Source organism: Meriones unguiculatus, chromosome 9 (genome assembly GCF_030254825.1).
Source record: "Meriones unguiculatus strain TT.TT164.6M chromosome 9, Bangor_MerUng_6.1, whole genome shotgun sequence".
Taxonomy (NCBI): domain Eukaryota; kingdom Metazoa; phylum Chordata; class Mammalia; order Rodentia; family Muridae; genus Meriones; species Meriones unguiculatus.
In genome coordinates this window covers 51007153-51140115 of record NC_083357.1, presented here as the reverse complement: position 1 = coordinate 51140115, position 132963 = coordinate 51007153, and the positions used below count along the sequence as shown (strand labels likewise).

Here is a 132963-nt window from a genome sequence, read left to right as displayed (position 1 = left end):
GGAATTTCCTGCACAAAGAGTTCAAACCTGCTTCCCAGGTTCACACAGACTTTCCCCCTGGGCTTCCCCTCCCATGGGTGGACCTCACAGCTGACACACACATCCCTGATGGCACGACCTGAGCGGTAGTCCGAGTCTGACAGCTGCCGTTTTCCACATCACCACGGTCTGGACAGAGCCCTGAAGACCTTAAATAAACACCAAATTTGAATAAGCCCTTCTCAACTGTTATGAGGTATGCTTGTACAAAGGCAGAAAAATTAAAAACATGTTTCCTTTAATATTTATTAGCTTAAATTATTTCTATTTTTAATGGAAGTGCTAGGGATTTGGGGATAGAATCTAAGGCCTTAGCACATGAAAAGAAAGTGCTCTGGGGCTGGAGAGATGGCTCAGTGGTTAAGAGACTGTCTGCTCTTCCAGAGGTCCTGAGTTCAACTCCCAGGAACCACATGGTGGCTCACAACCGTCTCATCTATGGGTGAGATCTGGCACTCTCTGCTGGCCTGCAGGAGTACATGCAGGCAGAACACTGTACACATAATAAATAAATAAATAAATAAGTCTTTAAAAGAAGAAAGTACTCTACTAGCTAGGTGTAGTGGCACGTGCCTTTGATCCCAGCACTCAGGAGGCAGAGGCAGGAGGATCTCTGTGAATTCGAGGCCAGCCTGGTCTACAAATCGAGTCCGGGACAGTTACACAGAGAAATACTCTACCACTGATCTTTTTTTTTTTTTTTTTTTTTTTTTTTTGGTGGGGGGGAGAGAGTTTCATTAGGTTGCCAGGCTGGCCTTGAATTTTGATCCTTTTAGTTGGCCTTCCACACAGCTGGGATTAAAAGTTCATATCACTTGGCCCAGATGAATTATTCACTTCACATATTTAAACACAAAGTTCGTACTCTTGTCCCATACACAAAAATATTCCTATACTAAAAATATATTTTATTTTTTATTTTTTTACACATGGTCTGGAGAGATGGCTCAGCAGTTAAGAGCACTGGCTATTCTTCCAGAGCCCATTTGAGAGCTCACAACCACCTGTAACTCCAGTTCCAGGGGATTTGATGCCCTCTCCTGGCCTCTGAGGAAACTGCACACAAACATGCAGTCAGAACACCCATACAAATAAAAGTAATTTTTTAAAAAATCATTCAAAGGCATTTTATTTTGAAATAGAGAAATAGGTGAGTATATTACCTAGCTTTCCTGAGACTTCTGTACTTAAGCCATCTTCATGTCTCAGCTTCCAACGAAGCTATGACTACATGTACAAACAAACTTTTTCAATTGAGAGGCTATAAAGAAGGGCAGGATGCTGAGGTTTTTATCTCATGAAGATGTACTGTGTGTGTGTGTGTGTGTGTGTGTGTGTGTGTGTGTGTGTGTGTGTGTGTGTGTTTAGAGAAAGAGAGTAGATAAAAGAATAAATTGCAGGTGTCAGTTCTCTCCATTATGTTGGTCCCAGCGATTAAACTCAGGTTATTTATTACTCTTAGCGGCAAGAGCCTTAACTTGGTGAGCCATCTCTCAGATGCCGAAGATGTAATCTAGTAGAAGTTGTTGCGGGAATCTTCTGAAATAAGCATGCAACATCCATGTGGAAGAGGGGAGTGGTCGCTGGTGGACTGAAGCTCCTGAAAGGCTTCCATCCCGGGTCTAGTTTGCATTCTTGTTTTATACTCCGAAACTACAAGGTGGGGTGGCCAAGCAAGCAAGGTCTGACAAGCCTCTGCGGCATTCAGCGTATCATTCAAGGCGATGACCCAGTGATCAGCTATTTCTCTGGGTCATTCTGTTCCAGGTAGCACGAGAAGTCACGCTTGGGAAATAGGCAGGGCAAACGAGTCAATCACCAAATAAATCAGTCAATCAGTATCGAATATTTGGTCTTTTCTACCTTATTCTACTTCAGAGTAGGGGGCAGGTTGCCTAAGGAAGCCCCCCTGAACGAAGGCTGGCCTAATGAATGAACCGGAAGTGTGAAGAGTGGGGATCCTAGGCTGCAGGACGATAGATGCAAAGCTCTGAGGCAGAAAGCAGGGAGACAGAGTCAGAAATCTGAGGCCAACATACGCAGAGGGAAGGAAGTAAAGGGGATCAAAATGGCGGAAGGGAAGAGGGTAGAGCATGGCAGGCTGCCTCAAGGATTTAGGCTTTCCTTAAAAGCAATGCGAAGGTCCTACGGGGTTGTCAGGGGTGACTGGGTTAGGACCACATTTGTCCACGAGAAGATCTATTCTGATCTACTTTCCCTTTGTGCAGGACAGTGAAGTGGACTCGGGGTTAGAGCTGGAACTTCGGCATATCCAAGCAGTGGTGTGGGGAGAGGCAGTTTCCGGCCACAGACACTCAGAGAGGACCACCTCGTCCTCTCCTTCATACCGTGTTTGACTCCAAGGGGCTCCGCCTAGGAACATGTAGCTCTCTCATCTGCCTGTCAGCACTCGGATACAATAGGCTTATTGGGAAGGACTTTCGGGGGGGGGGGATGAGAGAAAGGGAAAAGTTGAATAAATGTTGCAGGTGCAATCAACGTGAGCCATAGGAGCCGAGGAGCTGCACTAAAACTGTAGAGTTATACTGGATTGAGGCGAAGAAGTAGCTTCTGCAGCTTTATAAGGATCAGTCATTAAACACGTGGCCCTGGGACAGCCATGGCATTTGCCAGCGCAGTCCCCTTTGGCCACAAAATGTGCTTAAGTACATACAGAGGGTTCTCTTAGCTGCAGCTCTCTCTGGACACAGGGCTTAAGTAGGTAGAGCAGGGCCTTCTTATCCACCTCCACCTCCCCTGCCTTCACCTGCCTGTGGCCAAACACCGTCTAAAAATGGTAAGTTAGTTTTCCGGGTTGTTTTTCCACTTGTTTTTTGAGGCAGGGTCTCAATTTGTAGCCCAGGCTGGCCTCCAACTTATAGTAATCTCCAGGCCTCTGTTCCCGACCCAGAATTGGCCAGGATGAACTCGAACCTCCGAGCTAGTGAACTAACCCCCATCCCCACCACCCTGTTTACGTCAGCTATTTTTGTCACAGCAATAAGAAAAGTAACCATGAGCGCTGTTCTGAGGACTGTGATGAAAGCTGAACACTTCTTGCCCTGTTCCTTCCAGGAAATGAATCATCCATGCTGTACAGTGGTTCCCAGTTAAGTAGCTGTCATAGCCAGCAGATGGGCTATTCTGGCATCATATCACTTGTGTTCATTTAACCCTTAACTTACTTACAAAGGCCACTTTTTTAAACTTACTAATAGTCATGATGACGGCAAGTGATTCTCCTTCTGACATATCATCAGATTAATAGTAATCTAACCGTATGTCATATTTTGTATCATCGTGTAGGCATTTTATCATCTCAGGTCATAGAAAGAAGGGTACAATGAGACTTTCAAAGAGACTATAAGGCCAGGCATAGTGGCCCACCCCTTTAATCCTTGTAAATTCAACACCAATCTCTGGACGTTCAAGACCAGCCTTGTCTACACAAAGTTCTAGGCCAGCCAGTGATACACAGGGAGACCCTGCCTCAAGAAAAAAAGAAATACTATATATACACAACTTCTGTCGTAATATGCTGTCATAAATTATTCTGTTTGGGGTAGGGTGGTTTTCATTTGTTTGTTTGTTTTCTCGAGAAAGAGTTCTCTGTGTAGCCTTGGCTGTCCTGGACTCGCTCTGTAGACCGGGCTAGACTCAAACTCACAGAGATCTATCTCTGCCTCCCTGAATGCTGGGATCAAAGGACTGCGCCACTGGCAGGCCCCGCCTACTCACTAAGGCACAGACTGATTGACTCATCCTACCATCCAGTCCCAGGCTCAGTGCTTTGAACTGGTCCACCCCAACAACCACTCCATCTATGTGAGCTGTGGAGTGCATGAAGGAGCTGGTCCTGCAGAACTGGAGCTGCAGGACCACCATGACTCTGGGCAAAGGCAGGACTTCTGAGAGGAGTCTCAGCGATGGTCCAGTATTGATGGTGTGGCAAACACCAAAGACCTTGGACCAGACCAATGACTTGTTGCAGTGGACATTTCCATGTGAAGCTATTTGGGCAAAAAAAAAAAAAAAAAAAAAAAACTATTGTGTGACACACAGCGGCTTCCAGTGCCACTATGATGAATGAATATGTGAAGGAGAGGTGGACAAGATGGTGGAATGGGGCAGTGTGTGCAAGGTGGAGAGAGGCAGAACTGGAGACAAGACAGCTGTGACAGGGGTGAGAGAAGGCCGCTGTGTCATGGAGGATCGTGTCCTCCCCTAGTAGGGTCAGCAGGGCGGCGTGCAGCAGCCTGGAGCTTGCGCAGACTCAGCGCCCTGGCTCTGAGCAGTGAGAGGCTATCTGAGATGAAGAACGATTCGTCTTCTGGATTGGAGCTCCTTGAAAGGCCTCCATGGTCCACACTTCCACCAGAGGCCATGCTGGCATCAGTGCTCTGTACTACTGCCCCAGGCCGTGATGAAGCCCAAGAACCATTTGATGTCCGAGGGCCATGTGGATGTCCATGTCTGTAATGCCACCAAGGGCCATGCTTGGGTCTGTGGTCCTGCTGCAGCCAGGGGATGTGCTGACACCCTAGGCCCATGCTGTCACCAAGGGCCATGTCATTGTCCATGGTCTATACCACTGCCTGAGGCCATGTTGATGTCTGTGGGCCGTGCTGCTGCCAAGGGCCATGCTGATGTGAGTACAGCCACCTGAGGTTATGTTGATGTCAATGGTCTCATGCTGCCAAGGGCCATGTCTGGATCTGTGGTCCTGATGTGGCTGGAGGCCATGTTGATGTCTGTGTTCTGTGTTACCACCGAAGGCCATGTCCTTATCTGTGGGCTGTGCTACCACATGGAGCCATATTGATGTGGGTGGCCTGTCCAGCCACCTATGTTGATGTCTGCAGATCATCTGTGGTCTGTGCTGCCACCTAAGGCCATGTTGGTGTCCATGGCCCGTGCTTCATCAGGGAGCCGTGTTGATGCCACCAGAGTCCATGTGGTGGTCCTTGAAGGGTGCTGATGCTGGAGACCACTGTGGATGTTCGTGGGCTGTGCTTTTACCGTGAACCATGGAGAGGCTCGGGATCTGAGCTTCCGCTGACTGCAAAGGGCAAGAAAGCTACTTTTACTGTTATCGATGACTGCAGACACATGGTTGAGAAAGAGGGACATTGAAGGCTTCTGTGACAATACCTGTCCTCCAGCCCCCCAAAAGTAACAGCCTAAAAATCCATCAAAGAGAACTCTTAAAAAGTGTGATAAGCATTGGATCTCCATCCAGGGAAACGTGCAGAAGAAGGGAAAGAAGGACTGTAGGAGGCAGAGGGGTCAAGGACACCACAAGAAAACCCACAGAATCAGCCAACCCAAACTCATGGGGGCTCACAGAGACTGAACCAACCATCAGGAAACCTGCATGAGCCCTCTGCATATATGTTATGGTTGTGTAGCTTGGTGTTCTTGTGGGGCTCCTAACAGTGGGAGTGGGAGCTGTTTCTGACTCTTCTGCCTGCTTTTGGAACCCACTCTTCCCTCCCACCGGGTTGCCTCATCCAGCCTTAATATGAGGGGAGGTGCCTCGTCTGATTGCAACTGATGTCATGTTTGGTTGACACCCCTGGAGGCCTTCCCTTTTCTGAAGAGAATCAGAGAAGGAGTGGTTGGGAGCTGGGGGAACCGAGAGGAAAGGAAAAATGGGAAACAGAGAAAGAGGAAAGAGGAAAGGAAAGATGAGAGACTTTTTAAAATATGTTACGTGCATTAATGTGCATGCATACTGCATGTATGTCTGTGTGAGGTGTCAGATCCCCTGGGACAGAAGTTACAGACAGGTATGCGCTGCCCTGTAGGTGCTGGGAATTGAACCCAGGTCCTCTGGAAGAGCAGTCGGTGCTCTTAACTGCTGAGCCATCTCTCCAGCCCTGTTGTGTTTTCTTTTTTCTTGTCTCTCTCTCTTTTTTGGATGGGAGAATTCAAGACAGGGTTTCTCTGTGTAGCCCTGGCTGTCCTGGAACTCTGCACTGTAGACCATGATAGCCTTGAACTCACAGAGATCTGTCTGTGTTTACCTCTGAAGTCCTGGGAGTAAGGATGTGTGCAACCATGCCAGCTACTGTTGTGTTTTCAAGTATCCAGCTGGGATTTCAGGCTAGTATCTCTCTCAGATAAATTGGGACTGTTCTCAACCCTAGTCAATCTGTGAGGCATAAAAGGGATAAACCAAGATTGGCCCCAAGAAGAAGGGGGAACAAACAGAGCAGGGTAAGGCTGGACACACCCTGCCCCCTGGTGGTACTGCTTAAATACAGTGGCAGCTGGTAGAGCAGGCTGAGGTTTCTAGGGAAGCAGGCCAGGGTTGGGGAAGCAGACTGAGGACTGGGGAGCAGGCTGACATTGGGGGAGCAGGCTGAGGATTGGGGAGCAGGCTGACATTGGGGGAGCAGGCTAAGGTTTCTAGGGAAGCAGGCCAGGGTTGGGGAAGCAGGCTGAGGACTGGGGAGCAGGCTGACATTGGGGGAGCAGGCTGTGGATTGGGGAGCAGGTTGAAGAAGAGCAGAGCAAACAACAATCCAAGAAAACCCTACAGCATGCCTTGGCTTTGTCTCCCTGAAGCTAGTAAGAAAAATCTGGGAAAGGATTGAAGAAATGCAGGACTTGCTAGGTGTGGTACTTTTAATCCCAGCACTTAGGAGGCAAGGCTAGCCTATTCTACACAGCAAATCTAGGCCAGCCAGGGCTAAACAGTGAGAAACTGCTCCCCCCCCCAAAAAAAAGGAAAACAAATGTGGATCATTCGTTCTTTCATTCTCAAATGACTATCCTGGGAGGACACTGAGAAGGGACCGTTAAAAATCAAGACTCAGTTTATCTAGATTCTTCTCTCCACAATGCAGAGAAAGGGTAGGTAGGCCAGAAGGGAGGTATAGCTAGGGTCTAGATTAGAGATTTTAAGCTTATGCCTAGTCTAAGATTCTTAGAATTCTTATTTTTTTCCCCATTTGTTTTTTGTTTTCTTTTTTTGAGATAAGGTCTAGCTAACAATAAACCAAAGAAATAGAATATTATAGGATTTCACTGAAGAGAAAATGTTGATAATTATAGTCAAAAAGACCTGGAGCCAAGTTCCATTTCCCCAGCCAACCAGATGTGTGACTTCGAGCAAATGACTTAACCGTCAGTGTCTACACCTTCAAGATAAGGTTATTGTGGACTGAATGAGACTTGTACCCAGAGCTGCTAACACCTGATATCCACGCCATAAATATCAATCCTTTCTCTATGCAAAGTGATGCAATACTCAAAGACAGAGGGTGTTGAAAGGTACAGTCCAAAAACGGCCTTGAAGGTGAGAGCATAAAGCCAGGTGAGAGATAAGCCCTGTGCTACAGTGTGGCATAGACACAGATTTCAGAGCTAATTGGGTAGAAGCATTCTCAAGGTCCTGGTGTCTAACTAGCTGTGGGTGATTAGGGAAAAAAAGTACTTTAGCTTGATTCAGGTGCTCCCTGGAGAAACCTGTTAGCTGATGGTGCCACTGGCTGAGAGGGGGTCGTGCAGGAGATGGAGCAAGGTTGATCAAGATGATGACACTGAGAAAATCCACCGTGCTGGTGCCAGGGTGAACACCTCCAGGCCTACAGGGGAGTCAGGGAGCAAGCTGTGGTGGCAAGGTGGTTGGACAGTTCTGATGCAGGGACTGTAGGGCGGGGAGAGGGGATGGGGCAGTTACATGAAATTCAGTGAAAACTGGAGTCTGAATGGGACGCACTGCAGACCAGCTCCAGACCGCCATCAGAGGCAGCTCTCCTCACGCCACCACACTCCTCAAAACCTCAGGAGTCTAAAAACCAAGGTTATTTGTATGGAAGTGGGCAGAATCCACTTAAAATTGACTTAAAAAGAACACATGTAAGATCCATTCTTATAACAAAAATAGAGGCTTTCTGCTCCACCTAGTTCCAGAGACAGCCACAGCTTCTCCATGAAGTGCGGTCTAATACCTAAGACGAGACAGCAAACGTTAGAAAGAGTGGATTTGGTTGTACTGGGTGTGGAGTCACCAAGGCTGTCTTCAACTCTAGCAAAGGAGATATTGTTGGCATCAGTGACCTTTTCATTGACCTCAACTATATGTTCCAGTATGATTGATTATACCCATGGCAAGTTCCATGGCACAGTCCAGGGTTACATAAAGAGACCTTGTGTCAAAAATATTTAAGCAGATAGATAGATAGATAGATAGATAGATAGATAGATAGATAGACAGATAAAAAGGCAGTGAAGCAGGCACTGGAGGGCCCCCTAAAGGGCATCCTGGGCTTATAAGGGAACCAGTTTGCCTCTTGAGACTTTTCTCTGAGACAGGGTTTCTTTGTGTAACTTTGGCTATCCTGGACTCGATTTGTAGACCAGGCTGACCTCAAACTCACAAACTCACTGCCTCTGCCTCCTGAGTGCTGGGATTACAGGCGTGCACCACTGTACCCAGCTGCCTCCTGAGACTTCAATGGCAACATCCATTCTGCCTTAGATAGTGGGACTAGCATTACTCTCAACAACCACTTTGTCAAGCTCATGTCCAGGTATAACTGAATGGGCTGCAGCAACAGAGTAATGGACCATTTGGGTCCACACGGTCCTCCATATGGCCGCCAAGGACTAAGAAACCCTAAATCACCTGTCCCAGCAAGAACAGGAGAGGAAGAGAGAAGCCCTGAGCTTCTAACTCGGTTCCCAGAACACTGAGCATCTTCCTTTCCAGTTTCCACCTCAGACCCTCAGAAGAAGCTTAAGCCTATAGATAGCTCAGTAAAGTCCACTGTGGAGGGTTAGGGCAAACCTATTGATCTGCTTTGGTCTCAGGCAAGTTGATGCTTTGCTTTACCAAGTTGACATCCACCAGAGCCCAGCTTATATCCTACCAACTCAGCAATCCAGCGAGAAATGAGCACACGTCTGACAGGGATCTCATGACCCATCTCTGAACATCCTGATTGTTGTGGCTAAAGTGTGGGCCATGCAAATTGGCCTAAGAGAAGCAAGGGAGACCCAAATGGCCTGATGGTTCTACAAAGAAAAGACACAGTGCTGTTACCAGAAGGAGGGTTCTGAGCATGTTCAACATGGATGTGTTGACTTTGAAGTGCTATAGCATTTGGATCGTAGATACCCAAGGTTCTCAAGTTGGAACAAGTTGAGCAGTTACTCAAGGACTTCATGATAGTGGCAGATGAGAGCAGATATGTTCCTTGGAATTGGCTGGGGGGTGGGGGGGACTTAGAGGACCAAGGAAATGTCCCTGAGCCTGAAAGACCCCACCAATCTCATGGTGCTGGTGGAAATTCCCTTGATAAGAAGCTGGGCAAGGACAACAGTTGTTCGGTTTTGTTTTTATTTGGGGACTACAGAGAACTTAGCAATGGGATCCTGGGAAATAAAAGCCTATGGCTAGAAGCGCTCTGGAAAGGTAAAGCCAGGTTTCAGGCATGTGGTTATCCTGGGCTCCCGGTCCCTGGTCTCACCCCTCATTGTTAGCTTGTTTGACGTCTCTAGTTTGCTTGCTTTCAAGAGCAACAAACTTCAAAATTACATCAGTAGCCTTGCAGCGGGGCGGGCCGTGGGGCGGGGCCTTGGAGTAGGCGGAGCCGAAGGTGAACTCAAGCCTCCAATGGCTTGAGGGTGTGGTGACTGTGGGGCGGAGGCTTCACAGAGCTGGGGCCTGGAGCCCCGGCCACCCAGCCGGCCTACAGACCAGAGCGAGAGAACTAGCTAGGTTCCGCCCCGGAGCCTGCCCGCCTCCTTTTTAAGCGCCTCCCGCCCAACCTCAGCTCCCTCTGGCTTTGCCACGCTTCTTCCTTCCCCGCCTTCTTGTCTCCCCGACTGCACTGGTTCCTGTGGCCCTCCCGCAGCGCCAGTCCAGGTGCCATGGCTGCTATGTACCTCCCCGGTCTGCGGTGAGTGACCCATAGCCCGGGGCCCACACTGAGCCCCACCATCGGAGCTGCCTCTGCTTCCTTCCCATCCTAGGAAGAGACTGGCAGGGCGGCTGTTTATCAGTCTGGGTCTCACTGTGGTGCATCCTCCCAACCCCCGTTCCCAGCCCCTTGAGGTTTCCCAGCCTCTGTGCTCCGCTACCCCTCCCTGCCCGCTTGTGCGATGTTCTTTCTGCCACTCTCAACCTCCTCTCCCTTCTCCTTTGCCTTCCCAAGCCCTGTCTCTGCAAATGCTTTACTTAACCAGATGTGATTCTTTCAGACTTGGGGCTCCCAGTCCACCCCTCAGTGCTGTGAGGAGCCTTAAGGCCATGAGGCTAAAGGGCTTGAGGCCCTGGAGGCCCCGAGCTCAAAGCTCCCTAAAGAAGGTAGAAGGTAAACATCATTAGCTGCCTCCCGGAGAATGGAACCTGGCATGAAGCCCAGCGGAGCCTCAGGGACCTGGGGACTGGGGAGGGAGGAAGGGAGGGAAGGAAGCAAGAGGTTGAGAAGGGGGGCAAACTGCCTTCTTTTCATCTTGGCTAGCTTTTTCCTGCTAGGGTCCTGGACCCCAAGCTTGTCCTGGCTGGCTGCCCCACCCCAAAAAAAGGAACCGGGTCTCCTCTCTGTATGGTCCCCTCTTCATGGTCTTTGATACTGAGTCTAAACTGACTCCTTATCTCTCCCACTCATATTTTACTTGGTTAGTATGCAAGAGTGGTCTGGTGAAGGATAGTGAGAAGGTCCCTCCTAGAGGCATTCAGGAGGATGGGGGTGGGGCTGGGGACTCAGGGCTTCAGATGAGACAACTGACGCCAAATTCCATGGGAAATAAACTTTCAAGACTATGGCTTTAAAATTAACTTCTCAGGGAAACTCTCCTGGGCAGAAAAAGACACAAGGAACCCTAGTTTGCTGTGCCCCAGCGGAGTCCAAACTCCCACATCCATGAGCTCTTGTCTTCTCCCTTCCCAGGCATACAGCCTGGGGTCTGAGCTTACTGTCTTCTCATGTTCTGATCTACCGCCAACACCTAAGGCATGTGGCTTTTAAGAAAGGCCAGGGAATGCACAGGCTCAAACCATCATGCTCTACTATGGGTTTCTCCTTGCACATGAGATGGGAAACTAGCTCTCTTGGCCTTTGCTATGGGTCCACACCAATCACAGCAGACCCCACCATCTTCCTGGAGCATAACAGGATGAACAGTACAGAGACCCTTCTGAGAATCTAGGCATGGACCTCTAGCCGGTGACATTATTCTTCTTGATCAGCCTTTCGCCTAGTTAAAAAAAAAAAAAAAAAAAACTTACCTGGTCAATCATTGTTGACCCAGGTAAACAGATACACTACCTAAAACCCCCCAACATCAGTTGTCTTCATGCAAGAATCCCAATCTAAAAACCTGGTCCTGGAAGAGGCCTCTACCATCTCAAGCTGTGCCCTTTGAGGCATTTATACCAAGAGAAAAAGATAAGAACAAGTGCCTCTTTAACATAAAAACTGTGACTAAAAGGAAGGTGGATGAGGTTTTTAAAAATAGCTTATGAGGAGCGATCTACGGGGGGGGGGATACAAAGTGAATAAACTATAATTAATATTTTTTAAAAAATAGCTTATGAAGATTTCATCTGGGCATGACTCTTGGGCCAGAGCCTTGACCACTTCCCTGACCAGGAGACATAGACCTAATAAAGGCCACAAAATGCAGGGAGTCTGACCTCATCCCACATACTAGCCATAACCTGGTCTTCAGGGTACCTGCAGCCAGCGATGCTTTAGCAGCCTCCAGGGACACAAGCTTCCTGTCCCTCCCAGTACTTGTCTCCCATGATAGCCACCAGATGGTTGCCTCTCTGTTTTCACACTTACAGGCTTAGCTGGCATGGGCTGAAGCCCTGGTGCTGGTCACCATGCCGGAGCATCCAAACCCTTCGTGTGCTCAGTGGAGATATGGGCCAGCTGCCAGCTGCAGTTCGAGACTTTGTGGAGCGCAGTGCCCATCTGTGCCAACCAGAGGGCATCCACATTTGTGATGGGACTGAGGCTGAGAACACTGCGATCCTGGCCCTGCTGGAAAAGCAGGGTCTTATCCGGAAGCTCCCCAAGTATAAGAACTGGTAAGCCTTGAAACTAGAACCCCCAAGATGAAGGCTGCTGCTTAGACTGAGGTCTCTTTTGGGTTCACCAAGACAAAGATACTGCTAGACTAGAAATTCCACTAGATATTTCTAGTGAGATGAGCCAGAATGGAAACTTTAGGGAAAATGGACTAGGACGTGAATATTTCCACATTAAATGAAAAGGTGGATAATGAATTTAAAAATTGAAGCTCTTGCTTTGGTGGGGGGACCTACTGCCCCCCTCCTACTTTATGAAACATTTGCCAAGGGTAGATGCTGCAAGGCTGGGCCTTGGGGAAACCACCTTTTTTTTTTTAAGATTTATTTATTATTTATACCACATTCTGCCTGCACACCAGATCTTACTATAGATGGTTATGAGCTACCATGTGGTTGCTGGGAATTGAACTCAGGACCTTTGGAAGAACAGTGAGTGTTTTTAACCTCTGAGCCATCTCTCCAGCCTGGGAAACCACCTTTAAAAGAGACAAAGCCTGAGGGACTAAAATGCAATTGGATAAGAAAAAATAAGGCAAGCAGATCTGGAGTCAAAGTTGGACCTAAAAAGTGAGTCTGGGGGCCTGGAGAGATGGCTCAGGGGTTAAGAGCACTGGCTGCTCTTCCAGAGGTCCTGAATTCAATTCCCAGGAACCACATGGTGGCTCACAATCATCTATAATGAGATCAGATGCTGTCTTCTAGCATGCAGGTGTACATGCAGACAGAACATTGTATACATAAGAAATAAATCTTAAAAAACCAAAAAAAAAAAAAAAAAAAAAAAGAGTCTGGCCAGGCTTATTGGTACACACCTTTAATCCCAGTACTCAGGAGGCAGAGACAGGTGGATATCTGTGAGTTTGAGGCCAGCCTGGTCTACATAGTAAGTTCCAGGACAGCTAGAGCTACATGTGTGAGACCCTGTCTTGAAAAGAACATTAAAGAGTAAGTCTGGAAATTAATGAAATCTACTAGCCACCATTTCCCTCTCCCCCAGCTGGCTGACCCGCACAGACCCCAAGGACGTGGCACGGGTCGAAAGCAAGACGGTGATTGTAACTCCTTTGCAGCGGGATGCAGTGCCCCTCCTGGCTGGTGGGGTCCGTGGGCAGCTGGGCAACTGGATGTCCCCAGATGAGTTCCAGAGAGCTGTGGATGAGAGATTCCCAGGATGCATGCAGGGTAACAAGTCAGGGACACAGAGGCAGGGGCACTAGAGATATGCCTGGGTTTGGAATCCTTCCTCCAAGTGACATTTTCCTCCACAGGCCGCATCATGTATGTGCTTCCATTCAGCATGGGTCCCGTGGGCTCTCCACTGGCCCGCATTGGAATACAGCTCACTGACTCAGCTTATGTGGTGGCAAGCATGCGTATTATGACCCGCCTGGGGACACCTGTACTCCAGGCCCTGGGAGATGGTAAATTCATCAAATGTCTGCATTCCGTGGGCCAGCCCCTGACCGGGCATGGTGAGTACCTACCCTATCTAGAGTAGGAAGGACACTGAGACCTTCTTTCACTCAGGGGGAGCCCCAAATCTTACCATTCTCAGAGGAACTGTGGATGTGAGCATTACTTCTCAAGGCTCAGGGAAGCATTCTGAACTGGAGCAATACTGTTTGGAGAACAGTTTACAGAAGATTCAGAAGTCAGTTGCCATGTCTGACAAAGGCACAAAAGCTGAAGGGTAGCCGGCTAGGGTGATGCCAGCACTGTGATCCCAGCACTCAGGAGGCAGAGGCAGCTGGATCTCAGTGAGTTCGAGGCCAGCCTGCTCTACAAGGCAAGTCCTGGACGGCCAGGGGCCTCTGTTATACATAGAAACCCTGTCTTCAAAAAAGCAAAACCAAAAAGAGCTGATGGGCACTGAAGGGGGCTTAGCTACCCCTGGACACTGCCATTGCCTCCAGGTGTCTCTTGGGTCAATCCTTGATCTCTCTAGTCCCTGGCTTCTGATGCCACTGCCAGCAGCATTATGACCCCATTGTCTCCAGGGGATCCTGTGGGCCGGTGGCCATGCAATCCGGAAAAAACCCTGATTGGCCACGTGCCAGACCGGCGGGAGATCGTCTCCTTCGGCAGCGGCTATGGTGGTAACTCCTTGCTGGGCAAGAAGTGCTTTGCCCTGCGCATCGCCTCTCGCCTGGCCAGGGATGAGGGCTGGCTGGCAGAGCACATGCTGGTGAGGGCCTGTTGAGGAACTGAGCAGCTGTGGAGGAGGGGGTGGTTGGGGAAGCCTTGGCAGTCTGCCTCAGCCTTGCCTCCTTCCTGCCAGGTACCAGGGTGGTGAGGCTGAAAGCCTGAGGTTTTAGCCCCAGGCTGCTGAACAGTGCTACCCTAGTCCTTGTGGCCGAGCAGGACATCTGCTTAATGAATAAACATTAGTGTCCATTTCCTGTTTCCTGCCCTGTTACCTGCTAGCTGTTCTTATCTATGCAGACTACATTATGACTTTTGGTGACTTCCTTCTGTTCCCTTTGTCTTCAACACAGATTTTAGGCATTACCAACCCTGCAGGGAAAAAGCGCTATGTGGCAGCTGCTTTCCCCAGTGCCTGTGGCAAGACCAATATGGCTATGATGCAGCCTGCATTGCCAGGCTGGAAAGCAGAGTGTGTGGGGGATGACATTGCCTGGATGAGGTTTGACAGTGAAGGTGAGGTGCCCTTCTCCTAAAGGGCCAACATGGTCCTATACCTCCGTTATCCTAGCAACCACTGATCTCTGCCAGATCTAGAAAAAGGGATAGAGAAGGACCTCCTTCAACCTCACATCTCAGCTTGTCCTAATTGATCTTTCACTTTTGGTAGGTCAACTCCGGGCCATCAACCCTGAAAATGGCTTCTTCGGGGTGGCTCCTGGCACCTCCACCACCACCAATCCCAATGCCATGGCCACAATCCAGAGTAACACTCTTTTTACCAATGTGGCTGAGACCAGTGATGGTGGTGTGTATTGGGAAGGCATTGACCAGCCTCTTCCACCTGGTGTCACCGTAACATCCTGGCTGGGAAAGCCCTGGAAACCTGGTATGTGAGCTGAGGAAACTGGGACAAAGGCCTCAGGGCTCAGCACCTTTTTTTTTTTTTTTTTTTTTTTTAATGTGGATGTGGGTTTGGCTATAAGTATCTCTGCATCATGTGCATACAATGAACAGGGCACCAAATCCCCGGGAACTGGAATTACTGACAGTTATGAGCCACCATGTAGGGATTGGGAACCTGTGTCCTCTGCAAGAGCAGCCAGATAGATAACCCTCTGCATGGCTGGAGAGCTGGCTCAGAGGTTAAGAGCTGTTCTTCCAAAGTTCCTGAGTTCAATTCCCAGCAACTACATGGTGGCTCATAACCATCTATAGTGAGATCTGGTACCCTCTTCTGGTGTGCAGGCACACATGGAGGCAGAATGCTGTATATAAATAAATTTTAAACAGAAAGAAAGAAAGAAACCATCTACAGCCCTAGCTTTTTGTAGCTTCCAATACCAGGCAAGATCTCACTTCCTGTCCCTGATCCATTAATCACTGTTCGGGATTCTGAGTAATGACTTAACTTCCCTTAAGTTTTCTAGTTTTTCCAATCAATTGAACGGAGTTTATCATAGTACTCATCTGTTAGGATTGTGAAGATTAAATAATACATAGGAGTTTAGCATACTATCAGATACATAACACTTGTCAATAGCAAATATAAGCTGGATGGGTTGTTAGAGGAGAACTGTTTGGAAAACTGTTAGAGGAGGAACTGACCCATTAGGAAATACAGAAGCCTGTCTCCTCCTCTAAGACTCCTCCTCTAAGACTCCTTTCCCACTTGGTTCCTGCGTTCCCCTGCATAATAACCAGTGTCTAAAGTTACTCTGCCCTCCATCCCTCCCTATGCTGTGACACTGCATGAAGTCAGGCTTTAGACTTTTCCCGGACGATGATTTCCTGACCCTGTCATTACCAGGGTACCTTAGAGACCCACCCCTCCCCCAGCCTTGCATTCTCCCCCCAGCCTTGCATTCTCAACAATCGGTTTTCCATTGCTTTCTGCAGAAGGGCTTGTGGTCACTGAAGGCTCAATTTGAGTTTTCCAGACCGGCCTAGCAGTCAGCCTCCTTGTTTGATCAGCCTTTATTTTTTTTTTTTTCTAACACCATCATTAAGTCCCTGTCAGTCTCCCCACCCAACTGAGAAATCCAAAAATAAATAAATGATTATCTTCTCTACAGGCTAGTTTCCCAACCCTTTCATCAACTCTAAATTTACTGATATAACTAGAGAATCACAGTTCCCAGAGCCATGAACTCCCAGCCTAGGCTGGGAGGGGACCATGATAGGTGTTGGCCCATGGTTCCCACATCCTACTTTCAGTCTGTCATCTTCCAATAGACAAGGCACTGAGATGTTCAGCGTCTCCCCGGTGGTGCTCACTGATGTGCTACTGACTCGGTGCCCAGCTGCTGTCCAGCAGAACTGAAGGTGCTGAATACTCTGGGCTCCTCAGGTTATATTCCTGATTGAGTTCAAGGCTTAACCTGCCCCTCTGTAAGGGTCTAAACAGACCCAGAGAAGTCACCAAAGTTCTGTTAGCTTTAAAGTCAACCACTGGGGGCCTGGAGAGATGGCTCAGCAGTTAAGAGAACTGACTGTTCTTTCAGAGGACCCAGGTTCAATTCCCAGAACATATATAGCAGCTTTCTAACTCCTGTTCCAGGGGATCCAACACCCTCACGCAGACATACACGCAAAACACCAATTGTCTATAAAATACAAGCAAATAAAATTTTGTTTTTTAAAAGTCAATCACTGGGCTGGCAAGATGCCTTAGTATGTTAAGGTGCTTAACACCAAGTCTGATGATTCCCCAGGATGGGTGTGGAGGAAGGAAACTGAAAAGTTGTCCACATGCATGCTATGGCTACCTCTAACCTCCAATATAATAAATAAATGTGTAATGAAAGCAACTCCCATTTGCATTTTGATGGCTCAAAAGTTTGTCTTCCCTGGTTTGTTAATGGAAAGGCCATTGCTTGAAATATTAACCTGACATTCTTGGCTTTTGCTTTAGATTTGGGAAATAGTAATCCTGTAAAAGTTTCTGGGGAGAAAGTTATTATAAGCACATGCCAATATCTACCTGTGTTTTCTTAAGTCTTGGTCTATGCCAAGTACCCAGAGCACCCTGTCAAAGCCCAGTTCCTCTTCCACTGTTCTCCAGCCTCATCTTTATGGGAAGATGTCCTAGATCCCTTCTTCCTTGCCACACAAGGTTATAAGTAGCTGATGAAACCATGCAAAAGGGCTGGAGACAGAGCTTGGTGGTAGAGTACTTGCCTAGCATGTGTAAGACCCTGGTGTTAAGCCTCAGCATCACGAAAAGAAAAGCTAAAAACCAGGTCATTATGTGGGCATAAGTGTGTGTCTGTTGAGAGTGGACAAGACCTTGGAAGTAATGGTATTTTGCATTTCCTCTGCCAGGTGACAAGGAACTCTGTGCACATCCAAACTCTCGCTTCTGTGCCCCGGCTCGCCAGTGCCCCATCATGGACCCAGCCTGGGAAGCACCAGAGGGTGTCCCTATTGATGCCATCATCTTTGGAGGCCGCAGACCCAAAGGTAAACAAGCAGCATGTGGGTTCTGTGCCTTTGTAGTAAAATGTCCAGCTCTGCAGTCAAGCTCCCCACCCTCCTGTACTTAAAACTCACAGGACCCCTTAACTCTGGACCTCTACCCACTGTCTAGCCCCTTCTCCCATGGTGAATGCAAAATTTGTGAGGGGCAGGGTCAGAAAGTGAAAGAAAAAGGTTGCCTATAAACCTGCTCATTGGTGTTCTAGGAGTACCTCTGGTGTTCGAGGCCTTCAGCTGGCGTCATGGGGTCTTTATAGGTAGCGCCATGAGCTCTGAGTCCACTGCAGCTGCTGAACACAAAGGTGAGTTTACACCCTCCTTTGTTCCCTGTCCCTGATCCCACACTGGTCCCACCTCATCTCCCTTTTCCACTTTCCCAACCTCTGCCAGCCAGACACAAGGCACCCCTTCCCTTCCCTAGAAAGGAAGATGCTCTCTTACCCCCCGCTCCTTTCCATCCTAGGGAAGATCATTATGCATGATCCCTTTGCCATGCGGCCTTTTTTTGGCTATAACTTTGGGCACTACCTGAAACACTGGCTGAGCATGGAGGAACACAAAGGAGCCCGGTTGCCTCGCATCTTCCATGTCAACTGGTTCCTGCGTGATGAAGCAGGCCGCTTCCTGTGGCCAGGCTTTGGGGAGAATGTCCGTGTGCTAGACTGGATCTGCCGACGATTAGAAGGAGAAGACTGCGCCCAGGAGACTCCCATTGGGCTAGTACCGAAGGAAGGAGCCCTGGATCTCAGTGGCCTTAGAGCAATAGACACCAGTCAGCTGTTCTCCATCCCCAAGGACTTCTGGGAAAAGGAAGTTTGTGATATTAGGAGCTACCTGACAGAGCAAGTCAATCAGGATCTGCCCACAGAGGTGTTGGCTGAGCTTGAGGCCCTGGAAGGACGCCTGCAAAGAATGTGACCTGAGGCTCTAGGCCAACAAGAGCACAGCACCCCTTTCTGGATAGAGCACTCCCAGACTCATAGAAAACATGAACAACTTGACATTAAAATGTGTGAGTGCTGAGAGGCCAGGCTACAGACCTCCTCCCACTCTGTCTGATAAGAAATGCACATTTTTTTTTAATGCATCCATGTTTTCACTTCCCCTTTGTCTTCCTAGGCTTCCTTCTAATATTGGTCTGGCTCACATAGTAGGAAGTTCTGGAAGAAGAAATATAGCCTGGTATGGTGATACATGCCTTTAGTCCCAGAAGCAGCCTGACCTCTGGGATTCTGAGACCTGCCTGACCTCCATAGCAAGTGCCAGGCCAATCAGGGCTGCATAGTAAGACCAAATCTCAAAAAAAAAAAAAGCAGCCATAACTTAGTGTTGGTTAGGATTCTTGTCCCACACGGACATGCAAAGGCTTCCTCAAAAGACAGCGCTCCAGTGCCGAATCCAGTGTTTGTTTCCTCCCACCTGACTGGAACCAAGAACAGCACTTTTTTCTTTACTTGAGACAAGGCCTCATGTAGCCTGGGCTGGCTTCAAACTCACTGTACAGCTAAAGATAGCCTTGAACTCCTGATCCCCTTGTCTCTACCTTCTGACAAGCATGCTACTAAGGCCAGCTAGACAACTAACATTTCTGGAGCACTATCTGATGATAGGCACTGCTTTAGGCATATTATGAAAGTACCAAGCCGGGCGGTGTGGCCCACACCTGTGATCCCAGCACTCTGGGAGACAGAGGCAGGTGGATCTCTGAGTTCCAGGCCAGCCACCGCTACAAAGAGAAACCCTGTCTCAAAAAAAAAAAAAAAAAAAAAAAAAGAGAAAAGAAAATACCATTTTACAGCTCAAAAAAACAGGAGCTGGATTGAACATAATAGCATGTCTTAAAACCCTAGCCCTTGGAAGAAGCCTGTCACTAAGGCAACAGAATTGTATATACATACCTACCCTGTCCACACAGAAAACTACAAACCAAAGAATTATCCAGTGAATGGCCCTATGTCTTTGTACTTGTGGGCAGCAGGGGATTATTTAAAAAATTTTTGAAGTTCTGAGGAGAACATGTTGGAAAGGGTCTGGGGAAAATAGGAGAGGAAAACACTGTATACACATGAAATTCTCAATAATAAAAATGAGGAGGGTTTGGTCTGTTTTTTCTTAAGTAGGCAGCTGAAGGGGACCTGGGTTCAGCGGCCACACGGGCTGCTCACAACGACCCCAGCTCCCAGGAGATCTGGCACCCACCTGCGTCCACAAGCACATACGCATGTACACATCATTGAAGTGGTCTGGGGGCGAGTCCCAGTGACAGGTTCCACTCCCAGGTATGCAGAAAGCAAAGAACTTGTCGAGGCACAACCGTAAGCAGGTAGAGCCACCTCTGTGTAAATCGCCTGGGAAGCTTACACAACTGCGCAGCCTCACCAAGTCTGGGATGATTTTTTTTTTAAGATCCTAGAGGAGCTGAGTGTGCTCCAATCCCAGGACTCAAGAGCAGTTCAGGGACAGCCAAAGCTACAGAGACACCCTGTCTCAAACTTCACCCTGAATTCTGAAATCAACTTTTTAAATTTTTTTTTTAAGATTTATTTTTATTATTTTTAGAAATGTTCTGCCTGCACGTACACCTGTATGTCAGAAGAGGGCAGCAGATCTCATTGGTTGCTGGGAATTGAACTCAGGACCTCTGGAAGAGCAGCCAGTGCTCTTAACCTCTGAGCCATCTCCCCAGCTCCTGTAATCAATTTCTGAGAGAGAAATAAAAAATAAATACGCAGTGAGGGCTGAAGAGACAGTCTTTCAGAGCACCAGAGTTCGGGCTCTGGCACCCACACTGGGTGGCTTGTGCTCACTCTTCAGTCTGAGGACGCCAGCACATGTGTGGAGCACACTCAAACTGACACAAGATTTAAATTTATTTCATGTGCGTCAGTGTATGTACCAAGTGCATACCTAGTACCCTGAAGGTCAGAATAGGCAATGGATGACCTGAACCTGGATTTAGGATGGCGTGGGGCATTGTGTGGATGCTGGGAATTGAACCCGAGTCCTTTGCTAGAGCTACAAGGGCTCTAAATAATTGAGCCATCTCTCTAGATCTAGACAGAAGGGAAAAAAGTAATGACTCCAAACAAACTAGAACATTGCTACAGGTAAATTCACTGTTTAGGAACAGTAGGAATGTATGAGCTTTAGAAAAAGAGGAAACCTTCCAAATAAAATGTAAATCCTGGAAGTCCCTGAGAAGAAGCAACTAGATGAGGAAGTGCTGAGTGTTCTCCAAGAAAATGCGGGAAAACCAGTCAGGGAAGAATGACTTGCTAAAGGTCAGGGCGGACCACATGGTAGAACACAGCAACTGAATACACTGCACATAAAAATACAGCTGGTAGATGAAGGGGGGGGGGCTAGCAGACACAAGGCCTAGTGCTCTGTTGCACTGTAAGGTAGCCAGGGATAACTCACAAAAGAGCTGAAGGCTGGGCCTAGTGGCACTGGCCTTTAATCCCAGCACTCAGGAGGCAGAGCTGGAGGCCAGCCTGGGCTACAGGGCAGGCTCCAGGACAGCCAGGCCCGAGACCCTGTCTCAGAAATCAAAGACACTAACCTTTTCTGCTTTTAGCACATTTGGGAAGTTCATCCTAATTTGAACATTACACAGTGCACGCACACATTTGAACATGATGCCTCATGAATATGCACAACCATACCTTAAAAGAGATAGTATAATTTATAAAGAAATAGATCCTCATTTTTTTTTTCAAGACAGGGTTTCTCTCTGCAGCCTTGGCTGTCCTGGACTTGCTTTGTAGAGCAGGCTGGCCTTGAACTCATAGAGATCTGCCTGCCTCTGCCTCCCTGAGTGCCAGGATCAAAGGTGTGAACCACCAAGCCAGGCTAGGTCCTCATCTTCATAAATAACAAGGGGTAACTGAAACAATGCCTTCCGCACACACTGGCTCTAGCCCCTCACCTGTAAACTGGAAATGCATTCTTGTGTCCCCATGTTGTTGGGATAACTAACTGAGTCAGTGAAGTAAAGCGCTCCAACTAGCAGCAAAAACATTAAGACAGCTGCCAGCTCCTCTCCACTCTGCAATGATTAGAGTTGCCCTTTAAGTCTGTGTTGTATAGCTGACTCCGAATTTAATAGGGAAAGGAGGAGTGGGAAAAAAAAAAAAAAAAACTTAGGAGAAAAGAAACAGATCCAGAAGTGGGGCCCTAGAGGAAAGAGGCAGGGAAATGGGACTCCAGATGCCATTTCACACAGGGCCAAGGTAGCCTTAAACATGGTTTTTGCTAATGTTGGACCACATATCAGATACATAGAACATGATCAAGATATTTTGAGTTTTGGCCTTGCTTGCTTGCTTTCCTGATTTGAGTTTATTTGTATGCTTGCTTAAGACAAGGATTCCTATAGCTCAGATTGGTGTGAAACTTGTACAGAAGCTTGGGGTGAACTCCTGCTCCTCCTGCCTCCACCCTCTAAATGCTGGGGTCACAGGTGTACTACCATGCCCAGCCTTGGTTTAGTTTTGCTTCTCTCCATCCTTCCCTTCCCTTCTTGTTTCATTTGCAGTACTAGGCATTAAATCTAGGCCCTCAGGAATGCTGGCAAGTGATCTATCACTGACAGAGTCCAAGGCTTGGTTTATAAGCTAGGTCTCACTGTGAGGTCCTATCTACATTGGTGCTCTCCATCCTTCTGTCTAAACTCTGGAATTGCAGGCATATACACAATGACCAGCTAACACTTTTTACAGAAAACACACATAAATGAACAAACTATTATAATCACCCTTGAAAACACTACCCAGAGAAAAGAGAACTTTGGTGGATACCAAATTGCCCCATCTCTGTAACAGCCCTTCCCTCTTGCCACAGAGAGAACTATGATGAGCAGCAATCATTTACTTTGTAGTTTTCTCGCCCAAATGTTGACTATACACTGACTTAGCTTTCCCTAGCCTGTTTGTGAATCATTAAATGTTTGGGGGTAAACCAGGGGCCTTGTGTGAATGCTGGGCAAGTGTTCCCCACAGGGCAACATCTTCAACCATTGTTTTGCTTTGCTTCTCAAGATAGGGTCAACCTGCACGACTAGCTTAGGCTGGCCTTGTTTCTGCTGTGTGGCTCATCTCAAACGCACCATCTTCCTGCCCTACTTCCCAGTGCTGGAAGATGGGCATGTCCACCATGCTCAGCCTTACATGTATTTCAAATCTTTCAACTCGCAGATTTCTCAGAAGGATCTAGACATGGCTGTTCAATGCCTGAATTAATTCATACACTAAGAACTGCAAAGCAGACATACTTGGGCTCTGTTTTAAGAACTGGAATATGGAGCTGGAGAGATGGCTCAGTGGTTAAGAGCACTGTATCCTCTTCCTAAAGGACCTGGGTTTGATTCCCAGCACCCACATGGCAGCTCACAACTGTTTGTAATTCCAGTTCTAAGGGACTTGAAACCCTCACACCAATGCACACAGAATAAATTATTTCTTTAAAAAGAACTGGAATACATTTAATAAAGGAATGTTTCTTCTATTTCATTGCCTTGTGGCATACTTTATATATGAACAGCACAATTGTTGCTTACCTTCCTTTATTCACCATCTTTAAAATGAGTTAGTCATCCCATGATCGTCGTTTGTTTTCAAACAGGGTATCATATCCCAAGCTGGCCTTGAGCACTCTATGTAGCCAAGAATGACCTTGAATTACTGGTCCTCCTGCCTCCTATCTCCAGAGACAAGCCCAAACCATCAAACCAGAGTGATGCAGTGCTGGCAACAGCACCCAGTCTTGTGTGTGCTAGGCAAATGCTTCCAACTAAGCTACATTCCCCAGCCTATTGCCTTTCAAAAGGATACCCAATTATAACACAACTTCTAGATTTAAACACTCTGCACTCAATAAATTATCTTTATTAATGTTCTAAGTCCTCCCACCCTTGTCAATAGAAACTTGGCTGAGTCATCTTAACAAGTTCCTGATAGTTCCTGGCTGTTTCTCTGCTGACATGGATTACTGTACAAACATATACTTTATGCCCCAGACCTGGATTCAACCAGCCCTCTAAGAAACTGGAGTCTTTTAGTAGGAAACAGTGTTAAAAAGCTACAAGCTCAGACGCACACCTGTGATCCCAGCACTGAGTGGCAGAGGCAGGCAGATCTCCGAGTTTGAGGTCAGTCTAGTCTACAAAGCCAGTCAGAACAGCCAAGGCGACATACGAAGAGAAACCTGTCTCAAAAAACCAAAAAAGAAACAAGAAAGAACGGAACAGAAAAAAGGACCTAAGACACGAGTGTTAGAATAGCTCATCATTACCCAATTGCTTTCTAATAAACACATTTTAAGTCCCTGGATAAAACAGCACATTTCTCCTCTTCCATCTCACACAGAAAAATGCTTCTCACAGTGTGCAAACACTTGTGGAACACCAGTCACTTCAAAGGACTGAACTTATCCTGCGGAGCACCTACAGTCACCAGGCTCCTGTTGCAACCAGAGAAAAGTTGTGAAGAACCATCCCCAAAATGAAAACTTGCTTGGCTGCAGGAGGTGGCCACTTCATGCCCCACAATCCCTGTTGCTAGGGGTCTCGTGTACAGTGACCCCCACAGACTTCCTGAGGCCTCCCCTATCCCAACTCTCTGGCAAATCCCAGACATGGACCCCACATTTTCTCACCTGCCGCCCCTCCTCTCTCTATTCCTAAATCTCCACCTCTGCTCCCCTCCCCATCTCCTCTCCTACCTAGTTCCCTCCATCCATCCACCTCCAATGCCTATTTTCTTTCCCTTTCTGAGTGAGATTCAAACATCGCCCTTTGGGCTCTCCTTGTTACTTAGCTTCTTTGGGTCTGTGGATTGTAGCCTGGTTATCCTGTACTTTATGGCTAATACCTACATATAAGTGACTATATGCTATGCATATCTTTTTGGGCTTTGGTTACCTAACTCAAGATATCTTCTAGTTCCATCCATTTTCCTGCAAATTTCAATTTGTCCTTGTTTTTAGTAGCTGAATAGTATTCCATTGTGTAAATGTACCACATTTTCTTTATCCATTCTTCAGTTGAAGGACATCTAGGTTGTTTCCAGTTTCTGGCTATTATGAATAAAACTGCTATGAACATAATTGAGCAAGTGTCCTTGTGGTATGGTGGAGCATCTTTTGGGTATATGCCCAGAAATGGTATAGCTGGGTCTTGAAGTAGAACTAATCCCAATTTTCTGAGAAACAGCCAGATTGTCTTCCACGGTGGTTGTACTTCCAGTAAAGGGCTAAGGACAACAACCCACCCACAAAACCTTCAACCCAAAATTTGTCCTACGTACAAGATGTGCAGGGACAAAGATGGAGCAAAAATTGAGGAAATGACCAGCCCAAGACTGGCCCTATTTGAGACCCATCCCATGGAAGAGAACCAATCCCTGACACCATTACTCTGCTACACTTGTAGACAGGAGCCTAGCCTAACTCCTCTGAGAGGCTTCACCCAGCAATGAAGAGACCCACAGCCAAACATTAGACAGAACTCCAGGAATCCTATGGGAGAGTTGGGGAACAACTGAGGGAGTCTAAGGGGTTAGGGACTCCACAAGAAGATCTATAGAGTAAACTAACCTGGGCCATGGGGCTCACAGAGACTGAACCACCACCAAACAGCACACATGGGCTGGGCCTCCTACACATATGTAGCAGATACGCAGCTTGGTCTACATGTGGGTCCACCAGCGACTGGAGCAGGGCCCTCTCTGACTCTGATGCCTCCCTCTGGATTCTGTTCTCCTAACTGGACTGCCTTGATTGGCCTCAGTGGGAAAGGACTTTATGTTGCTGGTTGGGGGAGGGGGGGAGGGGGATCCTTCCTTCTCTGAGGAAAAGAGAATTGGGGGAGGAGTGTGCGAGAGTAGGACTGGAAAAACAGAAGGGGGGGAGATGCAATCAGGAGGTAAAGTGAATAAATACATTTTTAAATATTCAAAAATAATTGAAAACTTGCCATCCTTTCCTCTAAAGACCAAAGACCAAGCTGCCCTCTAGTGGAACTACTCCAGGACAAAAACAAAAACAAAGACAAAAACAAAAACAAAAAAAAAAAGGAAAACCTCTCTGTGGCTTAAGTGACAGCTTAAGTGTGGCTGGGGACAGTAGAAGCTGCTCAAAATCAAAGCGCTTTACAAAACTGCCAAGCACTGAAAAGCCAAGAAGATGTCAAAATGTGCTTTTTGTGTGTGGATGCTACCACGCCCTGCTATATGTATGTATGTACGCATGTGTATATAATTTATTGATATCTCTCCTCTTCTTAGCACTTACAGATTTTGCTTAAAGCTAGTCATAGTGAGACTCTGTGATCAAAATGGGTGTGAGAGGCTGGGAAAGTGGTTCAGTCAATAAAGTACAAGCAGGAGCACCTGAATTCCGATCCCCAGTGCCCACCTGAAAAGTCCAGCCCTGCCCATATCACATGTTAGAAATGCCAGGGCTAAGAAGGCAGACAGAAGAATTCCTGTGGCTTGCTGGCCGGCCAGTATAGCCAATCAGCTAGCTCCAGGTTCAGTGAGAGGCCCTGTATTTGGATTTCTTGTATATCCCGTGTTCCACTATTATCAGTAACTGTTAGGCAGAACATAAATCTTTATGCAAGTCCAAGCTTGATTAGTAATCCTAGTTGCACTAGGTCAAAGTTCTGGGCTTTGAGGACCGGCTCGGACCGGCAAAGATAAAGTATCCTCAGATAAGACATTCTGGAAAGGTGGACAAGTAGAAATAAGGCACTTACAGGCAAATTTGATTGTCAGGAAAAAAAAAATATTTAAACGAGACTAGTAAAAAGACAATCAGGTTGGGAAGCCTGTATTTGAAGTAATTAAAAAAAAAAAAAAAAAAAAAAAAAAAAAAAAACGGAAAAATCACTGGTCAGAACTTAGGAACGAAATACTGTGAAGTCTTAAGTGGAGAAAAACTGCGACCGTGAAAATTACCTCAAAACAATCAGTAAAACTACCCACAGAACTTGGAAGAATTTAAGGAGTAGTAGGGAAGGAAAAATACTTTTGAAAGTTATTACGGACTTTCCAGACCGGGTAACTCAGGTACCTCGGAATCCTGGAAGCTCGATGTACGTTACAGATCAGCCCACAAAACTAACGGAGACTCCCCAAAGAACAAAACTCTGAGCGGCTCGGGCGCAGAGGCCAGGGGACCGGCCCCAGGCCCCGCCACCCGCTCGCCCAGGGCGCCGGGGCGTCCTCGCGGTGGCCCGCCTCCGGCCGAGGCCCTCTCCGCCCCCGATCCGGGGAGCCATCCCCACACACGGTAGGACACGGCCTTGAACTCGCCCTCGCAAGTCATCACGCCGCAGGAGGCGGCGCGCGGGCTTGGCCCAGGGAGGGTCTGCAAAGCCCAGGCGGAGGGCGCGTGCGCAGAGGCAACCGTAAGGCGCCCGGGAGCGCCGCGGGGTCTAGGGAGCGTCTGCAAAGACCGGGAAAGGACGCCAGGCCGCGGCCGAGGGGAACGGGCACAGCGGAGGGGGAGGAGGCCCGGGTCCCACCTGTGAGGAGACTGCTTTCGGGCAGGCCGCTGGCGCTTCAGCCGCGGACACGGTGAGCTGAGGGGACAGGAGCGGCTAGGCACGCAGCGGGAAAAAAAGAAAACAAAAACTCGAGGCCCCGCGACCTTCAGGGACCGCCCGGCAGCCACTGCGTCTAGCTCCGCTCTCCCCTAACGCGGGACACAGCCAATTCCCGTCCGCTCCGCACGAACGCCCCGCTCGGGTCACGCCATGCCTCCGGCCCACCTATCAATCACCGGGCCCGGCCGTCCAATCAGCGGGCCGGGGCGGGGCGAAGCCGCCGGGCGCGCCGAGTGACGTAGGCGGGCCTGGCGGCCGGAGGCCTGACGGACGGGGCTCGCGGCCGCGCGGCTGTTAGCCGGCACCGCCGCGCTGCTCGGTGTCGGCAGGGCCTCGCCCCCGCGGCTCCTGCGACGGCCCCTGGCCGGTGGGTGGTCTCGCGTGGGGCGGTAACCGCCAGCCGCCGGGGGCGGTGCCTCTCCGCCTCCCGCCCCCTGCCGCACACACCCCCCGGCGCACCACGTGGGCGGGAAGCTCAACTGGAGGGGGTGTTAGGCTGACTCGCCAACCTCATTGGCTGCCGGCCCGCGCAAGCGCTTGCTCGGATTGGCCAGCGTCGGGGGCGTCGGGGGGCCTGAGTTCAGGGCTTCTGGTTGGTTGTCTGGGATAAGCTAGTGAGGCGCGTCCTTCCACACGGCCTTGCGATTGGTCGGCCGGAGAGGTTATCTGGGATTCGGCCACCCCCGGGCTGCGGACTTGGATAGGTGAGTTTGGGCAGGAGAGTGGGAAATTCCTCTTCATGGACTCTCCGTCGTGCGCTGGGGTTGCACCCTAGGTTTCATACGGCTTTCTTTGCTTCACAGGGTTGAGGAAGGTTTATTTTCCAGAAACCTTGGGAGCTGTCAGAGCTAAAGAGAAGGGAATCTCAGTCTCCTGGAGGGTCACCCCTCGAAAGATAGCTACTGCCCCGTTTCTGGAAACCCTGGTATTTCTAGGGCAGGATTTACTTTCACCAGACCCAAGTTGGTGACAGGAGGAGCCCCTGCACAGGACGTAAAGATGCTGTAACCAGAAGATGGGATCACGGAATAGCAGCAGCGCAGGGTCCGGGTCCTTAGAACCCTCTGAGGGCTTGTCCCGAAGAGGGGCTGGCCGGCGTCGGAGTGAGGAGGAAGAGGAGGAGGATGAAGATGTGGATCTGGCCCAGGTACTGGCCTATCTCCTCCGCAGGTAACTTACCCTCTGCTGTGACGCTACTAGTGTCACCACAGTCTCTAGATCTCAACTTCCGGCAGGAAAAGAACAGAGGCTAGGGAATGGTATTAGCCCAGGACAACGGTTGTGTTTGGACAGGACGACCTTCTCTGCTGGACACCCATCCTCTACTCAGCTCCCTACCCAGAAAGGTCTTTACCTAGAGCAGGTGACCAACACACTCTTGTAGTTGAGGGGCTTCTCAGGGGAGCCTCTCTGGCTGTAACAACACAAATTTAATCTCTTCCAAGAAAACGAAATAAAACGGGGAGGGATCGTGGAGGAAAGGAGAGATGTGAGGAGAGTGTTGGGAAGGGGGTGTTAAAAAAATCACTTGCCATGTGGATTTACCTGAAAAACAAGTTTAAGTCGACCTTACTAGCCCTGTTCTTAAGAAAAGAATGCTCTGAAGGGGGTGACCACCAGGAACTGACTTAAAAAGTTTATACTTGGCTTTGTTTGCTTGCCTATGGTTCCTTGGGAAAAAGACGAGCCAGGTATCTGATCAGATTATTGTGTTCTGTTCTGTATTCCTGCAGTTATGCCTGTGAGGTTTGTCCTTGTCAACTTGACAGGGTCTGCAATCACCTAGGAAACAGCACACCTATGAGGGATTATTTAGCCTCCCTGGGCAGGCCTGGAAAGGATTATGGAGATTCGGTTCACTGAAGCAGAAGGACCCACACTGAATGTGGGTGGTACCATTTTTTGGGTGTGGGTCCTGGGCTGTATAAAAAGGAGAAAGCTAGCTAAATACAATCACCCTTCCTCTCCACTGCCTGATAGTGAGTGCTCTGTAGCCAGCTGCCTCAGGTCCCTGCTGCTTTGACTTACTTGCTGTGATGGACTCTACCCTTGAACTGTGAGCCAGATTAAACCATTTCTTGCTAAAGTTACTTTTGTCGGGGTATTTTATCACAGCAGGAAAGGGTACTAAGAGGTACAGATGGAAATGTTCTCCTAACTCTTAGGTCTTGATGTAGCTTAGTGGTAGAAGCTTAGCCAGTGTGCACTAGGGCCCTTGGGTTCAGTCCTTAGCCCTGGAGGAAAACAATGTTTACCTCTGAGAGAAATCAATTTAGTAGGTCAATCTTCAAACCTGTTAGAATTCTGTCCTCTTACTGTTAAGAGTTCAACTTAGTTTCCTACTATGTTTTTCCATTCATTTGTTTTGTTTTGTTTTGGGGTTTTCCATACAGGGTAGTTCTCTGTGTAGCCTTAGCTATCCTGGACTTGCCCACCATCATAAGCCCACCATCACTTGGGCTTATGATGACTTCTGGGAGACTTAAAATAACTACTCAGCCTCAGACTTCAAAATGAGAAGCAAATGTACTAAGAGTTAGGTAAATGTACTAAGACTCTAGCTAGGTAGCCATTGCTTAGATAGGGGAGAGATCCCCTCCTTCATAATAGGAATCTCTCCACAGAGGCCAAGTGAGGTTGGTGCAAGGAGGAGGTACAGCAAATTTACAACTCATCCAGGCCCTCTCGGACTCGGAGGAAGAACATGACAGTGCCTGGGATGGTCGCCTTGGAGATCGATACAACCCACCTGGTAAGAAGAAAGACCATGTAATCTTTGGCTTTGTGTTTTGTTTCTAAGACAGGGTCCCTCTGTATCCCTGACTGTTCTATTATTCTCAGTGTAAACCAGGCTGGCCTTGAACTCACAGAGATCTGCCTATCTCTGCCTCCTGGGTGCTGGGATTAAAGCCATGCATAACTGCCTGGTGTGATGGTGTACCCCTTTAATCTTAGCACTCAGGGAGGTAGAGGCTGGGGAATCTCTGAGTTCAAGGCCAGCCTGGTCTACAAATCAAGTCTAAGACAGCCAAGGCTACATAGAGAAACCCTATCTTGAAAAAAAAAAAAAAAAACGAATTTTTTAAAGCCATGCATAACTGACGGTGTAATCTTAATGTTGGAAGATGTCCACTAGATTATTTTACTTTTAAAATGGATCAGTCTTCTGAAGCTTAGTAGGTTAAATGGAAAGAAAATTCAGGGTATGAGGAAATCTTTGTAGCCAACCACAATGAGTGGGCACAGTTTTGCTAGTTCTTGTCTGGGCTGGAAGACCTAGAATGAAACTTCTTTTTGATACTCACAGTGGATGCAACCCCTGACACTCGGGAGCTGGAATACAATGAGATCAAGACCCAGGTGGAACTGGCCACGGGGCGGCTGGGACTTAGGAGGACTGCCCAGGAGCAGAACTTTCCTCGAATGTTACACCAGGTAGGCTTTTCCACCTCTAGTCAGCCTCGCAGAAGACCTGTGGTGGCTTGAAGTTCTGCCAGCCCCTGAAAAAAGGAAGTAAACTTTCCAAGGGAACCTCAAGTGTTCGGGCTGGAGCGTGTGTTAGCCAGCCTGCATCCTACTGCTATGGAATGTTGGTTTCTGTAGTAAGAGAATTATCTTTGGAGGGGGGCCTGGGTGTGATTGCAGTGGCCCTCCAAGTCTGCTAGCAATATTCCCCAATCCCTTCCATTTAGAGAGAACGGGGCCTCTGCCACCGGGGAAGCTTCTCCCTTGGAGAACAGTCTCGAGTGATGTCTCAGTGAGTATGGGGTGTGGTGGAGAGACTCTAGGGGCCACTAGACCTTATCTCCTATACTTTGAAGGTTAGAAATTAAAGGTTTCTCAGAAATATCAAGGCTAGTTTAAAGGGGGTTCAAGCTTTGACAATAAACAAAACAGGAAAGTGTAAAGGATGATAGAATGGATAAAGGGGGATGATATACAGGGCCAAAAACAAATATGCTGCCATTCCATTCTGATAATTGGGCTTCTTCTCACTCAGAACTCGCCTTATCTTTTCCTTCCTTCTGCTTCTTCAGCTTCTTGCCCAATGACCTAAGCTTCACTGACACCTACTCTCAGAAGGCTTTCTGTGGCATCTACAGCAAAGATGGCCAGATCTTCATGTCTGCTTGCCAAGGTACTTGACACAGTCTTATTAACTGCCTCAACGGAAAACAAAGACTATTCTCAATTGCACTAAAACCCCTCAGGCCAGGGACCTCAGACCCTGTTAGAGATGCTTAGTCTAAGCACAGCTCCCCCGGGAAGGGAGGCCACAGGTGCACCAAGCAAAAAGGTGTAACAGAGAAGCTACAAGGAGATTGGTTCATCATCTTGCCTGATACCACCTCTACAGATCAGACGATCCGACTGTACGACTGTCGGTACGGCCGCTTCCACAAGTTCAAAAGCATCAAGGCCCGGGATGTAGGCTGGAGTGTCCTGGATGTGGCCTTCACTCCTGATGGAAACCACTTCCTGTACTCCAGCTGGTCTGATTACAGTGAGTATACACCAGACTTCTGCAGTGTCTCCCACTTGGGGCCTGGGGCCTGAGGCCTCCGTGTGCTCTCTCTAAGATAAGGCTCTGTGCTGTATCCTCAGAAAATCACTCCCAGGCTGCTCTGACATCCCTGCCATTTGTTTTTTTCCCTTCTTAGTCTTACTTTCATTCACTTTCTCTCCACCCTAAAGAATTCTTGTTTTTCTTCTCTTAGTTCATATCTGCAATATCTATGGGGAAGGAGACACACATACTGCCCTGGATCTAAGGTATTGGCTTTTCCTTGTCATACTGATCAGAAACTTCTCCAGCAAGGCTTTCCAGGAATACCTCTTGAACAGGAGCTTCCACCTAGATGGAAAAGTACACTGGTTGCAGATTTCTCTGTGTGGCTTCTAATGTTCTCACAGAGGTAATCTGCAGGCATGGGTTGGTGGGCCTGCCATGTCCCTCTTTATAATCCTAGACAGATTATTTGTAGATTGACCAAAAGTGGAAAGTTATCCACTTGGCGTAGCCCTTCCTTTGCTCTCTCTCTAGGCCAGATGAACGTCGCTTTGCTGTCTTCTCCATCGCTGTCTCCTCAGATGGACGAGAAGTACTAGGAGGGTGAGTTTGTGGGAAATGTCTACCTTGAGTAGTGAGGTAAGAATTCTGCCAGAGGTAGATTCTGCTGTTACAGAGACTATGCTAGCAGCTATGGAAAACAACTTGCCTTCCTCAAGGTCAAGGTTGCTTCACTATAGATCACCATTTCCCTGTATGAGGTGACCAATTTCAAGCCACCTGGAAAACTAGCTGCTGCTTCGCCCAAATGTGAAAGAACACAGAGCTCACTCCTTAGTTGAGTTCCTCAGCAGTACACAGAACAATAGTTGGCTTGTTCGTGGCCCTAGGACCCTCTTCTCTGATTTCTTACAGAGCCAATGATGGCTGCCTGTATGTCTTTGACCGAGAACAAAACCGGCGTACTCTTCAGGTATTGTTTGTGAGACAAGAACTTCCTCCTCCTAGTCTTTGACCTATTTTAAGACTAGAGAAATCCTAAGACCCTTAGCTTCCTGCTTCTCTAGATTGAATCTCATGAGGATGATGTGAATGCAGTGGCCTTTGCTGACATAAGTTCCCAAATCCTGTTCTCTGGGGGAGACGATGCCATCTGCAAAGTGTGGGATCGACGCACCATGAGGGAGGATGATCCCAAGCCTGTAGGTGCACTAGCTGGACACCAGGATGGCATCACCTTTATCGACAGCAAGGTGGGCAAAGAAACAAGACTGCATATCCAGGATCTTAGGTTCTGGTTGCCTGGGAAGGTGTGACAGTTCACTGTATAGAAACTTAGAAGTTCCTTCTGAGGGTGCAGGAGCTGGAGTGTTGAAGTGCTCAAGCTAAGAAACATGAGTTTCTTCTCTACTCATCAGTCCGCAAAGACCATGGCAGGACTCGATAAGAAAAGTATAAAATGGGGCTGGAGAGATGATTCAGTAGTTAAAAGCACTGGCTGTTCTTCCAAAGAACTCAGGTTCAATTCCCGGCACCCACACAGCAGTTTATAACCATCTGTAACTCCAGTTCCAGGGGATCCAATTCAGGCAAAACACTCATACACATAAAATAAATCAAAAAAGAAAGTAAAAAACAGTTTGGTTCAAGTTAGAATGAGGAACATGGCTGGTACTCTGGGCAAAAGCCTGGGGACAAGGAGAGCTGAAGCAGAATATCAAAGGTGAGCTCTCCTGGACAAACTGAGACTCCAGCAAATTCATCAGAGTAAAGCCTCACCCTTCACGCAGAGCAGAGGACTATGCTGGCAGGCACTGAAGTTGGCAAGCTCTGGTGCGTCTATCCATCTTTCGATTTATAGGGCGATGCTCGGTATCTCATCTCCAACTCCAAAGACCAGACCATTAAGCTCTGGGATATCAGACGCTTCTCCAGCAGAGAAGGCATGGAAGCGTCACGCCTGGCCGCCACCCAGCAAAACTGGGACTACCGATGGCAGCAGGTGCCCAAGAAAGGTAAAGGTCAGAGTGAAGCTAAGGACTGGAGACCGAGAGTTGGCTGGGGGCTAGAACACTTAGCCACTAGTGTGGCCTGGAATGGGCTTGGTAGCTTTGTCTGTTGCTTGGGAGCCCTGGAGCCCTCCCCTCAGTCTTTTCTTTTAGACATTTTATTGGTTAAACCATAGAAGGGAAGGGTTCCCAAGCTTGGGGGAACATAGAACCCACCAACACAAAAGTATTTTAGTATCATTTGACATTGTCAAATTGGCAGGGCCTTACTGGTGACTTTTTTCACATGGGGAAAGTCAGCAGTTAACGGTTGGACAGCCAGTTGTCTTTGAGTGTTGATCTTCTTTAAGGAACTGGTGGCTCTGGACGATTTAGTAGAAACTCATTAAGGCTCACCTCCAACACCATGTACCCTCCTCAGCCTGGAAGAAGCTGAAGCTCCCAGGTGACAGCTCCCTGATGACCTACCGAGGCCACGGAGTGCTGCACACTCTCATCCGCTGCCGATTCTCCCCCGCCCACAGCACTGGCCAGCAGTTCATCTACAGTGGCTGCTCTACTGGCAAAGTGGTCGGTAAGGACTCTGTGAGGGTAGGCCTCACGCAGGGGCGGGCATGTCTTTCTCCCATTCCATCTATAACCACAGTAGCACTTTAGTAACCACTACAAGTGAAGTTTTATTTAGCTTGGAGCAGGAAAGGCTTAAACAAAGAACTAGGAAGAATTTGTGAGCATTTTTAATTAAGAAAAGGAACATAGAATTCTAATCAACAAACAGACTACCAAAAACATGATTCTGTTTTTCGCTAGTCTAGGAAAAGAACCACAGATGAAAGGTGGGAGGGCAACAGAGGCAAACAGATGACAAAGAGACAGCATTGAGTTGCTGGGCACCCCCCAGCACTTAGGTGAAGGGTTACCATAAGTTCAAGCCACCTGAACTACATAGTGAATTCTGGGCCAGATCAGACTATAAAGCCAGACCCTTCCTCTCAGAATAAAAGGCATCATGAGCAATAAAAGCTCTGTAGACCCTAAAGCGGGAGGAACAAACTGAGAAGCAGCAGGGCTAAGGAGAGGTTTCAGGCACTAAAACACCTCCTGGACAGGCATGAGGATCTGAGCGCAGGTCTCCAAAACTCACACCAGGTGGGTGTCCCTAGTGCCTGGGATTGGGACAGATACAGGAGGCTCCTGAACTTGCAGAACAGCCAGTCCATCCAAATCAGCAAGTTTTCTAGTTAAGTGAAAAGGTCTTTCTCAGCCTCTAGAGAAACCCTGGCAGGTGTGCACACCCACTCACATTGACCATGCCTTGCACGTGCAAATGCACTGGCGGGTGTGCGTGCCCACTCACGAACATGAATACCTCCACACTGAGCACTGACTAAAGTTTAAGAAGCAGAGCTGTGTCTGTCAGACCAGGACCAAATGAACACATCTGCTCAGTCTGAGAACCACTGTTGGTACCTTCCATACCTTGCTAAAAGTTTTTATTATACCTTACTTTTATGAGGTAGGGCTTTTCTGTGGAGCCCTGGCTGTCCTGAAACTCACTATGTAGACCAGGATGGCCCTCAAACTCACTGAGATTCTCCTGCCTCTGCCTCCGGAGTGCTGGGATTAAAGGCATGTGCCACCACACCTGGCATTGCTAGGCATTTTTAAAGCTAGTGCATTTCTGGTTTTCATTTTGTTTGAGACTGAACAATTTAAGCCAAGCTTGTCTTGGAACCATATATCTAAGGCTGGCCTTGAGTTCCTGTTGCTCCTGCTTTTTCCTCCCTAATGTTGATATTACCACCATGCCTTTTCTTCACAGTAGTCCTTGGAATTCTAGCTAAGGGCCAGGGATAGCCACATTCCACTCCATACCCTCAACCCAAGATAGGGACAGGTAGCAGATAGAGCACCATCCTCTGACGTGGGCTTTGCTCCCATTGGCAAGTGGGATGCTACCTGAGAAGCAAGTCCCCTGCAGGGACTGAGGGGTGATCTGAAGTTCCTAAAGCAGGCCTGTTTACTCTGGCTTTTCCTGAACAGTATATGACCTCCTAAGTGGCCACATTGTAAAGAAGCTGACCAACCACAAGGCCTGTGTGCGTGATGTCAGTTGGCACCCCTTTGAAGAAAAGATTGTCAGCAGCTCGGTGAGATTGCAAGGGTTGGGGATGGGAGGACAGCAAATATCTAGAGCTTGGACCTGGGAAGGAGCATCTCCCTGACTGCTTGCCACTCTCTGCTCTACAGTGGGATGGGAACCTGCGTCTTTGGCAGTACCGCCAGGCTGAGTACTTCCAGGATGACATGCCAGAGTCTGAGAAATGTTCCAGTGGCCCCACTCCGGTGCCCTGCCCATCTGTGGCCTTTTCCTCACCTCAGTAGATCTGACCTCCAGTTCTGCAGAGGGTGAATTCTCAGCCTCCTCTCTTTCCCCTTCTGGGGAGTACGTGGAGGAAATGCTGACATTGGGTAGTGAGAAACAGTAGGCCAGACTCTGGCCCCAAGCTGAGCCTGGACTACCTACCCCCCAATTGGGCCAAGTGGTTTCCTCATGCATTCACACCCAGTCTGCTTAGATTTCTATCTCTAGCCAGAGTGTGGCAGGGCATCCATTATCTGGGGTGCAGTTTCTGCCAACAAGACAATTGTCCTGAGTGTTTATAATCATGTTCTGATGTTGATATTGGCTCATAGTGTAGACGCCTGAAGTCTGAATAGACTCATCAGCAGTGCCCTTTGCCCAGGTCTTCACACTGAGAACTGTGTTGGCCAATGAGGGCCAAGTATACTGGCCTTTCTTCCTGAAGTCTTTGAGGGAGGACAAGATGAGTAGAGGTGTTTCCTCAGCACCCTTCTGGGGTGGGAACTATGTTTGTTCTCATACTTGGACTTTGAAGTGAAGAGACTCCGGTCTGAGAGGTATGAGTCTCCAGAAGCTCCATATGGCCCTACAGGCCACTGGATCCTGTCATTGCTGGTGACCAGCAGCTTCAACAAAAAGAGGTTAAAACAGGACTCCTTTCATCCTCTCACTGGCTTTGGCTCTTCCAATAAACTGTCTGTGGGAAACTGGCTCCGTGTCTGTATTGCTCTCCCTTTTCTACCTGAGGTCTGTTATCTCTTCAAGTAAACAGCTTTAACTGGGTGTGGCAACACACGCCTTAATCTCACCTGAAACTGAGGACCAAAGGACCAGAAGTTGAAGGTCATCCTCAGCTACGTATCAGTGTGAGACCAGACTGCTACAAGAGAAGTGTCTCAGAAACACTAAATAATAAAAGTTCCAACAGAAAGTATGCTCCTCTACAAGAGGATGAATCAAGATAGAAGAAAGTCTGCGATCACTTAGTAAGGTTTGTAACAGGCTTTCCACTCCAACCAAGAAACTTTGTGCACCACGAAGACCTGGAGACGGCACATGATGTACACATTTTCTCTTAACAGCCAGGTATACCTGTGTTCCAGCTTGGAGAGGGGGTGGCCCATGAATACACAGCCAGAGAACCTGAGCAGCCCTAGCTAGCCCACTCACAGCCCCAAGCCCCTTAGACTGGCAAGATCACTCACCCAGTGAAGGCGTCTGCTTCGAGAGTGATAGCCGAACTGGATGCCTGGAGGCAGCACGGTAGGAAGAGGGACTGACTTTCAGAAATTGTCCTCTGACTGATCATCCACTGACATACACAAACAAGTGTAAAAAAACAAACCCAAGCTTGAATTCAAGGCCAGCCTGCTCTACAAAGGGAGTCCAGCACAGCCAGGGCTACACAGAGAAATCCTGTCTAGAAAAACCAAAAAAGAAAAAAACCTCAATCCCTAGAGCAAGCCAAAGGGCAGAGGAGATGTGTTCTTCATGAACTGCAATGTACAAAGCTTTCCTCACATGCTCTTGAAGTGTGCATTTGGAGCGGTGCTCATAGACTTAAGTTTTGGGGGTGTTTGTTTTCTTGTTTGGGGAAAGGCTCACTCTCACTATGTCACCTGGGCTAGTCTTGAATGCTTGTGCCGGCTCCATCCTCTAGTCTCATTTTCCTGAGTAGCTAAGATGGCAGATACATACCACCATGCAAAACTACTGTTCAGAGCAGGTTAGATGGCTCAGCAAGTAAAGGCACTTGCCACTAAACCTGTTGATCTTAGTTCAATCCCTGAAATGTGCACGATGGAGAACCAACTCCTGCAAGTTGTTCTCTCTCTCTCTCTCTCTCTCTCTCTCTCTCTCACACACACACACACACATACACACCCTGTGGTATGTACATTGTCCACACAATGAACAGATGGGTGGGTGGGTGGTGGATGGATGCAGAAAAATTGCAACTGTCTAGATCTGAGAATGCAGCCCTGGGTTATTTCCCATCACCAAATCAAACTGGCTATGGTGGCACTTGCCTATAATCTCTGTTTAAGAAGTGGAAGCAGAGGGGCTGTAGAGATGGCTCAGCAGTTAGGAGCACTGATTGCTCTTCTAGAGGACCGGGATCAATTCCCAGCACCCACATGGCAGCTCACAATTGTAACTCCAGGAGCTGACTCCCTCACAAGGGCACACATGCAGACTGAACACCAAAGCACACAAAATAAAAGTAAATTGTTAAAAAACAAAAGTAGTGGAAGCAAAGAATTACTAGTTCAAGGCCTTAGCTAGAGGGCAGTTTGAAGGCAGCCCAGGCTACACTGAGAGCCTGTCTCATGTGATCAACTCTGGGCCAGGGTCCAGTGATTATGTGTACAGGTTGCTCTTCTGGAATATCTGGGTTCAGTTCTCAGCACCCACACAACCACTTTAACTCTTGTCCTAGGAGATGAACCTTCTGGCCTCCAGGGGCATCAGGCACATAAGTGCTACTCAGACGTACATGCAGGCAAAATATACATAAAGTAAACATTAACAAAAAGAGGCTTACAGGACTCTAGGTAGCAGTCCATCCCTGAGGGAAGTCTTGGCAGGAATCACGGAGGAACAGCACAGGCTCATTCTCTGGCTTGTGTTTCGTTGTCTTTCGTATACAAGCCAGGACCACTTGCATGGGGAATGGTGCTACCTAAAGGGAGCTGGGCCCTCTGACATCAATCATCAAGACAGTCTGATCTAGGGATTCCTCCTTGAGGTTTTTCTCCGATGGCTCTAGGCTGTGTGAGCTTGAAAACTAGAGGGCTTGAGAGATGGTTCAACAGTTAAGAGCGCTCGCTGGTCTTGTAGAGGACCCAAGTTCAATTCCAAGCACCTACATAGCAGCTCACAACTGTCTGTAACTCCAATTCTAGGGGATCCAACACCCTCACACAGACATAAATGCAGGCAAAACACCAATGCATATGAAGTAAAAATAAATTAATAAAACAAAACACCAACTAAAGCCAGATGGTGGTGGCACACACCTTTAATTCCAGCACTTGGGAGGCAGATTTCTAAGTTCAAACCCAGTCTGTTTTACAGAATGAGTTCCAGGACAGCCAAGGCTACACAGAGACACCCTGTCTTGGGGGAAGAAAAACACAAACAAAAGGAAAGAAAGGGAAGAAAGAAAAATAATAACTCTGCCATTTTATCCCTAAGATACCAGTGTTCCAGGGTCCCAAATTTGGAGAAAAAAATTGTTAATATTCTCAAGGCCCCACAGAATATCCATTCTCTGACATTACCATACAATCCTGTTAACAACGTATTAATGGTACTATTAATGATTATAACAATTTTAATCCCAAAGGGAAAAAATTAACTCTTAGGGTTTTATGATGTCTAGAAGTATTTGTTGTTTGTTTTTTGGTTAGGGGATTTTTTGTTTTGTTTTGTTGTGGTTTTGGTTTTTGTTTTAGAGTTTTGTTGTCTGTGTTTGAGACAGCCTCACTGGAGCCCAGGGTCCCCTGAAACTCACTAGGTACATCAGGCTGGCAATGAACTTGAATCAATTCTCCTGCCTCAATTATTTATTTATTTATTTTTTTTTTTTTTTTGAGGCAGGGTTTCTCTGTGTAGTCCCTCCTGTCCTGGAACTCATTATGTGGACCAGGTTGGCCTTGATATCAGAGATCCTCCTGCCTCTGCCTCCTGAGTGCAGGAATCAAAGGTATGTGCCAGCCACCACCATCCAGCTTTAATTTTTTTTTTAATTAAATTTTCAATTTGGTGCTGGAAATTCAATTCAATTTGGGGTTCAGTGGTTAAGAGCACTGTCTGTTCTTCTACCATTGAGCTAAATCCCCAACCCCCTGTCCTTCTACAGGTCCTGAGTTCAATTCCCAGTCAACCATATGGTGGCTCACAACCGTGCATATCGGAATCTAATGCCCTCTTCTGGCTTGCAGGTATACATGCAGATAGAGCACCCATACATAAAATAAATTAATTAATTAAAAAAAAAAAGATTTGGGGCTGGAGAGATGGCTCAGCAGTTAAGAGCACTGGCTGCTCTTTCAGAGGTCCTGAGTTCAATTCCCAGCAACCACATGGTGGCTCATACCCATCATGATGAGATGTGGTGCCCTCTTCTGGTATATATGTAATAAATAAATAAAATAAATCTTTAAAAAATTTTTTTCAATTTTTTTTTTTTTACAAAGATATTATAAATGACCAATAAAGAAAAGACTTTGAAACAAAAAGCCTATTGGGCTGGGTGTAGCGGTGCACACCTGTTAATCCCAGCACTTGGGAGACTAGGTAGGAAGAGTGTCACAATTTCATGCTAGCCAGGGTTATAGAGTAAGACTGTCTCAGAGAAAGAAAAAAATGAGAAGAAAAGAAAAAGGAAGAAAGAAAAGGGCTGGCGACACAGCTCAGTTGCTCTGGGTCCCATCTGTTACTGTATCAGGCTGGGCAAGAGCCAGTGGGTTAGGGTGCTTGCTGTGTGAGCCTGAAAACTGAGTTTGATCCCCAAAACTCACAGTGGAGGGAGAGAACTGATTCTGCAAAGTTGTCCTCTGGCCTGCATGTGTATATGTCCCTTCCTCCCCACCGCCTCTCTATCTCTGTCTCTGTCTGTGTCTTTCTGTCTCCATGTGTGTCTCTGTCTCACACACACAGAGTAATAAAAATTAAATGCTTTTCTAAATGTGAATGGTGGTACATACTTGTATCCCAACTCTCGGGTAATCAGGAAAGAGGTGGAGGCAGGATGATCAGAAGTTCCGGATCATGCCTGGCTAAGCAGAAGGTTTGAGGCTGGTCTAGGAAACATGAGACCCTGTGTCAAAGAGGAGGAGGAAAGAAAAATGAGGGAAGATACTGGGGGGATAGCTCAGTGGTAGTATACTTGACCAACATGCCTGGGGCCCTGCATTTGATCCCCAGTAGCATGAAAAGAAAAGGGGGGCTGGTAGGTTTTCCCAGTCACAACTGGGCCCACAACCTGGGTGTCCCAGATTGTTCATTCCTTTCACTACTTTATGGGCCTCCACTGCTCTGAAATCCCACCACCAGCTTTAAGAAATCAGGAAAGAAGATGGCAACCAATCTTTTTGTTTGTTTTTCTTCTTTTCGAGACAGGGTGTCTGTGTGTGTAGTCCTAGCTGTCCTGGAACTAGCTTTATATACCAGGCTGGTCTTTGAACTCAGAGAGATCCGCCTGCCTCTGCCTCCCAGTTGCTTGGATAAAAAACATGAGCCGCCATGCATGCCTGGCAATAGATCTTGAAACAGCTACCAAGTAACAGGTACTTCTTAGGTAGGTCCTTGCTGGTGCTCAGACTTGGTTTGTGTGAACCTTGGGGCCAACGTAACTGACAAGAAAACAGACTTAAAGTTTTGATGGACACCAGACTGCATATGTTTTCCTTAGGATCTTCACCTCAGCACCTGAAAGTACCTGATCTCTAGGACTCTGAGCTCCTAACCTTGGCCACCAGCATCCTATGCAAGCTGCCTTTCTCAGGGCACTTGAATTTTACTTATTGAATCCTTTCATCATGAACACTTGCTGGAGCACAGTAGGTGGTGTCCTGTGCATTCCTTCTGCCTCCACCAGCGTGCACAGCCATCATCCCTGAACTCTGGCCTCTTAGAGACCTCACCTGAACGGCGGTAGGAAGTCACCATAACTACAGTGACTATCCCGGCAAATGCCCTTCTCACCACCTTCTCATGGCACCATGCTTTGTGTTCACCTCACTGCTGTCAGAGCCACATTTGGTGAGGGCCACACCTGGTGGCAGCCCAAGTTAAAGGACCTAGAAATCCAGGCATGGTGGGGCATCCCTGTAACCCCAGCACTCAGGGAGGCAGAGGCAGCTGGAGCTCTGTGAGGCCAGCCTGGTCTACAAAGCCAGCCCAGGACAGCCAAGGCTACACAGAGAAACCCTGTCTCAAAAGAAACAATAATAATAATAATTGTTAGTTCACAAGTTGATGTACTAGCCCAGTCCTGGGTTGCTTAGCAACCTGACATCATCACATCCCCCCACTAAGTGTGTGCACACCAGATAGAAAGGACAGACCCATCACTGCAAATTCTCTCTGCCTTGATTTCTCTCCCCTTCTCTGTGTCTGAGGTACCTCCCTCCCCCTACCTTCTCTCTTCTCTCTCTCTGCCTGTCCCTCTGATTCGCTGTCTGTCTCCCTCCCCACTCTGTATTATCCTCTCTCTTCTAAGCTCTCCCACTGTCTCTGTCTCAGCTTTCCCATAGTAAACTTCCCTGTACCATAACCTGTTGCTCAGTATGTAACTTACATTATTACAATAAAATAAAATAAAAGGACCTAGAAAAAGGAAGCTTTTGCTTTTTCCTGCTTGTCCTCTCCCTGACAAGTCCCTCTATACTGTGGCTGAGGCATTGTTCTTGGGGACTCTAACACAGACCAGTGACCAGCTGAGACATCTAGCCTCGTGGACTGAACAACTAACTACCTGGTTGTTAGCTTTTCCGTACGGAGATGGTTATTGCTGGAATCAGGCAGCCCACAGCCTGTAAGCCACTGTAGTAAATCCCCCTTCAGACTGAGTCTATCTGTTCTGCTCCTCTGGAAACCGATGACTGATAGAGGCGTCCCAGGAGTAGTTGGTTTTAGGACGGAGATTTTCCTGTGGAGGAAAAACATGGTAGAAGCGAGGCGAGAGTAGATGGGCTTCCACTAGCCCAAATAAGACAAGCAGACACAAGCTGGCCGTGAACACGGGCAAGGAGAGCTCTGAACATGAAGCCCTGCCTGAGACAAGAACTAGAATGTGGCTGGAGCTGAGGACTCAAAGCTAACAGGAAAGGACACAGGCTAGGCCAGGACACACCTCCCTGCACCCTAAGGCCAGGACCATGTTGACTGTCAGCCCTCAAATGGCCCCTTGCTGGCCCCCCTTCCCTGCCTGCCAGCTGCCAACAGGGCTCTGCCCTGTGTCTACCACACCTGTCACTGCCTATCTGTGTCTGGGGGTGTGGGGGGGGGCATTAGCCCCTCCTCAGCCTCCCAGCAGAGCAGGCAGTTAGTGGGGAGGGGAGGGAACATGGAGCGGGGGCAGATAGTGGGGGCAGGGCTGGGGGCCGGGACCCGAGTCCGAGCACTGCTGGGATGCCTGGTCAAGGTGCTGCTCTGGCTGGCTTCTGCCCTACTATACTTTGGAAGTGAACAAGCCGCCCGCCTCCTGGGCAGCCCCTGCTTACGGCGCCTCTACCACGCTTGGTTGGCAGCAGTGGTCATCTTCGGACCCCTTCTGCAGTTCCATGTTAATTCGCGGACGATCTTCGCTAGCCACGGCAACTTCTTCAACATGTGAGTCCGCTGAAGTCCGTGGGAGCTGCCTCCCTGTTCAGGCCTCTCTGTTCTGTTGCCAGTCCGAATACTAAAAATAGGCTAGGAGGTTGAGGAGGTCAAGGGGAGGTGTGGGGGAGGGGGGAAAACAGAGCCTGGGGGTGCCCGGGGAAGTAAAGGACCGAAGAGGAAATGTGGACCCTAGAATGCCCGATGGTCCTCTAAGGAGATGGACAATGCTGAAATGGTGGTGGGGGTGGGAGGATCTTGTAAAGAAAACTGGTGGTCGCGTGTGGAACTCAGATCAGTGTGGAGGAATGGGACTTACGCGTCTCAACTAGCTTCCCATCTTCCTGCCCACAGAAAGTTTGTGAACTCAGCGTGGGGCTGGACATGTACCTTCCTTGGGGGCTTTGTGTTGCTGGTGGTGTTCCTGGCTACACGACGCGTGGCGGTGACGGCCAGGCACCTGAGCCGACTGGTGGTGGGGGCAGCTGTGTGGCGTGGGGCCGGAAGAGCCTTTCTCCTCATCGAGGACCTAACCGGTTCCTGCTTCGAGCCTCTGCCGCAGGGCCTACTGCTGCATGAGCTGCCTGACCGCAGGAGCTGCCTGGCAGCCGGCCACCAGTGGCGGGGCTACACCGTCTCCTCCCACACCTTCCTACTCACCTTCTGCTGCCTCCTCATGGCTGAGGAAGCAGCTGTGTTTGCCAAGTACCTGGCCCACGGGCTACCAGCTGGGGCCCCTCTGCGCCTTGTTTTCCTACTCAACGTGCTGTTGCTGGGCCTCTGGAACTTCCTGCTGCTCTGCACGGTCATCTATTTCCACCAATACACCCACAAGGTGGTGGGTGCCGCAGTAGGCACGTTTGCCTGGTACCTCACCTATGGCAGCTGGTATCATCAGCCCTGGTCCCCTGGGATCCCAGGCCACGGGCTCTTCCCGCGATCCCGTTCAATCCGCAAAAACAACTGAAAGAAATAAAGAAAGGCATAGCGGGCCTGGCTCTGGCTCCTGTTCTTTTCTAGCCTAGGAGGGTGGGGAGGGTAAGATGCCCAAGTTCCTTCTTCACCGTTTTTTTTTGAAGTCGTTAATGTTGAATGTGTTTTTCTGTTCACAACCTCCATCCTTTTGGTTTCCTGGTCTGTAGACTTGTAGCTTTCTAGAGCTGTGATGTCAAGGGATGGTACTACTAAAGCAGGTAATCATCCTTGGGCGTGTGCGTCAGCCTCTCTCAGTAGATGCTTTATCTCCAGCCTAGTTACTTAGTTCTTCCGGCCTTCTTCACAGAATCCCCTGCTTTCCTTATCTGGGCAACCCATGCCAGGACGGTTTCCACCTCTATCTCACAAGAATGGTGTGCACATTCACTTAGGGAAGGTTTGTCAGCCGAGGTGTGAGAACAAGACAAGCAAGGCTTCTGCTGCTGATGGGTTCCTGAGGGAGCAAGAGAGAAACACACCAACAGCAAAAGTGCAAGCCTAGTGCTTGCTCCTTTCTGTCGGTGTCCTAAGTGTGTATGTGTTATTTATACAAATTAATACATTTAGAGGCCAGGGGGATGGTTCGGTGGAAAAGTGTGTGCTGTGCAAACATAAAGACCAGTGTTTAATGCGCTGGGCATGGCTACCTGAAGTAGTTTAGCCTATGGCTGAGCTATGGGTTTAGTACAAGAACTTTTTTTTTCCTAAGGAATAAGTTGGGGGAGAGAGTGAGGAAGACTTGGAGAGAGTGAGGAAGACATTACTCACTTCTGGTTTCCTTGGACTCATGCATGTGCATGGCTCTCTCACGAACATACACACATAGACAAATTTAATCCGCACAACAACAGACCAATAAGATAAGTTCAGTAGTGTTCATATTACTCGGTTGTGAAATTTTTATTTTATTTTTTATGTGTATGGTGTTTTGACTACATGTGTCTGTACACCATGTACATGTAATACTGGTAAAGGCCAGAAGAGGGCATTGGATCCCCTGGAACTGGACTTACAGGCAGTCTTTAGCTGTCTTGAGGGTGGGGACTGAGAGTTGAACTGAGGTCCTCTGGAAAAGCAGCCAGAGCTCTGAACCACTGAGCCACCACTCCATCTCCCACATTTTTTTTTCTTGGTAATGTTGAACAAAAACCAGGCATGGTGGTGCAAGTATCTTGTCCCAGCACTCAGGAGGCAGGCAGATTTCTGTGAGTTTGAGGCTAGCCTGTGTTCAGGGAGAGTTCCAGCACAGCCAGGGCTATACAGAAGAACCCTGTCTTGAAAAACACAAACAGTGTGCTGGAGAGATGGCTGAGCAGTTAAGAGCACTGGCTGCCCTTTCAGGGGTCCTGTGTTCAAGTCCCAACAACCACCTGGTTGGCTCCCAACCATCTGTAATGGGATCTGATTCCCTCTTCTGGTGTGCATGAAAACAGCATTCATACACATTAAATAAATCTTTTTTTTTTTAAGATTCATATTAAAAAAAAGAAAAAAAAAAAAGCAAAGTTGAAAAAGTATTTCTTGACGTGTGAAAATTACATGAAACGCAAGATCTCTGGTCCGTAAGTTAACTTCTACTGAAACTCGCCCACACTAATTCATTTCCTGGGCTCCTTTCCTCTCAGAGAAGCAGAGCTGAGTTGCTGCACCGTTCCCAAAACTAAACAGCTGTCACTAACGCCCTACAAAAAGTTCGCCTGGCCACTGTTGAAAGCACTCTAGTATCTTGTCTCAAAAGCAAAACAACAACAAAATGGCTAATAACAGAATCACAGGTGCTGTGGAAGCACTGCAGCAGGCACTAAACTGGGCGAGGAAGGTACTTTCTGAAGAATGACGGCGGGAAATTCTCTTTGAAAAACGGACATCCAAGCTAAGAACGGAGTGAGGGCATTGAGGGTGTCTCAAGGGCAGAGTCCTCGGAGCCGGAATAAACACCTGCCTGCAAGTATTTGCTTGTGTAACGAATGAGTGTGGAAAGCAATAGATTTGAAAGGCTCTGGTGATTGTGAAAGTCTCTGGATTTTATCATAGAGGCCTGAAATCCCTGCTCGAGGAGGGAGGGGGATGGTTTATAGGGCGGGAGTATGTTGGTGAAGTCAGGGGACCGCGACGGCAAGACGAAGAGAAACCAGGTCTTGCTGCAGATCAGAAAGCATTTAACACCCCCCCCCCCCCCCCAGTAAGGCTTATTATCGCTATCGCCCTGGCCAAAGCAGGGAGAGCAGGGGGCGCGGGGAAACGGAGGGCGGGATGGAGGTGGGAAGGAGCGGGGTGCAGGCACCGGCGGGCGGGCGGGCGTTGGGAGGCAGGCTCGGCCGCCGGGGGAAGAGCCCCGCTCTCCGGGCGGAAACGCTGCCCGGGCTGCCGGGGGAGCCCCCGCCTCTCAGCAGGCTGTCTCCGCCTCCACCCGGCCCTCCTCTCCCCTAACCCAGGAAGGCGGGGCGGGTTGCGAGCTCTGCTTTCGCTTTCCCTTCCCGCTGCCCCCTCCAGGCGCCTCGTGCGGCGCTCAGTCCCCGGCTCTGGCCATGGCCACCCTGAGGGTCCACCCTGAAGCCCAAGCCAAGGTGAGCGTTGTGGGATCGAGCGGGGAGGACGAGCGTCAGAGAGGCGTGGCTCCGAGCGGACCGGAGCTGTGGGCATCGGTCCCCAGCCCCGCACCTGAGTCGTGGGGGGTCTGCGCCCCAGATTACTGCCAGGAGCAACTGATCCCCTGGGAGGAAGTGAGGCGGCTGTGGTCCAGCGGGGTGAAATGAAGCCGAAAGCTAGCGTGAAGTCTGCTGGTCTAGGGCCAGTCAGGGCTACACACAGACCGGGAGAGGGACTTGCCCAGGCTACCTCGGGATCTTTCACACAGAAAGGGCACACGCCTGCACTCTGCCTCTGCCCACTGGCCGAGGGTTTTGCTTTGTTTGAGACAGAGTCTCTCCATTACGTAGCGTTAGCTGTCTTGGAACTCACTATGTAGATCGGGCTGGCCTCGAACTCCCAGAGATCTACCCGCTTTTACCTGGGATTAAAGGCTTGTGGTTCCACACCCGGCCACGGGCCTTTCTTCCCTCTCCTTGTACAACCCTGGTGGCCCCAGAAATGTTCTCCTCCCCAAATACTGCCCCCAGCATCCACTGAACTCTCCCCATATTCAGGTGTGCTGAAAATTAACACCTCAGGCCACCCTCTACGGGGACTCATCTCACTTTCTTCATGGGTGGCCTTAGAGGGATCCACTCCTCTGTTCCCCAGGTCAGGCCCTACATGACCCAAAGGGAACTGGCCCTAAAGCTAGGTTTCTGAAGGTTTGCCTGTACCCCACAGGTGGATGTGTTTCGTGAAGACCTGTGTAGCAAGGTAAGACCTACCTCGGCAACCCACCTCCACCCCGCTGCAGCCACTCTGCCCTCCCTTGCTTCACTGCCTAGGAAGGGGCATTTGATTCTGACCCCATTCTCCTCCACCACCTTACAGACTGAGAACCTGCTTGGGAGCTATTTCCCTAAGAAGATCTCAGAGCTGGATGCATTCTTAAAGGTACTGGGGCCCAGCAAGGACTCAGGAGGAGCCTGGGGATGGGGGTGTGGTAAGGTGAGTGGGACACCCTCATCTCCAGCTGTACCACTAGGAGCCAGCCCTCAACGAAGCCAACCTGAGCAATCTGAAGGCTCCACTGGACATCCCAGTACCTGATCCGGTCAAGGAGAAAGAGAAGGAGGAGAGGAAGAAACAGCAGGAGGCAAGCGGGGAGAGCTGGGAGGTGGGCCAGCCATAGAGAACCTCAGCCTCAGGCCCGCCTTCCTCCCTACAGAAGGAAGAGAAGGATGAGAAGAAGAAAGGGGAAGATGAAGACAAAGGTACTTGAAACGGATGCGTTGGGCGGAGGCCTGTGTCTCGGAACTTCCAGGTTGTCTTCTACTCTTCCCCGTTCCAACCCTCTCAGCTCAGTGGCTAACCGACCCACTGCACACTCTCTAGGTCCTCCCTGTGGCCCAGTGAACTGCAACGAGAAGATTGTGGTCCTGCTCCAGCGCCTCAAGCCTGAGATCAAGGATGTCATTGAACAACTCAATATGGTGAGCTCACCCCCTGCCAGTTATTACATGGCACTTAGGAGAGGGCGTACATAGCAGGCGAGGCAGCCTGCATCTCAGTGTGGACCCAGCATCCCTCCATCCACTGTGGGCAGGCAAGGGAAGAACGGGATGCTTGGAATGAGGGTTCGTGTATGGAGGGGAGAGGATGTGGTGATAAAGTCTCGATGCTATCCCTTTACTCCCAGGTCACCACCTGGTTGCAGCTACAGATACCTCGGATAGAGGATGGGAATAATTTTGGAGTGGCTGTCCAGGTAAGAACCCCGCCCCACTCCCTGTAGCTGTAGCCAGCTCATGCTTCCATCCGACTCCACATTCTCTTTCTCAGGAAAAGGTGTTTGAGCTGATGACCAGCCTTCATACCAAGCTGGACGGCTTCCACACACAAATCTCTAAGTGAGTTAGTTGCCTGGCCACTGCAGCCCCAGCACACACTACCCTTGGGGACAGGCCTCAGCCCCCTCCTTCTTAACTCCCTCCTTCCACACTGTCCTCTACTTCCCACAGGTACTTCTCAGAGAGGGGTGACGCCGTAGCCAAAGCAGCCAAGCAGCCCCACGTGGTAGGTGAGGCCCAGGCTAGGCTACGCCAGGGAAGGCACATTTCGGGTCGGGGCTAACTCGGAGTTTCTGCAGGGTGATTATCGGCAGCTGGTGCATGAGCTGGACGAGGCAGAGTACCAGGACATCCGCCTGATGGTCATGGAGATCCGCAATGCTTATGTGAGGGAGAGGAGGGCGGGGGGTGGGCAGGAGCGCCTTTCCCGGACCTTCCAGTTTCTGACCAGGCAGACTTGGGGTGGACAGTGACAAGCACCAGCCTTTCCAAAGCTGGAAATGGGGTATAGAACTACTGGGGGCCTGTGGCTCACCCCCACTACTCTGTCATCCTATAGGCTGTGTTGTATGACATCATCCTGAAGAACTTCGAGAAGCTCAAGAAGCCCCGTGGAGAAACAAAGGGGATGATCTACTGAGCCCCGCCTCTTGTTCTGTGATGGGCACAGCAGACACTTTCTTGTTCTTCCTTCTCCGGGAACTCTAGACTGTACCCAATCTTCTTCCTGGGGGCTTCTCCCTCACTCTGCCCCCTAAACACAATAAATAAGAGAGTTGTCCACCAGCCCATGTCTTTATTGTATTCGGATCCTCCTGGCTCAGGCGTTTCCATTGGTGGGACCACCCCACTGAGTGATCTGAGAGTTAAGCTGCTGGTTGGTCCAGTCCTGCCGAATGTCATCAAGGTGACAGTCAAAGTCCACAAGGTGCTGGTGGGCCCGGCTCTCCAACAGTGCTCCCACCATCTGTCGGGACTCCTCCCAGTCTCTCCACATCACTCTGAAATTTCAAACATGGAGGTCAAACAGTGGGACCAGACACAAACTTAAAAGATCGTGTCTAGAGCTTGGCACATGCCTTTAATCTCAGCACTCAGAAGGCAGAGGCAGACAAATCTCTCTGAACGTCTGAGGCCAGCCTGGTCTACACAGGAAAACTGTATTTCAAAAAACAAAAGCGAAACAAGATTTTGTCCTAGAGAAGCCATGGGGCAGGGCAAAGGCAGCCTGGGAGTCTTGGGCCTCCAAGAAGAGACAGAGTAGTGGGGCACTTACAAATTCTTGTCCTTGGGCACCCATCGAAGACCTTGGTTCTCTAGGACGATGACAGGAGGTACACGGGGCCGAGCCACCAACTTCTTATTATCCAGCTGGATGCACAAAGGGATGAAGAGTGTTCAGGATGCTGTCCCCACCTGCTCTCCACCTCCCCACTGTAACGCCCCAGTCTCACCATAATAAGCACCGCACCAGGGAAGAATTCTGCAATTCGACTAGCAATTTTCAAGGCCAGAAGCCCCGGGCTGTGTAGAGGGAAGATCAGAGGAGTGAGGAGCCAACTGAGGGCAGACCCAGGTCTCCCAGGTCTTGTCGATGTGTGCAAAGCTGTAGCCTTTCCCTGCAGCTGGCCTGGGAGTGTCGGGCCTGTTTGATGCTTGGTGCAGGACTGCTTGACGCTTCGATGCTGTGGAAAACAGGTGCTCAGATATTACTGACAGGAGATGAAATCTGAAGCAGGCTTTGGAGAAGGTAATTTACCTGAATCATCCAAATTAAAACAAATAGGGCTGGGGCAATGGCCCTGTGGAAGAGTACAACTACTCTTTCGGAGGACCTGGGTTCAAATCAGCACCCACACAGCTGCTGACAACCAGTCCCAGGGGATCTGGCCTCCAGGGGCACTGCATGAATGTGGTATACAGATAAACAATACAGGCAAAACACAAAAATAATAAAGTTTTTTTTTTTCAAAACTATAAAGAATTTACTGGGTGGGAAGGCAGGAACCAGCAAAAGTGGGGCAGAGGAACAGGTTATTAGGGGAGGGACAATTAGGAATAAAGAATGTGGCTGGGTGATAGTGTCAAATGCATTTGATCCCACAACTCAGGAGGCAGAGGCAGGCAGATCTCTGATTTCAAGGTCAGCCTGGTCTACAGAGTAAGTTCCAAGACAAAGCTATACGGTGAAACCCTGTCTCAAAAAAAACAAAACAACAGAAAAACAAGTATGAAAATGCCACAGTGCACTTTATATGCTAACTTAATGTATCTCTAGGATGAGATTTTGGCTGGGTCTGCCCAACTTTCTGGGGCCTGTTTCTTTCAGATGCTGGCCAGAACCTACACATGCTTTTTTCTTATACTTGGTACTTTTCTTTTTCTTTTTTTAAAGATTGATTTATACATCATTCTTCATGTGTGCCATGAAGCACCATGTGTACTTCATGTGCAGCACCAGAAGAGGGCACCAGATCTCACTATAGATGGCTATGAACCATCATGTGGTTGCTAGGAACTGAACTCAGGACCTACCTAACCAGTGTTTTTAAATTCTGAGCCATCTCTCCAGCCCACTTTGTGCTCTTTTACTCTGTCTAAAGCTCAATATTCCACTGCTTTTCTGCAATGAGCCTGACCTCCATGCTGGTTTAAAGGGTATGACTTTTTTTTTCCTTCTCTCCTTTCTCTTCTGGAAAGCACAGCTTGCCTGCTCTGGGTCTGGTCCTTTTAACTCTACTAAAATTGTCCTTCGGGGTTTTTTTGTTGTTTAACTTACTTATATTATTTATTTTATGTACGTTGGTATTTTGCCTTCATGTATATATGTATGAGGGTCCTGGATCCCTGGAATAGGAGTTACAGACATTTGTGAGCTGTCGTGTGAGTACTGGAAGTTGAACCCAGGTCCTCTGGAGGCGCAGCCAGGGCTAACTGTTGAGCCATCGCTCCAGCCCCCTTCCTTGAGGTTTTAAAGTTCTTTTATTAATAAGACTAAAAAATCCACAGAAGAGAGCCTGATTCTCCCATCCCCCATGTCATCTGGCCACTGTGATCAAAACAGACCCACATGATATTGCTCGGTGCTTCACCTATGGTGGTGGGCCTGCAGAGACCCTCCCACTTCGTTTTATTTCCTTTATACAGCTTCAAGGGGTTTCACACAGGCCTAGCAACTTGTCAGGTGACCTCAGGACAAATCTGAAGTGCAGAAGAAGATGGGCCAAAGCAGGGCAGGACCACACCTCGCTCCTGACTGATTAGGTATGCAGATCCTTGTCCCTCTACGTAAACTTTAATCTCTCCCCTTGACCCAGAAGACAGACATGGGAAGAGCAGCCGTGCCTCGCTGGAGCTCTTTGTCCCTCTTTCCAGTATGGCCATATTAAATATATCTTTTCCTTCTTTCCGCTATTAAAAAAAAATTTTTTTTTAACTAGGTGTGGTGGCACACACCTTTAGCCCTAGCACTCTGGAGGCAAAGGTGGATGATCTCTGAGTTCGAGGACAGCCTGGTCTTCGGCTTGAGTTCCAGGACAGCCAGAGCTACACAGAGAAACCCTGTCTCAAAAACAAAAGCAAGTATATTACATTTTTTTTTAACGAACTTACTATAAAATAGGGCTTTCTCTGAAATTTAAAAACTGGAGATGAAGTCGGCATTTGCAGGAGTAAATTACGGAATGTCCACATTCACACTGTACACCTGTTAGGATGGGGTGGATCTTGAGATGGAAAAGACAGCAAGTGTATTAAGTTCAGAGAGAAGCAAATTACCACAGATCTAAGCCATCTGGTGTGTAAAGTATACGCGTATAAAGCAGTGGGCTTTTTAAGCTGATGGTTGCACGGTCGGTCCTCGGTTCCTACAGCACCGGAGATACCATACCTTCAGTGGAGATCACTGTTTGGTCGAAAGCCGGCTGTCCGCCCCACCCCCACCGCACCTCTGCTCTCCCAGGACTCAGTATAATAACTGCTGTACAGCCCTACTGCTAAGCACTTAGTGAAAAAATAAAAAATTTTTCCACGCTGGTCCATCTGCACCTCAGCCACACCAGTCTCCCTTCCCTAGCTACCCAACTTACCTCTGGTCGTCCAGAGCCGCATTGGCATGGTAGTACCCAGCTACCACCAAACCGGCCTGTGCGCCCCACACGTCCACCTGTTGTGAGAAAGGAGCCCTCTGTAACTAAATCATGCCTCTGGCGCTGCGGGTGCGTGCCGCGGCCAAGGGGCTGAGCACGCACTCAGGCTGACAGCCCCTAAAGGGGTTCGTTACCAGGGACGGGGGCGGGGCTCTCCAGGCCCAGGTACCTGGTTGAGCGCGACCTCCAGCATGACGGACAGGGCCAGGTGGCTGTGGAAGAGCGGCACACAGTCGGTGAGGCAGAGGCATTCTCCGGACCGCGTCGCGGGAGCCAGCAGCAGCCCGTTGACCGCGGCGTGTGGGTACCGAGAGGCGTGCAGGCACATCTTCCCGTAGGCCCGGGCGGAGATTTCCACCTCCCCCATTATCGCGCAGGACCTGCCGGCACGCCGAACCCCGACCGGACCCCGACCGGTGCGAGCTTGGCCTTGCCCTGTGCCTCCCTCCTCACGCTTGGGTGTAAGACGCCCCTAACCCCGGGCCACCTCTCTCTGCAGCCTGCCCCCCAACACAGTCCAGAATTCGGTCCACACGCAACCCGGCGCTGAGCCCCGCCTCCTCTAACCACTGCCGGGCAGGCGCACTAGCTTGCAGGCCAGCTCCGGATCAAACCCTAGCCAAGAGTCCCGCCTCCTCGGTGCTCTCTGGTAGGGCAAGACGTCCTCATTTCGTCCAATCAAAAAAATTTAAAAATTGCCTCGCCTTGGCCTAAAGCGAACTAGAAAGAAAGCATTAGGGCAAAGGAAAGAAAATCAACCACAGGCTTGTTAGCGAAATTAGCAGCTTTATGCTTTGGATTTTGCTTTGTTGCTTGAGCGAGGGAGGATATACAAGGTCCCAGCCCAGGCTGGCCTCAAACTCACAGGTGCCCCCATCTCTGAAGTCAAAGCCCTATTTACAGGCTCTGTGCCACCTAGCTCCGACTTGTGCGGGCTAGTGCAGGTTGGCTTCACCTGTTTATCTGCTCTGCCTGCCAATACGGAATTCGGACAAAGAGTGCTAGGTGAAGGGCTGGCTCCTAGCTGGGCGTTGTGGAGAAATTTGGCGACCAAGCTGTTGGCCTTGCTCCTGCTATTGAATGCGCAGCCTAATCTTCCCAACTGCAAACTCTTGACCTTTGGCTTAATGTAGTGCAGCACCTTTAATGCAAAGTACAGGTCCATGACCCTTTAAAGATTAAATAATGAGCACGGAATTCCAAACCGTCAAACTGATAAGAATGCAGTGAGAACGCCATAAAAGAGTCCCTTGGAGTCTATAACCTGCCACAAGGCAGAGGAACCATTGTCTCCATCCACCACCTGCTCATAAATAAATCCTAAACTGCAATCTCACTACTGAGAAGTTGGGAGGCAGGAGGATCAAGAGTTCAAAGTTAGCCTCGGCTTCACAGTGAGTTTAAGGCCAGTCTAGGCTATGAAAGACCTTGTGAACACAGGCTCAAATACAAGGCTGGAGAGAGGACTCAGCAGTCAAGATCGTTTGTTACCAGCACCCGTATCAAGTGGCTCACAACCACCTGTGAACTCAGCCCCAGGAGATCCAGCACCTTATTCAGGCCTTTTCAGGCACACAGGTATACATTCACACACACACACAGATTAAAAAAAAAAAAAAAAAAAAAAAGACATCCAAATCCCAACAAATGTAGACAGAAATGGATTGGGAGAGTGGGCAAGAGATTAAAAAGGCAAATCCCCATCTCAGTAATGTCCACCCAGGGTTATGTGTTTCAGTTTGATGCCTTTTTAAAGACTTTTCCTCTCTTCCCCCGGTCCCCCAAGCTTGCTCTCAGCTCCACAACTGTTTCTCCTTTATTCCCATACCATGGTCGCAAAGCTTCCCCATCTATGCAAAGGCTGATTCCTCCTCCAAGGGCTTTGCTCAAGTAGCCTTTACCAGGAAGCCCTCATGTTATCACCAGATGGAAATAACTTTGTGATATTCTAACATGGTTTACCCGAATGGCTGACAAGGTATGCAAACTTCTGTGTGTGTGTGTGTTTTAAAGAACCCTGGATGGCCTCAAACTTGCTATGTAAATCAGGGTGGCCCTGAACTCAAATCCACCTACCCCTGCCTACTGAGTACTGGGATCAAAGGTGAATATACCACTATGCCCAGCTCTAGCCTGTTCTTGAATCTGTTAAAAACACAACGAACCTCAGGCTCACCCTTCCCTTCCTGGCACCCTCGTTGTTCTTCTTTTATGTGTATGGGTATTTTGCTTGCATTTATATCTGTGTACCATGTGTGCATATCTGGTGCTTGCAGAGGTCAGAGGGTATCAGATCCCTTGTAACTGGAATTACAGACAGTTATTAGCCACCTTGTAGGTACTGGGTCAAGCTGGAAGAAGAGCTAGTGTTCATAAACACTGAGCCATCCCTCCAGCCAACCCTCTCCCATTTTTATTACCATAGTCACCTTCCTTTGGCGCATAGAAACTGGAGGCCCCCAATAGTCTCTGAGAGTGAACAGAGGTAATGTACATCAAGTATAAGTCATTTATTTTCCCTCTAATCTTTAGCTCAGTACATAGATGGCTTTTCTTCACCCTTTGGGTTGACAATTTTCTCTAGGTTGCTGCTGATGATATGATAAAGCTCAGCCTGGAGGAAGGCCAGAAGAATAAAGTTAGGTTCGTGGCTTCCCACAACCCTTCCCTCTGCTTCCCTCAGGAGCTTATTCCACACTCACGTAGAAGGCCCTCAGGTCCAGCACCATGGCCCTGAGCTCCCTGTAGGCTGCTTCGTCTCGCTCATGTACTAAGGCCCGGTAATCCATCTGTGAAATACAGGCAAACTGAGTCAGCACTGTGGGAGGCTGGAACATTTGGTTTTCTCATACAGAGAAGAGATTAGCTAGAAGATTAGCCCCGTCTTAGTACCAACAAACACAGAAGTAGGAAAAGGGACGGGGATGTTGGAGCCCTAATCAGTTTTGCTTTTTGGAATAGTATTTTCCACATATGTCAGTCAAAAACTGGACAAGGGCCCCTTCTTCCCACCTCAGTCCCACCCCTGGCCAGCCTTAACTGAGGCTGCTGGACTGTGCACTCACTACGTGGGTTTCCTTGGAGGCCTTGGCCACAGCATCCCCACGTTCTGAGAAGTACCTGTAAGAAGTAAGGAATGTGTGTGTTAATGGACATGGGTAGCCACACATACCTCTCAACCCCTGAGTCTCACAGCATTCTGACAGAACTGCCTAGCTTTGAGAATCCTGTAAGAATGTTCATGTAGGGTCCCTGTAGTCATGCAGCTGCTCTCACTTGGAAATCGTTGTCTGGAAAGCTTCTACTTTGGTCTTGACGGCATTCACTCTCTCCAGCACCTTCTCCTACAGTGACATGAGAAGCAAAGAAAACAGGTCACCTCCCCACTTCACTATTCCTTCTTCCTCCTACCTCCTAGCTACTGCCTCGTTTCCATCCCTCACTCCCAAGTCTCTTCCAACTGGTCTTCAGTCACAAACTTTTACCTGAATCGCCACCCCAAAATCATTTCCATCCTCAATCTTGGGGATGAGGTGCTGGATCCATGTGATTACCTATGTTAAAAGGAGTATTCATTCAATGACTTAACTGGATCCCCCTCCCCCCAGACAGGGTTTCTCTGTGTCTTAGCTGTCTTGGACTGGCTTTGTAGAACAGACTGGCCTTGAACTCACAGAGATCCACCTGCCTCTGCTCCCGAGTGCTGGGATGACAGGCCCGTGTCACCATGCCCAGCTGGACTGATGCTTCTAAACCAACTCTCTAAATTACTACGTGATAGGTTCTGATATGAGAGAGATAGCTGTAACAGACTCTCTCATTTTTGGAGCTACCACTGTGATACCAGACAGAGATCAAACAAAACAAGAACAGAGACGATCTAAGCCCAAAGGGAGATGACAGCGCGTAAAAACGCTCGCTGTGTGCACATGCACATACAAGGGCTCGAACACCTAAAAGCTGGGCATAGTGGAGTACACTATTACCCCAGTGCTTGCGGTGGGGGCAGGGTGGTGAGAACAGCCAGATTCTAGGATGCTCCCTGGCCAGCCAGTATAGCCAAGACAGCAAGCCACAGGTTCGGTGAGGCCATGACTCCCCAAAGAAAACCTCCTAATGTTGACCTCTGGCCTCTGCACATACATGCAATAGAAAACATACCTGCACATGCCTACGTATGCATATACGCACGCGCGCGCGCGCGCACACACACACACACACACACACACACACACAAACACACACACTATTTAAAAACATACAAGTAAATCCAAGACACAAAAGCAAGTTTCCTTATTAAAGATTAGGTCTCTGGGTCAAACATCTGCAACTCTGAATTGACCCTAGCTTTGCTGTGCTTTTCACCCCAGCTCCTCCAGTGCCCGAGCTTACCAGAATGCACTTCTCTTTGAGAGTCCAGACTTCCGGCTTAACCACAGCAAGCAGAGCCAGCAGCTTCTCATTCCCAGGGAGAAAGCCGCATTTAGGGACTATGAAAGAGACGGGAGATGGGCCTTTGCGTTACCCCACATCAACACACAAGCGCACTTTCCCTCCTAGTCACCCAATTCTCGGGGTTACCTTCTTTCTTCTCCTGCTTGTCTGTTTCCATCTAAGGCAGAAGAGGAAAAGCAGCTTTAGGAAACTCAGGGAGGCTCCAGGGGAGTCATTATGGCTGGCTCAGAGCTCAGGCTCTGCACACTGAATGCCTTACCTCATCGTCCTTAGGTGGGGGATCTGGGATGGGGATGTCCAGAGGAGCCCGGAGGGAGGAGAGGTCAGCCACATTCAGGGAGTCCTCCTGCAGAATGTACTCTCAGACACTGCCCAACCTCCTCCCTTCCCTCCACTGCCTCCTCAGTCCGTCTACTCTCTCCCTCCCAACCTAGGCTCAAGCTTTACACAAGCCTCACTAAGTTCCCTGCATGCCGACACCAGATGTCAGAGAACTGGCAGTGAGGGAGAAGCAAGGAGATGGGGCAGAGGGGTCTGTATTACTCACCTGCAGGAGCTGACTCAGGGACAGGATCTTCCGTGGCAAAAACGTGCAGAGGAAGTCATCAGCCTGTAAAGTCACATTACAAAAATAATCACACAAGATGTCCGGTGAGACGTATGAGAAGCAGGCCCTTGGAAATGAGTGGGCCCAAGGCTCACATATGAGGAAACGATAGTCCTGGAAATAAAGGGACTTGCCCAATCAGACGGACAGCAGAAGTATGGCTGTGGGGTTCTCCCTTCGGACGCCATCTTTCCCTTTCCATCCAAAGAGGGTGGGGAAGTAGCAAAAGCAGTTAGGGTTCTAAGAGTGATCAGATTGCAAGTAGAAACCAATCATTAGCCTTCACTTTGGGTAAGCATGAAGATTAGGAGACCAAAATTAGGGTGAATCGGAGGGTTACTCAGAGTTTGTAGCCCTGGAGTACTGTGCTAAGGTGCTGGGTCAAATCGCTTAAATTCAGAGACTTACCTCCTGGAAAAGATTTTGTCTGAAGCCATCCACCTGCACAGAGCAGTAGCCAGATGTTGGTTAGGGGTTTCGGTTGTAAAGAATAAGCGCCCATCCTCGATCTAGGTGCCCTCCAACTGTAGCTCAAGCCTGTCCCACAAAACCAGTTTTCCCTGAAATAGCCTGCTCAGTGCAGACTAGCTAGAAGACAGGGCTGAGGTAATCTCTGGGCAGAAGTGAAAGCCCCAAAGAAAGGGAGATTTGAGGAGTTCTCACGCAAGGCCTTGGTGCCCAGGAGCTCCGGGCTTTATCTCCGTTAGGACTCCTCACCCCTTCCTGGCCTCCGGCTCCCATTTACCTGTTTACGGGCTTCTCCACTCTGGCGAACCCCACAAGGCTTGGCCATGCTTCGCCAGTCTCCTGAGTCTCGGGGCTAGGCGCCCCAGCTTTCGCTTTCACTCTCCGGGCCCAGACCCACCCCCCTCGGCCACGCCCCCTTCCCTCTTTTCTCCTCCTCCTGGCAGAGCACCAACAGTAAGTTGTAGCCCTTCAGCCATTCCCAGCCAGTGGCCACTAGGAAGGGCGGTGTCGGCTGGATCAAGCCCAGGGGTTGTCCAGGGGAGGGGCCCGGGAAGCGTGGGACAGAGAAGACTGGAACAGAGATTGCTTCTCTCGAAGAGGGCGGAGCTTACAAGGGCCGTCCAGGGGAAGTCCTGGACTGGGACAATAGCCAAGGGGGTACCCAGGGGTGGGGCTCCCTTAGGTTAGACTTTGCGGAGGGCACTGAGTGGGATGTGAGAGAGTAGGAAGGGTAGGAGGAGGGAAAGTCTGGCAGGATGGAAGGGAGCAGGGGGAGCGGGACTGCCTTGCCTTCAGGACAGCCCGGGGGAGAGTGGGACTCGCCTGAGCCCGGTCCCTGGTAAGGTGGGGCTTCCCCGCTGGGGACTGGAACTGGGCAACATTGTGGAAACACAGAAGGGAAGCTTCGGGCCTTAGAGACTGGCAGGGGAGTGGGAGTCCCTCCGGAAGGGGAGGAGATGGCCTCAAGGAGGGCGAAGAAGTGCGCTTGACTCGGAGGAAAAGGTTCCGTCGCCCTGGGGGAGGAGCCAGGGTGGCGGCTTCCTCATTGGCGGCGACCCGGCCGCTTCCTGATCCTATCTTTTCAGTCACTCCGAACCCGCCTTTTCCTCCAGAGTGGCGCACAGTCCCGCCCTCTCCGCCAGCACTTCCTGTTCCCGGCAAGCCTGGCCGCGGCGGGGGCCGAGCGGGGCGGTGGCCTGAGTGACCCCGGCTGCCGCGGCGCCGCGCGCACCTGCGCCGCGCGCCCGCTCCGGGAGGGCGGCGTCGCGGAGCCCGGCTGCGGCCTCGGCATGCCGGGGGACGAGGAGCGAGCCTTCCTGGCAGCCCGCGAGGAGCTGGCGAGCGCCCTGCGGCGGGATTCCGCGCAGGTGTTTCCCCCGGAGCAGCTCACGCCGCTCCTGGCCGCCCCCCTGCCGCCAGCCGCCCGCTACCTGCAGCTGGACGCCGGACGCCTGGTCCGCTGCAACGCTCGTGGCGAGGTGAGGCCAGCCCGCCTGGCGCGCCCTGGCAAGGGGACTTGGGCCCAGAGTCCAGGTGGGCCAGGCTCGCAACTCTTGTTTTTCTGACTGCTCCCAGCCTCGAAACTACCTCAACACGCTATCTACCGCCCTGAACATCCTGGAAAAATACGGTCGCAACCTCCTCAGCCCACAGCGGCCTCGGTACTGGCGCTCAGTGAAGTTTAATAACCCTGTCTTTCGCAGCACGGTGGATGCTGTCCAGGTGAAACCCTTGTGCCTTATCCGAGAAGGGGACTAGACTTATTCTGGGGGTTGAACAGAAAGGGCCTGAGGGTGTGCTGCGTCGGGGGGCCAGTTGTATTGCCTAGGAGGCCTGCTAGATGGTGACCCCGTCCTGAATGTGTGCCAGGGGGGCCGGGATGTGCTGCGGTTGTACGGCTATACTGAGGAGCGCCCAGATGGACTGAGTTTCCCTGAAGGGCAGGAGGAGCCAGATGAATACCAGGTTGCCATAGTCACACTAGAAGTCCTCCTGCTTCGCACGGAGCTCAGCTTGCTATTGCAGGTGAGATGGTGTTCTGAGTCTAAGGTCTTGAAGTACTAGCCTGGGAGCCCAGCCTAGGCATTTTGAAAACCCCATGCTGGTGAATTCTGCTGCTGCAGCAGTCTGGAAGCCTCTGCTAGGCTTTCTCCCCCTGAATGGTAGGGGGTCCGGGCTTACAAGGAGACTTTTGCTCAAGGTGGGAATTCTTTTAATTTTGTTTGCAGGATACTCATCCGAGACAGAAGGCACTGGAGCAGCTGCTAAGAGACAACGCTGAAGATGATGTAAGGAAGGCAGAAAGGTGCCATTAAACAAAGGGAACTGAATTTATAGGGTTCTGTGCCCCCAACGCTTGTCCATTCTCTGCTTTCTTCCTCAGATGCTGAAGCTTTCAGAGTTTCACCCCCTTTTGAGAGAAATTGTTCCTGGTCCTCTCCCCTCTACCCCAGGTATTGTATGGTCCTGTATGGGAGAGAGTATTAGATTGATGCAAATTTAGGATTTTCTTTTACCTTCTTGTGTTTTGTTTCCGGAGGTTAAAGTCACACCTCTCCCCCTCCCCCCCACTTCCCAAGCTCCAGATGCTGTAAAGAACAGTTTTGTAACTTGTCCTAGCCCGTAACAAATGTTAGTGTAGCATAGTCTTTTCTGAAACTTTTAGTGACCCCCCTCCCCCCAGCTGGAGTTCCAGACAGCGGTGAGGAACAAGTGCTCAGCACGAGTGCAGGGAATCAGACTTAGGCCTTTAGGCAAGAGAAGTGCTTGGTCTTACTATTTACCCATCTCTTCTGCTGTGTAACCTGTTTTTGTTGTTGTTGTTGTTGTTTTGGTTCTCTTCTCTGCTTTATTCTCTCCTTCCTCTACAGTCTGCCCAGTTAATTTCAATATTTCTTTTTTTAATTAATTTATTTTTATTAATTACAGTTTATTCATTTTGTATCCCAGCTATAGCCCTTTCCCTCGGCCCCTCCCAATTAACCTGGTATTTTAAAGAAAGTTACTCTGGGGGTTGGAGAAGAGAGAAAGAGAGAGAGAGAAGGCAGGCATGGTAGGTAGCATACTCCTTTAATCCCAGCTCTGGGGAGGCAGAGGCAGACAGATCTCTGTGAGTTTGAGGCCAGCCTGGGCTATAAAGTGAGTTGCAAGCCAGCCAGAGCTACACTGTGGTGAGGGAGGGATAAAGGTAACGTTTCTCTTTCTGCGTCTGACTTGTTTTGCTCAATATGGTATCTTCCAATTTCATCCATTTACTTGTAAGTAACAAGATCTTATTCTTTGTAGCTAATACTCTAGTGTGTGTGTGTGTGTGTGTGTGTATAAAAATTTCTCCTCCTTTTTCTGTTGATAGGTACATAGTGTGACTCTTGCCTGTATCTTGCCTGTAGTGTATATGTTTGCTGAGTTTTATCCTTTTGATTTTGTTTTTCCAGGCTCCACTCCTAGTCCCTGCTTTCTCTGTGGTTCTGCTCCGGGCATACTGCATTGTCCGTCCTGTAACCAAGCTTCATGCCCAGCTTGTGACATTTTGTTCCATGGGCATCCATCCCGCGCCCATCACGTTCGCCAAGCTCTGCCTGGGGCTCATCAGACCACCGACCTAAGCTCTAGGTGAGAGGCTTTCTCTTCTTGGTGAGAATGAAATTTAAAAAACTGAAGATTATTTGAATATCTGTTACCTGCCAGGCTCTCTACTAAAGATCGTTTCAGAGTGAACAGCCAGTCCAGCCCTCAAGGTCATTACAGGCACAAACACTGGGCAGGTGGTAGCCATGATAACACAGCGTTGTGATGCACCGATTGGTAGTAGATGGATACAGTCTTGTCTAGGGATCACCTTAATCAGTGTTTTAAACATCTAGCATGATCTGATTAAGGTGCTATGTTAAGAGATTGCTGGAAGAAATTAGCTTTAATGCACTTTTTAAAATCTTGAATCGTCTGTGAGGATGAGCGTATTCAGACAAAACAGCAGTCACAGTGGCCAGAGCCTCATGTCATAACCTAGGCAATGGGAGATTCACAGGGGTAAGGGGACTCGGGTTCTGACTTCCACCTCAGCTGGCCATGTCTGCTTTTCTTTTGCAGTTTACCTGCCTCATCCCAACCACGGCCCTGCTCATCCTCCCTGGCTCTGGGAAATAGCTCTCTTCCTTCCCCAAGTCCTGCAAATGCTTGTCTGCCCTGGCACTGTCCTGCCTGTGTCACACTAAATGAGCCTTGGGCGGTGCTCTGTGCAGCCTGTGGTCGGGCCAGAGGCTGTAAGGTGCTGGGGATAGAGAGTTCCCAAGGAACTGGGCCCCTAGAACCTGAGCCTGCACGTGACCAGTGGGCCTGCCAGAGCTGTACCTTTGAGAATGAGGCTGCAGCTGTGCTGTGTGCCATATGTGAGCGACCTCGGCTGGCCCAGCCCCCCAGCTTGGTGGTGGATTCCCACGATGGTGGTGTTTGCCACCAGTCCCTTAAGGTAATCCGTCCCTGGCCTTCCCCAGCTTTCTGTTTACACCTCTTCGCCTCAAGTTACTCTCTTAATTCACACCCCCTGGCTTCCTTTGGTCCCCCTAGTTCTCTGTATTTCTGTCACAGCCCTCAGACTTTAGTCACCTTCATGTAAACCTTAGTCACATAATCGATAGGATAATTCTCTCTACCTTTCCAACAGGGGGATGTCTTGCTCTCCTCTGTCCAGCCTCAAGTGTGGTACTGTGATCACTGTACCTTCTGCAACTCAGGCTCTGTCTGGGTTTGTGCTATTTGCAACCGAACCCGCAACCCCATCCCAGGACAGCATGCCCTTCAGCCCTATCCCAGCTCTTTGGAAAAGGGACTTCCAAAGCCTGGGTCCCCACTGCACCTCAGTGGACCCCTGCCTGCTTCCTGCGGAGACCCAGAGAAACAGCGCCAGGATAAGCTGAGGAAGGAGAGTCTCCAGCTAGTGAGCATGATCCAGGTAGGACTGGGCCTGGGCCGAGACATGGGCTGTCGGGAAAAGGAGACGCCATGGTTTGCTAATTAGTATTCTGATCAATGGCGTGCTGTGCACTGGTCACACAGTCAGTATATCCTGGCCGAGCCGCGGTCACTCAGGCTGAGGCTGAGTAGAATTCCCCTCCTGATGTGTCTCTTCTTGTCTGGGTACGACTGCTCTCCAGGAAGGGGAAGCTGCAGGTGCCAGTCCAGAAGAGATCTTCTCAGCCTTACAATACTCAGGCACTGAGGTGCCCCTACAGTGGCTGCGTTCAGAGCTATCCTACGTCCTGGAGATGGTGGCTGAGATGGCTGGACAACAGGATCCAGGGCTGGGTGCCTTTTCCTGTCAGGAAGCCCGGAAAGCCTGGCTTGATCGTCATGGCAACCTTGATGAAGCTGTAGAGGAGTGTGTGAGGGCCAGGAGGAGGAAGGTACCATTTTGCTGGAGGTGGTATGGGTTGACAACATCAGAGTCTTTCTTGCTTACTTTTTCCTCTTAACATCTTCTTCCTGCTTTCAAATGCAGGTGCAGGAGCTCCAGTCCCTGGGCTTTGGGCCTAAAGAAGGGTCCCTCCAAGCATTGTTCCAGCATGGGGGTGATGTGGCACGGGCCCTGACTGAGTTACAGCGCCAGCGCCTAGAGCCATTCCATCAGCGCCTATGGGACAGAGGCCCTGAACCCACTCCCTGCTGGGATGGGCTGGATAAACAGGTGCTGGGAGTAGGCAAGGCGCCCATGTCCCACTTAAAGGAGCGAGAGAAGACCAGGGGCGAAGATCCCAGGGGTCTGACAGCCGCTGTGTCTCCTCCTGAATCACATTGCAGAGCCTGGTCAGACGCCTTCTGGCAGTCTACGCACTCCCCAGTTGGGGTCGAGCTGAGCTGGCGCTGGCGCTACTGCAGGAGACGCCCAGGAACTACGAGCTATCGGACGTGGTAGAGGCTGTGAAGCACAGCCATGACCGGGCCTTTCTCCGCCGACTGCTCGCCCAGGAATGTGCTGTGTGCGGGTGGGCCCTCCCCCGCAACCGGGTAAGCCCCTTCCTGCTGTACCTGGATGCAGAGTGGCTGCTCCTCACCCCAGATGGCCTTGTCTTCTGCTATTGTCAGTACACCACTGAAGGCCTCTGATAAGGGAAAAGCAGGAACACCCCTTTGTAAAAATGTTGGGACCTTCAGACATTGTCTTAACTTTCTTTGCTACAACAAAGACCTGAAATAACCAACTTACAAGGAGAAAAGGCTTGTTTTGTCCTGCGGTTTTTGAGGTTTTAGTTGATGTTGTTTTATTTTTTTTATTATTATTAATTTTACATATGTGAATGCATCTATCTGCATGTCACATGCATGCCAGAAGAAGGCATCAGATCCCATTATAAATGGTTATGAGCTACTGTGTGGTTGCTGGGAATTGAACTCAGACCCTCTGAAAGAAGAGCCATTGCTCTTTTTTTTTTTTTTTCAATGCAGTTTATTCGAGCCATTGCTCTTAACTGCTGAGCCAAGGGTTTAGTTTTTCGTCTGCTGGTTCCATTGTTTCTGGCGTTTGTCGGGTAGGAATATGTGACAGCAAAACCACTAAGCTCGTGGCTAGGAAGCCAGAAAATGAGAGGCAAGGATGCCATAGTCCTCTGCTAGGGCATAGTGACCAGAAGACCTCGGCCCTGCCTGTAAGCACCCCACTTTTTCTGGCTATGTGCTACACACCTTTAAGCCCAGCTCTCAGGAGGCAGAGGCAAACAGACGTCTGTGCATTTGAGGCCATTTTGTCTATGTAGAGAATTCCAGGCTAGCCAGAGCTACATAATGAGACTGTCTTTAAAGAGAGAGAGAATCTAAACTATAGCAAACATACAGTAGTATAAAAAAAAAAATCATATAGCTGGGCATGGTGATGTACACCTGTAATCCAACACTCAGGGAGGCAGAGGCAAGCGAATCTCTGTGAGTTTGGGGCCAGCCTGCTCTACAAAGCAAATCCAGGACAGTCAAGGTTACACAGAGAAATCCTGTCTCAAAAAACCAAAAGCAGAAATCACACTAAACTTCCCTGCTCCTCTCCCTTCACAGCCCTCTCCTTTCCTTGCCTGATCTTCATTCGTGCATATACACAGAGGGTTATTTTGAAGCGCATCTCAAGTGTCACATTGTTTTATCTGTAGTTATTTCAGTAGGTAAATGTCATTTGAAAATATAAACACAAAAATCACACCAACAGAAAGAAGCAACTATTTTTTTAAGATTTTTATTGTTTTGAGACAGGCTTTCTCTGAGTAACCTTGGCTGTCCTGGACTCCCTTTCTAGACCAGGCTGTCTTTGAACTCACAGCGATCTGCCTGCCTCTGCCTCCTGAGGTTGCACCACCACACCTGGCCTAAGATTTATTTTTTTATTTATTGTATGTTTGTGAATTAGTATATATGTCACATATATGTGGCTACCCATGGAGGTCAGAAGATTTCATATACCCTGAGCCAGGTGATAGTGGCTACACAGAGAAACCCTGTCTCGGAAAGAAGAAAAAAAAAATTCAGTCCCTTGGAACTTAAATCACAGGTATAGGTGTGAGCCACTATCGTGGGTACCAAACTTGAGTCTTCTGGAAGAACATCAAACACTCTTGCTGGCTAAGCTGTCTCTCCAGCCCAGCATGATTCTTCTTAATTCAAGGTGGGGTCTCATGTATCTAGTCAACCATTTGGTTAGAGGTAATCTTACATGAGCTGATCCTCCAGTCTCCATATTCCCAGTGCTAAGACTACAGGCATGTGCCATCATATCACAAAGCACTGAGGGTTAAAGGCCTTCATGCGTGTTTTATACCCAGCATAGTAATTCTTTGATATAACAGTATCTAGGTGAGAAATAACAGGCCTTTATTCTATTCTGAGCTCCACTTAGTCCAGGTCAAAGGGTAGCAGTTCCTCAGGTGAATACAATCTATCTTAGTCTGACTCCATGAGTTTTGATTTTTTTATTTTTTGGTATATATATATATATGTATATATATATATACACACACACACACACACATAATATGTATGCAGTGTATATAATTGTAAATTAGTTCTGGGCCTTTCACTTTTAAGTAAATGAAAATGCCTTTAGAGATAGGTTTGTTTTACTTTAGGTTTTACTTTAGGAGTCAGCTGGGCTCCGTCCAGCTGTCTTCAGACATGGGTTGCCTGCCTGGGACCTGTAGGCACTTGAGCTTGCTGTCTTTGCCCACTTAATTAGACCTTAGTTTTTTCAGTGTATTCCTGAATTAATGTAGGTACTGTGTACCACCAAGACTACTGACCCTTCCCAGGGCTGACAGCAGATTCCCCTTTATCTCTTCTCCCCCTCCCACTGTAGATGCAGGCCCTGATTTCCTGTGAGTGCACCATATGCCCTGACTGCTTCCGCCAACACTTCACCATTGCCGTGAAGGAGAAACACATCACAGATATGGTGTGCCCGGCCTGTGGCCGCCCTGACCTCACCGACGACACGCAGCTGCTCAGCTACTTCTCCACCCTTGACATCCAGGTACTACAGCCGCTATGGTTTAGGTGGACTAGGCTTTGAACAAGTTTCTGCCCATGTCCCACCTCTGCATCTCGCCCCCAGCTCAGAGAGAGCCTAGACCCGGATGCATATGCCCTGTTTCACAAGAAGCTGACTGAGGGTGTGCTCATGCGAGACCCCAAGTTCTTGTGGTGTGCCCAGGTAAGCAGCCCGGCAAAAAGAACTAACTGTGGGGGCCCAGGAGATGCTACCGGCTCAGGTCTTAAATAGCTTTGTGCTCTTGTACTCACAGTGTTCCTTTGGCTTCATATATGAGCGTGAACAGCTGGAGGCGACATGTCCCCAGTGTCACCAGACCTTCTGTGTGCGCTGCAAGCGCCAGGTGAGTCACACCCATCCTTTCAGAAGTGTTGGCTGAGCTATTGCCAGATGCTGTATTAGACTCGGAGCATATTAGAAGATAAAGCAGTTATGCTCTTTAAGAAGCCTAAAGAGCTTACTGAGGACCTAGAGAGATGATGCAGTCTGTAAAGTGCTTGAGGCAATCATGAGCTGAGTGCAATCCCCAGGACCTGTTCAAAAACAAAAAACTGGGTCGGGGTGGGAGAGACCGTCAGAGGTTGGGAGCACTGGCTGCTCTTCCAGCAGACCTGGGTTCAGTTCCCGGCCCCCACACGGCAGCTCACACCTGTCTGCCTCCAGCTCCAGGGGGTCTCACGCCCTCTTCCCATCTTCTTGGGCACCAGGCACACACTGTGGTGAACAGACCTGCAGGCGAAACACCCATACACATTAAACAAATAAAAATTTTGAAAGCTGTGTTAGAGCCAGCAAACTGGCTCAGTGGGTTAAGGTATCATCACCACACCCGACACCCTGAGTTCTATCCCCAGGACCCACATTGTAGGAGAGGACTGGCTTTCACTTGTTGCTACCCCTACAAACAGTTAATTGATTGATTCTGTTTTTGGGGTTCTTTCTTTCTTTCTTTCTTTCTTTCTTTCCTTTCTTTCTTTCCTTTCTTTCTTTCTTTCAAGACAGGTTTTCACTCTGTAGCCCTGGCTGTCCTGGAACTCACTCTGTAGACCAGGCTGGCCTCAAACTCAGAGATCACCTGCTTCTGCCTCCCAAGTGTTGGGATTAAAGGTGCGTACCACCACCGCCCGACTTAATTAATTACTTTTTAAGAGAAAAATGTGCAGTCTGGTGGTATACACTTATAATTCCAGCACTTGTATTGACAGGTGGATCCCTGCGGCCTCCTGGCCAGCCACCATATCCTGTTTGAGAACCAGGCCATGAGATACCCTGTCTCAAAAAGAAATGAGACAGGGCTTTATACTCTGACCTCCACCTACATGCATGTACAGGTGTGCACGCACGTACATGCACAGAGAACAAAGGGCTTCCTGTTGGTTTTCCGACAGAAGGCTTCTATGTGGCCAAAACTGGTCTAAGACTCCCGAGTGCTGAGGTTCCAGTGTGGACCACCACACCCAGCCGTGTCTCCTGAGAACTGTTTAAGCTTGGGTCCAAAACTTAAGAAGCCAGCCATGCAGGAAGTATTTGGGGCAAAGAACAATCCATAGAAAGGCCAAAATGAGAACGAGAGGAAGAGTGAGACTATCAGGTGGTAGGGTTGGAGCCAGCTGCCAGAGGAGGGCAGCCCTTGAGGCTGAGGAATACAGGTGTTCAGCATTCGTTTTGAGACTAAGCGCAAAGTGCCACTATGATCGTCCTTTAAAGGATTCCTTAGATACCAAAAACCTTGTGTCGGTGTCATAGAATATAACGAAGTGAATACTGTGTTCCGGCCACCAGACCTCAGAGTTAGCTTGCTGGTAGCACTGTGGGAGCTCCTGGCGTCTGCTTTGAAGGTAGGAATGGGGAGGAGGAAGCAGGGTGTAGTAACCCAAGCTAGTATATGAAGCAAAATTGCACACTTACTGGACTAAAGCGGTGTAGGTTTGGATGGGACGACCAAGGTGGGTGATATAACTAAGCTGGCACCACTGGGTGTGAGTAGTTGGACAGTGGGACAGAGCCTCCTTGCACAGCCTTCTTTCTTCCTGGCAGTGGGAGGAACAGCACCGAGGGCGGAGCTGTGAGGATTTCCAGAACTGGAAACGAACCAATGACCCAGAATACCAGGCGCAAGGCCTCGCAATGTATCTTCAGGAAAATGGCATCGGTAAAGCTACCCTACTTAGCTTCTCTGCTCATAGTCTTGGCGGGAGCCTCCTCCTTAAGGGCCTGGGTTGCAGTGCTGCCCTCACCCTGACTACTGCCCCTTACAGACTGCCCTAAGTGCAAGTTCTCGTACGCACTGGCTCGAGGAGGCTGCATGCACTTCCACTGCACCCAGTGTCGTCACCAGTTCTGCAGCGGCTGCTACAATACCTTTTATGCCAAAAACGTGAGTGCAGAGAGTGAGGAAAGGAGAGGTGTGGGAGGCTTGAAGGGCAGGGGCCAGGTCAGCAGGCTAGAGAGCATCCCTCTGTCCTCTTGCCCCCATTCCTTGCTCCAGACCATTTATGTCTTGGTCTCTGTCCCATGTCCCCTTGCACAAGGGTTCTTAAGAATCCAGGACCCCAACTGTTTCAAACTCCCTTCTCTTATGTGGGTTTTTACCAGAAATGTCCAGACCCGGATTGCAAGGTGAAAAAATCCCTTCATGGCCACCACCCTCGAGACTGCCTCTTCTATCTACGGGATTGGACTGCTGTCCGGCTCCAGAAACTGCTGCAGGTCAGAGGTGGCCAGCCTGGCTGGGTGTGCAGAGTGCTAAAAGGAGAAGGGTGCAGGAAGAGCAAGAGCGGAAAAGGCTGGAAGCCAGGAAGCGGGAGAGTGGCTGGATCAAGGGAAATAATGCCCATATGTGTCTTCTCCCTAGGACAATAACGTCATGTTCAATACCGAGCCTCCAGCTGGGACCCGGGCAGTCCCTGGAGGTAAGTGTCTGACGAACTTCCGAAGTGTGGACAGTATCCTGGACTCTCACTATGATGGGTAAAGAAGCGGGGAGGCTTGGATGTGGGGTCATTTATGTGCCTTTTGGCAAGACAATTATCCTGTGAAATGAGGGTAATATCCGTAATGGTTAAGCTGTGCAACATAAGGTATCATTAGAGCAGCTGGCCCTCAAGTGTCTCATGCTCTCTAGTGGTTAAGATTCGTTAATTAACTCTGGGTAATTAATGATACCTGCCAGTTGCTCTAGGTTTTAGGCTACTGTTTTAGGTTCTGTGCTGAGAACAAGAAATGTTGAGTAAGGTTCTAATGGACCCTACTCTGCTTCTAGGTAGAGGTAAGACTTCCAGGGGCTACATTGGCTGTGCAGCAGCTAAATAACAACCAGGACAGCAGTTTTAAGAGCATGTGACAGGCTAGCCAAAGCTACATAGATACACACACATACACACACACACACATACACATAAGAACATAGGATTATGCATCATAAGCTCGTGAAAAAGGTGGAAAGGTCTTCACCCCGTTTTTGAGTCACTGTGCCTCTGAATCCATCTCCAGAAGTACAACATAACCACTACTGGTCAGGCAGGATTTTCTGGGCTCATTGGCCCCCTCCCAACGTGTGCTCCTTCCTTCTTTACTCTCAGGTGGCTGCCGAGTGATGGAGCAGAAAGAGGTTCCCAATGGGTTCAGGGACGAAGCTTGTGGCAAGGAAACTCCACCTGGCTATGCCGGCCTCTGTCAGTGAGTGCTTGCCAGAGCATGGGGCATGGCTTTGGGATAAGGACTAGATGGCCCAGGCAGTAAGACCTCTGGGGCTAGCCGATCTTTCAAAGAGCAGGAGGGCAGGAGGGAGGGGTCCTACTGGACAAAAACAGGAATGGGTAGTAGAAGAATTCTGTCTCCCAAGTCCACATGGTGAAAGGAGAAAACCAACTCGTAAGTTGTCATCCAACCTGCATATATGTTCACTGTGGCAAGTATGGAAAATAAATAAATAAAAATCCCAGTGGGGGCTGGAGAGATGGCTCAGAGGTTCAAAGCACTGGTTGCTCTTCCAGAGGTCATGAGTTCAATTCCCAGCAACCACAGGGTGGCTCACAACCATCTATAATGAGATCTTGTGCCCTCTTCTGGCATGCAGATATACACGCAGATAGAACATTGCATATAAAATAAATAAATCTTTAAAAAAAAAATCCCAGTGGCCATTAGGTATCAGGCTCATGCAGCTAATAGTAAACAGAAGAATAACTCTTCTGCTCCCTCATCTCCCCAGGGCACACTACAAAGAGTACCTTGTGAGCCTCATCAATGCCCACTCGCTGGACCCAGCCACCCTGTATGAAGTGGAGGAGCTAGAGACAGCCACTAGGCGCTACCTGCACGTCCCGCCCCAGCCGATGGATGGAGAGGATCTTCCCACCTACCAGGCCCGATTGTTACAGGTGACGCTGTCACCCCCAGCCTTCCAGCTCTGTCCTCACCTTCACGGCCACCTCTCCCAGCCTCTCCAGGTCTCCATATCATTGTCCCCTCTCCTTTGCAGAAGCTGACAGAAGAAGTACCCTTGGGACAGAGTATTCCCCGCAGAAGGAAGTAGCTGAGGGCACGGGTCCTGATGGGGCTTCATGACCCTGCCTTGCGCAACAGCTCCAGCACCAATAAAGAGGCATCTTATGGCCTAGGCTTTTGGTAGTCCTTCTTCCTGGCCTCACCGTGATCTAGGGGCATGAGGGAAAGGGTGGGGGTGAGCAAACAGAGTCTTCTTGAAAGGGCCCTCTGCAGCCTTCCAGCCAACTGCCCCGGACTCCTGGCCAGGAAGATGAAACACCACGGATGAACACGAGACCCTCCACATCTAACCACCTGCCGTAGGCTCTGCTTTTTTTTTCACTTCCTTTAACTCGGCTGCTATGTGACATCGCCTAAAGTATACAAGGCAGACATTGGTGGGGAGCACAAATCAGTCTCCAGGTCAGATCTGAGACAGGGAACAGTTCTGGGAGGAAGCAGGAGTCCCACCAGAATCACAGGCCTGGAAAGGTGCTGCTGCTGCCAGCCTCAGATGCTGCTGCCCTCTGGTGGTCGCCGCTTGCCCTGCAGCTCGGACCACGTGATTTCTAGGAAACGCGCCTCCTAGGAGGAGAACTGAAACCTAGGGTGGGGAGTACAGAAAGGGGAGGAGAGATCAGAAACTGCCTAGAACGAGCTGAGCCTGGGACAAGCACTCGTCGCCCAGGTAAGATTAACTCAACTCGGGAGGGGAATCGGCTGGAAGAGCAATGAGTCCAGGTTGGTGAGGGCTCCCAGGACCCTCCCTATACTAGAGAAAGTCAGAGAGGCTTGTGATCAGAAAATAGGTTTGACCTGTTTATCCGGGGACTTGCTGCCAGCTTATCTGTTGGGGATGGCCCTTAGCTGGGCTGCTGACCTTTGTTTTCTTGCCTCTGGCCCTGCCTACTGCTTTGGCTCCACCCTTGCCCCCAGCTACTGCCCCACCTGTCCCTTTAGCAAAGAGAAGGACTGGGGAATAGGTTGGGTAGATACCTTAAAAGCAAGTATTGCCTCAGTGGTTACTTGGGATGTATACAATTGGTCGCCAGGAGCAGATCACTCAGGGAGTCTTCCCAAGTAATACCTCAGCTTACTAAGACCAATGTCCAAGGCTTCCTTCCATTGTGAGCAACTTGGAATTTCAAAAAGAAAAGTAAAGTAATAGTTTCTACCTCACAGAATGTTTCAGGAGAGAGACAAGAACATGGAAGGGTCTTCAGAGAAGGGTGGTTGCAGGAAGCCGGCCCCAGTGGTCAGGGTTTAGCAGGCACTTCCAAAGTTGTGGCTTCACTCGGCATGGCGGCACTTCAAAAGCCCAGCCTGGTCTCTCTAGGAAGTCCTAGGCCAGCCAGGATGTCACAGTGAAGTCCTGTCTCAAAACTTAGGAGGAGTTCTATGTATCCTTCTTCCTCTTCCTAGAATGGCCTCGGGCAAAGCACGCTGTACCCGAAAGCTCCGGAGCTGGATAGTGGCGCAGGTGGAGAGCGGGCAGTTCCCGGGGGTGTGCTGGGACGATGAAGCCAAGACCATGTTCCGGATTCCCTGGAAGCACGCAGGCAAGCAAGACTTCCGAGAGGAGGACGCTGCCATATTCAAGGTGAGGGCCTGAAGCCGCCATCTCAAGAAAAGGCTGGCACCTGCCCTTTTGTGTTTGTTTATCATCAAGTACTTTTTTCTGTCTGAGTTTTGGATAAAGGAAATACTAGAAAATAGAACGATCTGTGTCATTTGCAGGGCCACAGTTGAGACTTTCTAAGCTGGCAAGAATAGAATCCAGGCTCCTCTGGTCTCAAGCCCCATGCTTGCTCAGGCCCCACATACCTGGGCAGCCAGTCATCTGGAGGGACCTCAGGAGAATGCAATCCTTTGTCTTTTCTTCGCTTCATCTCTTGCTAGGCTTGGGCAGAGTTTAAGCAGAAGCACAAGGGGGGGGACATAGGCAACCCTGCCGTCTGGAAGACTCGTCTGCGCTGTGCCCTCAACAAGAGTCCTGAATTTGAGGAGGTTCCCCTCAGAGGCCGCATGGATGTCGCCGAACCGTACAAAGTCTATCGGATACTGCCACCAGGAACCCTCCCTGGTGAGTGTCCCTCTGCCCAACCGCTGCTGCAATGAGCAGGTTGGCAAGAAAGGACGGAGATGAGAGCCTTCTGTTCGCTGACAGGCCCTTCCTGAGCTTGCTAGTCCTGCCCAGATTTTGGTTGCTTCAGCTCTTTCCCCCACCATCTTTGTCTGCTTAAAAAAAAAAAAAAAGACCTCAACTTTCCTCTACCTGCAACATTTCCACAGCCCAACCAAGAGCCCAGAAATCATCAAAGCGACGTCTCAGTTCCGAGTCACCTGAGAGGGAAGAGAGCAAGGTAAGGAAGGGCAGCATTAGTGTGGCACTCAGTCATCCCTGTCTTCAGGACTCCCTAGCTGATGTGAGTGCTGGGGAAAGGGAGAAGGCAGGCCAAAGAGCTGGGCGTAATGAGAGGGAGAGGTCTGCCAATGAGAGCTGTTGTATCTGTTAGGAGAAGGGGAGAACCAATGGGACTGTGAGCCACTCAGACAGCGACAGTTGCGACGCCGGCAGCAGTGGAAACAGCTGCAGCAGTAGCAGCAGCAGCAGCTTCGGCAGCAACAGCGGTGGCACTAGCCCTGAGCTGGAGGAAGGTACCTTTCTCTTGCCTGTGTGTCTCTGGCACCCTTTCCCTCCAGCTCTTGGGCCCCACTCTGAACAATTGCTGCCTTGGCCTCCCTAGCAGGTGCCCGCACAACTGAAGACACCATGCAGGATGACTCAGTGTTCTTGGAGCAGCAGCTTTCTGAGAACTCAGGTGTGTGGCCTTTCTTGCCCTCCCGTTCCCCTCCTCCCAGCTCTGCTTCCTCCGGCCTTGCCTGCTTTGTCTGCCCAGCTAAGCCCTACAACACTCTATCTCGGAGGAACTACTCTAGGAACTGAATAGTCATGTGGCTGATCATGTTTCTCCCTCAGGAAAAAACACACCTTACACAGCCAAATGGAGACATTTAAAAGTACGGTCGGACTGAGTCCTGAGTGACAAAGAAGCTAAAGCATGCATAAGGAGAAGGAGGGCACCTTTTATCTTTCCCTAAGACAGTCTTATATTGCCTAGACTGACCTCAGACTCACTTTGTATCCAAAGATGACCTGATCCTCCTGAGTGCTGGGATCACAGATGTGTGCCACCATGCTGGGCCCAGGGATTGAACCCTGCCTGGGCTTTGTGCGTGGTAGGCAACCATTCTTTGAACTGAGCCACATTATGAGCCCAAAGGCACCTTCTCTAACTCTGGAGCTGCCTTAGCCCTGAAACCCTGTCTTTCCCAGTGCTTGTTTGGATTCCTGCTCTGGACTTCAGTTTCCCCACACTGAACTTCCTTCTTCTAAAGCCTTGGGCTGATGGTGCCCCTTGGGGAGAGGCTTCTCACCAGCCTTCAGGCTCCTCCCACACCTAGGGCAGCTGAGCTTTTCCTCCCACAGACTTCTCTCTGCGGCTCACCTTCATCTACAGTGGGCGTGTGGTGAGCGAGGTCCAGGTGAACAGCCTCGACTGCCGGCTGGTGGCTGATCCCTCATTCTCGGACAGAACCATGCTGCAGGTGCTGTTTCCCAAACCTGACCCACCAGAGCCTACCCAGCACCTGCTCAGTCAGCTTGAGAGAGGCCTCCTGGTGGCCAGCAATTCCAGAGGCCTCTTCGTTCAACGCCTTTGCCCCATCCCCATCTCCTGGAATGCACCTGAGGCCCCGCCTGGGCCTGGGCCTCACCTGCTGCCCAACAACAAGTGTGTGGTGCTCTTCAAGACCACCTCCTTCTGTAGAGGTAAGCCCGTCCCTTAGCACCTTCCCTTCCTCACCACCCGCTGGCCCCTTCCCCACCCCCGGCGGGTCCTCACCGCATAGCACCCCCGCACTGTGTGACACAGTGCAGCAGTCACATGTTCCACTCTGGAAGTGTTTCCCTAGCCCAGGTTGTGATACCTGAGGTTCAGTTGGAGTTCAGCACAAGAGCGATGCATTCTGGGGAAGCATTGTCACATTGAGACGTGGTTATACGAATTCAGCCTCATGAGCGTCTCCTCACACACCGGAACACACAGCTCTGCCGGAGAGCAGAGCAGACACTTGCCCCTCTCTGCCACACTGTAGGCATCTCCCAAGACTGCCCCCTTCCTTCTGCCCACTCTTGAGAGTCTAGCTACAGTCTCTAAATATAAGTGTAGGGCCACGGAGTGCGCAGCGCCGAGTGTGGGTGTCCCCAGGGCCACAGTGGCCTAGTGTTGAGAGGGCACACAGCAGCAAGGAGCTGCTGCTTCTGAGGACTCCCGAGCCTCTCAGCAGGAGCATGTGCTGCTGTGACCTGCAGGGGGCGCCCTTTCCAGCAGCCTCTGGGAGAGCGGTTCAGTTCCTAGCCGCTCTAACCACAACTTCTGCTCTGGCTAGGCATCCATGTTACCCCGTTCCCAATTTTTCCTGCATCTGGCTTCCCAAACAGTTCCACTTTCCTCATGCTCCGCTATTATATTTTTTTGGTTTTGCTTTTGAGGCAAATCTGGTGGCCTTACTTATCCCACTAAGTAGGCTGCTTCAAACACGCAGTGACTCTCCTGCCCCAGGCTGCATGCTGGGGTGACAGGCATGCGCAGCCGTGCCTGGCCGTACTGCCACCCTGCCTCCCCCCTTCTTTCCTCCCATCCTTGACCCCTTTCCTTTCAGACTTGGCGCAGTACTGCCAGGGCCAGGGCCCACCCCCCAAGTTCCAGGCAACACTGCATTTCTGGGAGCAGAGCCCTGGCTCCAGCCAGACCCAAGAAAATCTCATCACAGTGCAGGTGAGTTCAGCTCCAGTGGGAAGCTTGATGTTGATTTGTCTCGGAAGAATTCTCTGAGGGGAAGGGTAGCAAGCTGTCCCTTCAGCGCTCAGTCAAGGCTGCTCCTCATTTCTTCTGGTATAGATGGAGCAGGCCTTTGCCCGACCTTTACTGGAGAAGATTCCAGAGGAGCAGAGAGCCACCTTGTTCCTGGTCCAGAACCCAGCACAGCCACTTGGTGTGTTAGCACTGTGATATTCGGGTCTCCACGGAAACAGACTTGTTCTCCACACCGTCAGTCTGCCTGTTTTGTGATGGATTTTATCACTGTGGGTTATACAAGATGGCTGATAGAAAGCACAAGTATAATTTTTATCCTTAAAAAATTATTTTGAGCCAGGCACAGTGGCGCATACCTGTAATCCCAGCATTCTGGGAAGCAGAAACAGGTGGATCACTGAGTTTGAGGCCAGCCTGGTCTACAAAGTCCAGGACAGCTAAGGCTACACAGAGAAACCCTGTCTCAAAAAAACAAACAGGAAAAAAAATTATTTTGAGAGCCAGGCTTGTTGGTGAATATTTGTAAACTCAGCACTTGAGAGATAGACCAAATGATTATGAGTTTCAAGAACAATCTAAAGGAGAGCAAGAGGACTAAAAACTCTGGGCCCAGGAGTCTTTTCTAAGGCAGATATTCCAAACAAGGACCATTCATGGAGATAACCTAGAACCCCTGCACAGATATAGCCAAGTGGGTACCCTAGTAAGGGGAACAGGGACTGTCTCTAACATGAACTCAGTGGCAGACTCTTTGATCACCTCCACCTGAGGGGGGAATAGCCTTACCAGGCCACAGAGGAAGATAATGCAGACAAGCCTGATGAGACCTGATAGGCTTGGGTCAGATGGAAGGGGAGGAGGACCTCCCCTATCAGTGGACTTGGAAAGGGGCATGGGAGAAGATGAGGGAGGGAGGGAGGGTGGGATTGGGATGGAATGAGGGAGGGGGCTACAGCTGGGATACAAAGTGAATAAACTGTAATTAATATAAAAAATTTTAATTAAAAAAGAACAGCCTAAGAGACTTTATATATACACTCACACCCTCTTTCATCTCTAAGGAACTAGAAAGTTCCAAATGCTGTGATCTCGAGGGGAATTTTTCTCTCCTCTCAGTCCCTAAAGTCTAAGTCCAGGCACTTTATATTTTCTTCCTAGGTCCTCAGCAGAATTTTAAATAAAATGTAGGTGGGTGGGGTAGCACACACTTGGCACATTTGAGGCAGAGGTGGGAAGATTGTGAATTCAAGGCCAGCCTGCCATATTGTGACCCTGTCTCCAAAAAATAAATAAAAGCTTACTAAGAGAGAGATGGTTATCTGATTTGTTGGGAGAGGGGAATTAACAGGGGCATTGGGTACCTGGCATCGGGGTTCTCTTCCTGATGATGCTTTCATCTTAGCTCTCCTCTGTCCATAGGACTAGTTGGAATGCCACCTGGACTCTAGATTCAGAACCTGGTCTAACCCACAGTGCCCCAGGCTCCTAAGTGCTACGTTCACAGGCATATACTACCATGCCTTCCCACTTCCTGCCAATCCTTGACCTCACCCCCACCCCAACCCCCTTTCTTTATTTTATGTTTTTTCAGATTTGACCCAGTACTTCCAGGGCCGGGTGCCTGCACCCAAGTTTTAGGCAACCAAGATTGGGGAAAGGATTGGATTCGATCTCTGAGAGAGGCACTAGAGCCACTGTCACGGTTGGAATGACAACAGCCTCCCTCAGCTCATATATTGAATATTTGTTCTTCAGCTAGTGGAACCACTTGGGAGTGATTAGAAGGTCTGGCCTTGTTGAAGGAGTTGTGTCACTGGACTTTGAGATTTCAAGATACCCATGCCATTCCCAGTCTCATTCATACTTGTGAATCAGATGTAAACAATGCTCGGGTGCCATTCTCTGAGCCCCAAAATAAATGTTTTATAAGTTACCTTGGCCTATTACAGCATTAAAAAAGTAACTAAGAGAGCCACCAACTTGATGTGGAAAATCTTGGCTCCGAAGTTCACTGCCAGAAGTTTCAACAATGTGTCTACCTCAGGATGATCCCTAGATTAAAAGTCTCAACCAAAAGGGGACACTGAAAGCGTGGTCCAAATCTAAACTGCTGCAGACACTGTGGGGCCGTGCTTGGTAAACGCACTCCCACCTGCTTGAAGGGTAGTCCGAAACTGGATTCCTCTGTACCTGCCCTTCAAAAGGCAACCTGGCTTAGGCCAGGCGTGGTGCTTTGTGAAGCTCCCTCTGTGCCCCCACCCCTATCACTGGCCACCCGTCTCCCAGGGACAAAGGGAGCAGAAGTATCCGGGGGTTCAGAAGGCTGGTGAATACAATGGAATAACTTTCCAGACCAGTTTCGGTGAGTCTGCTTAACTTTATTCAGGGTGGACAAAGGCTCTACAGCTCTGGGGTTGTGGATAGAAGGGTTCCAGGGGAGATGTACACTGTTGACTGGGGCTTGAAGTGTCAGGGACACTTTATTTGCATTTGGCAGCACAACACGGTCCTATCATGAGCCGGAACATGGTACTTAATTTTCCTGTGGGCAGCAGTGGGGAATGTGTTAGCAGGGAGCTGTGTCAAAGGTTGTATTCCAGACATTGTTAGAGGCGTCAGTCTGTGCCTAAAGACACTCTCCAGATGAGGTCAAGCAGAGACAAAGAAGGAGACTGACCTCAAACAGCAGAGTTCTCCAGCAGTGGCTCATGCCTATAATCCCAGTACTTGGCAACTTGAGGCAGGTAGATAGGAAGTTTGAGGCCTATTTGGACGACATGGGACCCTATCTGTTTTTGTTTATCTTTTGTTTTTTGTTGTTTTTGTTTGCTTGTTTTTATTTTGAGATAGGGTTTCACAATGTAGCCCTGGCAGTCCTGGACCTCTCTCTAGAGCAGACTGACCTGGAACTCAGAATCCCCCTGCTTCTGCCGCCAGGCTGGCTTGACCCTGTCTTAAAAACAAAAAAGATAACTAAGAGTGACTGAGAGAGCCCACTATGGCTCTGCTCACTGAAACCTGGGTGCTCCCTTGTTTTTGTTAAGTTTGTTTTGCTTTGTTTTTTTTTTAGAGCAGGGTTTCTCTGTGTGACCCTGGCTGGCCTGGAACTCACAGAGATCTGCCTGCCTCCACCTCCTGAGCGCTAAGAATAAAGACGTCCCTCTGCTCCAGCTTGTTATTGACTGACACTCTATTCCATTTCTTTTCGTCACCCAATGGGGAACTCTTTCCTTCACAAAGCCTCTTTAACACCTGCTCTCACCACTTCCACCAGATTAGTTCCATTGTCACCTGACTGCCGCCACCTTCAGCACACACACACACCCTCCCCCCCGCCCTCCCCCCCCCCCCCCCCCCGTTTTCTGTAACACAGGATTTACTTTCTTGCCATAGCAGAAGCCACCAGAGGGTCACCCAGGCGATCAGTTCTAGAGGCTTAAATCCTTCCAGGGCCCTGCCCATCTCCATGATCGAATTGTACGTTTCTGCCTCCTTGGACCTCTTTCTTCCTCTGGCCTCTCCCTTAGCCCTCTGGGAAGCCAAGAATAAAGAGGCTACTGCATCAGCAAGGGGAGATGCTGCTTCTGTGCCCTCAGGTTTCTGAAATCTCCCCCGAACCTTCTTTGTATTTTTCTCCTGTAGCTTATTTCTAAGCCTAACGGGCAAACGTCATTCTTCCTTCAAATGAGCCTCTGAGGGGCAGGGCATGGTGATACAAACCTTTAGTCCCAGCACTCAGGAGGCAGAGGCAGATGGATCTCTGAGTGCCAGACCAGCCTGAGGTTCATACAAAGTAAGACCCTGCCGATAGATAGATAGATAGATAGATAAAATTAAGAGGTGGTGGTGATGGTGAAATAGCTTGACGAGTAAAGGCATGTGCTGCCACTGCTGTAGACTGGAGAGCCTGATCCCTGGATATGCATGGCAAGCAGAGAGACTCAACCTCCATGAGAGCCGTCCTCACACCTCCATACACGTGAACCCCTGCAAATAAATAAAGTGCAAAATACATAAAAAGACATGCAAAATAAATAAAAATGTGTGTGTGTGTGTGTGTTGCAGTGAGAACAGAAACTAGGGCTAAAATGGCAACCTGGAGCACCGAGGAGGATGAACTAGAAGGCTTATGAACTGTGTGGAACAACCAAGCTAAACCGGTCAGAGGAGGGACTGGGTTCTGGGCAGTGATGGCAGGCCAGCTGCTCCTCCCCACAGCCCTTGAGGACCATATGTAAAGCTCCTGGAGTTTTGCTTCTGAGGCAGCTATTTTTAGTATCCGTAATCGCAAGGAAATTAGACTTCATGGAACAAGCTTCTGCCTAGGAGACCACCTCAGGCCACTCCTAAGACAAGTTGCTAAATATGGCTAACCAAGAAAGACCAGGGCTGTACCTTTGTGGCTGTGTAGAGGTGACACTCTGCCGTGGCACCGTGGCACCAGCTACAAGCTGATCCTGGCAATGACCAGGGTGTGAGATCCTGATCAGAGTACAGATCAGATCCTGGAAGCCAACAGAGCGCTAATGTCCTTTAACAGCACTTGACACAAGGGTTGAGGGTAGTAGCGCCGGCCGAATGACAAGCAGCAGCGGGCAGCCGGGGTCAACCACGAACCAAGTACACGTCAGACACACAGAGAGGGGCTTCTGTGACTCTAGACTGGCTGGGAAACCCCGTCTTATCTCCCTGGGTGGGTCCAACAGACATGCACAGAGCATGCTTGTTCCTTTCTGGCCAGCCCAGCGATATCCCTGAGAGCTAAGCAATGTCAAGCAATTACTTCATCTTTTGTCTGGTTTCTGTTACAGCCCTATAAAAAAATCCTAGACAAGGAAATTCAGCGGCCTTCTCCTCCCTTAGGACCCCTGCCCACTCATGGGAGTATCTCTCACTTTTCCTTAATTTCTCACTTTTCTCTAACTTTAAATTTTTTTTTTAAATTTTATTATGTGCACCGTGTTTTTGCCTGCATGTATCTGTATACATACAGGCGTATGGAGGCCAATGGAGGTGGAAAGAGGACATCAGATCGTTTGGAACTGGAATTACAGACAGTTATGAGCCGCCATGCAGGTCCTCTAGAGGAGCAACATGCTCTTCTCCTCTCCATCCCCACTTTTCTGTCTTTAAGGATTTATTTACTTATTATTTATACAGTATTCTGTCTGCATGTGAGCCTGCAGGCCAGAAGAGGGCACCAGATCTCATTATAGGTAGTTGTGAGCCACCATGTGGTTGCTGGGAATTGAACTCAGGGGCTCTAGAAGGGCAGCCATCGCTCTTAACCTCTGAGCCATCTCTCCAGCCCTCTTTCTGTAATTCTAATGAGCTTGCTTCTCCTTTGCGTTTTCCTACAAGAGTCTGCCATTGTCTCAGGTTGATATCGGTGATCTTTGCATGTCTGATACCTTAGGAACTTGGGTCAAGAATAAGTGGGTCAAGAAAGGTCCTATTGTTCTCAAAACCCTGTATCAGCTCCACCATTTCCACACTGAAATCATCAGTATCACAAATCTCTTCTTTTGGCTTTTCATTGTCTTTGTTCCCCTCTCTCGTGTGCCGTTGGCCGATTCTCAACACAGTACACAAAGACCCTCTTAACTCGGCTACCAACTCCTTCAAGGTAACAACCAAGATCCTGAAAATGACCTCCAACCTCCTTTCCAACCTTTTCTTTCACCCTTCCTCCCCATGCTGCTTTGTTCCAGGCTTCTTGAACCCACTAAACATTGCTACCTCAGAATGTCATTTGTTTGTCCTTTTGTCTATAATACTGTTTCTTGCTGGCTGGTGGTACAGGCGTTTAATCCCAGCGCTGGAGGTAGAGGCAGGAACTGTGAGTTTAAGGCCAGCCTGGTCTACAGAACAAATTCCAGGCCAGCAAGGGCTACATAGAGAAACCCTCAAAAATACAAATAATAGGGGTTAGGGATTTAGCTCAATGGTAGAGTGCTTGCCTAGCAAGTGCAAGGCCCTGGGTTCGGTCCTCAGCTCTGAAAAAAAAAAGACAAAAAAATACAAATAATAATTTCTCTCTGTGTGTGCACACACTTGAGTACGCAGAGGCCATAGGAGTTGGATCCCCCTTGAGCTGGAGATACAAATACTTGATGGCTGTGAGCTGCCTGATGTGGGTGCTGGGAATTGAACTTGGATTCTCCGGAAGAGCGGTACATGCTCTTGATCACTAAGCCATCTCTCTTCTCCATACTCACACACTAAAGCTAAAACATCAGAGTGCCGTCATCTCACACACTTTTATTGAGTTCTGTAGTGTCTCCTGAACCTAAAAGTAGGTGTGGAATGCCGTCTATCTTCTGGTCAGGGCCCACACTTGGTCTTTGAGCACCAAAGTGACAAAGTGACACTTGAAGTCACCAACGGTTCAGTGGCTGAAATAACTTGCCATGTGTAGAAACCAGTGTAGGTGAACACAGCAGGACAGGGACTAGAATTCAAGGCAGCAAGATTCCAAGCCAGGCTCCGGGGAGCCGTGTGGTCTACAAGAAACAGTGTGGGCTGGTGATTTCCCCACTTGTAAGGATACGTTTTGGGAGCCAGGCAGTGGCTTTAATCCCAGCACTACAGGGCTACACAGAAAAACCCTGTCTCGAGAAAAAAAAAAAAATCAAAAAGGTGGAGCTTGGGCCAGATTCCTCGATCCCTGTGTTATTTATTTATTTTAAGTGTATGTGTGTGTACCGGAGTATATTTTGTGTAGCACATTCAAGCAAGAGCCTGAGAAAGTCGGAAAAGGCCACCAGATCCTTCCCAACTAGAGTTACAGAAAGTGGGGAGATGCCTTGTAGAAACCGAATCTGGATCCTCTGCAAAGGAGCAAGCACTCTTAACAACTGAGCCATCTCTCGCCTGGGTTTCTGTTTCTTCCTTGTTGTTGTTTTGGGTTTTGTTTGTTTGTTTTGTTTGTTATTTTTAGATAGGGTCTCCCTATGTAGCTTGGGCTGTCTTGGAAGTCACTAGGTAGACCAGGCTGGCCTTGAATTTACAGAAATCTGTCTAGTCTGCCTCCCTAGTGCTGAGATTAAAGGGTTTGCCACCATGCCCTGCTTTATTTTCAGTTTTTTGAGTTAAATGTTCCACTAACCCAAGCTGAAATCACTGTACAGCACAGGCCTTGAGCTCTGGCAGTCTTCCTGCCTCAGCTTCCCCCTCAGTGCTGGGATTATATGTCTGAGTTACTATTGTGCTCAGCCCCTCAATCACTTTTAGCTATGGCCGTGTATGGTAAATATAGGGTAACTGAACATCCTCGACAAAGAATGTACTAACTTAGCTAGAAGCCAGATACACTGGACAGATTCTACCCTACTCTCCAGAGCTCCAAACTGAAGGAATGGAGATACAGGGTCAGTTCAACTGCCACAGAACTAAATCTTTTTTTTTTTTAACCAATTCTTAAAATAAGAGCCCACCCTGGAGCCAGAGCCTACCTCTAAGCCAGAGAAATGGCTTTGTAAAAGCAGAGACACCAGGGCAAAAGGTATTTATAACTTTGATACTATAGAAACCATATGCTTAATTTATATAAAAAGTTATTTGAAGGGCTGGCAATATGGCTCATAGGTAAAAGCACCTGCCACCAGCGCGCGCATGCGCGCAAGCACACACACTCACACACACACACACACACAGAGGAATAAATATGAAAAAGTTAAATTTCCAGTTTTAAAGAATTACTTGAAACAAATGACTATTTATAGGTTAAGGATGTTGCCAGGCAGTGGAGGTGCACACCTTTAATCCCAGCACTCAAGAGGCAGATGCAGAGACAGCAGGTCTTCGAGTTTGAGGCCAGCCTGTTTTACAGAGCAAGTTCCTGGACAGCCAGGCTACACAGAGAAATCCTGCTCAACAAACAAACAAAAAAAAAAAAAAAAAAAAAAAACAAGCAAAGAAAGAATGGAGAGAGGGAGAGAGAAAAAGAACGAAAGAGAATGTGTGCTTTTAATTTGTAGGTTTTTGAGCTAGGTCTCATGATAGTCCATACTGGTGTTAAATTCACTATGAAGCTGGGCACAGAGGCACAAGCCTATAATCCCAGCGCTCAGGGAGCAGAGGCAGGAGGACCTCTGTGAGTTCGAGGTTAGCCTGGTCTACCAAGTGAGTCCAGAATAGCCAGGGCTCTGTGTATCAGGGCTTGATTTTGAGACAGGGTCTCATTAAGTAGCTCTGGCTAGCCTGAAACTCATAGCATAGATCATCATGGCCTCAGACTCATGAGATTTGCCTGACTACCTCCTGAGTGTTTGGATCAAAGGCTATTTTCTTTCCTTTTTTTTTTTTTTTCCAGTACTGAGTTAAGCCTAGGGCCTTGCACATACATGCCAGGCAGCTCTCTACTACTGAGCTATATATCCACACCTGTTTTTAAAATTTTTATCTATCTATCTATCTATCTATCTATCTATCTATCTATCTATCTATCTATCTTATTTATTTATTATTAATTTACTTATTTGGGAGTAAGGATAGGGCCTAAGCACAGGCAAGGGGCCTCCCCTTGCATCTCTGTATCCTAAGCAGCGCCAAGGCATCTGCCCTTTACATGACCCCGTCTCCTAGTGGATACCTTGTTAGCAAGCTGTCGCCAGGGAGAGCCTGGGTTTTCTCCCGTTTATTGGTCACTGTGGCTAGCATCTTGGAGAAGTCCTTGTTACTACCCGAGAGAACCACAGAACGAGAGCCCATTGGCCAGGACACCTCACAGTGTCACTGTAGTGCTCAGGATGCTCGCGATTGGCTCGCAACTAATCTCTAAGAGCCTATGGCCTGGAACCGAGTTTTGCTTCCTGACACCAGAGTCCGAGCTCCCTCTGTGGCGGTTCCCCATTGGCTGTCCTTGCGCAAAGCCTTGGAGAGTGTGCCCCTAGCCCCGCTGGAGGGCGGACGGGAGCTTGAGCAAGTTCCAGAAGCTTGCCGGCACCCACCCTACAACAAGACGACGACTCTGTGTCGAGCTTGAGGACGAAGAAGGCCTCTTGACGAGGAGAGAACCCAGTCTTCCCTGTGAAGACCTGTTCTGTGTCTCTGCCGGGCCTCCCTTGGAGCTCCGCATCTCTGCCGGAACGCAATCGTGAAGGTAAGTCCTACGTACCCACGGGATATGCAGGCCTTCCCAGGATGGCAGAATGAGGCGTGCCCAGCGGCTGAGTTTCTGTTTGGTTATTTCCAATTCAATTACCAGTAAGTAGTTGGTCGTCTTATTAATTGGGCTTTTTGCATCCACATCAACCATGGCCCCTGTCCAAATTCCTACTCCTCTCCAATGGTGCTGGAAAGCCTAAAGAATTCACATTAGGATCCAAACGGGATTGGTGCCGAGCGTGAGACCCAGAGCAAAGATGTTCTACTATCCCAACGTGCTTCAGCGCCACACGGGCTGCTTCTCCACTATCTGGTAAGCGCAGGGCTGACGGCTGTGCCAGGAGCCAAGCAGTGGGATCTCACCTTGACAAGCCTTACCTATTGCCACTCCTCTAGGCTGGCAGCCACCCGAGGCAGCCGGTTGGTGAAGCGTGAATACCTAAAAGTGAATGTCGTTAAGACCTGGTAAGACCCAGAAGAGAGAGGGAGGAGTCTCCGGTTTGGGGGCTGTCATGAGTGGGCCACTGATGGGGCCTGTTGTTCTCCCAGCGAGGAAATCCTCAACTATGTGCTGGTCCGAGCACAACCTCCTGTGCCTGGGCTGCCCCGCCCCCGCTTCTCCCTCTATCTCTCCGCCCAGCTGCAGATCGGTGTGGTCAGGGTCTACTTTCAACAGTGCCAGTACCTTGTTGGTGAGCCTGGGAACGCTAAGGGTGGGCGAGGGCTGAAGGGCCCATGGCTAGGCTGGTTATTTTATGCGCTTGCCCACAGAGGACATCCAGCACATCCTAGAGCACCTGCACCGGGCCCAGCTACAGATTCGCATTGATATGGAGGAGACTGACCTGTGAGTCCCTGGACCTGAGGCCATCCAGACCGAGCTGCTTGGCCTCTGCCTCCCTCCCTCCCTTTCTCTCTCTCTCTCTCTCTCTCTCTAACGTGTGTGTGAGCTTGAGAGAAACCGTTGTAAGCATGTGGAGGTCAGAGGACAATGAGAAATGGGTTCTCTTCATTAGGTAGGTTCAAATTCAGGACATTGGGTTTGGTGGCAGCGCCTTTTCCTTCAAGGCCATCTCACTCTGTCCTTGATACTGCAAATTTTCTCCCAGACCTAGCTTGCTTCTTCCTAACTGCCTGGCCATGATGGAGATGCTGGAAGATGCCCCAGAACCCTTTTTTGGGACGATGTCTGTGGATCCTAGACTTCCTAGTCCTTTTGATATTCCTCAGGTAGGGCTCATTCCCCTGGAACCCATTAGAAATCACGAGATGAGGAAGAAGGAGTGAGCCAGTGAGCTTTCGGGATGGACCCTGCCACAGGCTTCCATAACAGGCCCTGGAACAAGGGATTGGTTGGTGCAAACAAGCAAAGCCCCAGATCTGGCTTACCTGGGGACAACTTGGTAGGATGGTTTTCTCACAAGAGGGGTTCTTCCCCTAGCTCCACTGCTCCTACCACTGAAACCCTAATCTTGGGCTTCACCTAGATACGTTGGCTTTTCACCCTGTCTTCTCCCATCATCCCCACAGCTTAGATGTTACTCTAGTCTCGTTTTCCCACGTAAGCAGTTGGTCCTGAGTGCATACAGTATCAGCATCCAGGGAGCCTTGGTACCCATCCCCAATCTTCTCTTCTTCTTCTCTAAGCATCCTTAGTTCGCAAACACCAGCCCATGTCCTGAAGGTGCCACATTTACTTCTCTGCTTGTGAAAATGTTCCCCAACCCTTTAAGAGTGGCCCTTCATGGCCCTTCATTCTCTGCTGGGCAGATCCTACTTAGCCTTCCAGACTTGGCTCAGACGCCATCCTTTCCCACGAAATTGTCCACCTGAAGCCAAAAGCAAACGTTGTTTAGAATCTGAGCACTTTACTGAGCCTGCTTTATCCTCATCATTGACTCTATTGGAAACACAAACTTGACCCCACCACAGCTTCTCAAGAGTCTTTTCTATTTATCTCTGTCCACAACACAAAACTGCACAAACTGACAAGACAGTCAGGCGGTAAGTGGCATAAGCCTTTCATCCCAGCACTCAGGAGGCAGAGGCTGGTGCATCTCTGTGGGTTTGAGGCTAGCTTATTCTACAGAACAAGTTCCAGGACAGCCAAAGCTACACAGAGAAACCTTGTCTCAAAAACAAACAAGCCAAAACCAAAACCAAACAAAAACAATTTGACAAGGAGAATTTGGGGTGAGGTTAGGACAGGGACAGGAGACACACTAGGTGGTGGTGGCTTCTGACATACTGATGTCAAATGGCATAAAAATTTGGTTTAGAGCTAGAAGTGTAGCCTACTGGTAGAGTACTTGCTTAACATAAGCAAGGCCCCAGATTCCCAGTTCTAAAGGCAAACACACACACGTACATACATACTCACACACACTCACACATCATATGTGCATATGCACACACACATCACACATACAGACACAAACACTTGCACACAGACACACCACACACACACACATACTTACAACACACACACACACACACACACACATAGGAAGTGATAATGTACGCTAATTTAAGAACTCAAGAGTCTTGAGGAGGGGTGCCAAAAGTTTAAGCAGGACAGGACTTCACTACCAGCCTCCAGCCACCTTAACTCCAGCTCTTTCTTGGGGATCCAACATCCAACGCCCTCTTCTGGCCTCTAAGCATTTGTGCAAACACACATAAGTAAAATCTTTCAAAAAAAATTGTTTTTAGGCCAACCTGGGCTATGCAGTGAGACCTGTCTCAAAAACAAACAAATAACTGAAGAAAGCTAAAATTCCAGAATAAAATATATGAAGAGAGACTGCCAGATCAGTATCCAGTATGCACTGGATGTTTGAGAGAGGACAGAGAGGACTGAAGCTGAGACCTATCTTTTGTTCCCAATTTCTTCCCAAAGATTCGACACCTTTTAGAGGCTGCAACCCCGGAGAAAGTCCATAAGGAGCCGCTTCCTCAAGAGCCGGGGAAGCCAGGTCAGCAGAGAGAACCTTTCTGATGAAAGGCACAGGATCCCCAAGGGCTGAAGACACACCTCGTTTACAAAGAGCCAGGCCCAGGGGGGCCAGTGACCCACTCCTGTAATCCCATTTCCTTGGGAGGCTGAGAAGGGAAAAATGCAAGTTCAACACCTGCCTGGGTTATATACAGAGTTCAAAGCCAGCCTAGACTGGTTAAGGAAACTATTTCAACATTTACTTAAAAAAAAAGTTGTCGGGCGGGGTGGTGGTGCACACCTTTGATCTCAGTACTCTGGGAGGCAGAAGCAGGTGGATCATTATGAGTCGGAGGCCAGCCTGGTCTACAAAAGGAGTCCAGGACATCCAAGGCTACACAGAGAAATCCTGTCATGAAAACCAAGACAAAACAAAACAAAAAAAGGTGGAGGCAGAAAGACCAAGAGTTCGAAGCCAGGGGCTGGCAAGGTGGCTCAGTGGTTAAGAGCACTGGCTGCTCATACAAAGGACCCAAGTTCAGCTCCCAAACATCCACCAAGTGGCTCATAACCATGTGTAAGTCTGCCTCCAGAGAAATCTGGCACAGACATGGGCATAAGTAACAATTAAATATTAAAGTCTTTTTTTTTTTTTAAGATTTATTTATTATTTATTTATATAGTGTTCTGCCTGCATGTGTGCCTGCAGGCCAGAAGAGGGCACCAGATCTCATTATAGATGGTTGTGAGCCACCATGTGGTTGCTAGGGATAGAACTCAGGACCTTTGGAAGCACAGCCAGCGCTCTTAACCTCTGAGCCATCTCTCAGCCCCCAAAATTAAATTCTCAAAAAGAGTTCAAATGAGGTCAGAATTACTATTTCCATTTTAAGGATAAGGAAAGCGAGGCTCACAATGGTTAAGAAATGAACTTGGAGGCTTCCAAGTGTGATAGTTACATCCCTTTTTAATCTCAGTGGCAGAGGCAGGTAGATCTTAGTTCAGGGCCAGCCTGCTACATAGTGAGACCTTGTCTCAAAAAAACCAAACAGATAGATAGCTAAACAAAGAGAGATGCGCTTGGAATTATTAGCTGGTAACTAGCCTGTGTCTGGCCCTCAGTCTTCAAAGTCCATGTTTCTGTCCCAACTTGGGAAGAAGTAGTAGGGCTGGTGTGACTCCCCTGCTCTTCCAGACAGGACCTTAGCCACAGTACAGTATCCTGAGGTCATCACGCTACAGGAGGCCGAGCCCATTCGCATGCTGCACATTGAGGTGAGTTTCCCCTTAAACACAGGGTTCCGGTCAGGCCCCGACACATCCCTGTGGTTCTGCCTTCTGTCTCTATTTCCTCACGCTGTTCCTTTAGACCCACAGGGCTTCTCTGGGCTCAGCCTCAAAAATCCACTTGTTTTCTCTCTATATAGGGGGAGCAGGATCTCCCGGAGATCAGCCGAGGGGACTTGGACCTGTTGATCGCAGAGGAAGATGATGCCATATTGTTAGAGGAACGTCAGAGAGGCAGGCTCCTCCGGCGCCGGAGGGCTTCCCCAGCACTGGATGGTCAGATTCCAGCACAGCCAACCTGGGTATGGACAGTGCCCCGTACTTCTACTGAGTGTTCTGATTCTCTCTCTCTCTCTCTCTCTCTCTCTCTCTCTCTCTCTCTCTCCAGAATCCAAGGAAGAACCCCGGGCCCTGGAAGGTGATGGCATGGTCCCCTCACTCTCGCCTCCAGCTCCTGCACAGTAAGGGCAGGGATCCTGTACCAGGTAAGGGGGTAAGGTGTCATTGCTGGGGAGGGTTTCCTACTTTGCCTGCTTCCACCCAGGGTTGAAGGGATAAGAGAACCACTTCCAAGCCAGGTCTTCACCCCTGAGGTACTGAAGTTGACAGGCCTGGAGCCTGGGGCCCTACTCACTGGTAAGTGTCCATCACTGGGTGCTTCCTTGGGAACACTTGCACAGTTGCAGAGACAAAAGCTTTTACCCCCACCTTTTGAGAGAGACACTGGATAGCTTCTTGTGCTGGTGGCTGTAAGAGTGAAGGGGCTAGTCAGGTGTGGAGAGCGTATCTGTAGCTCAGTCACTCCAAAGCTGGGGTTGGGGCAGGATTGCCAGAACTTTGAAGCCAGCTTAGGTTACGCCAGACCTTGTCTTTTAAAAAAAAAAAAAAAAAAGGCAAAAAACAGTGAGGGGTCTAATGGGTATTGTTACAGAGGTGACTCCCCCTGAGGAGCTGCGCTTGCCTGCCCCACCCAGTGCAGAGGTGAGTAGGTTCTTCCCCTCCTACATCCTTAAGCCCTGGGCCATTGCTAGCTTGCCCCTTTCCAGTGATGCCCCTTTCCAGACCTCATGGTGTGGCCTCACTCTCCGATAGGTACCTTCCTGTATACCCGGAGTTGCACCTTACCAAAGCAAGCTGCCTTCCCGGAGCACTGACTGGGCAGTGTGGGGCCTGACACGCACGGGCCTTGGGTTGGCTTCCCAGGACTACAAAGCTCCCCTACTCCTATTCTGGAGCCCAGTACAGACTTGAATAAAGTGGGAGCACTGGGAAATAGTACACTGGAAAGGGGAGATGGTCAGCCTGACTGTTGCCTCCCCTCCTACTTCAGAAGAGGCCCCCATCTCCTCGGAGCCCACCTGGCCGCCGCCGCCGCCGCCGCCAGTTACTATTCTGGGACAAAGAGACTCAGATCTCCCGGGAGAAATTTGAGCAACAACTGCAGACCCGGGCTCACTGCTTCGAGTATGTGAGTGCAGCTCAGGTGCTCCCTAGGGGAGAAGAGGGACGCACGTGTGACTGGACCTCTGAACTCTGAGGAACACGGGGAATCTGCCAAAAGGCCCCTAGAAGGTGCACGTGTGTGGGATACACGTACCCAACATATACACAAACACCAGGTTATGATCTACCGTTTTTTGCCATAAGCACTTTAGGCCGGGCCATGAGCCTGGAAACAGGCCCTGAGAACAATGTGCTGCAGAGGAGAGGCAGTAAGAAATGGCTCTCATAAAGGAGCACTGGCCTTCCACCATCTTGCAGCCGGTGATCCAGCTTCCCAAGAGGATGACCAGAAGCCCAGCAGAGCTCTTCCAGACCCCAACTCTCTGTAAGGATGGTGGAAATCGGGGCAGGACCTTCAGAACCTGGAATCCTCAGACTTATGATTATTTTCCATTGTCAGCTGGCTGGTTATCCCCAGAACTACTAGCTTTATGGACCCGCTGTGCCCAGGTGCCTCCAAGAATGCTCAGACAAAGACCACAGCCAGAGATGGAAGAGGTGTCTGAGGAAAGGAGGACTGAAGCTCTGAGTGAGATTGAGGTAACTACCTCCGGGGCGTCCTGTGAGCCCCTCAGCCCTGGTGAGCTCTAGCAGACTCTCCTCACCAGATGGAGACCCTGACACTGAGGTGCTTAGGTCTGTTCTTGCTCTCCGTCCTGCAGGTTCTGAGGGAAGCCCAGGAGCCCAGTGGTCCCCTTATGCTGTCTTCAGGTAAGTGCTTGCACAAGGCAGGAGGATGGAGACCATTCTTCTATCCAGTCTCAGGAAGCTTAGCACCCCAGTTACTGAGGCTGCTTCCTAACAGGGAGCTTGCAGAACATTAAGGAATCACAGATTTGATTCTCCAGTGTTCCCACTTTGCTCAAGTCTATACTAGGCTCCAGATTGTGAGGTGGGAGCTTTGTAGTCCTGGGGATTGAGCCTAAGGCCTTGTGCTTGTCAGGCAAATGCCTCACCATTGAACTACCCCACCCACTGCCCTGAGTCCCCCAGCTTGGCTACAAGGTCCCAATTCCTTAGAGTCAGCAGACTCCCTGAGAGCTCTCTCCTTCAACAGAGCTCTCCCTAGAAGCAGCTGAAGAGGAAAAGTCTCTCATTAGCCTCATCCCCCCAGAGGAACGGTGGTAGGTATCTAAGTGGTGCAGACTCAAACCCATAGTGGTCCTGCCTGTGGTCACTGCATGACTCCTTTGGTCTCCTAGGGCCTGGATGGAGGAAGGGCAGCCAGAGGCCCCTGCACTGCCCATGCTGCCTGAACTCCCCGAAGTGCCCATGGAGATGCCCCCAGTGCCTGAACTCCTCTCTTCAGAGGCTGTGCTAAGGTACCAGGGAGGAGTCCCTCCAGAAGTAGGACCGGGCTGTTACCCGAGCTGATGGCCTTCTGTCCCTGCAGGGCAATAGCACTGGAGCTGCAGGCCAATAGAGAGACTGACTTTGACAGCTTGGTGCCCCCTCTCAGCCCCCGGAAGTTGGCTTCTCGGGTCTTCTATTTGCTCTTGGGTGAGTGTGGGTACAAGAAAGAGGGGAAAGACAGACCAGAGGCTGCTATAGCACACTACAGTGACTGTGACCTGCCTTTTTTTCTGACCAGTGCTGTCCACACAGAAGATCCTTCTTGTGAAACAAGAGAAGCCATATGGGCGTCTCCTGATTCACCCTGGACCCAGATTCCACTGAGCAAGTTCATTACACCAAATCCTGCCATCACTGGACTTTGCCTGTCTTTTTTTGTTGTTGTTGTTGGTGTTTTTTTTTTTTTTTAAGATTTTTAATTTTAAATTGTGTGTGTATGTGTGTGTGCCAGAATGTGCAAGGAAGTGCAGTGGCCTGGGAAGGCCGGAAGAGGGAATGAAACCCTTTGGAGCTGGAGTTCAAGGCAGTTTTGAGTCATCCAGTGGGTACTAGGACTGAACTTGCGTCTTCTGCAGGAACAGTGCGCCCTCTTCAGCTCTGTGCCCCTCCAGCCCCTTGCCCATCTTGTTTCTGAACGCATACCTCTAGCCTTCATGCTCTCAGAGCTAGCATCCAAGCAGAAAACAAGCTGCCTTTATTACAGTATGATGTCACAGCTCTGCTTGTAACAGATCCAGCCCCAGAGACACCCCTGTTAAGACAGCAAGCATGGTTGACTTCCAGTGGACAGAGTCTTTGGTAAGGGCAGCTGTACCTGGACTGACTGGTACTCTTTGGGCCCTCTGGCCCAGCTGTGGCCTATAGTCTAAGTGAGGCCCATCATGGACTGAAGTTCCTGAGCTTTATCAGCAGGCAGCGAGCCCAGGGCTGCATGGAAGCTGTCGGTGTGCTGTTTGGCCAGGAACGTCAGGAGCAGCAGCAGTGCCGCCTTGGTGTCTGCGTAGAGTGGAGAGAGGGAGATGAAGGACTGAGTACCTACACCCATATTGCCCCAAGCTCTTTGAGCCCTGCTGCCTCCATTTCCCCTTGCCCTTAGCTATGACTGTCACCCTCACCTGGCGGGATCCTGTTGTCTGCTAGAATCAGGCTGCAGATACGCAGGAGCTCCGGAGCCACATCAACAACCTACAGAAAAGGACAGAACAGCAGTATCGGCAATAACAGCATTGGGGCCCAGGGCTTACAGTCGGTGGATGAAACCAGGGAGAGAAGCAGTAGCCTGTGAGGTTGTTTGAGCTGAGACCCAACACTACTGTGAACTCAAGAAGGAATAAGGAAACATGGTGACAAGCTCTTTTTAGAGGTTAAGATGCATGATCAAAGATTACAGTCATAGCTTCAAGACCAAGTGAAAGCCAGCATCCAAATCCTCCCCAACACACACAGCTAAAACTAGGTAAAGTAGCGCATGCCTGTAATGCCCACACTTGGGAGGCAGAGGATGGCGGCAGGCCATCCTTAGCTATGTAACAAGCTGGGGCCAGTCAGGGGTGCAGAAGACCCTGTCTCAAGAGAAGATGAAAACACAAGAGTAAAGAGTGTCAGCTGGGTGTGGCACACGCCTGTGATCCCAGCACTCAGGGAGGCAGAGGGAGGCGGATCTCTGGGAGTTTGAGGCCAGCCTACAGAATGAGTTCCAGGACAGCCAGGGCTTACATAGCTTACATAGAGAACCCCCTGAGCGAGGGGAGAGTAAACAGTGTCTAAGAGCACCTGAAATTCACTATGCATCAGTTACAAGGCATCTCCTCTGCCTGTCCTTTAGACTGGAGCCTAAAACCGCCTCGTGAGAGCTCCAGTAGCAGGGTTTACCTGCTCAGGGCTGTTCTGGTGCAGGAAGCTGAAGAGACGACCTATAGTGATCCACTCCTCCATGTCTTCCTTCAGTGGCAGGGCATGTAGCAGGGTAGCCAGCACCTGGATACACAGATGTCTCAGGCGCATGTCCTGTCCGCTCCACCATCCTTGGCCTCCTCCACCCTGGCCCAATGCCCCTTCCTTTACCTGGGGCTCAGCTTTTCTTGCTGGACTGGCCATCAGCAGACGGGCAAGCGCCCCACAGATATTATCACGGACTCGATCATGTCGCTCCCTTGCCAGGAGGGGCAAAAGGAGGCCCAGTAGCTTAGGGAAGTGACTGGTCCACAGTTAAGGAATACACACACACACGCGCAGACTTCACCCTGCAGCAGCACCTCACCCGATCCCTGGGCTCACTCCCAACCCCACCTTTCCCTCCTGGAAGCAGAGGATACTCCTGAGCAGGGCAGCCCCCATGCTCTGCAAGTAAGCCCAGCCCAAAGATAGCATTGCTCCGCACCTCAGGGTCTGCTTCCCGGGAAGTGTTTAACAGCACAGGGAATAGCCGAGACACAAACTGGGCTGAGGCAGCTCCCAGACCCTGTATGGACTCTGCCAGGGTTCCTACTGCAAAGGACTTCTCTGCCACTGTACAGCTCTGTTTCTACAGGGGAGGTGGAAGGAGTACAAATTGGCATGGAGATAGGGTGGGAGGGTGCAGGCACAGGCGGACTACAATGTCAGGCTAGAGGGCAGAGCACTCACCGTCTTACACAGTAACAATGGCAAGAAATTGGCGAAGAACGGAGCGAAGGCATGTCCTCCAGCCGCAGCGGCCAGGGCAGGAATGGCCTCTCCAGCATGCTCGAGTAACATGGCATCATACTCTGCCTGTGGAGCCAGGGGAGGGGCTAGAGCACTGGACAGCTCTGTGACTTCGTCACTGGTGCAGGTTCTGAGGCTGCCCCTGCTTCAAGGACTGACCGGTGTCTGCGGCGGCTTTCTTACAGCCTAGGCCCTCCACTCACCCCCAGTCCTGTCCCAGTGCATGCCGCTCTCCTCTGAACTCTTGACTGACTTACTGGGATGAGGGTGGCGCCATGCTGGCAATTACCGACTTCTTCTAGCAGCCCTGGCTCCTGCAGGCTAAGCTGAGTGCACTGTCCACTGCTGGCCCTGTGGGACTACCCAGACTGTCTTGCCCCCTTTCATCTGCAGCTCTCACCTGTTCGTCGTCATCATCATCATCATCATCATCCTCAGAGTTCTGACAGGCTGTCTGTGGAAGATGTAGTCTGGCTGAGTGTGGGCCCTCCTGCCTTCTCCTTCCGCAGTGGAAGTGGAAGGAGAGGTGGGCAGAACCAGGTTAACGCCTCTGACAATCCACTCTTCTGGGCCTGCCACCTCTTCCCATGGCATTCCCTCCCCACTCACCTTCTTCTGCAGCACAGTCTTGAGCATGGCGCAGAGCTCACTGAGGCGCCCAGCCGGCTGCAGCGCGAGAGCCCCACAGGTGCACAGCACCTTCGTCAGGGCCTCCAGCACTGCCATCACCACTGGCCGTTCCCTTTCTGTTTTCACAGCCTGTATGTAAGACGGTAGCAATCGAGCCAAGGAGCGCTGCAGAGCTGGAGACACAATTGGCGGGAGCCTTGGTCAGGCCCTGCCACTCCCCAGGGCTCCCAGCCTGCTAGCATCTCCTTCTCACCAGCATTGTTGGGTTCTGAAGGGCTTCTCTGACAGGCCTGATGCAGCGCACAGCAGAACTGTCCCAGAGCTTCATGAGCTGCTTTCCGCACATTCAGATGAGGACACTGGAACCAAGAGGGCAGGCAAATGCCTGGCATGTGCAAGGTGAAGGCAATCCTGACTGGAGCTTAAGGACCCCACTCACTCACTTACCTCCAGCAGTTTGAATACTTCATCAAAGACAGAATCCATGTATGGGAGGAAGGCCACACTATGGAGAGATACACAGCAGTGGGGAAAGAGATCCTGGGTGTGGTTCCCAGCACCATGGAAGGGCTGGTGCTCACCTGGTGTTCAAAGAGATCTCCCCCAGGGCAGTGCAAGTATCTTCTTTCTCATCAAAGAAGGCATTCTCCACACTGTACCTAGAAACGGTGGGAGGCAGGAAAGATGGCTGCCAGCAGGTACAGAGCCAGCACTGGGTCCTGTGCTGAATCAAAGTCTACATAGTTTTGTTTTGTTTTCCGAGACAGGGTTTCTCTGTGTAGCTCTGGCTGGCCTGGAACTTGCTATGTAAATTAGGCTGGCCTCAAATTCAGAGATCCACCTGCCTCTGGCCTCCCTAGCACTGGGACTAAAGGAGTGAGCAATGCCCTCTGGCTTAGAATCGACATTCTTAAGGTTAGGACCACTCTTCCTACCCCGAGATCTCAGAGTCCTCTTCCTCCTCCTCTTCCTCTTCCATATCCTCATCCATGAGATCCTCCTCTTCTTCTGCTTCGCTGTCATCGTCAAATAGAAGGAAGGAGTTGATGCCATCATACTGGGGCTAGATGAAGAAAGCAGATTGGGAACTTTGGCTCAGGTGTGTCCAGGACAGAAATCACATCACAGGGCTAGCCTGGCCTAACTGGCCCAGTACACCCAACCCTCTGCTTACCACAATGCCCTCGGTGGAACGCAGTGACAACAGCATGAGCGTGGTAATTTGAGACAGGTAGGGTCCCAGGTTCTCTCCCATTAACCCTGATAAGGCTGCAAACAGGCTGTACCTGATAAAGGCAGAGAGAATCTGTATGATGCTGCCTGCTATAAACAGACAAAATGGGAGAGTCCAGAAAACTTGGCTGTGTCCCAAACCAAAGGTATGTGGATGGGGACTGTCAATCTACTGGGTGGGTGGGAGAGGCAGGCGCAGCATGAAGGGCCACTCACGTGCAGCGCCGCAAGTCAGGGTCATCTATATGGCTGCATAACCCCAGCCCCAGCTGACAGCATTCCTCAGCCAGGGGCTTCATGGCTTCTCCCAGAGCTCGGGCCAGCACTCCCAGGGTCTCTGTGGGAGCAAGAGCTCAGCCAGCACTGAGAGGCAGAGGAAGACACAAGAGCAGCAAGCGGAAGGCATCCAGAATTCTACCCTACTCTTGGGTACAACAGGGAGAACACCTCATCAAAGGGAGACACCCAACTGCTCTGGGAGAGATGAGGTAAATGCTGGCCTTTCACGACAGAGCCCTGTGTAGAAGTCTCACTCACCCAGGCTCTGGATCTGCACAAGCTGATGGTCTTCGTGGCCCGTCAACAGGAATTCCCGGATATGCTCCATGATGGTGGGGAAGTAGGGCAGCAGGGAGTCTTGGGCAGCTGTGGCTGTAGGACAGAACAGAATGGGATGGCAGGGAGTGGACAATGCCTAACACAGACTCTGGGTGGATTTACACCTTTGCCTCCTTGCTCCTTTTGCTCACCAATGGCCCCTATGGCGCTCACGGCTAGCTCCTTGGTCCGGGGTTTGCTGGGGTTCCTCAGAGGTTGCAGCATACAATCCATAAGCTCCGGAATGTAGGGCTGCACTTTGGGCCCTGTGGGAAACTTTCTTTACCAATCAACCCAGGCCTCTGACCTTCTAACCCACCTCCTTTAGCTTGACAGTGTGGCTGACCCTTCCACACCTTTCCCTCCAGGTAGCAATTCAGGAAGATGCATGCTGTGCCTCCTTCAGCCAGGGTTTTGCTCCCCTCCTCCCCTATGCTGTCCACTGCCATCACTACCTAGGTTCTCCACAAAGTTCTCCAGGGCATAGCAGGCCTTGGCCAGGTGGTGTGTGTGCCCCATAGGCACTGACTTCAGGTAGGCAAGGAGCAATGGCATCACCTCCTCTGAATAGCTGCTGATATGGGGCTGGGGAAGAAGCAAGCAGAAGCCTGGTCAGGCTCACTGAATACATCCTTGAGTGCCAATGGCAGCAACAATGTCTGAAGAGATGAAAGTTTAAGGGACAAGGGTCCCCAGCCTTGGGGTGGGGTGGGGGTTCTCTCATGGGGTAGCCATCTGCATTTAGCTTTGCTGACCTGCAAGTTCTCTGAAAACTGCCCCAGGGCAAACAAAGCAGCATTTCGAACAACCTGTGAGGGGTCATCCAGGCCCTTGCACACGATCTGCAGCAGTGGGGACAGCAGTCTGAATGGGGCAGGACAGAAGAACAAAGTCTGAGGAGCCGAACGTAAGAACCCTAGTCTCAGCCCAGTGGTAGTGGTGGTGCATGCTTTTAATCCTAGCACTTGGGAGGCAGGGCCAGGTGCTTCTCTGCATTCACGGTCAGCCTGGTCTATAGGGGGAGTTCCGGGACAGCCAAGGCTACACAGAGAAACCTTCTCTGGGGGGGACTAGGGGAAATACACAAAAAGAACCCTAGTCTCAATCATTCTCTTTATTCCTCCTGAAAATGACCAAGTCTCTCTGGCACTGGATGATGGGAACTGTAATGGTAGTCATTTCTCTCATTTCTCTTCCAAACCAGGACACTTTTGGAAGGCAATTAATATGGCTAATTAATAGTATTAACAATTAAGCCGGACAGTGGTGGCACACACCTTTAGTCCCAGCACTTTGGAGGCAGAGGCACGTGGGTCTGAGTTTGAGGACAGCCTAGTCTACAGAGTGAGTTCCAGAACAGCCAGGGCTACACAGAGAAACCCTGTCTCAAAACAAACAAACCAACAAAAAGCAACTAAGCTGGGCCAGGTATGGTGAGGCACTGGGGAGGCAGCTACAGGCAGATCTGAGCTCCAAGTCCAGCCAAGGTTACATAGTAAGACCCTGAAGCCAGGGTATTAGGCTGCCAGCGGATGTACAGGCACCCTCGGGGTGGTTCACCTCACCCCAGGGCAGGAACTGAGTCCAGTACCTTTGCCTGATGTGGTCACCAGCACCATCAGATAGGACAGCCAACACCAGGAACGCTGCTTTGCGCTGGTATGGGGCCTCACTCTGAAAGGCTTCTTCCAGCATGGGCATCTAAGGGAGGACATGGCACATTTCTGAAGGCCCAGCGAGAGTTTGCCTGCTGCTTTCACAATAGGCCCCAACTATCACAACTATCTGTACCCAAATATCCTTGGCTTTAGGGAACTATAGCTACCCAGAGTTAATAAGACCAAGAGAATCACACTTACCACATGGGGACAGAGCTTCTCCGGAGGAAGGTGTAGTGACAGCATATCCACAACCTGAGGAAATTCAGGGAGACTGCAACTCCATCTCTAACCTCCTATAGTCTCTTAACATCTGTCCCATAACCCACCTGTAGTGACTGCTTCTGTTTGTGGAGACAGGATGGTTCAGACTGGCCTGAAGCTTACAATTCTGCCCCGCCTCCGGCTCCCAAGTGCAGGGAGCTGAGATTTTAGGTATCTGTCATCTCAACTAACTGTGATGGCTTTTTTGTTTGGTTGGTTTGGTTTCTTGAGACAGGGTTTCTCTGTGTAGCCCTGGCTATCTTGGAACTTGCTCTGTAGACCAGGATGGCTTCAAATTCAGAGACCTGCTTGCCTCTGCCTCCCAAGTGCTGGGATTAAAGGCATGCTCTCTCTCTCAGCGTGATGGTTGATTTTAATAATCAACTTCACTGGACTGGGAAACGCTTAGGAGATTGTGATGGCATTTTCAGAGCAAATTAAATCAGGAAGGCTCTGAACTAAAGAGTTAATCACTTGATAGACTAATAATTAATGCCATCACCACCAGCAGCAGAAGGCACAAAGTAGGGCCTAGTTGGGATATCATTTCCTCATGGGAGCGATCTTGCCCTGGCTCCTTTCTGTATTTCCCTTCTCTGCTTCCTGTCCATAATGTAAACTGTTCTGCTCTGCTTCCTTTTGACGTGACCTGAACCACTTTGTCTGGCCGTTCCTTTCCCACTGCAGTAAACGGCAATCTTTGAAGCCATGAAAACACTTCCTCCTCTTAAGATGTTTCTCTTAGGTATTTGGTCACAGTGATGATAAGACAAATGTATCACCTGCACTGCAAAGTGCTTGGGAGTTTCCCCCATCAGCCCAATCTCCAAGTCATCATCATCAGAATCTTGGTCTTCAGGGTCCAGCTGGCCTATAGGTGGCTCAGCAGCCATAATAGGGAAAAGGTCATGCAGCAGGGGAGGCAGGAGGCGGTTCTTCAGCAAGGCCTAAGAGGGGAGGACTCTCCTCAGAACAGGCTCATGAGAAAAATTCCACCCTGCCAACCGCAAGGCACCCTGCCAGAGATTCCCGGTTTCCTAGGTGGGGACAGCACGCCAGGCCAGGGTTTGGGAAGGGCTAAGACTATTAATATGACCGAGGCTGGAGACACCTGGATGGGACGACATCCCCCAGACGATATTTACCTTACTTTTGACTTTGACCAAGAAAGTCAGGCAGCAAAGAATACGAACACGAAGTGTATCGCCAAGGGCCACATTCTTAGCCACCTATACAGACACTAACAAAAATCAGGAACAAGCAAGAAAACTTGGAGCAAATCAAGTAGCAGGGGCAGCACCCAGCCCAGGCTGACCTCCAGGCAGAATGTGAGGACCTCAGAGAGGTGGGGAGTGATGATAGGCAACTCTGACTCCAGCAGTTCATCCAGGGCCTCCAGGGCCTCACAGGCCTTTACCTGACAGATACGAAAGCCACAGGGTACTCTTCCTCTCCAGCACCAGGTTGATGTTCCTCCATTTTCTTTCCAAGACATCCCTCCCACCTGTTCTCACCTCATCTACAGGGATCAGAGTCCTCACCGCCATAATGACTTTGGGCACCAACATCCGTGCAAGAGGCTGGAGGACAGAGGATGAGCTTAATCACCTAGAGCACATGCAGCCTAATCCCAGACCCCGGAAACTGGCAGCTTCCTCACAGCAGCCAGGCACAGTCACCTACAGTACCTCCTGAACTGTTAGCAAAGAATGGAAGGCGGAATAAAACTCTACAGCAGCCTGGGCACAGAGACCAAGAGCCACAGGGCTGGCAGTGACGGGGGTTAGGGTGTGATGTCTCACCACATCATCAGTCCTGAGGTAGGGGGCCAAGGCAGTCAGAGTGCGCAGGGAGTAGAAGAGCACCCCGGGGAAGCCTCCTTCACCAAGGGTCTCGAGCAGAAGCTGAAGAAGCTCCCGCTGGTGGGGGTGGAATGCCTCAGGCTGGGAGGATACTACCACACTCAGCAGCAGAAGTCCCACCTGTCGGGGCGAGGGGGGTGGGGGAGAGGAGAGAGGCCTCACGGTCTGCCCAGGCTCTTGGCCCCGCCTCCCTGGCAGGATGCAAGCCAGTACCTCTTTCTCCGGGCTGTGGGTACTGTGAGTACTGTGCTGGAGAAGGCGCATGAACTGAGGCCAGGCTTCCAGGCCTTCCTTTCGAAAAATGGTGGCTGAGAGCTGGGCCAAGCTGACACTCACATAATGCCTGCGGAGAGGAGGTTCCCCCATCCATAATCACCCTTCGCTACCCTCCCCTGCAAACGGCGGCCCGGGCTCAACGCGCTGCCAAAAGAGAAGCGCTCAGGTGTGAGCAGTCTTTCCTAAGACAGACCCCGAAAAACAACAGCGGGGGGGGGGGAAGGGGGGGGCGGTCAAGGAGGGCGGTACTGGAGGGCGGGCTGGCTCTCATCTCCACTGGACGCGTTGAGGTTTGGTCTTGTTTTCTGATTTGAGTTTGGCAGATCCTTTTCTCCCATTCTCAGAAGCTTTAGTTTGCACAGGCTCCACCTTCTAGAACTGAAAGACGTCTCTCCGCCCTAAGTCCTAGCCTGGGGCTGAAAAAGGCAAAGGCCCAGAGAGGACCTCAGCCCCTAATCAGTCAGCACGCCCAAGAGAGGGAGCTACGCACTTACTCTGTCTCCTTCTGCAGGGCTGTCAGGACCAGGGACTTGAGGCTGGAAGACAGGTGGCAAATGCGTGGTACCCGGGCCTGTCAAAAAGGCGACTAGGCCTGGCCCCTCCCATCCCAGACCTAGCCCACCTCTCCCGTTGCTCAGGTGGCAAGCGTCGCCAGCGGGTGCTCAGCCTTCTGCGGGTCAGAACCGCTGCAAACTGGCGGATCTAGGGTGAGAAGAGGTAGCCAGCCAAGTGAGAAACGCAGGCAGAGGGAAGATGGGGAAGATGAACAGACCAAGACCGCAGAGGACGGAGCTGGGGCGGGACCAGGGGCACACTATTACGGCAAGGAGAAGCAGATAACTCACCTGAGGGTCGGTCGCTGAGGCCAACAGGTCGCAGAGCGCAGGCAAGGCAGAAGGGTCCCGAAGGGCGAGCTGGAGCCGCTCCGTAGCCTGGTAAAAGGCTGGGGGTCAAAACCGGGCCTTTCCCACAGCCTCCCCCTTCCCCTGGCCCGGTCCGGCATGGCCATACTCGGCGGATGCGCTCGGTGTCCGGCAGCAGTAGCTCCTTTAGGATCTGTTCCAGTTCCGCAGGCTCCATGGCAGCAGCCGAGGAGCCGCCGCCGCTACAGGGCCGGGTGGGGAGGGGGAGGAACGGCACGTGGAGACTCGGACACCAACTTCCGGCGGAAAGGGCGTTACTCTGTCTCTCCAGTCGCCTGGGTGATTCAGCTTGCTTCCCTTGAAAAACTCCTGCTGGAAGCTGGTGTCAGTCTAGGCTTTCGTCTAGCTAAACCACAGAAACAGAGCCCCCGCGCCGTGGGTTCCCTGCGTCAACAGTTCCCAAGAGTCCAGAATTTGTGCGGCAGCAGCGGACTCGGTTTTCAAGTGAACTGTGCATTGACAGCAGGCCTCGGGGTTCTATAAGCAGACCAAAACCTTCAACTACAGGATCCTTTTTCTTAATAAATTTTATTTTAATAATTGTAAAAAGAAAAAAATTAGGACCAAAACGTAAGGCAACTTAAAAAGTTCAAATATATATATTCCTTATATAACAGAGATCTGTTTTCCAGGTCCTCTCTAAAGAAGGGAGGTCCAAGGGGCAGAGGGGGAAAGAAGGCGACAATGCCATCACACAATTCAGTCAGAAGATAAGCTATCAAGTAAAATCAATGGGGCATGATGAAAGTATGAGGAGAGCAATAGTTCTGTCACTCAGAACTCAGTCCATCTTGAGGTTAACATAGATATAACGGATGAACTTTAAGGAAGAAAAAAAGGAGATGGTGCCCAGCATCAGGAAGAAGACATAACCAGTCAGTAAAGAGTAGCCAAAGAACTCGACTGTCTGTACTGCCCCGGACATGTTGGACCGCCGGGCGTAGTAAAAAACAGAGTACAGGAAGATGAAGAGGCCAGTGGAGCCGACACTCAGCACGGATCGCCACCACCAGCGGTAGTCTTCCCCAGACAACTGGAAGTAGGTGAGTGCGATGGAGATGCAAGCCCCCACACTCAGCAGGATGGCGAAGACGAAGAAGAGGATGCCGTATAGAGTGTACTGCTCTCGACCCCACACTGTGGCAAAGATGTAGTACAGCTCCACAGAGATGGCACTGTGAAGGAAGAGACAGCACAGCATTAAAGCGCTGTGCGCAGCCACACCATGCCGAGCCAAATTCACCCACACCTTCCCAAATTGCAGTCACCGTGGGAATCGGGGCCACTGGGGAGTCTTTTGCCTATGACTAGTTGCTCTCATTTTGTGACCATCTTCCCTGACCAGCTGATTGTAGACCAGATGGCATACATCTACAATACTACTGTTTGTTTATGGGCAGCGGGGTGGTGGTGATGGGGGTGTTTGAGCCAGGAGGATTGCTAAATTCAAAGCCAATCTGTGCTACAGAGCAAGTTTAGCCTGGCCAGCCTGGAAAACTTAGTGAGACTTCTCAAAATGAAAGATAAAAAAGGACTGGGATGTAGCTCAGTAGAGTGCTTGCCGAGGAATGCTTGAGCCCCTAAGTACTGCAGCACCACAAAAAGGGGGTAAGAAAGAAAGAGGAGAAAAAAGCAGATACTGTATTCTGTCTATCGTCTTCGGTACTGTTTAAAAGGTACATAATAAACTGGATGAGTAGACAAGCAGGCCTTACGCTCTACATGCCTGTAAACATTAAAGAGACAGCAGGTTCTAGAGGTATTGATAATCTTCAGGCCCAACTGATTACTCTTTCAGTTTGCTGAGTAAGAGAGCTTCACAGTGAAACACTCATATCTGAACTAGCTGAAGCTCAATCCTGATCAGATATAGGAAGAACCATTTGATGGGCTTTTGCTGAACTGAGGTTTGCTACCAGGTCGAGAATGCGGGGAAAGGGAAAGCTGAATCAAAAACTGACACTGGCAAGGTGTGGTAACACACATCTGTAATTCAAGCACCCAAAGCAGGAGAATTCTAAGGTTGTTTGTTTGTTTGTTTTCCCTTTTGGTTTTCCTATTTGTAGCCTTGGCTGTCCTGGAACTCACTCTGTAGACCAGGCTGGCCTCAAACTCACAGAGATTTGCCTGCCTCTGCCTCCTGAGTGCTGGATCAAAGGTGTGCCCCACCACGCCCAGTGAGATTTAAGCCAGCCTTATGAGATTATCTCAAAATAAATAAATAAAGCAAAACAAACAAAAAACAAACAAAATCCTCTAGTGTGCAAAACCAAACCAAACCCCCCTGAGAGTGATGGCCATGGTAGGAAGTGAGGATACCTGAAAGGCAAGAAGCCACCAACAGTCATGTGGATAACAGTAGACTTGTACCAGGGTTGGGGCGGGATCTCCCGTGCGATATTCTTGGTGCGGCAAGGTGCATCAAAGGCACTAGCGTTGTTCTTCCCGAAGATGCCTCCAATGACGGTAAGAGGAAAGCCTACCAGTAGCCACACTGTCAGAAGCAGCAGGATGGTAGTGGCTGGCAGAGCCTGTGTCGAACCATTGGCCCAGTGCACTGAGTTCACCACGCTCCACGTCAGGAAGAAAGGCACTGCAGGAAGGAGGGTCAGCAGTAGGAGCAACATCCCTGTGACACCCCACTCTGACTGGACCTAAAGGGGAGAGGGATGAAGTAGCCTGACACTTACAGGGCCCACCTATGCTCCCAGATGTCCAGAGTTGATTGAATTCACTGTGACCCTTTTATAACTTATTGTTTCCTGTTCTTTGTTTTTTGAACACCGTCTTCTCCCACCCACTGCCATCAAAAATTAAGACAGTTGCTTCATTGTGGTCTGAGAGTGATACAAATCCACCTGCCTACAAAAACCTGTCTTGCCACAGCATTGATAAATTCTAATATGAAACAGTCATTTGGGTTAATGACCTATACCCAGAAAGCAATTGCTTCAAATACAAATGTGATAGGATATAAATTAAATACATCAAGTTGGAAATAACAAGGTTCAGAATATAGACAACAACTGTCATTGAAAAGGCAATCTGGTTTGAAAGGTTAGAATCAACCTACCTCCAAAATAAAAGGAGTACCAAAAAATAAATTCGCTGGGCCCAGGGGGGGCCTTCAGAGACTGATGAATCAACCAAGGATTATGCATGGGGAGAACCTAGACCCCCTTCTCAGACGTAGCCCATGGGCAGCTCAGTCTCCATGTGGTTCCCTAGTAAGGGGAGCATGGGTAGTCACTGGCATGAATTCAGTTGCCTGCTCTTTGATCACCTCCCCCTGGTGATGTGGCCTTACTAGGCCACAGAGAAAGAGGATCCAGACAGTCCTGATGATACTTGGTAAGCTAGGGTCAGATAGTCAGGGAGGAGGACCTCCCCTATCAGTGGACTAGGGAAGAGACGTAAGAAGGTGGGACTGGGAAGAGATGAGGGAGAGGGCTACAGCTGGGATACAAAGTGAATAAACTGTAATAATAATAATAAAGAAAAATAAATAAATTCAAAGCCAGGCGCAGTGGCACACACCTGTAATCCCAGCACTGGGGGAGGCAGAGGCAGGCGGATTTCTGTGAGTTTGAGGCCAGCCTGGTCAATACAGTGAGTTCCAGGACAGCTGGGGCTGTTACACAGAGAAACCCTGTCTCAGAAAATGATAGATAGATAGATAGATAGATAGATAGATTAATTCAAGAATGCTTTTTAAGGGGGTTAAGTCAATGGATCAGTCAGTAAAGCCCTTTACCCCCAGAAAGCATGAGGGCCCAAATTAGTTCCCCAGCATCCACATTAAAGACAGACAAAAACAAGTCAGATATAGTGGCCAGAGCTCATGATCCCTGTGTAAGGAAGGCAAGACAAGAGGATTCCTGGGGCTTGCCAGCCATCCAGTCTAGTCATTCAGTGAGCTTCAACTTCAGTGAGAGACTCTGCCTCAAAAAATAAGGGGAGCTACTGAGGAAGGCACCTGATCTTGACCTCTGCCTCCTACACAAGTACACAGCACCCACACAAGTGTACACACAGATGTACACAGACAAAGTTATTAAAGCATAATGTCTGAGGGTCTGGTGGCTGGTAAAGTGCTTAGCTTAGTAAGGGCCTACGTTCAATCCCCAGATCCCACATGAAAAAAGCTAGGTAAAGTGGCTCATGTTTTTTATGTTCATTTTTTGAGACAGGGTCTATGTAGTCCTGACTGTCCTAGAACTCCTAGATGCAGACCAGGGTGGCCTTGAACTCACAGAGATATGCTTGCCTCTGGAGTGCTAGGATAAAGGTGTGTGCCACCACACCTGGCTCTTATACTTGTCATCTCGGCATTGGGGCAGAGGATGTTGCTGGAGTTTGTTAGCCAACCAATCTAGTCTTGCCTACTGGGCAATTTCTAGGTTAATGCGAGATCTTTTCTCAAAAGAGGTAGACAGTGCCTGAGGAGGAGTTATATCTGAGGTTGCCCTCTGGTTTCTGCACACACAAGTGCACACGTGCACACGAATGGTTGAAGCTAGGCAAGGTGATGTACACTAGAACCCGGAAGGCTAAGGCAACGGGACTGTAACTGAGTTAATGGTTCACATGGGCTCCACAGTGAGACACTGTTATAGTTTAGTTTCCTTATCTTGTGATGGGGACTATATTGCCTATGCCACATGGCTACTGTGAAGATTAAATAAGAAAGGACGTACTGAATGATAATCCCAGTCTCTAGCCATTTTTAACTATTCAGAAAGAAATACATTTTTTCTGGGTTATGGTTGCAGTACTCAAAGAGGCTAAAGCTAGAGGACCATGAATTCAAATTCAAACACAGCCTGGGCTACATAGGACAAGACCCTGTCTTTACCCTGTCTTTAAATTTCTTTTTTTTTTTTTAAGATAAAGAAATAGATTCTTTTTGATGGATTTTCTTATGACCCTCCCCACCCAGGGGCTGGAGAGAAAGCTTAGTGGTTAGAAGCACTTGCTCTTCTTACAGGGACCTGGGTTCAGTTCCCAACACCCACGTGACTCAAAACTGATGCAGAATGTACCCATAATATTATATTTAAGTTTGTTTATTGGGGGCTGGAGAGATGGCTCAGCGGTGAAGAGCATAGGCTGCTCTTCCAGAGGTCCTGAGTTCAATTCCCAGCACCACATGGTGGCCCACAACCATCTATATTGTGATCTGCTGTCCTCTTCTGGCATGCAGGTGTACATGCAGACAGAGCACTCATAAAATAAATACATCTTAAAAAAAGTTTTCTTTTTTTATTTTCAGAGCAAAAGACCAGATAACAATGAAGATAAAGTAGCCCAGGTGATTCAGCCTCACAGACTTACCTTAATTACTGTTTCCTCAAGAATCTTCAAACAGTCGAGATTCAAAAGAGATAGCCCAAATGAGACTAGACAAAAAAACCCACCAAGACAGGACAGAAAACACACAGACCAGACAGGAAAACTCAGAGATTGGACAGAAAACAGAGACTGGACAGGAAAAGACACAGCTAGCTTTTCTAGCACTTGGCTAATATACTAATTTTTTAAAGGTACCCAAAAGGATTTTTTACCCCCCAAAGAGCAAGAAATAATTTTAAGAACATGATATGGCTATTCCCAGGAGGTGGGATGGGTGTTCTGGTCATTTTGTGGATTATGAATTGGACATGATAAGGGGAAAAACAAGGTAAAGGTTGGAATCAGGGATCTCTCTCTCCCCTCTGTCCTTTTTCTCTTATTTATCTCTCCTCTAAAGGAGGGGAAAAGGGAATGATAAAAGAAAAAAAGGGGGAAATAAAGGATTATAGTATAAAAGGAAGATTACTGAACCTCCTAGTGTCAAATATTATGTACTGGTATGGATTATTTTATATCGATAGAAATTTAAGGTTCTTTTGATCAACTTTTACTTAATGTATTATACATATACAACTTACTTGAAAATATGATATAAAGTTCTAGTTTTATGAAAGCTAACTATTGCAAACTGTTCAGGATGACTGGAGATACAAATTAGTAGTTAGTCACCTATAAATAATCTTACTTGTAGTCTTGTTAGATACTAGTTTAATTACAGAAATAAGCTTTAATTGATCTCTTGTATGTTTTCAAGGTTAAGAAGATACTACATAGCTAGAAGCAATGTTGTTCTATAGATATAGTAGATGGTCTCAAACACTGTAGAGATCTACAGAACATGGCATTTAAAGATACTTTAATAAAAGGCTTTTCTGACAGGGAGACACATCTGTTCCTGGCAGCACCTCTAATCTACTTCAAAGAAAATGATGGGCATCAAAGAAAAGAAACTGTGGCAAGATAGACACTGGGGAGAAAACTGTCCTTCACCTGCTGATAGAAGGCTGTCTGAGCAAGCTGTGAACAAGCAGGACACTGGAAAATTGACTGTCCTACTTTGCAGAGACTAAGTGATCAGTCCTTCAAAATTCCTGTCACAGAAAAGCCTGTCAGATATTCTGGGCCAGTAAGCTGAAGATTGGATGCCCCAACAGTACTGAGAAACCTCTGGTGACTGTCCAAGCAGTCAACTGTCTCTATCATTTCTATCATTCTGGAAGCTGTTTGCTCTGTGCTTCCTACATACTTAGGTAATATTATTTCCTTCTAAAGTCTCTGATGGGGTTGAAGACTAGACAGTCATAGTCTTACTACAGTTAAGTTTAGTTGTTTAGGAATGAAGACAATGTTTTAGGTCTAAAAGGATATTTTAAGGTCTAGATTAATATTTTCAGGTTGGTAAGAAAGTGATTTAGGTACAGAACTTTGGACTCACCAGAACAGGATAGATAATGGAATACTTTTTCCAAGGATGTCAAATATGAATGGATGGGACATTGTAAAAGTAATTCTTACTTGATAATTCTCATAATTATTGTATATGGTTTATTAATGATAGAGGAAGAGCCATTTTTTTTTTAAACAAAAAGGAGGATATGTTTTGGTTTCTTTGAATGTTATGTAAATATGCTTTTGTTTTAATCCCAAGTGTGGGATTTTAGTTGGTCTATAGTTTGTCCACACCTGTTGTCACTTGTGGGGCATGATCTTTGCCAGCTGGTGACAGCCTTCCATGTGCTACATGGAGAGGAGCGTGGTCTAAGACTCAGAGTATAAATATGAGAGAAAGTGAAAAAGAGAAGGGGTGGCATTCTGGGAGGCTGTTTGGTGTTGGCATGGGGCATGGAGCAGTTTGGAGAGACCAGAGACCAAAGACGGTGTGGTGGATTGGAGCAGACAGACGGAGAGAAACACTTTGGAGAGCAGCAGTGTGGAGGAGGCTGCTGGCTGCGCCTGCAGTCGACGGAGATTGGCATAAAGTCCTAAAAGAACCCCTTGACCCTAAATAGCCGGGTGAAGTAAAGGAGTCTGGGGGCCCTCTACCCACTAACCTTTTCTCTCCCCTACTTAAGGTTGGAGGGTTGGTGAAAGGAAGGTGGAGGCCTAAACACCCCAAATAAAATAGAATAATACTAATAAAAAAAAGACAGTATCAGGTGGCTTTCTGCTGCCCACAAGCATCTGTAACTCCAGTTCCAGGGTATCAGACATCCGTTTTTGACCTCCATAGGCACTGTATGCATGCGTTACACATACATACCTACACATAAAACACTCATAAACACAAGTATTAAAAAAATTCTCCCATATTCCCTGTACTGTGACCCTATTCCAGAATCCATGATGTGATCTTGGTTCCTAAATCTAGGCAGACCCACAATAAAAGGGGATGTTCTCACCAGAGAAGAGACTGGTGGTGAGAATGATGTTCCACACCCAACGCTCGCCTCCGATCTGCCGGTAGAAGTGGCTCGACACGTAGCCAGACACACAGCAGGTCAGAGCATACAACAAGATGGCTGCTGAGTTAATGGCTCCATGGCGGTGCACGTTGAACATCCCCAGCAACGCCATGACAATTATGCCTACAAGGGAGCAGTGGAAAGCTCGTTAGGTCTTGGCTACATCTCAGTATTGGAGAGATCATCCCCTTTAACCCAGCTTCTCAGGAGGTAACTAACATCTTCCTAGTTCTACTGACAGGAAAACCCACTCACATCCTCGCCAGAGCTACGCATCCCCTTTTCTCTCACCTTAAATAGAAGAGAGAGTCTACTGAACTTTTCTAATAGCCTCACTGCTACCCTTTGAGAGCAGTTCGTATCCCCTCACCAGTGCCAAGTGCCAGGAACTGGGCGCCCACACCAAGCACAGCACAGAGCAAACCACGGTGCGGAGGGAAGCGGAAGACATCTGTATGGATAATCTTCCAGCCATTATCACCCTGGTCAAAGTCATCACTAGAGCCTCCAGAGCTGGTCTCTTCATCCAGGTTGTACCGAGCCAGGTCATTTCGAAGCACACGCATTAGAATAACAGCCACAAAACCCACCAGCAGAAACACAAGCACCATGGAGTTGATGATGGACAACCAATGGATTTCCAGTGTTCGGGGAAAGAAACCACCATCATCACCGCGGCGCCGATCGCTCCTCTGCTCCACAGAAGTCTCAGACCAGCGCACACTGTAAGTGTGAGTGAGGCCCAGGAGTTCATCAGACCGTAACCCATCCAAGCTGTGGGGTTTGACATCTCGGACTGACACATTGGCAGAAATAATCCGATCCCCATGGAACTCGAGGTGGAAGTCCAAGTGTGTCCAGAGGCCTATCTTGTGGCTATGTGGCAGGAAGCCACTCTCTTCCATGTAGCCCACAAAACCACGGATTGGCAAGTCATCTACCACAAATTCAAAGTAATACAATTCCTCAATGGCCTGGCGCAGCTGCTCCACCTATGAGAACAAGGCAGTTACACAAAGCCTCTCTGGGTTAAAAGTATTTCTCAAACTCAGCAGGACTCTTACTTGGGGGCTGGATAATCCTGCGTTGCAGGGAGATGCTGACCTGTGCACTGCAGGATTCAGCATCCTTGCTCTCTAAACACTACACACCAACAGTACCACTAAATAAATCAAAACTATTGCCAGGCCTCCCTGTAATGGTGCACGCCTTTCATGCCAGCACTCAGGAGGCAGAGGCAGGCGGATCCTTGTGAGTTTGAGGACAGTCTGGTCTACAGAGTGAGTTCCAGGACAGCCAGGGATGTTGTTACACAGAGAAACCCTGTCTCTTGGTCAGGTAGGGCTGTGAGGGTGGGATCTGCTATAGAACATCCCTTTTATCCCAGCACTTTGGAGGTTAATATTGAGTTTGAGGTCAGCCTGGGCTGCACAGTAAGACCCTATCTCAACAGTCAAGCAAAACAAGAATAAACCCCAAGCCAAACAAACAAAATGTCTCCATACATTGCCAAGGTTCCTAAGGGAACAAAACTCACTAACTGATTCTGGTAGATTAATCCAAAAAGAGGAAGGATGACTTTGATAGGATAGTCTTAGAAAATAAGTGGAGCAAAATATAAAAAGACTGGAATTGATTAAGAAGTGGCAGGATTTGCTGAAGAAGAAGAAAAAGAAGAAGAAAAAAACAAAACAAAACAAAACAAAACAAAAAAACAGGGAAGGCTAGGAAGTGACGGAGCCAAGAAAGAGCTAAAGGTATGTACTGAAGGAAAGAGAATTACGCAGGTGCCTTAAGTGGGACCTATTTCTGACAGAGTGAGGAGCCCTGGGCTCTAACATCAGTTCTGCATCTCAGTATCCATGTAATCTTGAAAAGTCAGTTTTGAACAGCTAAGCAAGTACACTGGGTTGTGGTTAGCGTCCAAACAGATAATTTCCATAAAGGCACCATAAATGCAAGGCACTGCTAGCCCCTGGCAAGGAGGGCTAAGTGCTAACTAATGTGGAGGGCTGACCTGTGCAGAACTGAGCTGCATGTGGCACAGAATTCTCTTCTCCACATTCTCCCGAAAGCGGATCTCGTACAAAGATTCGGCCATTCGGTCCCCATCCAGTACTTCACCCAAACTAAGACTTTTGTGACGGATCTTCTCAGGGCAGCAGACTGGAAGCTGATAGTAGTGGTAAGTTTCCTGAGGGTTATGGTAGGGTCCCACTTTGTTGACATATAGAATGACAGGGTCGCCGGGCTTGTAGTGTGTCACACCTTCCACCCCTGGCCCATGGCCTGTGCCCAGCAACAATATCAGGATTGGCAAACACTGGCAGCTCCAACTTCGAGGGTGCCCTAGGACTGTCATCCTTAAGGCAGCAGAACCTGTTGGGGGGAATCCCGTGGTTACAGAAACCAGGAATCAAATCCTGACGCCCCGGGTCTGGTCTCTCAAGAGCCCACTGGCTCCACTTCCTCCCACTGGCCTCCCGATTCCCATGCCACACAACTTCTTCCCCAAAGACGGGACTCAGCGTGTCCTCGATAGGGGTCCAAACCTGAGGTTCACGCCTCTCCAGGCCTCCCCCACCCGGGGCCTGCGCTGCGCGTGCCAACCCGTTTCTATAGCAACGCCCGGCGGGCTCGCTGCTCCGGCAGAGGCACTTGCCGCAGCTCCGGGGTCCTCACTGCGAGGAACCGGCTGGCCAAAGAGGCGCCAGCAGCAGCCTCACAGGCCCCCGTAGCTGCCCTTGGGCTTTTGCCCGGGTCTTCCAGAGAGCGGCGCCGGAGCGGCAGGCTTGGCGAGGACCCGACGACCGACTCCTCGGGGCTGTCTGCCGCTGCGCCTGATCGCCGCGGCTGCGGCCGCGCCGCCGGCGTCCACGCTCGGCTCTCTCAAAGGCTCCCCGCAGAGCTCAGCGTCGCCAGAGATGCGGCCCGGCTGCGGACTGCACGAAGCGCGCTCCCGGAGGCCCCGAAGCACGCAAGCGGTCTGGCCGGCGAACGGCACCGCAGCCCGGACACGTCAGTCTTACCACTTCCGCCCTCGCCGACGGGGGCCTCAGCTCCGGGAAGGCGGCGAGGCTGCTCTCCTGAGCCGAGGCCCTCGGTGCTGCTCGCGGCCCGGGCCGCCCTCCCCAGGCTGGAGAGAGGCGGCCGGGAAGTGGGAGCGCGGGCGGCCGAAGGCTGGGCCCGCCCCCGGCTGCCGAGTGTCTGACGCCCAAAGGTGCCCCGGACGGGGCGGGGCTGACGGCCGCGCCCCCATGCCTGGGGCCTCAAACACCTTGGTAAAGGTGTCCTTCCGACCGGTCAGTGTAAGCAGCTGGCATGCGGGAGCTGGGTGGGGTGCACCTGCAGTTTGCCGTTTCACCCCGCAGGGTGGTCGGGTGGACGGCGCTGCTTTAAATCGGAAGTAGGTTGTTTTTTGGTTTGGATTTTGGTTTTTAAACCTGGAATCCCTACTGACCTCGGGGTCTTTCTGTCACCGCCTTCAGAGTTTCAGAGCTCACAGGTACGCACCGCCGTACCTCGCTTCCATCATTTTGTTCCCATGTATGTCTGTGTGGGACGTTTGGGTTTCTCTCTAACATTCATTGCAGGTTACTTTGAAAACGTACGCTTTTGTCGGGCTCAGCCATTCTGAACGGGCTCTGCCCTCAAGGATTCCCTCCGAGCAGTGACTTTCACTTGGTAACGTGGGAGCAAATTGGAGGAAGCTGACCAAAGTTTTTCTATGGGGGAGGGAGCAAGTACTGAGGGAAATCACAAGGAGCCATTCTTTTACCCATTCCTACGACTGCCTTTTCCTGACCCACCCATCGTCTTGAAGTCGTGAGATTCTAGGAAGTTGTGGTTGAGTCAGACATAACTTCTTTTGTTTTGTCCTTTTTGCCCTCCTCGAGACAGGCCCAGTCTGGCCTTGAACTCCAGTTGAAGCAATATTCCTGCTTCAGCTGCGTGAAAAGCTGGGACTGCAAGTGTTCACGGCTTGCCTTAATGGGGCAGGCCTGAGAGTTCTGTAGTTAGGAGTAACTTATGATGCTCTGGAGTCATCTTCAGCTAATGACCTACCCAGTGAAGCTGGAAATCAAAGCTTCTGTTAGTACCCCTCAACTAGCAAGCTTTTTAAATTTGTCTCCTGATTATCTTTGCATATTTGCCCTTCTTCATTTTCTTGGTATAGAGACCCCATCCCCTTTCATGGATCTACCTTCCCCTGGGCCATGTTTCAAACTGCTCCTGGAAGGATTGTCGAAAACGCAGTACCTCGGGAAGAGAAGGTGCTGAGCATCAGGTTTGTGGTTGGTTAATTAAAGGTTTTATTGAGACAGGATCTCTGCAGCCCCATCTGGCCTCAGACCTACAGTGATCCGCATGCCTCAGCAGGATTATAACAGTGAACCACCGTTCTTCGTATTCTCCCTGTGTAGGCTCTCTGTGATTCCCTGCTTACCTGGCTAGAGAACTCAGCTCTGAACAGTGCAGATAACAGTTTTCATGTAAGTCTTTTCTGTACCTCTTCCTTTGTTTATAGCACTTCATCTCATTCCTTTCAAGAAGACTAATTTATCCCTTTTTATCTTCAGAACTTAGTAGGGTTCTTGTATGTGCTGGGCAGTGTAAACATGTTCCTTGGACAAATAGGTATAGCTTATATTCCTGATGAGAGTTTGTTACCAGACTAGCTACCCAGGGCCAGTTCATGCACGTGGATGGGCAGTACCAGGGGTAGCTCCTGACTGTGCTGTACTCTGTGCCCTCTTTAACCATACTAGTTCTACAATCCAGTTGTAAAACTGGATTCCAGTATAACTTGGAACTGTGCTGCCAGCAGGGTTACCTATGGTGTAATTTTGGAAGATGTTCAGGTTTTGTCTCAAACAAACAAACAAACAAAAAAAAACACACAAAAGGTTGTGGTGGTTTGAATGAAATGCTGCACAGTGTCTCAGGCACTCAAGTTTTTGGTTCCTAATTAGTGGCAGTATTTGGGGAGGTTTAGGTGTGCTCTTGTTGGAGAGTGGCACTAATGGGTCTGGGGGCAGGGTTTGAGAGTCTGCTCAGCTTCTTGCTTGCGGTTCAAGACATGACCCTCTGGAAACTGTACGTGCAAATAAACTTTTTTGTAACTTGCCTTGGTCTCTTGTTTTATCACAGCAATAGAAAATCAATACAAAGGTGAAAGTCATCCAAGGTCATCCTCTGACCTCCACATGTATGTGAACCCTCACATGCATGTGCAGATACATAACACACATGAAGAATAAACTTACCTTTACCTGGAGGGAAAAGCCTTTGCCTCCTGAGTGCTGGGATTCTAGGGACGCACCAGTCATGCCCAAGTTTGCTCCACAAGATCTTTTTTGTTTGTTTTTTGAGGCAGGGTTTCTGTGTGTGTAGCCTTGGCTGTCCTAGACTCACTTTGTAGACCAGGCTGGCCTCAAGCTCACAGAGATCCACCTGCCTCTGCCTCCCCAAGTGCTGGGATTACAGGCATGTGGCTCCTTGCCCAGCTGCTCAACAAAAATCTTAAAAGAGCTGTGAACATACCTTCCTGCCTGTGCTGGCTTGTTTTAGGTAAACTTGACACAAGCTAGAGTCGTTTGGAGAAAGGAGCCTAGTTGAGAAGATGCTCCCACCAGCTGGGCCTGTGGACAAACCTGTGTGCATTTTTTTGCTTGATGATTGATGTGGGAGGGCCCACTCACTGTGGGCCGTGCAGGTGCTAGGCTGATGGTCTTGGGTGCTATAAGAAAGCAAGCTGAACAAGCCACAGGTATCAGGCTGGTAGGCAGCATTCTTTCATGGCCCCTGCAGCAGGGGAAAACTTCTAGTTTTCTCTCTTGAGTTTCTGCCCTGAGTTACGAACTACACGCTGTAAAATAAAATAAACCCTTTCCTTTCCAACTTCCTTATTGCTGTGGTATTTTATCACAGCAATAGAAACCCTAAGACACTGCCCTTCTCTTTTTGTCATTCCCCTAAACTGGTTCTTCCTTTCAAATGAGACTTGCAGCCCATCTCCCAGTCTCTCCTTTGTTTCTAGCTTCCTTCTCCATATAATGGAGAAGCCACATTCCATCATTTCAGCCACATTCTTAGCTGAGGTCTTTGTTTTGTTCTGAGGCAGGTTCTCAAAGTGGTCAGTATGTATAGACCAGAATAGCCTTGAATTCACTGAGATCATCTGCCTATGCCTCCTAAGTGCTGGGGTTAAAGGTCTGTGAGTGTGTATGTATGCATATGTATACACGAGTGTACACAAAGGTCAACCATGCTGTCTCACTGGAACTAGGAGCTCTCTGATGTGGCTAGGCTGTTTGGCCAGGGGTTTCCTTGCTTGTGCTCTGCTAGCCTGGCAGTCCTAAGTATGCAGTACCCTCCAGCTTCTTACATGGGTGCTAGGAATTTAACTCAGAGCTTGATGCTTATGCAAGTACTTTATTGATGAGGGTTTCTCCAGCCCCATCTTCTCAAACATCTGTCATCACTGAGTGCTCTGTGCAGCCTATAGGGCAGGTGATGTAAGGTGAACTGGTTACAGCCAGTTGTGGTTGTGCATGTAATCCCAGTGCTTGGGAGGCTGAAGCACTAGAGGGATGAGTTTGAGGCCAGCCAAGACTAAAGGAGACCTTCAAAACCAAGAGATGCTGAGTTCTGAAGGGAAAGTAGGGATTTGCCGGAAGGAAAAGAAAATGGAGAAGTATTTCTCTTTGGCTGAAACATGTGGCTGCTAAGTTGGCCAAAACTGGACCTGGTGGTACAGGCCTGTAATGCTCACTGCTATGAAGGCCCAGATAGTCAGTCCCCTTATTGCAGGCTTGGTGCCTGCCTGCTCAACTTAATGAAACTGTCAAAAGAAAAAGAAGTTGGAATATACCAACTTTAGTAGTAGGACTTTTATTTGCTTGGCATGTGAGAGGCTGTAGATTCAACCCCTGGCACTTAAGGGTACTGGGGAGGCTGAGGTCAGCATGGGACACAGAGGGATACTCTTTCTGGAAAAAAAAAAAAAAAGAAAATAAGACCAAACAGAAAGCACATAGCTGTAACAGCATTTGAAAAAGGATTTCATTTTGAGGCAAACCTAGGATATTTATTGAAACCCCAGATCCCATATTAAAAGAACAAAACAAAAGGCAAAATTGGAGAGACAAAGTTTATCATAGGGCTGAATTAAAGATCGTAACTTGATTCTGAGAGTCAGTAGACAATAAATGTTTTGGATTTATATACGTATCTGTGTGTCTGCTTGAGTTTATTATTCTGTTTTTTTTGAGACAGGGTTTCTGTGTGTAACAGCCCTGGCTGTCTTGGAACTCTCTTTGTAAACCAGACTGGCATTGGACTCACAGAAATTCTCCAGCCTCTTCCCAAGTCCTTCCCAAAGGCGTGTGCCACCACATCCGGCTGCCTGTTTGAGTGTAAGAGCACCACATTTGTACAAGAGTCCGTAGAGGCCAGAAGAGGGTGCTGGATCCCCTGGAACTGAGTGGCCTGTGAGCCACCCTGTAGGTGCTGGGAACTAAACCCTGCTTCAGGGCAGTCAGCAGTCTTAATCACTGAGCCACGTATCTAGCCTCAACTGTCTTAGGTGGAAATAAAAATCAGATTTGTGGGATTAGGAAGAGGGCTCGATGAGTAAGACGGGCTCCTCTGTCAGCATGAAAATCTGAGTTCAAAACCCCAGTGGCTAAGCACGACTGCATATGCTGGTAACCCCAGAACTGTTGGTAGAGATAAGTGGATCCCGAGAGCTCACTGGCCAGCCACACTAGCCAAATGGTGAGCTTCCAGTTAATAAGTGGATTGTCTCAAGGCCCTAAGGAAGTGTGACAAGACACCCAGTGTCCTGCTCTAGCCTCTGCATGCATGGACACAAATGTCCACACACAAATGCTTCAACTGGAGGGGAGCAGAGGCTTTCCGGAGACCAGTTAGTTGATAGAGAGTTGTGCTACACGAGGACAGCAGTGGGCACAGAGCTGTTGAGTATGTGCGGTGTATGGGCGATTGTGTGTACAAGAACGTGCACCTGGGTTCCTATGGAAGCCAGAGGAGAACATCACTCTTTACACTGTCATATGTCACTCTTTACACTGTTTTTTTGAAGCAGGGTCTTACTGAAGCTGGAGTTTGCATTTCTGCAGTAGTCCAGAATTTGGCAAACCCCAGAGATCCTCTCGTGTCCACCTTACTCAGTGCTGGGACTCAACTCCAGCCTTTGTGTTTGTACAGCAAGAGCTCTTAGCTGCTGAGTGATCTCTCTACACCCTTCAAGTTCATTATGAATGAAAAAATCAGGTTAAAGAGACAGGATTTGATGATACAGTGGATGTAGGCACCGGGGCAGGTTATACTGGTGTGATATTTGATGTCTATATTCAGGACAACATGGGAGTCTAAAAGCAGGAAATAGTTCTGTTTTGGATATGAATTTGAGGTGCAGAGAAAAATGTGTAGGCTTAGATTTTTCAAATACCTATTTTAAGTTCTTAAATGCCTTTACCTTCCTTCCAACGAACTTCCCCCACCACGTGAAGTAGATTAGTAGGGAAAGGGGATGTAGACCTGCTTTATCTACTTCCTTCTGAGAGGGGTTCTTTGAGGATTACCTAACTCAGTCAGAATACCAGTGGTCTAGTCAGACAGCAAAGCAGCAGCCGCAACACAAGTCAGCAGAAGCAGAACGATCCAAGCTGGACCCTGCCCAAATGGCTCAAGTCCAAAAAAAGTGGCAAAACTCCGCCAAAGCACCATAAGCAATTCTCTGGAGTGTGAAGGATCCAAACCATTGCAAAGCATAGCAATGCAAAAACATTGTCTCATCATCTGTGGGCTTCTATTTATCCCTTCTCAGAGTCCACACAAGGATATTTTCTAGCTCACAGAAGCCATGCCCCTCAGATGAGGTAATTTTCAGCTGACAACAAGTGCCTTTTCACAGGGGCTGTTTCCAAGAGGGGAAACATCCTCACATACCACACTTGGGACCAAAACAAAAACAAAAAAATGTATTTACATGACACAACAGTTTCCAAAGAAACCAGAAACTTCCACTTCAGACATGTTCCTATAATATTCAGTGAACAAATAAGCAGGATCTTGAACTCCTGTAAGTATGTGAAGTGGAAGTGACAAGAGCCATCAGAATAAATGTGATAATGGAAGCCTTGAGAGTGTGAGATCATAAGGGAGGATGTGAAGGTCTGAGAAAATCACACTTGACACAGAATTTTGAGTATGTGACCAAGGGATAAATAGATGGTGGGCCTGGGGGAAAGTGGGTTGATGGTAGCGTGCTGGCCTAGCATACAAAGGGCCCTAGGTTTAATTTGCAGTCAAAACAAAACAAAAATAAAAGCTGGAAAGTGATGATGTTCCAGTGGAAGAATGACTAAAAGGATGGGAAGAAAACAACACTATTCCAGATCTGTAAAGCAAGAATGCAGGTCAAGGTTGACTTCGTAGAATATGCTTCCATGCCTTGCAGTCCTGTATGCAATCTTACATGTTTCTCATGCTGGACTGCAAAATCCAGCACAGGCACTCGGTTTGCCTTGTTCACTAGTATATTCTGCATAGTACGTAGCACACGGTAGATACTCAGTAAAGTGAAGGGACCGCAGGGGAGGCGCACGAGGCTGAGGTGCCTTTTGTAGTGAATATGTCCCACACTGCACTTGTTTCAACCTTTGTGGCCAATGGTGAATAAAGGCGTATGGAACCTGGGACCTTGGAAGTTCTGTAACTAAGACATGGAAGTAACAACAGCCAGCCAAGACAAAAAGAATGTTCCTTTCTTTCCCCTTCCAAGTTCTTAGTAAAGGGCTGGGCCCAGCATCCCAGACTTTTGTGACTAGGTAAGCATTAGGAAACTTTGCTTTGGTACCCTCCCATCAGTGGTTCAAGGTGGCTTTTCGGTAGACAGAGGCTTCTAAGTATCAAAGCTTCCCCCTGCACAAGCCCAGCACCATGGGGAAGGGAGACACCACCTCGGAAACAGCATCGGCTAATGCCTATCGCTCTGTCATGGAGGAGTATGGTTATGAGGTGGGCAAGGTCATTGGCCATGGCTCCTATGGAACTGTATATGAGGCTTACTACACAAAGCAGAAGGTCATGGTGGCTGTCAAGATCATCTCAAAGAAGAAGGCCTCTGATGACTATCTTAACAAGTTCCTACCGCGTGAGATACAGGTCAGAAAGGGAGCTGAAGGGGAAACTGAGGCTTATTAATAAGCTACTTGAGGTATCTTAGAGGTGTAACTATAAAAAGGGAGAGATCCAGAAAACTCCAGACCAGAACTGAATGTCTTAAGTAGGAAAATTCTGTAATGTATAGATACATATCCTCTTTCCTATGTACAAACATTTCAGCCCACTATCCACCCCACCCCCAAGTTAAAATGCAAAATGGGATTTACGCAGATACCAGCTGATCCTGTTGCAAAGTCGTAAGCAGCAATGGGACAGTAGAGAGAGGCCAGCACAGCCAGAGTTTGCCAGGTTTGATGGCTCCCTCTTTTGGGATCAGGTAATGAAAGTCTTACGGCACAAGTACCTCATCAACTTCTATCAGGCCATTGAGACCACATCCCGAGTATACATCATTTTGGAGCTGGCTCAGGGCGGTGATGTCCTCGAATGGATCCAACGCTATGGGGCCTGCTCTGAGCCCATTGCTGGCAAATGGTTCTCCCAGATGGCCTTAGGCATCGCCTACCTGCACAGCAAGGGCATCGTGCACCGGTGAGGACGGTCACCGACTGGGCTTTGGGACTTCAAGGGGGTTTTATGCATATTGCCCATGTTCTGCCCTTTTCTCTTGACTTCTCTCAATATCTAGGTCCATTTGTTCACCATATTGTAACCACCTGGTCAAGGACACTTGTATTCACTGTGTGAGAGCACTTTATACACCATGGTGAACTAGTGGTCCTCAGGTACCATCTCTCCTTTGGGCTCTGTCCGAAACTCCATGGCTTTGCTTCCATTTTACTCCTCATAAACATCTCCCTCCCTCTTATCCTGTCCTCATCTCTAGCCTCTGGCCCCTTTCCTTTCAGCTCCAGGTCTAACACTAAGCCCTCTCCCCAGCCTGACCCCCAGCCTTTCTGCTGCTGGTAGGGACTTAAAGTTGGAGAACCTGTTGCTGGACAAGCGGGAGAATGTGAAGATATCGGACTTTGGCTTCGCCAAGATGGTGTCTTCTAATCAGACTGTGCGTAGTAGCCCTTCTTACCGCCAAATGAACTACCCTTCAAACCTCAGCCAGACCTACTGTGGCAGCTTTGCTTATGCCTGCCCGGAGATCTTGCTAGGCTTGCCCTACAACCCTTTCCTGTCTGACACGTGGAGCATGGGCGTCATCCTCTACACTCTAGTGGTTGCAAAGCTGCCCTTTGATGACACCAATCTCAAGAAGTTGCTGAAAGAGACCCAGAAGGAGGTCACTTTCCCAGCTAACCTCACCGTCTCCCAGGAGTGCAAGGTGCTGGCTCCCCCAGGAGGGCTGAGGCTTTAGTGATGACCATTGGGGAGGGGAAGTAAATACCAAATTTAGGCCTTCCACCTGGGGGTCGGGAGGCTTTTCTCATGCTAGAGATATATTTATCTAGCTTCTAGTCAAAATGGTGGGGAGGACTTAAGAGTGTCAGCCACTGAGCTGTAAACCTTAAATATGCTTGATCATTAGGTTAAAGCATTGATCCCTTTAGGGCAAAAGGGGTTATGCAAGGAGCTCTTCTCTTTTCTTGCAGGGCTCCAGCATAAAACCAGGGCCCCAGCCCCTTTCACCAGAGTACTGTGATGGGCTCTCCCACTTCTTTCTTAGGTCCTGCTGCTCACTGCCTGTGTGGCACAAAAGGGGTCGAGCTCAGCCAAGCCCTCTCTCTCCCCTGCCCTAGAACCTGATCTTCCAGATGCTACGCCAAGCTACCAAGCGTGCCACCATCCTGGATGTCCTCAAGGACCCCTGGATGCTCAAGTTCCAGCCCGAGCAACCCTTGCAAGAAATCAAGCTGCTCGAGGCCATGTGCCAGCCCGCCAGCACTGCTAATCATCACCAATCCCTGGAAATCACAACCTGAAAGTGGCTGAAGCAGGAAGTTAAGGAGAAATGCAGTAGGGTCTGGGGGAAAATCTTTTATATAAAAATAAATCTAATTAGTTTCATCATGTAGAGTCAAAGACATTTTTTTCCTCAAGAGAGTCCTAATGGAGAACCCTCCTGAGGGGTGGATTTCTGCCCAGAGCCTGTAGTCAGTCCTCTTGACAACTATGAAAGTTAGTGAAATTGACTTGGGGAAGCTTTACTATACCTGGTAAGTTCGAGGCTCTTATTTCACATTTTTGTTCTCTAATGTTCTAGCAGCCAATGGGACAAGGTGTCGGGGAGGGTGCAGGGGGCTTGGTTGTTCTCTTTTGATTCTGGCTCTCCCATTTACACTGCAAAGCAATGGCATGGTTCTTTCTGGTCTGTGTATGTGCCCAACTTGGGTATATGTTTTCCCTAGAAAGAGATAAAACCAAAGGGAACAGGACAAACCTGGTTTTTGGATGCACAGGCTGCCTGCCAACAATTCCACATAGAGATATGAGGGTTTACTAAGTACTTAGCACCTTTTCCCTCCAGTATAACATTAACCATTACTGGAAGAAGCAGGGATCTGGGCTCTGTAAACCATAGCTCCTAGATACTGAAGTAACAGAGTTCCAGCCAAGCCTTGTAGTGAACTGTGAGTTCTAAATAAGGAAAGCTTCTTGCCCCTGCATGATTGCATGACTGCACTAAAGTGGTAAGACTCAGATTGTCTTCTTGAGATCTGATCTCCTCTCTTCTCTCCCCTTCTCCCTTTCCTTTCTCCTCCTCCCCCTTACCTTTCCTTCAAGTATCCTAGAACCCACTCTGTAGCTCAGACTAGGCTGAAACTCACGATCCTCCTAGCTTAGCCTCCAGAATGCTGGGATGGCAGGCATGTGCCATCATTTGGACTATCAACATGTTTATAAGATGTATAATAAATAATTTCCCCCTTTTCTTTCTTTCTTTAGAGACAGAGAGATACACACACACACAGACACGGTATACCCTGCTGTACAACCCTAGCTGGTCTGAACTCACAGAGATCTGCCTGCCTCTGCCTCCCTGGGTGCTGGGATTAAAATCATTTGCCACCACAGCTGATATTGATGGCAATTTCTTAACCTTAGCACTAGGCAACTCTGTGACAAATCAAATTGAAAGGTAAAACTGCCCAGGACAGGATATGGCCATTTGCTTTTTCTTTTCTTTTTGTTCTACCCACCCCCAACCCCCACTCCCACCCCAGCACACATAGTTTCTTTGTGTAGCCCTGGCTGTGCTGGAACTTGGCCTGCCTCTGCCTCTCAAGTGCTGGGATTAAAGGAATGTGCCACCACTACCCAGGGCCATTTGTTTTTTCAACCCCACTTCATTACTCATTATTTTCACTACTTAAAACAGGGCTCTTAGAATTAAGAGGAAGAATGGCCAAGTATAGACAAGACATATAGACACTAGGGATCCACCCATCCAGTTTTACTGGGGACAAAAACAGTCTTATGCTAACAAAAAGAGGGGAGCCCAGAGGCAGCTCCTGTAGCAAGTTCAGTCTTCAAAGCTCAGCTAAATGGAGAGAACAATGGGTCCTTCTCAGTCACACTGCCACCTCAGCAGAAAGTCCCAATGCTCTCCTATCCTCCTTCAGCTCTCAGTGTTTGGCACTTAAGGACAGCAGTAGAAAGACAACCCAACCCCCTCAGGACACCCAGCCTGCCAAATGCTTTAGTGCTTCTTTGTCTTCATCCTTTCTGGAAGCTCTGAGGATGAGAATACCCCCCCCAAAAGAATGTAGATTTAAAGCCTTCAGACTTCTGCTGGCACCTGCTCTGCTGAATTGTCTCTTTCCAGTGAAAAACCTAAAGTTGTGCTCCTCTGGCTTGGTGACGCTCATTCCGCAGCACCCCAGGTACTAGAGGGAAAACAAAACAGGCCTTCCACTTGCTGAGTGGAGCCCAGGCTGGATTCGGGTTTCAACCCCTACTCCCCTCCAGTCAGATGCTGTTACATAGCCAGCAACCTGTACAACGGTAGCAGTAACTTCTGGATCCTTTGCGATGAGACAGATAACACAGATAGTAACAATAAGACCTTCCTCATACCTCTCACCCTCTCAAGTCTTTAACAAAGAGCCCTGGATATCTGGCTCTGCATGCAGATGTGTATAAGGTACAGTAGGCAATCAACTGGGGGTTCTTCTTCCTTGTTGCCTACACTTAACAGCTCCAGTTCCTCTAGATCTTGCAGCAATTCATCCTGGATACAGGATGACAAGATTGGTCAAGACAAAGAAAAAAACCAACCAGTGCCCAAAAAGCCCACTTTTGAAGTTCTCTTTCAAATTAGTTTCCTTTTAAGCAGGCCCATGGGTTTTTCTGATATTCTCTGATGCCTCACCCCAGTCACCTCCAAAACCCATATGGGGAGAAATGGCATCTGAGATCTGCTGGGCCAGCTCCTGTTCTGTGATGTCAGCTATCAGTTCCTCCACCTTGTCAATGTCACTAAGAACAAGATACACAGCCGAGGAATCAGCACCCTTCCTTCTGTCTCCCCTCCCCCAAGCACCTAGCCACCACCATCGGCTTTCTCATCTCGCCCAAATGAAGCCTTTCCATTATATGGCCTCACACTGGACTTTACACTTCCTTCCCTAAAGAAGCCTTAAAAATGAATGAATTTGGCTGGAGAGATGGCTCAGCCATTAAAGGCTAGGCTCACAACCAAAAATATAAGAGTTCGGTCTCCAGCCACACACACACATATATACACACACAAAGAATTTTTCTAGAATGCCCTGACCAGCAAAAGGATCTTTCATGAAGAAAGCAAGATTTCTAATCATCAAAAGCATGACTTATATAAGCTTTAGAAATTCAAAGAAGGCCTGTGATAGTGGCGCACGCCTTTAATCCCAGCACTCACTTGGGAGGCAGAGGCAGGTGTATCTCTGTGAGTTCGAGGCCAGCCTGGTCTACAAAGGGAGTCCAGGACAGCCAAGGCTATACAGAGAAACCTGTCTTGAAAAAAAAAAAAGGGGCTAGAGAGATAGCTCAGTGGTTAGGAACACTTGCTGTTCTTCCAGAAGACACAAGTTCAGTTCCCAGCACCCACATCAGGCAGCTCACATTGTTAACTCCAACTCCAGGGGATCCAATAACCCTCCTCTGATTTCCGGAGACACCCACACACTCATGGCATAAATATGTAGGTATACACATATACACATAAATAAAAAGAAATCTAAAAACAAACATAAAATCTCAGAAGACAGTGAATCTGGCAGATCTTCGTTTGAGGCCAGCCTGGTCCATGTAGGAAGTTCTGGAACAGATGGGGCTACACAGTCTATCTCAGAAAACGAAACAAAACACACTCAAAACAACAACAAAGCCAAAAAGAAGAAAAGAGTCTTGCAGCAGACCCAGTGGTTCCCAGCACTCACAGCAGACAACCACCTTAACTCTAGTTCCGGGCATCCAATACCCCTTCTGGCCTCTTGCAGGCACCTGCACTCATGTGCACATACCCTCCCCAGCCCACAGTGAATATGTATATAATCTTAAAAATAAGTTCAAAGTGGGGCTGGAGAGATGGCTCAAGTGGTTAAGGGCACTGACTTTCTTCCTGAGGACCTGGGTTCAAATCCCAGCACCCACATGGTAGCTCACAACTGTAACTCAAAGATCTGACAATCTCACATAAACACACATAGACATATGGGCAGGCAAAACACCAATGAACATAAACTAAAGGTAAATAAAATTTTAAAGTGTTGACACATATCACCCTCTCCAGTGCCTTGGGTACAATGCACTTCTGCATTGGTGGTGACATGCTCAATGGCCTCTGGCTGAACCTTCAGGGTGAATAACATCCCCTCAGTTTGTATAGCTGCTGTTCCAACTTTCTTTCTCTGCAAAGCCTGCAGAGTGGCTAATCCAGCCCACACCCTAAATGTCAGAGGCAGAAGCACCTGCTTGCCCCATGAACCCTCTCCAGCAGCCTTTCCCTTACTACTATGCTTTTTCTTGGATCTCATGCTTTTTTGGCTGTTTGTAGCTCTTGTTGAACCTTCTGCTCCAGAAATTCCTATTTCCTCCTCCTTTTTCTTGTTTGTTTTTCAAGACAGGGCTTCTCTGTATAACCTTGGCTGCCCCGGACTAGGACTAGCTCTGTAAACCAGACTTGCCTGGAACTCACAGAGATCCACCTGTCTCTGCCTCCCTGAGCACTAGGATTACAGGCGTGTGCCACCACACCCGTCTGACGAAATTCCTATTTCTTAATAACTATCTCTTCTGTCTCCTTCAGTTCCTGTATTCCTTCTACAGGAGTTAGGTTGCTCTTTTTTTTTCTCTCAAAAGTCCAATGGAGCAGGGCAGTGGTGGCACATGCCTTTAATCCCAGTGCTCAGAAGACAGAGGCAGGTTTCTCTCTCTGAGTTTGAGGTCAAACTGGTCTACAGAGAGAGTTCCAGAATGGCCAGGGCTGCAGAGAAAACCCGTCTCAAAAAAGCACACAAAAGAGTCCAACGAAACAAACTCATATTATGTGGAAGAAAAGTGTTAGGCCCACCATGAGTCTAAATTTTCAGAAAGGATGAAGAGAACTCAGGAGACCAGATCTCATCAATGCAAAATCGCAGGAGGTTTATTTTAACCATTGCGCAATGGGGTCACCCCTGCCGGTCAGCAGAGTGGCCCCAAGAGACAAAGGCTTTATGTTTTTAAAAGACAAGCCGAGGGAATTTTGAGGTTGCAGTCTTGGCAATTCAGGATTGGATGAGGAAGCTATAAAGTAAGATCATTGGTTAGTCTTAGGTGCTCAAGCTTGGCCAGTCCTGCCAAGTGTGGATGCAGCTGCAATTAAAGTTGGGGGTGGTTAGGTCATCCTTGAAGACTGGGGCTGCTGGCTTTTGGCCGGAGTTCAGGGTTTACTCAGAAGAAGGATTGAGGCCATCTGGATTGGTTGCTAAGAAACACTATCTTGAAGACAAGGGTCTGGTCATTCTTTTTGCTGAGTGAAGGTCATTGCTTGCTTGCTTTTTTTATATCTGTCTGTACAGATAGGGTCACATTCCTCTGTTCTCTGGAAAGGTACTAAGAGGCTTTAGCTTAACTTGGACCTAAAACTCAAAACTATAGGCTTTAGAAGACATACAGGTTACAAAGTTAGTCTGATCCTTTCAAAAGTATTAGTCACCAATCACTGAGTACACAGCATATGCTACGTATTTCTGTCACTGCTCCTCTCTAAATGATTCTCTGCAATGAATGTATTGGTGTCACTCGACAAATGTGAGAACAAGCACAAAGATGTAAATATTTTTGTCTGAAGTCATAACTAGTAGGCTGAGTAGATTAAGAGTAATCAAACATTGTGCTGGGCATGGAGGCACATACCTATATAACCCAGCACTTGGAAGGCTGCTGCAGGAGGATAGCTGCAAGTTTGAGGCCAGCCTGAATGTGAGTTGAGGTCAGCCAAAACTATATATAGCAAGACTCTCTAGAAAACAAAACAAACAAAAGCAAGCAAACTCAAAAGGCCATGTTCTTTTTCTCTTCTATGCTTCATTTCAAGTCACATTTGATGACCATTGTCCCACTTGCTCTTTTAGGAGATGTCAAAGGTCCTGCTCTACATGATCAAACTAAAGGAAGTTCAAGGGACTGGGGTGCGGGGGAAACAATGTGACTTCAATTTCTTCCTCTATCTTTTATATTTGAATGATAACCTTTGCAAATAAAAGCCTGGTGGCAGCCAGGTGTGGTGGCACATGCCTGTAATCCCAGCACTCTGGGAGGCAGAGAGGCAGAAAGGCAGGGAAGAGGCAGAGAGGCAGAGGCAGGCAGATCTCTTTGAGTTCCAGGCCAGCCTGATCTACCAAGAGAGTACTGGACAGCCAAGGCTACACAGAGAAACCCTGTCTCGAAAACAGAACAAAAAAGCCTGGTGGCTTCTGCCTGCTTAAAACCCTTCTATATTCTCTTAATTGGTGACAGGCAAAAATCCAAAAATGCTTCTGGAATATACAAGGTCCTTCATGATCTGTTTACCTCTCCATCAATTCTTCTACATCCTGTCCTTTTTATATACCCCACATCCCACAAGTGGCCAGAATAGTGAAATTATTGTTCTCCTGCTTGTTTGCTCTGTTTTTCCTGCTTGTTTCTTGAAGGCTCCTTCCCAGAGTTACCTCAGTGCTACACCTGGCAAACAGCCTTTTGAACATGGTGACCAGCGCCTATTTCTATGCTGTCTTGGTTTTTAGGATCATCTCCATCACTTAGTTGCCACACTATACTGGCAATGACTCTTCTAGACAACCCATATCACCAGATATGAGCTTAAACAAGATCATCCTGCTTCTTCATTTTAGACCTCTTTTATTTATACCAAGTAAGCTACAATATTTTAGAAAAGACTGGAAACCAATCCCCGTAAGCCGTGCCCAGGAGCTAACAGTGACCACGTCTTCCATTCACATCCCCACTCGTTCCAGTTCAAGGCAGGAAGCTGGAGAAAGTTGGCCTCCTGGCACCAGAGAGTTGCTGAGCTTGGTGGAGGACTGGGCTTCCTGCCTCACGCCATGGTGTTCCCATTCCCTTCTGGCCAGCATGTCCCAGTAGCCCAGTGTCTGTAATTTCACCCTTCCAAAAGAGCCCATTCTTGACAGCTTCACTTCTCCCGCCTCCACCCCTGTGATTGCCCACCTTCATCATAAGTCTGAGACAGGCCTTGGCCAATCCCTCCAGGGCATAGCCGTGACATCATCAACAGGCACAATTCAAACCAGGGTGGCACAGAATCAGGCTGTTGGGTTGGCTCACTCCTCTTAAAGTGGCTGCGTTACTCCCTACTGCCAAAAAGGCTGGCCCCAACCTAACTCCCAAATAGTATTAGCTTTTATTCCCCAGAAGAAAATGTGCAGCCTCAGAGCTCCCCATTATGTGAAGAAGCAGTTGGAAGAGGACTCGGGATGGGTCCCAACGTGAGTGTACGACCTGATGCAGTCTAATCTCCTACACTCTGGCCAGGGTACTTTAGGGCAGGGAACCCCAGTTTACACGTTAGAAAAGTGGAAACAACGCACACTGTGGGTGAAACCTTGACTGTCACAAATGGGCACTTGAATAAATTACAAATGCACCTGACAAGGCTTTCTCGACTTCTCAGTTTTATACCTCAGAAGAGGCTTATTCACAGGGTCGGACCTCAGGGTCCAACTTGGGTCTTTGCAAATTTCTCTAATCCTTGAGCTAACACTTGAAGATTCATTCCGTTCTTGGTGTGAATGCAGGTAACACCTGGAAGAGAAAAGCAGTCACATTTTACCAAACTTTCAAGACTAGCTAGTACTGTCATCTGCCAAACACTATCCATCCCACACTTGTTTCCCTACATCCTTCTCAGAGCCCTTTCTCCTCAACCCCCCACCCCCAGGGGTGACTCGGTACCGAGTCTGCCAATATCGATGATGTTCCGCTTCTCATCATCAAAGAAGACCATCTGAGAGAAAGGGAATCCAGTCATGTGGTGCAACCTGTGAAAGAAAGGGCAGGGGCAACCCAGCTGCCACGCTGACCTCCTCTTTGGGACTCCTCCTGCCCCCATGCTTAGCTGTCTGCCTACCTCTCAAAGTGTGTGACTTTGCTGCCAGGATAGATTTCCCGATAAGCGAAGTACTTGACAAGGTCAAAGAGCTCCAGCAGTTGGTTGGCCCCTTCTATCTCGCCTGTCCTAATAAACGAATAATAATAATAAAAAAATTAATGAATAAGAAAGAAAGCTACATGAGTGCCAGAGTTGTGAGCAAAGTTAGGTACAAGGAGTTAAGGGGACAAATTGGCTCACTGTTATTCAATACTAGAAATTCTGACATCACTGGCACTGAGCCAATGTTTAATAATTTAAAAGTACAGAAAGCTAGAAAGCAAATGATAAAAAAGCAACAAAGGGCTGAGAGATGGCTCAGAGGTTAAGAGCACTGTCTGCTCTTCTGGAGGTCCTGCGTTCAATTCCTGGCAACCACATGGTGCCTCACAACTATCTATACTGGGATCTGATGCCCTCTTCTGGCCTGCACGTGACATGTGACATGCAGATAAAGCACTCATATATGTAAACAAAGTAAATAAATCTTTAAAAAAAGAAGAGAAAAACAACGAAAGCCGGGCAGTGGCATGCCTTTAATCCCAGCACTTGAGGCAGAGGCGGGAAGATTCTGTGAGTTTGGGCCAGCCTGATCTACAGAGCAAGTTCCAGGACAGCCAGGACCGCACAGAGAAACCCTGTCAGGAAAACAATAACAACAACAACAAAGGAGGAGGAGGAGAAGAAGGAGGAAGAAAGAACGAATAGGAAGATTAGGAAGAAAGAAGGAGGAGGAAAAGAAGAAGAAAAGAGAGAGAGAAGCAATGAAAATATTTGTACACTTGCACCAGACTTTTGGTACCCAGAGAGTCACACGCAATTTCCTTGTGTTGGTGACTGTCATTTTTCTTACCTTGAAGCAGCGGCAACTGGCACTCCAAGGCTCTTTAATCTTTCCAAGACCTCGGGTACCTCCGGGTACAATAGGATGTTCTTGCCCCGCCTATCTCGTATAGTTCCATCCCTGGAGAGGGTGACATAACGCTCAGCTCCCGCGAGGTCCTCCCTGGCCACACACCTCCCTATTGGCTCACCTGTTCTTGTGGAATGGGGGGTCTACGTGTGTATCAACCCAGAAAGGCCAGAGCGTGTAATCTGCGAGAGGAAGGAGGGAGAAGGGTCAACCTGGAGGCGCCCAGACACTTAACCACCGCGGGGAGCGGAAAAGGGAAGCGCCTTACTAAGTTCTCCCAGCCGTTCCTCACCCAGATCAAGGACCACTAGCTTTGGCAACCGCGTCATGGTCCACCCGCAAACCCAAACTTGGCGCTGAGCGAACCCCAACTCTATGGTGGCCAAGTAGGCAGCGGGCGGGCCACAGAGAACCGGCGGCAGAGACTAGAGCGTCGCCTCCTCAGACGCGGAAGAGCGCCTTCGGAGGCTCTGCGGGAAGACTACCGCTGCGGGCGACCGCACCCTTCTCCCAGGCACTGCCGCGGGCTTCCCCTTCCCGCAGCCCCCAACTCAGCACTTTCCGCTACAGAAACCGCGGAAGCTTTCTTTCTGCGCCTCTACCTTGGAATTGAGACCTCATCTTACCAGTTTATTACTCTGCGCTCATCTTGTCTTCACATCAGCGTCTTGATAGTATAAAAACTAGCCTTCAACGACAGTGAAAGCAAAGGATGTAGTGTGTGCACTACTGCAATGTTGCAATGTGTGCCTTAACTACGGCTGCACAGGAGGCCTAGCGGGGCGGGGGGCTGTCACTTGTACCTAGGAATTGAGATCAGCACCGACAATGAAAATCTACTCTCATAAAGGGAGTTGGGGGCGTTTGTAAGGTCTCTGAGACTTTCTCCAAGCCAGCGTGAAGGTCCAGCAGGGCTGCGCTGGAAGAGAATTACACGACGCTCAGCAACAGCATGCTCGCAGATGTAGGAGTTTGTAGAAAGGAATTTGTAGTGTTTGCCAGCCTCTGAAACTATTCTTGCCAGAGACAATTGCGGGTTTGTTTTCCCCTCTTCTTCCTTCCTCAAGGCAGGATCTCACTGTGTAGGCAAGGATAGCCTTGAACTCACCATAGACCTAGCTTACACTGCTCTGGAATTCTTGATTCTCATGCCTCAGTTTCCCAGTGCTGGAATTACAGGATTGAACCACCACATCTAGCTACCATGGCTGATTTCAAGTTACCAACACAGCCACTTAACATGGAGTCAGCAAGTGACGACACTTGATGTAAAAGCATGGTTTTTCTATGCCTGCCCTTACTCTGAATGACATGGAGAACTTTATGCTTATTAAACGCTTCAGCCTTTTACTTATTAATACTTTTTAATAGCTGTGCAGATACTCAGCTACTCTAATCTGGTAATACTGGCCTGGCCTACTTCCCAGCCATGTGCCTGTCACCTCCCATCTTAGCCTCCATCCAGGCACCTCCTTCATCTATGTCCTGACGGCTGACTTTCCTCTCATACCCACCTGAGAGTCTCAGGCTCAGAAATCTCTCCTTATTCTCTCCTGCCCAGCTATTGGCTGTCCAGCTCTTTAACCAATCAGAAGGTGATGGAGAACAATGTTTACAGATTACTAACACAGGAGATGCTTCATAATGACAATACTGAAGTCAGATCTCTGCTGTTGGCACAGAAATCA

At 49.2% G+C, this 132963-nt stretch overlaps 14 protein-coding genes and 1 long non-coding RNA gene across 32 annotated transcripts in view; 8 read left to right on the top strand and 7 right to left on the bottom strand.

Annotated features, from left to right (window-relative positions):
• Positions 1-27371, bottom strand: part of Nrl (neural retina leucine zipper) — a 34861-nt gene extending 7490 nt beyond the window's left edge. The window contains exon 1 of the mRNA XM_060391174.1: positions 27237-27371. The gene's annotated coding sequence lies outside the window, so the exon portion shown is untranslated. The remainder of the gene's footprint in view (positions 1-27236) is intronic.
• Positions 9677-19495, top strand: Pck2 (phosphoenolpyruvate carboxykinase 2, mitochondrial). Of its 3 annotated transcripts, XM_021650336.2 has the most exons (10): positions 9677-9950; positions 11843-12088; positions 13089-13273; positions 13360-13563; positions 14089-14276; positions 14587-14749; positions 14904-15122; positions 17558-17695; positions 17917-18012; positions 18174-19495. In XM_021650336.2, exons 1-10 carry the CDS (start codon positions 9922-9924, stop codon positions 18626-18628), a joined length of 1923 nt encoding a protein of 640 aa, XP_021506011.1. In that variant the 5' UTR covers positions 9677-9921; the 3' UTR covers positions 18629-19495. The 3 variants fall into 3 exon arrangements, with proteins under 3 accessions (XP_021506011.1, XP_060247151.1, XP_060247152.1); XM_060391168.1 differs by lacking the exons at positions 14089-14276; positions 14587-14749; XM_060391169.1 differs by lacking the exons at positions 9677-9950; positions 13089-13273 and having other exon boundaries at positions 11855-12088.
• Positions 27155-36908, top strand: Dcaf11 (DDB1 and CUL4 associated factor 11). 6 transcript variants are annotated; one of them, XM_021650329.2, is made up of 15 exons: positions 27155-27288; positions 28121-28487; positions 29942-30069; positions 30625-30752; positions 31010-31074; positions 31355-31455; positions 31675-31821; positions 32036-32090; positions 32362-32430; positions 32743-32800; positions 32895-33080; positions 33689-33842; positions 34258-34410; positions 35880-35986; positions 36087-36908. In XM_021650329.2, exons 2-15 carry the CDS (start codon positions 28333-28335, stop codon positions 36219-36221), a joined length of 1641 nt encoding a protein of 546 aa, XP_021506004.1. In that variant the 5' UTR covers positions 27155-27288; positions 28121-28332; the 3' UTR covers positions 36222-36908. The 6 variants fall into 6 exon arrangements, with proteins under 6 accessions (XP_021506004.1, XP_021506002.1, XP_060247154.1 ...); XM_021650327.2 differs by lacking the exon at positions 27155-27288 and adding an exon at positions 27642-28021; XM_060391171.1 differs by lacking the exon at positions 27155-27288 and having other exon boundaries at positions 28028-28464.
• Positions 36909-43274: 6366 nt separating this feature from the next.
• Positions 43275-44497, top strand: Fitm1 (fat storage inducing transmembrane protein 1). The gene is made up of 2 exons (XM_021650378.2): positions 43275-43542; positions 43885-44497. The coding sequence occupies exons 1-2, from the start codon at positions 43277-43279 to the stop codon at positions 44495-44497; spliced, it is 879 nt and encodes a 292-aa protein (XP_021506053.1). The 5' UTR covers positions 43275-43276.
• Positions 44498-46918: 2421 nt separating this feature from the next.
• Positions 46919-49715, top strand: Psme1 (proteasome activator subunit 1). Its single transcript, XM_021650339.2, has 11 exons — positions 46919-47072; positions 47821-47853; positions 47971-48033; positions 48125-48235; positions 48308-48353; positions 48475-48572; positions 48779-48847; positions 48922-48989; positions 49101-49155; positions 49229-49315; positions 49489-49715. Exons 1-11 carry the CDS (start codon positions 47034-47036, stop codon positions 49567-49569), a joined length of 750 nt encoding a protein of 249 aa, XP_021506014.1. The 5' UTR covers positions 46919-47033; the 3' UTR covers positions 49570-49715.
• Positions 49706-53665, bottom strand: Emc9 (ER membrane protein complex subunit 9). 4 transcript variants are annotated; one of them, XM_060391166.1, is made up of 6 exons: positions 53247-53295; positions 53018-53094; positions 52542-52635; positions 50384-50614; positions 50206-50300; positions 49706-49930 (listed from the first exon to the last, which is right to left on the bottom strand). In XM_060391166.1, exons 3-6 carry the CDS (start codon positions 52620-52622, stop codon positions 49750-49752), a joined length of 588 nt encoding a protein of 195 aa, XP_060247149.1. In that variant the 5' UTR covers positions 52623-52635; positions 53018-53094; positions 53247-53295; the 3' UTR covers positions 49706-49749. The 4 variants fall into 4 exon arrangements, with proteins under 4 accessions (XP_060247149.1, XP_060247148.1, XP_021506015.1 ...); XM_060391165.1 differs by having other exon boundaries at positions 52542-52654; positions 53247-53290; XM_021650340.2 differs by lacking the exon at positions 52542-52635 and having other exon boundaries at positions 53247-53665.
• A 1907-nt stretch (positions 53666-55572) lies between these two features.
• On the bottom strand, positions 55573-59095 carry Psme2 (proteasome activator subunit 2). Of its 2 annotated transcripts, XM_021650367.2 has the most exons (12): positions 58885-59095; positions 58548-58580; positions 58274-58379; positions 58080-58142; positions 57792-57878; positions 57659-57689; positions 57470-57567; positions 56563-56631; positions 56354-56421; positions 56143-56197; positions 55780-55866; positions 55573-55691 (listed from the first exon to the last, which is right to left on the bottom strand). In XM_021650367.2, exons 2-12 carry the CDS (start codon positions 58574-58576, stop codon positions 55611-55613), a joined length of 774 nt encoding a protein of 257 aa, XP_021506042.1. In that variant the 5' UTR covers positions 58577-58580; positions 58885-59095; the 3' UTR covers positions 55573-55610. The 2 variants fall into 2 exon arrangements, with proteins under 2 accessions (XP_021506042.1, XP_021506043.1); XM_021650368.2 differs by lacking the exon at positions 58274-58379.
• Positions 59096-59738: 643 nt separating this feature from the next.
• Rnf31 (ring finger protein 31) lies at positions 59739-71751 on the top strand. Its single transcript, XM_021650323.2, has 21 exons — positions 59739-60085; positions 60183-60329; positions 60477-60632; positions 60836-60895; positions 60991-61060; positions 62042-62219; positions 62697-63075; positions 63271-63558; positions 63761-64009; positions 64105-64290; positions 64404-64610; positions 66937-67110; positions 67192-67290; positions 67382-67471; positions 69166-69280; positions 69387-69505; positions 69724-69837; positions 69983-70040; positions 70710-70806; positions 71342-71510; positions 71612-71751. The coding sequence occupies exons 1-21, from the start codon at positions 59897-59899 to the stop codon at positions 71663-71665; spliced, it is 3198 nt and encodes a 1065-aa protein (XP_021505998.1). The 5' UTR covers positions 59739-59896; the 3' UTR covers positions 71666-71751.
• Positions 71752-71897: 146 nt separating this feature from the next.
• Irf9 (interferon regulatory factor 9) lies at positions 71898-77806 on the top strand. 5 transcript variants are annotated; one of them, XM_021650326.2, is made up of 9 exons: positions 71898-72304; positions 73039-73216; positions 73516-73699; positions 73909-73979; positions 74133-74274; positions 74367-74438; positions 75107-75448; positions 76342-76457; positions 76581-77806. In XM_021650326.2, the coding sequence occupies exons 2-9, from the start codon at positions 73040-73042 to the stop codon at positions 76689-76691; spliced, it is 1215 nt and encodes a 404-aa protein (XP_021506001.1). In that variant the 5' UTR covers positions 71898-72304; position 73039; the 3' UTR covers positions 76692-77806. The 5 variants fall into 5 exon arrangements, with proteins under 5 accessions (XP_021506001.1, XP_021505999.1, XP_021506000.1 ...); XM_021650324.2 differs by having other exon boundaries at positions 74364-74438; XM_021650325.2 differs by having other exon boundaries at positions 72302-72357; positions 74364-74438.
• A 7346-nt stretch (positions 77807-85152) lies between these two features.
• Rec8 (REC8 meiotic recombination protein) lies at positions 85153-93040 on the top strand. Its single transcript, XM_021650342.2, has 20 exons — positions 85153-85599; positions 85800-85917; positions 86001-86069; positions 86154-86296; positions 86376-86451; positions 86714-86834; positions 88504-88579; positions 89735-89814; positions 89967-90102; positions 90215-90287; positions 90371-90462; positions 90758-90807; positions 91157-91294; positions 91588-91654; positions 91730-91869; positions 91992-92040; positions 92387-92453; positions 92532-92651; positions 92723-92829; positions 92921-93040. The coding sequence occupies exons 2-20, from the start codon at positions 85862-85864 to the stop codon at positions 93004-93006; spliced, it is 1746 nt and encodes a 581-aa protein (XP_021506017.1). The 5' UTR covers positions 85153-85599; positions 85800-85861; the 3' UTR covers positions 93007-93040.
• Positions 89489-91164, bottom strand: LOC132656437 (uncharacterized). The gene is made up of 2 exons (XR_009594192.1): positions 90461-91164; positions 89489-90008 (listed from the first exon to the last, which is right to left on the bottom strand). It is a non-coding gene; the product is annotated as an uncharacterized LOC132656437 (long non-coding RNA).
• Positions 93041-93348: 308 nt separating the features above from the next.
• On the bottom strand, positions 93349-103061 carry Ipo4 (importin 4). The gene is made up of 30 exons (XM_021650372.2): positions 102899-103061; positions 102733-102819; positions 102510-102589; positions 102382-102423; positions 101825-101954; positions 101552-101731; positions 101264-101329; positions 101065-101166; positions 100895-100978; positions 100532-100696; positions 99687-99740; positions 99419-99528; positions 98583-98691; positions 98283-98412; positions 97980-98093; positions 97768-97881; positions 97447-97567; positions 97172-97283; positions 96933-97060; positions 96579-96656; positions 96445-96502; positions 96251-96356; positions 95977-96170; positions 95768-95821; positions 95308-95433; positions 94998-95206; positions 94747-94879; positions 94555-94659; positions 93798-93867; positions 93349-93678 (listed from the first exon to the last, which is right to left on the bottom strand). The coding sequence occupies exons 1-30, from the start codon at positions 102965-102967 to the stop codon at positions 93548-93550; spliced, it is 3261 nt and encodes a 1086-aa protein (XP_021506047.1). The 5' UTR covers positions 102968-103061; the 3' UTR covers positions 93349-93547.
• A 258-nt stretch (positions 103062-103319) lies between these two features.
• Positions 103320-113602, bottom strand: Tm9sf1 (transmembrane 9 superfamily member 1). Its single transcript, XM_021650374.2, has 6 exons — positions 113177-113602; positions 112642-113003; positions 110995-111616; positions 110562-110747; positions 105130-105403; positions 103320-103985 (listed from the first exon to the last, which is right to left on the bottom strand). The coding sequence occupies exons 2-6, from the start codon at positions 112984-112986 to the stop codon at positions 103592-103594; spliced, it is 1821 nt and encodes a 606-aa protein (XP_021506049.1). The 5' UTR covers positions 112987-113003; positions 113177-113602; the 3' UTR covers positions 103320-103591.
• A 52-nt stretch (positions 113603-113654) lies between these two features.
• Positions 113655-122750, top strand: Tssk4 (testis specific serine kinase 4). The gene is made up of 4 exons (XM_021650349.2): positions 113655-120818; positions 121156-121370; positions 121719-122112; positions 122528-122750. Exons 1-4 carry the CDS (start codon positions 120594-120596, stop codon positions 122708-122710), a joined length of 1017 nt encoding a protein of 338 aa, XP_021506024.1. The 5' UTR covers positions 113655-120593; the 3' UTR covers positions 122711-122750.
• Positions 122751-129075: 6325 nt separating this feature from the next.
• Mdp1 (magnesium dependent phosphatase 1) lies at positions 129076-131752 on the bottom strand. Of its 3 annotated transcripts, none has more exons than XM_021650332.2 (6): positions 131544-131732; positions 131397-131457; positions 131216-131326; positions 130342-130449; positions 130167-130252; positions 129076-130016 (listed from the first exon to the last, which is right to left on the bottom strand). In XM_021650332.2, exons 1-6 carry the CDS (start codon positions 131602-131604, stop codon positions 129925-129927), a joined length of 519 nt encoding a protein of 172 aa, XP_021506007.1. In that variant the 5' UTR covers positions 131605-131732; the 3' UTR covers positions 129076-129924. The 3 variants fall into 3 exon arrangements, with proteins under 3 accessions (XP_021506007.1, XP_021506008.1, XP_060247144.1); XM_021650333.2 differs by having other exon boundaries at positions 131568-131727; XM_060391161.1 differs by having other exon boundaries at positions 129870-130016; positions 130167-130218; positions 131544-131752.
• Between the last annotated feature and the right edge of the window lie 1211 nt (positions 131753-132963).

Excerpts from the sequence above, each read along its gene's own strand:
- Pck2 (XM_021650336.2), top strand. The coding sequence starts at position 9,922 with ATGGCTGCTATGTACCTCCCCGGTCTGCG. Across the intron at positions 12,089-13,088 it reads CTCCCCAAGTATAAGAACTG|CTGGCTGACCCGCACAGACC; the intron begins GTAAGCCTTGAA and ends CCTCTCCCCCAG. Across the intron at positions 13,274-13,359 it reads ATTCCCAGGATGCATGCAGG|GCCGCATCATGTATGTGCTT; the intron begins GTAACAAGTCAG and ends TTTCCTCCACAG.
- Dcaf11 (XM_021650329.2), top strand. The coding sequence starts at position 28,333 with ATGGGATCACGGAATAGCAGCAGCGCAGGGTCCGGGTCCTTAGAACCC. Across the intron at positions 31,456-31,674 it reads CTTCATGTCTGCTTGCCAAG|ATCAGACGATCCGACTGTAC; the intron begins GTACTTGACACA and ends CCACCTCTACAG. Across the intron at positions 32,801-32,894 it reads AAAACCGGCGTACTCTTCAG|ATTGAATCTCATGAGGATGA; the intron begins GTATTGTTTGTG and ends CTGCTTCTCTAG.
- Fitm1 (XM_021650378.2), top strand. The coding sequence starts at position 43,277 with ATGGAGCGGGGGCAGATAGTGGGGGCAGGGCTGGGGGCCGGGACCCGA. Across the intron at positions 43,543-43,884 it reads CACGGCAACTTCTTCAACAT|AAAGTTTGTGAACTCAGCGT; the intron begins GTGAGTCCGCTG and ends TCCTGCCCACAG.
- Psme1 (XM_021650339.2), top strand. The coding sequence starts at position 47,034 with ATGGCCACCCTGAGGGTCCACCCTGAAGCCCAAGCCAAG. Across the intron at positions 47,854-47,970 it reads GTGAAGACCTGTGTAGCAAG|ACTGAGAACCTGCTTGGGAG; the intron begins GTAAGACCTACC and ends ACCACCTTACAG. Across the intron at positions 48,236-48,307 it reads AGAGGAAGAAACAGCAGGAG|AAGGAAGAGAAGGATGAGAA; the intron begins GCAAGCGGGGAG and ends TCCTCCCTACAG.
- Emc9 (XM_021650340.2), bottom strand. The coding sequence starts at position 53,328 with ATGCCTCTGCCTCACCGACTGTGTGCCGCTCTTCCACAGCCACCTGGC. Across the intron at positions 53,095-53,246 it reads TGGAGGTCGCGCTCAACCAG|GTGGACGTGTGGGGCGCACA; the intron begins GTACCTGGGCCT and ends TTCTCACAACAG. Across the intron at positions 50,615-53,017 it reads GCGGCTCTGGACGACCAGAG|CATCGAAGCGTCAAGCAGTC; the intron begins GTAAGTTGGGTA and ends TGTTTTCCACAG.
- Psme2 (XM_021650367.2), bottom strand. The coding sequence starts at position 58,576 with ATGGCTTCAGACAAAATCTTTTCCAGGAG. Across the intron at positions 57,568-57,658 it reads CAAGCAGGAGAAGAAAGAAG|TCCCTAAATGCGGCTTTCTC; the intron begins GTAACCCCGAGA and ends TCTCTTTCATAG. Across the intron at positions 56,632-57,469 it reads TCAAAGAGAAGTGCATTCTG|GTAATCACATGGATCCAGCA; the intron begins GTAAGCTCGGGC and ends CTTTTAACATAG.
- Rnf31 (XM_021650323.2), top strand. The coding sequence starts at position 59,897 with ATGCCGGGGGACGAGGAGCGAGCCTTCCTGGCAGCCCGCGAGGAGCTG. Across the intron at positions 62,220-62,696 it reads ACCACCGACCTAAGCTCTAG|TTTACCTGCCTCATCCCAAC; the intron begins GTGAGAGGCTTT and ends TTTCTTTTGCAG. Across the intron at positions 70,041-70,709 it reads GACCCGGGCAGTCCCTGGAG|GTGGCTGCCGAGTGATGGAG; the intron begins GTAAGTGTCTGA and ends CTTTACTCTCAG.
- Irf9 (XM_021650324.2), top strand. The coding sequence starts at position 73,040 with ATGGCCTCGGGCAAAGCACGCTGTACCCGAAAGCTCCGGAGCTGGATA. Across the intron at positions 75,449-76,341 it reads GACCACCTCCTTCTGTAGAG|ACTTGGCGCAGTACTGCCAG; the intron begins GTAAGCCCGTCC and ends CTTTCCTTTCAG. Across the intron at positions 76,458-76,580 it reads AAAATCTCATCACAGTGCAG|ATGGAGCAGGCCTTTGCCCG; the intron begins GTGAGTTCAGCT and ends CTTCTGGTATAG.
- Rec8 (XM_021650342.2), top strand. The coding sequence starts at position 85,862 with ATGTTCTACTATCCCAACGTGCTTCAGCGCCACACGGGCTGCTTCTCC. Across the intron at positions 86,070-86,153 it reads GTGAATGTCGTTAAGACCTG|CGAGGAAATCCTCAACTATG; the intron begins GTAAGACCCAGA and ends TTGTTCTCCCAG. Across the intron at positions 90,808-91,156 it reads CTGCCCCACCCAGTGCAGAG|AAGAGGCCCCCATCTCCTCG; the intron begins GTGAGTAGGTTC and ends CTCCTACTTCAG.
- Ipo4 (XM_021650372.2), bottom strand. The coding sequence starts at position 102,967 with ATGGAGCCTGCGGAACTGGAACAGATCCTAAAGGAGCTACTGCTGCCG. Across the intron at positions 96,357-96,444 it reads AAGTATTCAAACTGCTGGAG|TGTCCTCATCTGAATGTGCG; the intron begins GTAAGTGAGTGA and ends TCTTGGTTCCAG. Across the intron at positions 93,868-94,554 it reads ACCAGAACAGCCCTGAGCAG|GTTGTTGATGTGGCTCCGGA; the intron begins GTAAACCCTGCT and ends CCTTTTCTGTAG.
- Tm9sf1 (XM_021650374.2), bottom strand. The coding sequence starts at position 112,986 with ATGACAGTCCTAGGGCACCCTCGAAGTTGGAGCTGCCAGTGTTTGCCA. Across the intron at positions 110,748-110,994 it reads GTTCCTGGCACTTGGCACTG|GCATAATTGTCATGGCGTTG; the intron begins GTGAGGGGATAC and ends GCTCCCTTGTAG. Across the intron at positions 105,404-110,561 it reads CACCACCAGTCTCTTCTCTG|TGCCTTTCTTCCTGACGTGG; the intron begins GTGAGAACATCC and ends TCCTTCCTGCAG.
- Tssk4 (XM_021650349.2), top strand. The coding sequence starts at position 120,594 with ATGGGGAAGGGAGACACCACCTCGGAAACAGCATCGGCTAATGCCTAT. Across the intron at positions 121,371-121,718 it reads AGCAAGGGCATCGTGCACCG|CCTGACCCCCAGCCTTTCTG; the intron begins GTGAGGACGGTC and ends CCCTCTCCCCAG. Across the intron at positions 122,113-122,527 it reads CCGTCTCCCAGGAGTGCAAG|AACCTGATCTTCCAGATGCT; the intron begins GTGCTGGCTCCC and ends CCCCTGCCCTAG.
- Mdp1 (XM_021650332.2), bottom strand. The coding sequence starts at position 131,604 with ATGACGCGGTTGCCAAAGCTAGTGGTCCTTGATCTGGGTGAGGAACGG. Across the intron at positions 131,458-131,543 it reads GGAACGGCTGGGAGAACTTA|ATTACACGCTCTGGCCTTTC; the intron begins GTAAGGCGCTTC and ends TTCCTCTCGCAG. Across the intron at positions 130,017-130,166 it reads CATCGATATTGGCAGACTCG|GTGTTACCTGCATTCACACC; the intron begins GTACCGAGTCAC and ends TTTCTCTTCCAG.